Source organism: Oryctolagus cuniculus, chromosome 6 (genome assembly GCF_964237555.1).
Source record: "Oryctolagus cuniculus chromosome 6, mOryCun1.1, whole genome shotgun sequence".
In the NCBI taxonomy this organism is placed as follows: Eukaryota; Metazoa; Chordata; class Mammalia; order Lagomorpha; family Leporidae; genus Oryctolagus; species Oryctolagus cuniculus.
The window spans coordinates 27,851,824-27,995,109 of NC_091437.1; the positions used below are offsets into that span (position 1 = coordinate 27,851,824).

Consider the following 143,286-nt stretch of genomic DNA (forward strand, 5'->3'; position numbering starts at 1 on the left):
GTTAAGATGGCTGTGTTCTACTTCTGTGATTTAAAAATAAAAAGTAGAATGACCATATGGGGGTTAATCAGGCGGATTTCTATGTTAACTCTGAAATCTAGGTTTTCCACAGCCATTCTGATAGAGATGGTCAGCAGTTACTTATGCACAGATTCATGTGATGATGGCAGTGTTGGTTACCACAAACATTTGCACTGGATAAGGGAAAAGGCCATTCCCAGTTCCGGGTGTGATGCCATGTTGGCAAAGACCAGAGATCAGAGAAGAGAAAGGAGTTTGTTCTTTTCTGAGTCCCTGGAAAAATAAGGGAGTCTATAAAACAGAGAGCAGAATGCACATGTGATCAACTTACAGACCCTCAAGACATACTGATTTTGTGTTATAAAGCTTGAATTTTTATTTTATTTATTTATTTATTTTTTGACAGGCAGAGTGGACAGTGAGAGAGACAGAGAGAAAGGTCTTCCTTTTGCCGTTGGTTCACCCTCCAATGGCCGCCGCGGCCGGCGCGCTGCGGCCGGTGCACCACACTGATCCGATGGCAGGAGCCAGGTACTTATCCTGGTCTCCCATGGGGTGCAGGGCCCAAGCACTTGGGCCATCCTCCACTGCCTTCCCTGGCCACAGCAGAGAGCTGGCCTGGAAGAGGGGCACCAGGACAGAATCCAGCGCCCCGACCAGGACTAGAACCCGGTGTGCCAGCGCCGCAAGGCGGAAGATTAGCCTAGTGAGCCGCGGCGCCGGCCTAAAGCTTGAATTTATAATCATCTATTTCAAGGGAATCTCTCTCCACTGCCACCCACTGTACTGGGTTTAAGGCCCTACTCCTACCCAGCACGCTGTGTGCTCCCTTTACTTAAAATCACTGTCCTTAGGTTTATCTCTTCAGCCAGCTGTCCGAGGAAAAGATTTGAGCTGTGCTGATATCCATACCCACCGGTTAGCCCAGTGTCAGGCGCTGTGAGTCAGCGCTGCAGAAGCGTATGTTTGGATGAATGTCATTCGCAAGGACTTCCTCAGCTTGTCTTACTACTATTTCCTGGCACTGGATTTTTTTTTTTAAATATTTATTTATATGAAAGGCAGAGTTACAGAGAGGTCTTCCATTGCTGGTTCACTCCTCAGATGGCCACAAGACTAGAGCTGAACCAATCCAAAGCCAGGAGCCAGGAGCTGCTTCTGGGTCTCCCACGTTGGTGCAGGGGCCCAAGGACTTCTACTGCTTTCCCAGGCCATAGCAGAGAGCTAAATCAGAAGTGGAACAGCCAGGACTGGAACTGGTGCCCATATGGGATGCCGGCACTGCAAGTGGCGGCTTTACCCACTACACCATAGCACCAGCCCATGGAGATTCTGTAGAAGTAATTTAGCTTAGCCTGGGCTCTAGTCTTTGGTTTATGAGCTGTTAGAAAGCCATATAGAACCTCATTATTTCCTTCTTTCTGCTCTGCCTTTCTGAAGTGCCTATTTCATCTTAAAATTGGCTGTTCTCTGTAAACGGCCTGACAGCAGTTTTGTAGGCCATGAATTTGCCAGTTAATGTGTGTACCTATGTGAAGTGCAAGGGAAAGTTGGGTGGGAATGTGTTAGGAGAATTTTTACTCATTGTACCACTTCATAGCTGGTCTTAGTGGCGAGAGGATCTCATTTGGAACTGGCTTAGGCCTAGATTGCTTGAATCACTGTGGTGGAAAGGAGAGGGTGAGCTGGTTTGGCTTAGACTTGCCCCACTCTATGACTGGGATGGCATGTGCTTTACATGAAGCACGTGAAGAACTGGTGGATAACCAACCGGAAGCTGACTAATGTTAGCAAGAGGCAATATGGCTGTTGTGTGCACAACAACAAGCAAGGCCCCACAGTTGCTTTAATCCGGATTTTCTATGGAACCATGCTTCATGACTATTTTGTTCTTCATATAAAGCCACTTATGAATTTATTGATTGTATGTTATGCGAAAGAATTAATAATGTAGCTAGTAAATTTTGAGTATGAGATTCTATTATTTATTTGGGGATAGAAGACTCTCAAATAGGTAAAGAGTTAAATAGCAATGTAGGAAATGGGTAATGGTTCAAGGCAGCATGTAACACATCAGGTTGTTTAAGTGAATCATCCGCAGAGTATATACTTTGCATTCTGCAGTAATGATATGTTCACTTTTTTGGTCTGGATTGTGTGGATGATGGAAACAAGATGCTGGTCCTCAAAGTGCTGAGCCTAGTCAAGAGAATGGTTAACGAGTGTGGGGGCAGGTAGCGTGGCCTCCCTCACAGAAGCAAACTGCTGGGGGCCAGCACTGTGGCACAGAGGGTAAAGCTGCCATCTACAGTGCCAGCATCCCATATGGGCGCTGATTCAATACTCAGCTGCTCCACTTCCAATCCAGCTCTCTGGTATGGCCTGGGAAAGCAGTAGAAGATGGCCCAAGTCCTTGGGCCCCTGCACCTGGAAGAAGACCCAGGAGAAGCTCCTGGCTTTGGATTGACACAGCTCCGGCCATTGCGGCCAGTTGAGGAGTGAACCAGCGGATGGAAGACCTCTGTCTCTATCTCTTTCTCTGCCTCTCCTTCTCTGTGTAACTGTGACTTTCAAGTAAAAAATAAATAAATCTAAAAAAAAAAAAAAAAAAAAAAAAAAAAGGCAAACTGCCAAGGACAGGAACCTGTAAACAGAAGTGATGGTTCCTGGTAAGCCCTTCAGGGTCTCAGGAACTTGGGTAGTCGGGATACACGCTGCATCCACTGTGAACAGCTATGTTCATTTGTTCTGCATGGTGGCTGTGGTGCAGATACCCAAATCACCCCAACACCCAGGTGCCAGCTGTGGTTACCACCTTGGGTTGGTCATTGCTGGCAGTGCTGTTTGTTAGAAGACCCTTCTGTGTCCCGCCCTGTTTTTTGGAGGCTTCCTGTAGTGGGTCTGCTCCAACTGATCTGATGCGTAGTTTGTGCTGTTAGACTTTCTGCCATATGGAAACCACCCACTCACACTGCTGGACATTTCAGATAATTTAAACTTCAAAGAAGAGAATTTCAGTGCATTTCTTTGGGGGTCTTCCAGTGCCGGGCACCATGTGAGGCTTTTAGAAATATGGCAGTGATCCAAAACTGACTTGAACTCTGCTGTCACAGGCTGTATTCTAGTAGGGGAGACAGAAGGCAATTGCTAATTGTGGGCAGAGCAAGGGATTTGCAGGAAGCTTGGGATACTTTTAAGGCATTTTGTAGATGATCTCAGCGTTAGGATTTTTAAATAAGATTTATTTGGAAGGCAGGGTTACAGAGAGGGGGCAGACATAGAAGGGAATCTTACTCCCCAAATGGCTACAACAGCTGCGGGCTGGGCCTGACGGAAGATAGGAGTCAGGAACTCCTTCTGGGTCTCCCATGTGGGTGGCAAGGACTCCAATACTTGATCCCAACATCTGCTGCTTCTCAGGCACATTAGCAGGGAGCTGGATCAGAAGAGAGTAGCTGGTAATCCAGTCAGTATTTTGGTATGGGAGGCAGGTATCCCAAATGCCGGTTCCAAGATTTTTTTCCTAGTAGTTTCCACAAGTTAAACGTACATAATTTTCATTCTCTTTGTCTCTTTGGCGCAGGTCCCTGATGAACCCAGAAAACCCTCCACCATATCCGGGCCCTGGTCCAACAGCCCCATACCCACCTTATCCACAACAACCAATGGGGCCTATGGGGGCGCCCTATCCCCCTCCTCAGGGATACCCCTACCAAGGATACCCACAGTACGGCTGGCAGGGCGGGCCTCAGGAGCCTCCTAAGACCACAGGTATGTGTCTGAATATGTGAGTGTGCGTGTGTGCAACTCTGTCAGCCGAAGGAAATGTTTCATGTTTTCTTAAGCAGAGAGGAAACTGTGCAGCCTTTGTGAGTTGTGAGTGTCCCCAAAGTTTGGTAATGGCTTAGGGTGACTTCGCACTCAGGAGGCCCAAGTTCTGCCTCATTCCTGCATGCTTCTTGTCCCCCCTGGGACTGATGACTTTCTGGCCAACATGTTCCCTAAGGCTACTCCTAAAGCACTGGTGGAGAAAGTGCCAGTCGGGTCCTCACTCTGACAGCCAGTTTGGTTTTTCAGGTTTAGCCTGTTGGGGTTTTCTGTTTTCTTGTTGACCTTCAAGTCATCCTCTTGGCCTTGCTGTGGAGTTGTTTTTCTTTACTACATATTTTCATCATTCTCTTTAACCTGCTAGTTGGGTTTTCAGCAGTTTTCTGAGTCCTCCTTGTGTGCCTGAACAGTGCTACTCAAAGTTGTTTTTAAAGTTATGCCAGTCCATGAACAGTGACTGATTACTGGACTCTGATGAGATAAATACAGAAAGTGAGAGCAAACACACAGAAACCTTTAGAGCAGTTGGCGCTGCTGTGACATGTAAGCATGTTATCTTGCTTTTTACCAAGTAGCAGTCTGCATCTTGAGAAGCACTGTGCTAGGTGTTTTGGTGGTGATTTTATTACCCTGTGATTTGCAGTGTGACTGCTTTCCTGTGTCTCTTTCAGCTTTTTAAAGTAGTTAATTCTTTTTGAATGCTTACTGTGTGCTAAGTGGTTTCTTAAGAGCTTTATATACATTAACATTTAATCCTTGCAACAGTTCTATGAGCTTATTCCCATTTTACAGTGAAGCAGTTGGGGTATGGAGTAATAATTCACACAAGGTCACCTAGCTGAAGTGGCAAAGCCCAGAGGAGCAGCCTGGTAGTTTGGCTTAAAAGTCTGTGCCTGTGATTTATTGGTGTACTGTTGTACCTGCTCTTGCCTTTCCTCAGCTGACTCAAATTCATCCAAATTCAAAGACCTTTAGCTTCCTCTGGGAGACTTTCCCATAGCTTAACTCTTTCAAATAGGTAAAGATACAAAAATATGTTTAAGAGGATGTTTTCATAGTGTCAAATAAGAGGCCCTGTTGAATGAGTATAGTACATGTGAGTACATTTAAAGGATTTGGTTTATCTTGAAGGATTCTGCTTTGCTGTTACAGTTTTTATAGCACCTGCTTGGTAGAGTGCAGCATTGTAACCAGTGTGATCAGGGCAGTTGGCATTCGAGTCTGCAACTTCATAGGGTGAGTTCCTGAAAATAAATCTTAGCTCCTGGGTTTTCTGCTTCTCAAAGTAACCTTGTGAAGAATGAATGAAAGCATATAGAAACGACCAAATACTTTCTGTGATTCCATTAGTATAGACTTCGAGAACAGGCAAAAGAATCTATGGTGATAGAGATCAGAATGGCGGTTACTTCTTCCTGTGGAGTGGGTGTGTCAGGGTGGGGTTGGTTATTGATTAGGAGTGATCTTTCTGGGGTCCATATCTTATTCTAGATACAAACACTATTCAAGATGCACACTAATGATCTCTATTCTTTATTATATGTTATACATCAGTGAATAAAAAACAGTCAACATAGTGTTGGGTTATCCAGTAGATTCAGCCCAATTGGTATTAAGACTTTAACCTACAACCCTCTTGGTCTTTCTGTACATTTCAGTGCCAGTGTTGTTTATACCAGCTCTCTGACTAGCATTTATTAAGTCTGGAACTTTATTGAGGTTGTCTAGTTTAAGTGCTTCGTAGATTCAGTGTACTTTGTCTCCTTGTGCAGAAAATAAAAAATTTTTCCTCTTTCTGACCTTTGATGTAAGTACTGATGTCAGCTTGTTTATAGAAAAACATTTCTTAATTTTTCTAGGATTAAAAGGCTCTTTTAGTGTTATCAGTCACAAATGATTTCACAATGCAGTTGCAAGCTATATAACATCCTTTTCCTATGGTTGTACCTAGGAGTAACTCTGTCATTAGACCGTGAATTATTAATAAGCTGGACCCATGGTATACCCAAATAGAGCAGCTGATGTCACATGGTCAAGTTTTTCTCTTGTCTGGGGTCCAGGCTCTTTGTGTGAATGTGACCCTGTGAATGTGTAGGCTCACTCAGGGATGAATCCTTGCTCTTGACATTGTTTTTGAGATTGTCAGTCAGGACCATGTGTTTTGTTGTGTGACTGAACTTTATGTGGAAGTTTGATGCCCCAGCTGGGTGATTTTAGATTTATCTAGTACTGCAGATAATTTCTGTGTGCTGAACTTCAAGTGTGTTCCATTCTATTAATGTCTACACAGGCTATACAGTTTATTTTAAAAAGAGGAGAACTTTAGCCATTTTTAATTGACATCTGATAATTACTACAGGCTAAAAGTGATGAATGGGTGGGTAGGTGGGAGAGATGGCTAAGCAGAACCTTTTTGGATCATCTGTTCATTTTTCAGAAATTGTAGCCCCCCCCCCCCCAAAAAAAAACCTCATTTTTGTTTTTCTCAGGAAACCAGCCTTTTGAAATCATGTGATTAGAAGCAGCAGGTGCTTGTGGGACTAAGTCTTCCCAGAGTGCACGCCTGTAGGCTCACAGCAGCCCTGTCGTGTCAGTCCCATGTTACAGAGGTAGAACCTAAGGCTCAGAGGAGTTGTGCTTAGGCTGTTGTAGAACATACCAAAAGTGTAGTGGCTTAATACAATATTGGATTTTTAAATTTCTCATCATTCTCTGTTGCATGGAAGGTTCTTCTGCTTAATGTGATCTCTCCTGGAGTCACTTGTGTGACAATTCAGCTCTCAGTCTGGCTGGGGCTGGGATGTCCAAGATGGACTCACTCACATGGTTTTTTTCCATGAGGTGTCTCTCTGCATGCAGTCTGTCATCAGTGGGTAGAGTAGCCTCAGCCGCTTTCCATGGCAACAAGCTTCTGAAAGGCTGAAATGGAAGCTGCCAGGCTTTTGATGATTGTGCCCAGAACTGGCACAGCATTACTTCCCCATATTCCACTGTTCAAAGCAAGTCACGAGACCAAGCAATACAGGAAAATAGTTATGATCTCTCCCCTCTCCACCTTTTTTGGTAACTGCTTTATTGAGATATAATTCACAGGCCATATAATCCACCCATTTAAAGAGTACAATTCAATAATTTTTAATGTATCCACAAAGTTTTTTAACCATCACCAGTGTCATAATTCCTGAACATTGTCACCACCCTAAAAAAAACCTCATACCCTTTAAGCAAGCTCTCTCCCTCTGTTAATCTACTTTCTGTCTCTATAAATTTGCCTGTTCTGGAGATTTCCTAAAATGGAATTATATAAAAAGTGGCCTTTTGTGAGTAGCTTCTTTCACTTAGCTTAATATATTTAGCATTCATCCATGTTGTAGCATGTAATAGCACTTCATTCCTTTCTATTGCCACATACTATTCGACTGTGTGGATATACCACGTTTTATTTTCCCATTCATTAATTGATGAACATTTAGGTTGTTTCAGCTTTTAGGCTGTAATGAATAATGACTAGTGGCTATTATGAACAGTTGTGTAAAACTGACTCCATCTTGATCAGAGGAACAGTGTGTGAATACAGGGTGAGGGAGGTTGTGGGTAACCATCTACAAGATAGTCGACCACCTTCTGCCCTTTATTTGCTCTCAACAGTTCACATCCCTCCGGTGTGCAAAATATATTCACTCCCTTCCAAGGCCACCAGGTGTCTCATCTGCTAGCTACATTGGCTGAAAATCTGGGGGTCATAATCTAAGTAGTCTCTGTGTAGACAGACCTCTCATCTGCCCTGCTGGTCCATGTGCACCCTGCCTTTGCTCATGCTGCTCCTCACTCACTCTTCTGATTCTCACTTTGCCCCAGCCTACCCTGCACATCTTAGGAGATCAAAATGAAATATCACCTCCACAGAGCTTTTCCTTATCTACACCACACCCCCAATAGAATTTGCCGCTTTGTGAGTTTTAGCTGCTCCCTATGGAGATTTCTTTCAGAGTAATTCAGTTGGTTCCATTTTACATCAAGTTTAGCTGCTTCAGGTCAGTACAATCAATCTCATTCTTACTATTGAGGTTTAGGCTTCTGCCATTTGTTTTATTCATCACACCTTAAAAAACCCAAAGATGTATTTATGTGTACAAGTGTTTGAATGTCATAGTGACAGATCTTCATCCATGGGTTCACTCCCCAAATCCCCACAACAGCCAGGCTAAAGTCAGGAGCTTCATCCGGATCTCTCATATTGGTGGCAGTAACGGAAGTACTGGTCATCATCTACCTCCCAGGCACATTAGCAGGAAGCAAATCAGAAGCGGAGAAGCCAGAACTCAAACTGGCACACCAGTATGGGATAAGCAATAGCTTATCTTGCAGTGTCACAACTCCCACCCTATTTTAGTCAAGGCTGTTAAGACTGCAAATGACAGAGCCTCAGCCTTAAATATTAGCCACAGAAAATCACCAGATACCTGAATAGACAACTCTGATGAAAGGTAGTGATCCAAACAGAACACAGGTACTCAGAGGGAACAGACAATTCAGGGAGCAGAAGCCTTCCTTTAAAAAGAGGGAGGGGCCGGCATCCCATATGGGTGCTGGATCTAGTCTCGGCTGCTCCTCTTCCAGTCCAGCTCTCTGCTGTGGCCTTGGGAGTGCAGTGGAGGATGGCCCAGGTCCTTGGGCCCTGCACCTGCATGGGAGACCGGGAGGAGGCTCCTGGCTACTGGCTTCAGATCAGCGCAGCTCTGGCCGTCGCAGCCAACTGGGGAGTGAACCATCTGATGGAAGACCTCTCTCTGCCTCTGCCCTCTCTGTGTAACTGACTTTCAAATAAATAAATCTTTTTTTTTTTTTAAAAAGAGGGATAAGCTTCTAATATCCGTAAGGTATACAGGAAGATAAATTTCATTGAAATGAGAGCAGTGGTGCTGAATAGTAGAAACTCAGAAAACAAAAGCCAAGAAGAATGTAAAATTGACTACAGCCTAAGGAGTAGATCCAAAAGCTCCATTTGGTAGCCACATTTTGCCAAACCAGAATTTAAGGGTTTTTGTCACAGGTGGAAGTTTGGTTTGTGTTTTGGTTACCTATTATTAAATCACAGGCCGGCGCCGTGGCTCAATAGGCTAATCCTCCACCTTGCGGCGCCGGCACACCGGGTTCTAGTCCCGGTTGGGGCGCCGGATTCTGTCCCGGTTGCCCCTCTTCCAGGCCAGCTCTCTGCTATGGCCAGGGAGTGCAGTGGAGGATGGCCCAGGTGCTTGGGCCCTGCACCCCATGGGAGACCAGGAAAAGCACCTGGATCCTGGCTCCTGCCATCGGATCAGCGCGGTGCGCCGGCTGCAGCGGCGGCCATTGGAGGGTGAACCAACGGCAAAGGAAGACCTTTCTCTCTCTGTCTCTCTCTCTCACTGTCCACTCTGCCTGTCAAAAATAAAAAAAAAATAAAAAAAAAAAAAAATCACAAACCACCCTACATCTTGGAGGTTGGAGGCTCTGCAGTTTCAGCAGGGCTTGGCCTGAAAGATGACTCGTCTCTGTTCCACATGGCATCTACTGGCATGGCACCTGAACGCTGATAACCAGTATGCTGGGTGGGGTATTGCACTTCGTGCAGTCCAGTGAGTGTCATGAACTTTCCTCTGGGCTTTCTGTCATGTCCAGGGGGTGCTGTCAGGTTGACTCGTCTCTGTTCCACATGGCATCTACTGGCATGGCACCTGAACGCTGATAACCAGTATGCTGGGTGGGGTATTGCACTTCGTGCAGTCCAGTGAGTGTCATGAACTTTCCTCTGGGCTTTCTGTCATGTCCAGGGGGTGCTGTCAGGTTGACAGAGACCTTCAATACAGAGAGAGGAGCGTTTTGGTTTGGCGGGATCGGCAGAAGGAAGAGGGGATGGAAGGTGGTGGCAGACTGATGCTAGGAGGGCTTGGGAGTTACCCTGACTGAAATGCTGTCATCCTTGAGTATGTCACCAACCATCTTGGGATTCTCCGCTCTTACTGGCTTTGTTTGAGCTGCTTATTTCTTTTGAAGGTTTGATTAAGTTCAACCCTACTCTGTCACCTATTTCAGTTTCCATGGATTCTGATTCATTGTAACAAAAAAACAGCTGTCTTACCTCTCTCCCTACCACCAACACATTCATCCACACAAAAGAAAAATCACACGTCTGACACCTGAGCCAAGAGGGTTGAAACTCTGTCTCCCCTCCCTGTCCCTCCCTGTGTGGAGCCTCTCACCTCTCAGTGCTGCTGCATTAGGTATCCACACAAGCGTGGCACCCTGCAGATCCAGGCTCATTCCACGTTAGAGTGTGAGAGTGGAAGGTACCAACCAAGTCTTCCTTAAAAAAAAAAAACAAAAACAAAAAAAACCTTTTAATTTGTAAACAATTTCCAATTTCAGAAACATGGTAAAAATAGTTCAAACAATTCTGTTGTATACCTTTTACCCAGATTTTCTGAAACTTTACAACAGTCATGTGTCAGAGTATTATTTCCTAAGCTCAGAGGTCTCAGACTGTCATTTGGGTCAAAGTAGCCATGGGTCAGTCTGGTCCAGAGTCTCTGAAGGGGAGTTTTGGGAAGGTTGCTTGTTGCAAAGTCACTTACGGGGTGGGGGAAAATCTGGAGATACTACTATCACGAGTCCCAGTGGTGACAGCTGACAGTTCATCGATGCATTCTTCTGGTGTCTTAGGAATATGCCAACTAACAGGATTATTTAAAGTGAAAAATTAAAGGCAATAAAATTTAGTCTCAATCAGAAAAGAGCACTCTGGTTTTTTTTTTTTTTTTTTTTTTTTTTTTTTTTTAAGATTTATTTATTTGTAAGGCAGAGTTTCAGAGGCAGAAAGAGGGGGAGAGAGATCCTTCATCAGCTAGTTCACTCCTCAAATGGCCACAACAGCTAAAGCTGGGTCAGGCAGGATCCAGGAGCTTCTTCTGGGTCTCTCACATGGGTGCAAGGGCCCAAATACTTGGGCCATCATCTGCTATTTTTCCAGGTGCACTAGCAGGGAGCTGGATCAGAAGTGGAACAGCTAGGACTCAAACCTGTTCCCATATGGGATGCCAGTATGGCAGGCAGTGGGTTTACCCACTAACCACCACCACTCAGTCCTTTTTTTTTTTTTTTAAGATTTATTTATTTATTTGAAAGGCAGAGTTATAGAGAGGCAGAGGCAGAGAGGTCTTCCATCTGCTGGTTCATTCCCCAGGTGGCTGCAGTGGCCAGAGTGTGCCAATCTAAAACCAGGACCCAGGAGCTTTTTCCAGTTCTCCTGTGAGGGTGCAGGGGCCCAAGGACTTGGGCCGTCTTCTACTGCTTTCTCAGGCCATAGCAAAGGGCTGGCTTAGAAATGGAGCTGCTGGGACTCGAACCGGTGTCCATATGGGATGCCAGCACCTGCAGGGGTGGCTTTAACCTGCTACGCCACAGCGCCAGCCCCCACTCGAACTTTTTAAGGAACATTCTGTGAGTTGATTAGAAGGTAATAAAAGAAAGAATTTTTCAATTTTTTAAAAAAATGTATTGATTTGAGAGTTCTCATCTGCCATTTCACTCCCCAAATGCCCACATGGCCAGGACAGATCCAGGTTGAAGCTAGGAGCTGAGAACTCAATCCAGAGCTCCTATGTAACTGTCCATGGCCAATAAACTGAGCCATCACTCTGTGTCCTGGAGTGTGCACTAGCAGGAAGCTGGAGTCAGGCACTCCCATATAGGATGCTGGTCAAACACTGGCCCCAAGGAGCTTTCTAACTCTGTCACCAAATTAAAATGATTCCCACTCAGATACCTCAAGTCATCAGCAGTAGGAGCCTCGTCCAGGTTCACGATGCTCTGACCTTTCCGCAGCCATCACTCCATGTGATTGCAGCTGGAATCCATCCAGGAGTGTTCGAGGCAATCAGTGTACATGGGTCTGAGGGGAAGATGAGCCCAGCCAATTGACCACTCCTTCTAGGCTGACCCCCTTTTAAAGAGATACTCATATTGCAGCCCACAGATGTCTAGTGACCTGCCAGGGGCACTGCATTTTGAACATGACCTGTGCCTTCTGATTCCCTCACGCCTTGCAGCTGTGACCCAGCCCAGCTTCCACAGAAGTTCTCTAACCTCTACCAAAGAAAAATCCTTTTCTACCCTTTCCTTCTACTCTGTACCCTCCTGCCTCAACACATACACACACTCAATCACACACACACTCATACACACATACTCACACACATCAAAACTACCATTAGTTACAGCAGGACAGCAGTTATCTGGTAGAAGTAGAGGGTGACAAAGCTGGATTCAGAACCCCTTACTAACACTGGAACCTGGGCAGGTTGCATGCCAGCCGTGCTCCTTGAGTGTGCAGCTTTTCTGGTCCTTCGTGTCTGCTTCTACAGCACCTGGAGCAGGGGGAGCACCTGGTGTGTGGACACTCAGTAAGTGTGTGTTGCATGGATGGAAACACTACCCGTGCAGAGGTGGCTGTGAGTTCATGCTGGGTGTCTGGTCCTCATGCCGCTTCCCCTCTGAGACCCTTTCCTGCTTATGAGTCCAGGTATCAGGGTTTTATACACGTTCTTCTGGGCTAGTTCTGTGACATCTGGCAACCTGCTGATTTAAAGAAGGTTCTACTTCAGTGCAGTTCTTTGGAGCGCTAATGCTCTGTTGGCTGTTGTACAGGTTCTAAGCCTCTCAAGTCAGAATGACCCAGTGATCCTGTAATGGTTCTGTGGGCCCAGCAGAGCCTCAGGGGAGGCCTCTTTGTACCCCATGGCCTGAGACTGGAGGAAGGTGGCAGAACGGCGAATTGCTTCTTCTGCACACTCTGCTTGGTGTCTTGTGCTGCTCTCATCAGTCAGTGTGAGGACAGAAGAGCAAGGATACTTAATGGCCTGGCATTTCTAGTTAATTGGCTTGAGGTATGGAATTACAGTCTGCCTTGTGTGAGCCTTTTATGTCTTCTTTCATCAGAAACTCTGATCAGGCATTTTCATTGCCCTGGGAAGTCTTTCCAGTATAGACAAGCCCAGTGCCTTCTTTCTTTGCCAGGTATCAGGTGACAGAGTGTCCCGGCAAGGACGCGGCATAGTGCCACCGAAAGCCTCGCTGACTGAGGAATCTAGTTAGTTTCTCCAGTTCTTGAGGCTTTTGCTTCCCTATTTATAAAATTGGGACTTTTGGACCATGACAAAGCATAAATAAATACATTTTACCTGTTAATGCCATCTTGATGGGCATTGAAGAACAGTTAGTGCCGTCCCTCAGCCGCTCACATTTTCTGCATGTTGACTTGTGGGTGGATGAGGTGGGGAAGATGGGGAGCTCGAGGGGAAAGGAGGGGAAGCCAGGTGCTGAGGGTCACTCCCAATTTACCCCAAGAATCCTTGCTGGCCTGCAGCGGGTGGGAGCGCTCCAGTCATCTGCTCCCTGTGTCTGTCTAGACCTCCAGGATGGGTCAGCTTCCTGCCTTCCCCCTTCATAATGGGCCCAGGTGCTTGTTGTGCTTTGTGCCTCTTCGGTAGTTCTTCCTTCTTAGCTTCCTAATTTATCCTGGTCTCTTTGCCTTCTTTTTTTTTTTTTTTTTTTTTTTTTTTTTTTTTTAAGATTTATTTATTTGAAAGAGTTACAGAGAGAAGGAGAGGCAGGGAGAGAGAGAGAGAGAGAGAGGTCTTCCATCTGCTGATTCATTCCCCAATTGACCGCAACAGCCGGAGCTATGCCGATCCAAAGCCAGGAGCCTGGACCTTCTTCTGGGTCTCCCACGCGGGTGCAGGGGCCCAAGGACTTGAGCCATTTTCTACTGCTTTCCCAGGCCATAGCGGAGAGCTGGATTGGAAGTGGAACAGCCGGGACTTGAACCGGATCCCATATGGGATGCTGGCACTGCAAGCAGCAGCTTTACCCACTGTGCCATAGCATCGGCCCCCCTCTTTGCCTTTGCAATGACAAGAGTTGACTGATGTGCAAAATACTCCTCTCCAACTTATCCTCACTTTATTCTTATTTGATCTATTTAACCTTCTTCCCTTTTTTTTTTTCATGGCTTATAGCAACTATACTGGGACATTTATTTAAATCTTCTCATGCCCAAATGGTGTTTTCATAGAATCCCTTGGAAAATACCCTTAAGATCTCACACAGGTCTGAGCCAGCGCCTTTAGGATTTTAGCTGGGCCTGTTGTCAGATCTGAAGCCTGAGAAGCCCATGGTTTCTGACCTGGCAGGCAGGTCTGGCATGTGCACCTTGTGCTGTGGGAGGGGAGAGGCAGAGCCTTGGTGGCCACAAATCATCATCTCGCCCCCTCAGCTAGGGAGAAGACAGGTCCTTCTGGGATTCCTGGCTGCCCAAAAGGGCTGTGACAGCCACTGTGACACTGAGCCCTGCTGAGGGCTTCCTTTTCCCACACCAGAAGGTGTGTTCGGCACAGATCTTCCTGATGCTTGCTTTGGACAGAAACCACTCCTCCCTTTGTGCAGCATTCTGTTGGTCTCCACGTGAGTGGGAGACTTTGCCGCTGTACCGGCTTCTGTGTGAAAGGCCAGGGGTTTCCATTTAGGTTCTCATCGAAGCAGTTGCCTTACCTATCCTTGGATGTGCCAGAGTAGGAGCTACAAGCACAGAGTAAGGGCTTAAATACTTTTTCTACCTTCTGTAAGATTTTTCCATTCCTAGGGTAACGGCTGTGGGAGCCTTCCTGAGCTGGCTCTGCTGCCAAGCTCCTTGGCCTCACTAGGCTCCATCCTCCCACCCGGCTCTTGAAAATGCCCTTGTCTATGTGGCTTGGGGGAAACTTTTCTTCCTCTATTGGCTCAGCACAGATAACTGACTTCTTGCTTGGGTGTCACTGACACCGAGTGGTGCCCACCTCCCCAGTCTAGGTCCTGCGTCTGTCCATAGTGCTGTCTGGATTTATAATTGGATGGTTTAGACTGGAGTCACAGAATGAAGGTCCTCCCTGTCATCTGAAAGCTCTGTGTTTAATGTGACTGCTGGATTCCCCAGTCACTACCTGGCCAATGATTAAGGAGGAAGAAAAGTTGGGAGACTCAAAGGAGAGGATGGGGGAAACGCGAATTGTTAAACTCAGGGCTTCATTTCACAGGAAGGACTGTTTCCACCACTGTGCTGTCTCGTACCTTATCTATTTCTTGGTCTGAGATGTGAACAGAGCATTTATTAGGCACCGTGGGTTGGAGAACTATTCTAGTGCTGATCGTCACCACTGTCTGAATAACTAAGCCAAGAGCTTGTGGTGGGGGTCGTACTTGCTCCACTGAGTTCCGGTTCTTAAACATCGTAGTAATGCTCACAGATCATGACCCGGACACCCCATCAGCTCAGATGATTTTCATGTTGTTTCCTAGGCAGTTCTCACACAGAGGCTGTGAGTACCTGGCTGCCTCTGTGGTGTACACACCATGGGGTCTTCCCTCTGGTTTCCTCCCAGTTGGGATCAGGTGTGTGTTTGTTTTTTACAGGCAGAGTGGACAGTGAGAGAGTGAGAGAGATAAAGGTCTTCCTTTTCCATTGGTTCACCCCCCAAGTGGCCACTACAGCTGGTGCACTGCACCGATCCGAAGCCAGGAGCCAGGTGCTTCCTCCTGGTCTCCCATGCGGGTGCAGGGCCCAAGCACTTGGGCCATCCTCCACTGCACTCGTGGGCCACAGCAGAGAGCTGGACTGGAAGAGGAGCAGCCAGGACAGAATCCGGTGCCCTGACCGAGACTAGAACCCGGGGTGCCAGCGCCGCAGGCGGAGGATTAGCCTAGTGAGCCGCGGTGCCGGCCAATCAGGTTGTTCTTTGTCGTAGGAGGCTGTCCTACACATTGCACAATGTTTAGAAGCATCCCTGGCCTCCACCCACTAAATACAGGCCGCATCTCCTCGGTACCACATATCCCCTAGGGGCCAGCATCACCCTCCTTTGAGAGCCACTGCTACAGTCTTAATAATTAAAAATTTAAGTGGACCATCAAAGGAAAAAGACTTCTTAATCAGCTTCTTCAGCAGTTGAAAAATATATGACTTTTTCTGGTGACCTGCCAAGGGAGAAGATTTCCGGAGTTCAGAAATGGAAAAAAGTTGCTCCTAACTGGACAGACTTCTGAGCCACTCTGCAGCCTGGGGCTACAGAATGTGGACGTTTGATACCAATCATGAGATTAAAACCCTCAGAACACAAAGAGGTCAAGGCCAATGGCTTGAGCCTTTCAATATTAATTATTCAATAAATATTACTAAATAAGTAATAAATAGTTAGATAATAGCTCTGATGTTTGTCTAGTGGTTACTGTGTATCAGATACTTTTATATATTAACTCAATCCTAAAAGCAGCCCTCTGAGGTTGGTCCTATTATCTCATCATATAGGAGGTGAAGAAGCCGAAGGATACAAAAGTTGCCTTATTCCTGGTCATACAGGAAGTGGTGGAGCTGAAATCTGGACCCAGCAATCTTTGACTCCAAAGCCTATGTTCTTCAGTAGCTACCATTTCCTGAGCACCTGCCAAAGTCCCTGATACTCTATTGAGAGCTTTATAGCTAGGGCTTTGATTTTTACAGTAGCCCTTCAGAGTAACCAGGCACTTAGAGAAGCTACAATACCTTGCCTGTGGTCCCCAGGTCTCTCACCCAAAGCCTGACACATTGTAGAATGCTATCCATGTATCATGTGGCCTCCATGTGTAATTAAAAGGTTTTTTAAAAAATATTTATTTATTTACTTAAGAAACATAGTTACAGAGAGAGGGAGAGATGCAGAGAGGGGTCTTCCACCCATTGGTTCATTCCCCAAATGGCCACAATGGCCAGAGCTGAGCCGATCAGAAGCCAGGAGCCAGGAGCTTCTTCCAAGTTCCCCAGGCAGGTGCAGAGGCCCAAGCACTTGGGCCATCTACTTTCCCAGGCCATAAGCAGTGAGCTGGATTAGAAGTGGAGCAGCTGGGACTTGAACTGGCGCCCATATGGGATGCCAGCACTGCAGCAGGATGCTTAACCTACTATGCCACAGTGCCAGCCCCATAAAAGTCTTTTTTATAAACTCATCTTTCTAGAGCAGGTTAAGCTGCCAGTTGGGATGTCCATATGTCACATAAGAGTACGTGCGACTCAGTCTACTTCCAATGCAGCTCCCTGCTAAGATACCTGGGAGGCAGCAGATGATGGCCCAAGTGCATGGGTTCCTGCTTTCCATGTGGAGTTCCTGGCTCCTGGCTTTGGCCTGGCCTAGCCCCAGCTGCTCTGAGCATCTGGCAAATGAACCAGTGGATGGAAGATTTCTCTCTGTGTGTGTCTTTCTCTCTCTCCCTTTTCTGTGACTCTCTGCCTTACAAAAATAATAATAAAAAAAAGAATCATCTTCCTTTTTCCTCGTAAGCACCACACTCTCATTCAGTAAGTACCAGCTAAATGCCTTCTGTATTTAGTGACAAGTACTAAGTAAGTGTTACCATTTCTAGTTTGGTCTTCTTCAGGTGCTTTGTATACGTTGCATATAGCAGTCCTGGTGGTGTCCCATGTGAGAGATGAGACTGGAATTCAGAGAGATGAAATAACTTTCCTAAGGTTTTTTTGAAACAAAAGCTAAGCCATGAATTGAACCAAGCCTTGTCCAGTTTTAAAGTGTATTATTTTTTTAAAGATGATTTATTTATTTATTTGAGGAGGGGGGTATGGAGAAAGATCCAGGAAGTCCATCCAGGTCTCCTGTGTGGGTGGCAGGAACTCAAGTACTTGAACCATCTCCTGTGCTTTCCCAGGCACATTAGCAAGGAGCAGAGGAGAAGCAGAGTATCTGGGATTTGAATGAGCACTCCAATATGAGATGCAGGAGTTCCAGGAGGCACTTACCCCTGCACCGCAACACCCGCCCTGCCAAGTGGGTTCTTGCCTCTGATGCTCTCTTTTGTTCCATGAAGGAATATCCTTGAACTACTTCAAAATCAGCAAAGACTCACATTATTGGCAATGGTAGAGGAGGACTCTGTGGCTAGGATGTTCTCTCCCTGATGGAAAGAACTTGTAACTCTCTTCAAAAAAGCAGATGAGAATGGCCTTGAGTGTACTGGGGACTTGGTACCAGCGTTTGCTCTCATTCCACATACTGATGACTTCAAGCCTTAATTTGACCAATGTGGTTGTTAGAACCATGCGTCCACATGGGAGACCAGGAAAAGCACCTGGCTCCTGGCTTCGGATCAGTGCGGTGTGCCGGCCGCAGCAGCCATTGGAGGGTGAACCAACGGTAAAAGGAAGACCTTTCTCTCTGTCTCTCTCTCTCTCTCTTACTGTCCACTCTGCCTATCAAAAAAAAAAAAAAAAAAAAAAAAAAAAGAACCGTGCATCCATAGTGGTGTCCCCAGTGGCTGCTCTCAGCCTCGTGTGTCATGTGAAGACAGCCTGGTGGACTGCCGAAGATGGCCTTGGGTTTTTCCATCTCCTTGGAGATAAGGGACATAATCAGTTTTGGCCAAGTACTTTATGAAAAACATTCTTTTGCCTTTTTAAAAGCACTCATAGGTAATGGAGTATGAAAAGGCTACTGCTATTTGCAGATCCAATTTCCTCAGCTGGCTGGGAGCAGACCCAGCTGGCCAGGCCTCGGTGGCGTGGGGAAATGGTGTTTTGAAGTCTTATGCTGCTTCCAGGCTCATTTGCCCCATTGTTCCTCTTAATGCCTTCCCACTCAGGGGCTGCGTGGGTTTTCTGCTCCGATAATGCTTTTACCCTGTCTTAAAAAACATGACACATATCCTCATCCCTTCCTGCATGGCCATCTTTAGTGAAGTTGATGTGAACAGTGAAGCATTGGTGTTGGTGGGCAAGAAAAAGACTAACTAGGTAAAAGGCACCTATGGAAATTGGAAGGTGCAGGTGGGATAGAGTCAGTCAGTAGTCTTAGAAGGACTGGAGCTAAAGCAGGCACTGTTGGCACCTCCCTGTGCCAGCTCCACTCTGCAGAGCAGGGGGACACCCAGGGTAGCACACATTTTGTACTAAAACAGTCCCTTCCAGATAGTAATGAAGCGTTAGCTGTACTGAGGGGCCCAGGCTCCAGGGCGTGTACACAGTGATGTGGCTCTCACCACATCAGCTACCTGTGTGGCAGGGTGCCCACAGGTAGCTGGTGCCATCTTCCCAGTGGTCAGTGTGGTTAGCCACAGAGAAAACTTGAGGAAGAACCTTTGAAAACCAATAGCTTTTTCATTCTCAGAGGCTTTTCTTAGGTCTTCATGGAATCACTCTCAGGAGAACTGGCTGCACTGGTAGAATTTGGTGCCTCTACAAAACAGTCTCCATTCTGTCTGTATGGTGGCTCTCGGAGTTGAGAGGACGCAGGATGTTCTGATAAAAGTGCTGAAAATGAAGACAGCAAGGATTAATGTCTATACCACTGGATGAGGTTTTGGCCCGGCAGACAGTAACACAAGTGTGCAGACCACATCCAGCATGATTGGTGGGCCTGAGAGCTGGTTTCTTCAAAGCCCTGTTTGGTGCAGCTCTGCTGGCTCCCCACAGCTGCTGCTCCTTTGTTATGCCTGGGTTTTCACTCAGAGAAACATGGCTGCTTTTTATTTTATTTTATTTTTTTAAAGATTTATTTGAAAGGCAGAGTTAGAAAGAGGTAGATCAATTGATAGATCTTTCCTCTGCTGGTTCACTCTCCAAATGTCTGCAATGGCTAGGGCTAGGCCAGGCCAAAGCCGGGATCCAAGAGTTTATCTAAGTCCCCAACATGGGTGTAGGGGTCCGAACATTTTGGCCATCTTCCACTGCCCTCCTAGGCTCAGCAGGAAGTTGGTTTGCAAGTGGAGCAGCTGAGATTCGAACTGGCGCCCATATGGGATGCCAGCATTACAGGTGGTGGCCCAACCCGCTATGCCACAATGCCAGTTCTGATGTGGTCACTTTTTTTTAAAATTACAGAAATATTTATTATATCTAGAAAGTAAATAATCCCCAAATTTTATTACCCAAAGATAGCAGTTAACATTCTGCTATGATTTTTTAAAAATATAGCCTTTTTTGAAATTCATCTGGCTTGTTATTGTCTGTCTAGGTGATATACTTGCAGCTAATACAATGCTATATTGAAGAGTGGGTGTTTTGTTTTTTGCCTTGTTCTAAATTCAAGTCTATACAGCCTCAGCTGCTTCTTGGCCCCTTAAAATATGCAAGGCTTTCGGAGGGGTTACCCGTTTTCACCAAGGTCTGCACTTCAGTGTTGGTCTCATACCATGGACTTCATGCTGCTTTTTGCCCCCAGTCCAAAATATTTTTTGTTTTAAAAATCTCAATAAAGCCTGAAGCTTTACAAAATAGAATTTTGCTGTTATTGTCTCCATTTCACAGGTGAGGAAATGGAACCACAAAGAGGTTAAGGGACTTGGATTTTACTGAAGGGACCATGCCAGGTATACAAATATTATATATAACCCCTAAGTCCAGGGAACCTGTCTCTGAAGAGCTGGGCCTTGGGGATGTAGAGATGAGGAGGACCCAGCTCCTGCCCTGTGAACTGGCCTGAGCAGCAGGGCGTGGCTGGTTGTGGAGACAGCCCCAGGGAGTGGGTCATGGCAGTGTTGGAGCCGAGCACTGATCTGCTCTTTCCAGCCCTGCCTTGGCTCTCTGAGGGAGTAGATCCATTCTCCCGGAAGTAGGAAGTACTTATTTTCTTATCAGCTCTGAAGGCAAGTTTTATCAGCTTGCACCAGGAAGCTTGCTGCTGTGTGCTGTCAAGGCTGCAACAGTCTTGGCTTTGAGAGGCCAGAACTTCTCCCCTCCGTTTCTCTTCCTGTTGGGCACCGTGACCTCTTCCTCTTGATCAAAGATGACTTGAGAATCCAGACTGGAATCGGGGTTGGAAAAGGCAGCATGCTTCTGGGATTACTCTGATCCATCCTCAGCCCTTTAAACTTAGGGGCTTTCTGACCCGGGGAGAGGGAATAGAGCAGACCACCACCACCACCACCACAACATATGTACACACACTCAACTCTGTCTTGTTCTTGTAATTGGACTTGAGTCTTCTTCTTGGGGTACCAGAGTCTTTTTCTCAGGAATACACCTACATGAAGGGCATGAACTGTGAAGAGCCTTGAAAACTTCAGTGTGGTTTCAGCTGCATTTTCAAATCTTCCCATTAAGCTTTCTTTTCTTTTCTTTTTCTAATTTAAGAGACACATAGAAAATGCCAGAGAGAGAGATCTTCCATCCACTGGTTCACTCCTCAAATGCCTGCAACATTCAGGACTGGCCCATGCTGAAGCAGGAGCCTGGAACTCCATCCAGGTCTCAAGCACCTGGTCCATTCTCCACTGCCTTCCCGGGCCACAGCAGAGAGCTGAACTGGAAGAGGAGCAACTAGGATTAGAACCCAGTGCCCATATGGGATGCCGGCGCCACAGGCAGAGCTTGTGTGAGCCACGGTGCCAGCCCTGGTAGCCAGGACTTTAACCAAAGTAGTGACTTAACCTCTGTGCTCAGTGCCCCCCACCCCAATTAGGCTTTACAAAAAAATTAAAAAAAAAAAAAAATGGGTCCTCGTGCAGCATTTCCATTTACTTTTGAAATGAGTCCATTTGGTTGCCTAGGATACCTTGTCAGCTTGGGGAATTTTAGAGTACAGAATTGTATTGTTGGTGTATCTTAATGAATAAAAACGTTTTTTGTTTGTGGGGCTCTGTGTATCATGGTTCATTAATGAAGGACCTTTCTCTCTGAGCCTCTAAAAAAAGGCGCAGTCCAAGTACCCTTGGGCAGCCTGTGGTAGCTGTGCACTCACAAGGCTGTGGGCATAGGTTCTTGGGGCTGCAGATCTGAAGTGAAGGGCCCCTGTGGGAAGGTAATGCTATGGCCTCAGGTTCCACTCCCTGGCCTGGCTGGGCTCAGCACCTTGTGTTCCTCTTGCTTGACCTCCTCCCAAGATCACCTCTCAGTCACAGGGTTCCCATAAAGTGATGGCCTCAATACCAGGGACTGCCCCAGCCCATTTATGGAAAGTTCAGGGTGTGCCAAGAGCTCTTGAAAAGGGTTTGAGGGGCCGGCGCCGTGGCGCAGTAGGTTAATCCTCTGCCTGCAGCGCCTGAATCACGTATGGGCACCAGTTCTAGTCCTGGCTGCTCCTCTTCCAGTCCAGCTCTCTGATGTGGCCTGGGATAGCAGTAGAGGATGGTCCAAGTTCTTGGGCCCCTGCACCCTCGAGGGAGACCTGGAAGAAGCTCCTGGCTCCTGGCTTTGGATCAGCACAGCTCCAGTCATTGTGGCCAATTGGGGAATGAACCAGCAGATGGAAGACCTCTCTCTCTCTCTCTCTCTCTCTCTCTCTCTCTCTCTCTCTCTCTGCCTCTCCCTCCCTTCCTGCCTCTCTGCCTCTCCTTCTCTCTGTGTGTAACTCTGACTTTCAAGTAAAATAAATAAATCTTTAAAAAAAAAAAATGGAACTGACAGTGGAGTGACTCCTTTTCCTAAGAACTTGAGACTGATTGAGTCTTTGTTTTTTCTTATTATTACTTCACAGTTGCTTCGAAGAGTAGTCAGCTAAGCCAATATCTGTACCTTGCTTACAAGACAGGCTAGAAACATTTTTTCCAAATGAAGCAAGGCATGGAAGGCAGATTGTTCATTCATTCATTGTCTCTTGTGTGCCAGGCTTACTGCGTGCCCTGTGCTAGACTGTGGGCATCAAGTAATAAATGGCATTGGAGTCCTCATAATTTTTATCCAGGTAGAATTAGGACCTGAGGGTGACCAGGTTCATCTTGGCAATCAAAAGAGACATTCCTCGATAGGACTGTTTCTCTGTTCAGTCACGAGAGAAGAGTAGTGCAGGTAAGAAGTTGGTGGAGTTCTTGGTGCTAGCCAGCTTCAGCCTACTGATACAGTGGTGTGGTCATGTGAATGGCCATGTGGCTATGGATTTCATTAGGAGGCAGCACCCCCAGCCCCCATGGGTTGTCAACAGCAGCCTGGCATCCACGAGGCATTGGCCCTAGGCAATGTTTTGAGGGAAATAGGAACTTCTTTCACCCCATTTCATGTCTCTTGCTCATTCTTCTAAAAGGAAGAAAATGTAAAATGGAACTGTCTGGAATCTGTGCACTTCCTGTAATGTCCATGTTGCTCCCCAGCTGGGGAGTCCTGCCTTCTGTCCTTTAGGTCACTGTTTGGAGAGTAATGAGAGAAGCTAACATATTCTGAACACCCCTGCTGTACAAGACCGTGGCCCATGGTCCTTGAAAAACTCAGTGAGGGGAATAGGTGCTACTCTTCTCCCCATTGTACAGGTGAGGAAACTGGAGCTGGAAGAGGTTGTCACACCCTCAAGGTGACATTGAGGCCAGTCCCTTAGTCATCCAGCTCTAACACCAGCTCTTCTCACGTCTGCACTGTGTTCCTTGGCGGGCTACCAACCCCAGGAGGCTGGGTCTGCTCCTGCTGTGATATGGGCAGATGGTGGCGACAGTGTTGCAGACAACCTGGCTGAACGTGTGCACCACGTCAAGTGTGCTGTGTGCTGGCCTTCCAGTTTGCTGAGCGTGCCTCAGCTCCGTCTCCTGTTTCTCCCAACTAAACTCCTAGCGCTATAAATAAATCCACCACTTTGGGCAGCTGAATTCTGCGCAGTGGCTCTGGATTAATCACATGTCTGGCCTTGCTGGCTTATTGGAGGCTCCCTACATACCTGCTCCACTCAGGAAGCCGACCACGCTTCATTGTCTCCTAAGGCTTCTCATGAGAAGGATTAGCTTGCTGCCATGGAAAGGGATTGATCCTGATGTGGTGGACTTTTTTTTTTTTTTTTTTTTTTTTGACAGGCAGAGTGGACAGTGAGAGAGACAGAGAGAAAGGTCTTCCTTTGCCGTTGGTTCACCCTCCAATGGCCGCCACCGCTGGTGTACTGCAGCCGGCGCACCGCGCTGATCCGATGGCAGGAGCCAGGTACTTATCCTGGTCTCCTATGGGGTGCAGGGCCCAAGCACTTGGGCCATCCTCCACTGCACTCCCTGGCCATAGCAGAGAGCTGGCCTGGAAGAGGGGCAACCAGGACAGAATCCGGCGCCCTGACCGGGACTAGAACCCATGTGCCGGCACCGCAAGGCAGAGGATTAGCCTAGTGAGCCACGACGCCGGCTCTGATGTTGGACTTTTTTCACTTGGTGTCCGTGACAAGCTGGCCAGTCTGATAGAGTGGACCATGGAAAGAAGTTTTTTTCCTAGGCTCTGCCTCTGTCTCCCAGGCTGGCAGAATTCTCACGGTCCTAAAGGCCAGGCCGCCCACTTCTCTCCCTATGTCCCCTGGGAAGTCCCTGGCTCACATTTGCCAAATAAGGGCAGTGCCGTGAGTTCGCTGGTGGTTTTTCCTGACTCTATGGTTGGTTGTGGGGTGGCTGTCAGCTTGTAGCAGTGCCCAGGCACCCTGCGTTGGTTCTTTCCAAGGATAACCTTTGTTTCTCTGAGACACAAAGCAGTGGGCTGGGGAGTACGTGCGTGTATGTGCGCGCGTGTGTGTGTGCATGTGTGTGTGTGTGTGTGGTACAGCCCTTACAAGCAAGGTCTGCCTCGAATGCCTTCTCTCAGGGTCATTGAGAACAGTCATGCCTTTCTACCCCTGACCTCAGAACTCGCCGTGCTGGGCTCTAAACTGAGGGGCAGTCAGGAGGAAACAATTATTTTTATTGTCCTGAAATTAAGCCTAGCAGTGGAGAAAAACAAACAACCTGGGGTGTTTTGCATAAATGTATCTGCCGAGAGCTGTTAATCAGTAACACAGGAATCTGGTACAAGTAGAAGCCAGTTGCAGTCTGTATACCTAAGATAAAGCACACTCTGAGTTCAGTAAAGACGATATGGAAGTGTTTGCCTTTTTAGAAAATGCAGCAGGTACTATTTGAGGGAGACTCCTGGGGCCGGCACTCAACATGAGTCAGGCTAGCATTGACGATAACAGAGCAAACTGTGCCTGCCTGTGCCCAGACACTAATTGGCAAAACCCAGTGGATACTTTCTTGGTGAACTCTGCCCATTTAGGCACGTTCTGAAGAGCCAGCTCCCCCTCAAAGTAACCTCTCCATTTTTTTTTTTTTCTGTAACCCACAGCCCAAAAACCAAAAACAACCATTTCCTGATTTGCTTTCTAAAATCATGGAAGCAGTAGTCTACATTTAGGGGCCACTGACATTGGGGGTTTGTGGTTTCTGAGTCACTTTCTATTTCTGTTTCACTCTTACCTTTTCTCTCCTTGCTTTGTTTCCATGATTCCCTGGCTCCAATCCTGCTGCTCAACAGGGCATGAAATAACTGCTCATGCATTCATCACCCTCACCACCGTCGTGTTCTGGGGGCAGCGGCTTGTCAAGGCCTTATCCGTCAGGAGAAGCCAGGGCTATCCGGGTTGCCCATGGCAGCCAGCACCCAATGATGCCATTTCTTGGTGAGCCACTTAGTAGCCATTGTTCACGAAGCGGCATGAGGAAAGAGAAACGAGAACCAGGCAGTGAGGAGGCTGACATTCCTCCCGCCTTAACTCCCTGACATGGAGTCCTGATTCTGAGTCCCGACTGTGTCTGTTGTTGGCCCTGCCTGAGTCGGCATGTGACTGTGCACTGCCTTTGTCTCTTCTTTCCGAGGGGTCACTGAGCTGCCCGAGACAGGGATGGTGTCTTTTTATTTCTGGACTTCCCTGCAGACTTGGCTGTCAGGAAGAACGAAGCGCGCGTGCGCGGTGGGAGGGAGACTGAGCCAAGTGTCAGCAGCGGTGGCTTCTTTGTCCCCCAGCACACTGGCCGCGTGTGAGGGCCAGGCGGGACATCTGGAAGAGTCCTCAGGCGCAGGAGGGTGCGCGGGCAGGCAGGCAGAGTGAACTTACTTTTTTGGTGACCACGTGCCTCTGGCTGGCTGGAGTCGAGGCTGGCCCCCAGGGAAGGCAGGATTGGTTCTTGCACAAAACCACAAAGAAGTGAAGCTGCTGCTGGAGCAGGATGTCCCTGAGCCACCAGCATACGGAGTGTCGCCTGCTGCCAAGCTCAGCTCTGTGTCTCTCCTCCCCAGGCTGCGAGGTACTCTGGACTCCTCGTACACACACAGAGGATTAAAGGGTGCAGGTTTTCATTCATGTCGTAAAATAGTTGTAACATAAATTTTTTTTTTTGCCGTTTTAACCATTTACACTTAGAGTTCATTTGGCATTAAATACATCCTCGTTGTTTAATCATCACCCCTGATGATTCTAGAATTACTTTCATCTTCCTAAACTGCAACTCCGCACCCATTGAAGAACCACCCACCACTCCCGTCCCCTGGTGCCTGGAAACCACTGTCCTACCGTGTCTCCACCAGTGGAATCATATGGTGTCTGTCCTTCTGTAACTGGTTTTCTGTCTTTTAGTATATGTCTTGAAGGGCCACCCGTGTCGCATAGCCTGTGTCAGAATTCCCTTCCTTTCTAAGACTGAATAATACTCTGGTGCGTCCGCATCACATTGGTGGCCACTTGAGCTGCCTCCACCCTTTGGCTCTTGTAAACAATGCTGCCATGAACGTGCTGTCCGTGTCGCTGCATTCAAGTCTTTGGGGTAAGGGCTTGAAATCACTGGGAGCAGGATGTCTTTGAAGATTAGTTTCTGATGAATCACCCTTCTGCACAGAAGGCTAGACTTACAGGCCGAAAGTCAGCTTTGCTCAGCAGCTAATTTTAGACTGCAGCATAACCAGCGCTGGGCACCCAGAACCTTGCACTTCATTTTCATAGTTGCTAGGCTTTCACACTGACTGCACTTTAGTTAGCCATTGCTTTATGGTTGTGGGGCACACTGGTCAGTGGTGGGCACCTTACTGCCCCCTGGCTCGCTCTAACGGTGCAGGCTCCTTTGTCTTTTCTCTTTCCTGACCTGATTGGACTGGTCATTTGTCTTGTTCCCATCTTGGACTCGAAACTCCCAGCCTGCTAATGACTAAGGCTGTGGAGGCCACTCGGGGCAGCGCTGAGCAGGCATGTCATTGTCCCCCATGTCTGCTGGCTCTCACCATCTGCTTTGGTTTCTTCCAGTTCTTGCACGTAAACGTCTTCCTAGGACAGTAAAATGTAGAAGTGGGTGGCATTTGAAGTTCCTTTGGGACTGGTTTTCCTGTTACCAGTGCAGAACACACATGGCTTTGAATGGGTTCAGCTGTCCTGTCCTGGGTCTCTCTAGATGAGGAGTCCTTGAGCTGCTGTCTCTTTATTTGCTCAACAGTGAGGAAGTGGAGATGGCTGCTTGTGAAACTCTTGTCTTGAAGGGCATTTGTCATCCTCATGGTAATTTCTTGTAAGAAATTCTTCAGATCCACAAATGGGCCAACTCAAACTTCTTCACAGCTAAAGTCACTAAGAGCCTTACAGTGCCCTGTCGGACCTTGAGCCCATGTCCTGATGGGACCTAGACTGTGGACCCACCAGCCCTTGTGAGTGGGACAGGGACCCCATCAGTGCGCACTGCAGCCACCTGTCTCTGCCTAGAAAGTTTTTGGTGCTCGGTGTGTAGGTGGACGCTAAGCCTGCTCCTAGTTCCCACCCAGTTACCAGGATGCCCTTCCAGTACCTCCAGCCCTGTGGGGCTGCTCACAGAGAAAGCCTGTACCCTGGACGTAGGAGGTGCAGAAACGCCGATGGGGAGCGAGGTGTGTGTGAGGCAGTCCTGTTTCCTTTGCTCTGACGCCACAGAGCAAAGCAAGACATCACTGGCCTGTGAAGTGAAATCTTCCATTCTTTCCCCCCAAGCTCTGTCTGTTCTGTACAGGCCTGTAGTCTATCTTTTCACCTAAATCCTGACTTTGGGGGCTGCTGTTGTGTTGCCGCTGGATAAGCCATCGCTCTGACATGGGCCTCCTTTACTGGAGTGCCAGTTGAAGTCCTGGCTGTTCCGCTTTCAACCCGGCTCCCTGCTGATGTTCCTGGAAAGACAGCAGAAGATGGCCCTGGTACCTGCCACCCACGTGGGAGACGTGGATGGCGTCGTAGGCTCTGGGCTTCAGTCTGGTCCAGCCCTGGCTATTGTGTCCACTTGGGAACTGAACCAGTGAATGGAAGATCTGTCACTCTCTGTCATTCTGCCTTTTAAATAATCAAATCATCATTTAAGAATAAATAAGTAACCCAGTAACTCCTTACCTTGGCCCCCACCTCTGCCTCACTGCTCTGCTTTTCTTAAAGATGTCTTGATAGTTTGAGATGGTTTGGAATGATTGCAGTTCCACTGCTGGCAGGAACTGAGCTTTTTCAGAAGAGCTGCGGTGGGCTCTGTAGGTCAGGGAGGTCTCCTGGAGGAGCTGCCTGGAGATCCTCGACTGCTCCTCTCTTCTCTCTCCAGGACAGGCCGTTGCCTTCTCCCCTGCTCTGGCACATGGCTGCCGTGCAGGGACGGGGAAGGACCCAGTGATATTTTGTTGACAATGCATTTTCTTCTTTGGGGCTTCACTACACATGTCATTGTCAACTGTGCATTTTAAAAAATTATTTATTTGAATGGCAGAGCAGTGGAGAGAGAGGGCTCTTAAATCTGTAGGTTTGCTCCTCAAATGGCTACAGTTGCCAGATCTGGGCCAGGCTGAAATCAGGAGCCACAAATTTCATCCAGATCTCCCACATGGGTGGCAGAGACCTAAGCATCTGGGCCATCCTCTGCTGCCTTCCCAGGTGCATCAGCAGGAAGCTGGACTGGAAGCGCTTGATCCAGCACTCCCTGGTGCCCTAACCCGCTGTGTCACAACGCTGGCCCCTCAACCCTGGCTTTATAGCTGAAGACACGGGCTTGGTGAGGCCCAAGTCAAAGGCAGAACTGAACCAGGAAGGAAGGAGTGTCAGACAGGTGTGAGCTGGATGGATTGAGAAAAGGGACCAGTGTGTGCTTAGTACTGGGGCCACCATTGCCATTTCCCAGATCAGACGGCAGATCCAGTGCTTCTCAGAGGACCCAGAAAACCTGTGTGTGCTGTGCAAGAAGAGCTGCTCACATAGCTAGGTGTCTGGCCTCCACCTGGGACGCGCCTGCTGGGGAGATGGGCTGCTGTCTCTGGATCTGGGGGGCGGGGGGACTGCTGTCTGTGCCGTGAGCCATTCCTGGGGCAGGGAGAGAAGAATGAAGTCATTTGAAGGGCATGCAGCCAGACCAGTTCCTGGAGGATCCCTTCAATGGTGAGGTGGTCTAGGCAGGTGCAGGTGAAACCACTGTGAGGTTTCCTGTTGGCGTGGCCACAACACCTGGAGTGTCCAGGCCTCTAGTAGGTGGGGCAGGTTGTTCCCAGGTGTGGGCCTGGCAGTCAGGAGGTGGATGTGGCTCTGGGTCCCTGGGCTGCTACCTTGATTGTGACCATGTTCCCAGCTCAGTGTGCAAGCTCCCCATCCCCTGGCCTCAGAAGCTGCTCTTTTGTGGGCCTTGACAACATCTTCTCCAAGATGTGACCATGGTTTCCCTGAGCCTGGGTGCTGAGGCTGTGTGATGATGGAGACTGCCCATGTGTATCAGGCAGTTGGGGGAAGAGAAGACTTCAGTCTGATGTTGAAGACTGATGAAGGCTGGGTCTGGGAGCAGTGGGCAGGTGCCTTGGCTGGGAGGCTCAGTCCCATGGCCCTGCTATCCAGGGTGGCATTTAGGGGTCCCAGAGGCAGGCATGAAGGACAGCCCAAGTCTGGCGATGGTGTTCAGAGAAAACCCAGGGGGCCGGCGCCGTGGCTCACTAGGTTAATCCTCCGCCTGCGGCACCGGCATCCCATATGGGCGCCGGGTTTTCTTCTGTGGCCCGGGAGTGCAGTGGAGGATGGCCCAAGTCCTTGGGCCCTGCACCCCATGAGAGACCAGGAGAAGCACCTGGCTCCTGGCTTTGGATCCGCGTAGCTCCGGCTGTAGCAGCCAGTTGGGGGGGAGGGGGGACCAACAGAAGGAAGACTTCTCTCTCTCTCTCTCTCTCTCACTGTCTAACTCTGTCAAATAAATTTAAATAAATAAATAGAGAAAACCCAGGGGTACAGAGGGCACTGTTTTTAGCATCAGACGAGCAGGATGGGTCCTGCTGAGGTGGCTGTGGAGTTGAGAATGGAGAGGCCAAAGGAGAGGGAAGAGCCTGAGGTTCCCACTTGAGAGAGGGGGTGACTGAAGGGCTGGGCAGGAACCTGCAGCGGCCTCTGCAGGACCATGGAATCCGCCAGGTGTGCCTGCTTCCTGAGTGCCCTCTTCCTCCAGGTCCCAGCTAAAGTGGGCTCCCGACCACCTTCCCATACCCAGAATAGGAGGCTGGGATGGTTTGGTGTGTCAGTGCTGCTGGAGAGGGAGGAGGGCACAGAGAGCCGAGAAGGCCCTGGCAGGGAGATAGGAGACGTGTTTTTACCCAAAGGGCCCAGACTCAGGAAAGCCCCGGTGTGCAGCGTGCTGTGGTCTCAGCTCCTTTTTGGGAGGATGGGGGTTTGATGGTGCCTACTGCTTGCAGGTTTGAGGACAGGAGTCCTGGTACTTGCTTGCTGTGACAAGAAGTAAGGCTTAAAGGGAGAGGGAACTGGATTTAAGGCTTATCTGATGGGGCCCTCGGAGGCAGATCAGCTATGGAGTTGGCTGAGGAGGGTGCAGGGTCAGGGGGACTGCAGGCAAATGAGCACTGAGGCCAGTGCCTCTGGAGCTGGGAGCCCAGGACAGTCAGTGCCAGATTCCCTCAAAGCCCCTGGAGCCAGCACCTGTGGAGAGGCTAGAAGGGGTCCAACGTGCATGAGGACTGGCCAGGCTCTCCCCCCGACACAGGAGCCTGCAGCTTGGAGGGTGGCTTTGGAATCAGACAAGCCTGGATTTGAGAAGCATGTGAAATCCAAAGTGAAAACCTCCACCTCCCCCTACCCGCTGATGTCATGTTTCTTGTATTCTTTCACAATTGTGTATGTGTGTCCTTTTTGTACATAAATAAACACTGCTATATTTCTGCTTTCAACCCTTACTTAAACTGATGGCCACACAAAAGGCCACCTAGCTCCTTGCACATGCTGTTTAGTGTTCTGCTACTGGACAGGCCTCAATCAAGCTCACTGGACTCCAGCTGCTAGTCACTGAGGCTGGTGCCAGTTTGGGACTATTTTGATGTGGCAGTACATAATTTCTGAACACTGGGACAGTTATTTCTGGAGGACAAATTCTAGACACAGATTTTCTGGGTTCAAGTTATGTCCCTTCCTCGCTCCCCAAAATCCCCTTTGAAAGTAGTTCCTGAATCCATACCCCTGCTGAGAGAAGAGAGTTACAAAGTGATGGCCCAGGGTTGTTGCAAGATTAAATGAGGCTCTGCCTGTGAAGCCCGCAGCCAGTGCCTGCCACATCAGGCTGCAGGGTACCATGGGCTCCAGGGCCACCCTGCAAACTGGGTCACTTTGCACTGCATCAGAGGAGGTGCCGGGTTGGGTTTCATGGCTCGGGGAAGAGCGGCGGCAGGAAACAGTGGCCTGACAGCCGCCAAGTAGCTGTGTGTGGCAGACACTGGAGCAGGGCTAGGGCAGGACCCAGAAGGGCGCGGCTCCTGCCTCATCCTCATGGAGCCGGCAGACTGCAGTCCCCTGGGCGTGTGGTAAGTGCTGCCAGGCTGCTGACGCTCCAGCTCCGCTCTGACTGCGTCTCTCTCTCCCTGCTCGCCCCCTGCCCCCAGTGTACGTGGTGGAACGGGAGAAGAAGACGGACAGCGGGTGTCAGGCGGCTCTGGCGGCGTGCTGGGCTGCACTCTGCTGCTGCTGCCTCCTGGACAACTTGGACTGAGCAGCCAGACCCGAGGGGCCCACAGCCTGCCGCCTCCTGTTCGGAAATAAACAACTAGTGTTGCACACTCTTCATTTTCCTTCTTTCTTTGAGAAATAACCTGTAGACTTTGAAATCCTAGCATCTGTGATAGGTATGAAAGTGCCTTCTCTGATCATGGGTAACCTTGAACATAAGAAATGTAAATTTTTGGCAATTTGCTTGTATACTTTGTTTCACTTGAACATATATATATATATATATATATATTTTTTTTTTTTTTTGCTGGTTTATCTTTTCCTGTCAGTGTGCAAGAAGTCTTTACATGTTCTGCATACTAATGTTTGTCACTTTTATAGGCTTATAAAGACCATATCAGACTATTCAACCTTTCTACAGTATTATTTTGTTTAGAAATGTTTTAATGCCATATTTATCAGTCTTCCACTATTACTTCATATGGTTTTTGTTTTTTGAAAATCATTTTTTATTCTCAAATCATAAAAAATAAGACTGTATTTTCTTCTATAATGTTTTATATTCAGGGTTTAGTCCACCGAATTAATTTTTGATCATGGTGTGGGATAGGGTTCTGGCTTTCATTTTCTGTTCTGATACCCATGTATTGATGAGGAAAAAGCACACCCAGACTCCGTGTCTCCTGCTGCACTGTCACAACACAGAGAGGCCTCTCCCGCCACCAGGCAAGCAGTCGGCTCTGAGCAGCGGACTCCGGCTGGGTGTCCCTACTTCATTTCAGTCCTGACTCCGGCCACCTGGCCACAATCTCCGTGCCCATAGGTTAAGGGCTCAGCTCCCAGAGCTGTGCCCCTCACTTGGGATGCCACTTGACAAGCCCCAAGTTGTTGAACCTGTTTCTGACTGACGAGCTATAAAGTGGGGTTCCTTCAACGCTTCCCTGGGGTCAACCGATGTGCCTGAAGCACTCACGAACTCAGGACAATGTTGACTGGCTTATTGTCAAAAACACAGACATGAGGTGCACAGGGCCTGGCGTGGGGGAGGGCGTGGAGCCCCCGTGCCCTCTCTGGACTCAGTTCAGCCATCTGCAAGCTTGTGAAGCTGTCCGTGGGTTTCTATGGCGATGTTGAAGCCCAGGTGACGCTGCAGACCTGTGACTGCACAGGCAGGCAGTGTCCAGTGCTGACAGACAGCTCTCTGTGCAACATCCCCTCCTTCCGGGCAGGGGTCTTAGGAGCTACTGCCAGGCGAGGTCATTTCCTTATGGCCAGCTCCAAGACACAAAGGCACAGGGGACTTTTTATGACTGGCCTTGAGGAAGAGAAATTTGTATGGCCGGCCTTTGAGAGGGTTGAGCCAGGAACCATGGAGGAAAACCATAAACTACGTATCAGTAAAATTGCAGCAATCCCTTGTCATATACCAGGTTCCCACATGTGAATGAGAATCTGGTACTACTTCCTCCTTACCACTGCCAGGAAACACCCGTTATTCTTCCTAGTGTTCTTCACTGTTCTTCGCCTTTCCCAGTAAGTAACCTGGAGTTTAGGTTGTACATTTGGCTGGAATGGCATGTAATTTAGCGGGTGGCTGGTCTAAGAGCAGATGTATTTACAGTACTGTCTTCCTGTCACGAACAAGGTAGATCTGTTTATTTTTGTCTTTCTGTCCTTAAGTGAAGTGTGGCATTTTGTTCACACAGCTTCCACGTAGTCTGTTTTTAACCTTCTTCTCAGGCATACAGTAACGTTAGTGCTATTACGAATGTATGCCTTTTTTTTTTTTTTTTTTGACAGGCAGAGTGGACAGTGAGAGAGAGAGACAGAGAGAAAGGTCTTCCTTTGCCGTTGGTTCACCCTCCAATGGCCGCCATGGCCAGTGTGCTGTGGCCGGTGCATCGCGCTGATCCAAAGCCAGGAGCCAGGTGCTTTTCCTGGTCTCCCATGCGGGTGCAGGGCCCAAGCACTTGGGCCATCCTCCACTGCCTTCCCTGGCCACAGCAGAGAGCTGGCCTGGAAGAGGGGCAACTGGGACAGAATCTGGCGCCCCGACCGGGACTAGAACCTGGTGTGCTGGCGCCGCTAGGTGGAGGATTAGCCTATTGAGCCGCGGCGCCGGCCATGTATGCCTTTTTGACGTACATTTTTTTTCTCGGAGGAAATGTCTTTGTTCCATCGGGGTCCCTGTCTCTGATGCCATATTGCCACGGGCATACACGCTGTGAGAGGGGTGGTCCAGAGCCTGCCCTGTGCACACTGCAGGGGACACTTGAGTTCCACGGAGACAGTTCATTCCATCCACAATCCCCGAACAGCCTGGCGTTGGGTGGCAGAACACAGCACACCCCACATGGGCTGTCACAGGGCTCACCAGCGAGGGAAGGAAGTGGAGATTGCGTGAGCCCACAGCTGTAACTGACAGACTTGCTATGAAGAGCAGAGATGTAATGTGTGGCGTCAGGGAAGTGTGGCAGTCTGAGGCCACCCCGGAAATCTTGAGGTGGTGTTAAAGGCAGACAGGGCAAAGGCCCCAGGCAGGAGGGAAGTTGTTTCATACGAAAAGAGGAAGTTGCTGTGGCCCAGGACAGCGTGACCTTGGGGACAGATGACAGATAGGCAGGATTGACTCAGGGGCTCATAGCCCAAGTTTGAGGGATTTGAGTCTTTGTGCTGTGAGCAGTAGGAAGCCCCTGAAGGATTTGAAGCAAAGGGATGCTGCCAGACTTGCACTTTTAAAGAGACCCCTTTAGCTTTTGTGTGGAGGGGCACAGGCACCTGTGGTGGTGAGGGTGACAAATGAGTGCATTTGAGAGCTGCTCGGAAGTAAAATCAACAGGATGTGCTGACGTAAGCGATACGGAGGAAGAGTCAGGGATGATGCCTGGCCATGGTGCTTCGGAGGCTTGGAACAAGGGAGGGGGCCCATGCTTGGCTGGAAGGCAGGCGATCGTTTTGAGCTATGAACGTACGGAGTTAGTTTGAGGTATCTATTGCCATGCAAGTGGAGATGCCGGGGAAGTAATCGCAGCTATGCCTGCTGCTTCAGGAGAGGTTGGGCCAGAGGTAGAAATACAGAGAGCCTTGGCATGTTGGTGGCAACTGAAATAATGGGAGTGAATTCAATCAAGTTGGGTAGAAACATGGAGGGAAAACAAAAGGTGGCTGCGTAGGGCTGGGCTTCAAGGAATTCACAGACCTGTAGACAAGGAATACGCCACAGAGCTGAAAAACCTGGGGAGGATGGGGGCGCACTGCACCAATCTGAAGCCAGGAGCCAGGTGCTTCCTCCTGGTCTCCCATGTGGGTGCAGGGCCCAAGCACTTGGGCCATCCTCCACTGCCCTCCTGGGCCACAGCAGAGAGCTGGACTGGAAGAGGAGCAGCTGGGACAGAATGCAGCGCCCCAACCGGGGTTAGAACCCCAGGGTGCCAGCGCCACAGGCGGAGAATTAGCCAAGTGAGCCACAGCGCCGGCCAAGAACATGTTTAACTTAGGAGCAGGCTGCTGTTTCCCAGCATGGCCACAGCGTCTTGCGTTCCTGTAGCAGTGTCTGAGTTCTGTCAGTGCTTGGTGTTGTGTTTTTATTGTAGCCATTCTCATGGCTGTGTAGTGCTATCCGCTTGTGGCTTTAGTTTGCATTTTCATAAGAGCTAAGGTGATGCTACGTGATTATTTGCTCTCCTGTATCTCCTTTGGTGAAAATTCTCTTTGTCTTCTGCCCACTCTTCAGTTGGGTTGTTGCCTTGTTAAGAGCTTTGTATATTTGAGATGCAAGTTCCCTGTTGGATCTGATCTGCAAATGCACTCTCCCAGTGTGCGCACTGACTTCTCCTCCCTTAACACAGTGTCTCTCACAGTCCCTGACTTTGATAAAGTAAAATTATATCAGTTTTCTTTTATGGATCATGCTTTTGGTATCAGGTCTAAAAAAGCCTAACCTGAGTTCACAAATATTCTGTTTTCTTCTGAAAGTTACATATATACTTTTATTGTTTTAAAGATTTATTGATTGGGGGCCGGCGCCGCGGCTCAATAGGCTAATCCTCCGCCTTGTGGCACCGACACACCGGGTTCTAGTCCCGGTCGGGGTGCCGGATTCTGTCCCGGTTGCCCCTCTTCCAGGCCAGCTCTCTGCTGTGGCCAGGGAGTGCAGTGGAGGATGGCCCAAGTCCTTGGGCCCTGCACCCCATGGGAGACCAGGAGAAGTACCTGGCTCCTGGCTTTGGATCAGCGTGGTGTGCTGGCCGCAGTGCGCCGACTGCAGCGGCCATTTGAGGGTGAACCAATGGCAAAGGAAGACCTTTCTCTCTGTCTGTCTCTCTCACTCTCCGCTCTGCCTGTCAAAAAAAAAAAAAAAAAAAAAAGATTTATTGATTGGGAAGGAAGAGTCACAGACGGACAATGAGAGAGGGAGACACATCTTCCATCCACTGATTTGATCCAAGGCAGGAGCCAGGAGTTTCTTCCAGATCTCCCATGTGGGTGCAGGGGCCCAAGCACTTGGGCCATCTTCCACTACTTTGCTAGGAGCGTTAGAATGGAACTGGATCGTAAGTGGAGTAGCCAGGACTTGAACTAGTACCCCTAAGGGATGCTGGTGCTGCAGGCAGTGGCTTTACCCACTGTACCATCTCTATAGTTTTATATTTCACCTTTAGATCTATGACCACTTTAGAAATAACTTTGTATAAAATGTAAGGTTTATGATTGAGGATTTTTTTTTGTGTACTGTATCAATTTTTTTCGACATCCTTTGTTTGAAAAGACCATCTGCTTGGTCTTGTGGTACTGTGAGTTAAGCTTTCACTTGCCATCCTGGTTGGTGTCCCATACCGGAGTAGCAGATTATCCGGGCTAATCCACTTCCCGTCCAGCTTCTTGCTAATGCTCCTGGGAAAGCAGAAGATGGCCCATGTACTTAGGTCCCTGTCACCCATGTGGGAGACCAGGATGGAGTTCCTGGTTCCTCACTTTAGCCATGTGGAGAATGAGCCAGTAGGTGGAAAATTGATCTCTCTCTCCCTCCTCTATCACTCTGCTTTTCAAATAATTTTTTTTTGCAAGAAACCAAACCTTTCTCTTTTGTTATGCAGATCTGTCACACAGACCTGTCCCTTCCATTCCTTTGATGTCTGTGTCAGTACCCTCACCAGTACCTTTAGGTGTCTTGACCCCTGTGGCTTTATATTACATCTTCAGTGTTCTGCTTGTCTTACTCATCTATAAATCTATGAAATCCTGTTGGGACTTGTATTGGAATTGCATCAGATCTGCAGGCCATGATACAGCCTGATGGCCAAATAGAATTGCTTGCTGGCTCTGAAATGCCATCAGCTCTCCTGATGCAAGGCAGCCTGCTACTTCATTCTCTGATGATTGTGAGTTCAAAGCCCCCAGCATTTGATTACACTGGTGTCTTTTGAAGTTGAAGTCTGGCGATCTGTGAGGTGTGGTCTTGATCAGATTAGGCAGGACGGCCATTACAAGGTGACCGGTGTATCCAGGTTCCGGGGGCAGGGTTATGCTCTGGGTCAGGTGAGCCGCCATCATCCACAACCTGGGCCTCCCACGTCCCACTTTGGAGCGGGTTGTGAACAACCTCATGGCTTGTTTGCCAGCCGCTCCCTTCCTTGGGGTCTTCACCCCACTGTCACAGGGTCACAGAGCTGCCAGTACTGGGCGTGGTCAGGCTTTTCTCAGGCGAGCCGAGCAGCCCCTCCCTGGTGGTCTCCCTCCTCCAGAACTGCTGGTGCGGCAGTCGCAGATCGCGTCAGGATGCAGTGACCGCCTCCTCTCTGCTGCTGCAGCGATGCAGCACAAGGTGACTTTGGGGCTTCAACACCAGGAACACAAGTGCACTTTCTCCCATTTGATAGTTTTTAAAGATTTCTTTACTTAAATGGCAGAGTTAGAGGAGAGACAGAGGGATCCCCTTTTACAGTTTTTTATAAAATTTTGTTTTCAGGAGTCAGCATTATGACACAGCAGGTTAAGCCACTGCCTGAGACACCACTGTTCTATATGGGCATGGGTTCAAGTCCCGGCTGCTCCACTTCTGGGAAAGCAGCAGAAGATGGCCCAAGTGACTTGGGCCCCTGCCAGCCTGTGAGAGACCTGGATAGGGTTTAGGCTTCTACCTTCGGCCTGGCCCAGCTCTGGCCATTGTGGCCATTTGAGAAGTAAACCAGTAGATGGAATATTTCTCTCTCTCCTTTTCAAATAAAATAATTTTTTAAAAAAATAGTGAAATTTTATTTGAAAGGCAGAGGGGGGTTGGGGGGCTGGGCCAGGCAGGAGCCTGGAACTCCATCCAGGCCTCCCACGTGGGTGCCAGGAACCCAAGTAATTGGGCCACTACCTGCTGCCTCCAGAGTGCATTAGCAGGAAGCAGCAGTGGCGCCTGAGCCCAGGCAGTCCAACATGGGATGTGGGCGTCTAGCAGCAGCATAACTCACTGTGCCCCAATGCCAACCCCTGGACCCTTGGCATTTGCTTGATGGCTAATCATATTTGGGTCTACTTTTTTTTTTTAAAGAATTAATTTATTTATTTGAAATCAGAGTTACACAGAGAAAGGAGGGGCAAAGAGGTCTTCCATTCTGCCAGTTCACTCCCCAAATGACCACAACGGCCAGAGCTGAACTGGCCCGAAGCCAGGAGCCAGGAGATTCTTCCACGTCTCCCATGCGGGTGCAGGGGCCCAAGGACTTGGACCATCTTCCACTGCTTCCCCAGGCCATAGCAGAGAGCTGGATCCAAAGAGGAGCAGCCACGACTTGAACCAGCACCCATATGGGATGCCGGCGCTCCAAGCTAGGGCTTTAATCTGCCGTGCCACAGTGCCAGCCCTCATTTGGCTTTACTTTTTTTTTTTTTTTTTTTACTTAACAGAGTTAGTGAAAGAGAGACAGAGAGAAAGGTCTTCCTTCCGTTAGTTTACTCCCCAAATGGCTGCTACGGCCGGCGCTGTGCCGATCTGAAGCTAGGAGCCAGGTGCTTCTCCCTGGTCTCCCATGCAGGTGCAGGGACGCAAGCTCCTGGACCACAGCAGAGAGCTGGACTGGAAGAGGAGCAACCAGGACTAGAACCCAGCACCCATATGGGATGCCGGTGCTGCAGGTGGAGGATTAACCAAGTGAGCCATGGCGCCGACCCCTGGGTTTACTTTTAAGACATCAGGAGAAAAACCCTATTCTGTAATGTTCTGTTATACAGATGTCTTCTAAGTTGACAGTCTCTGTTCTCTGGACCTTTGTGTCTGTATTAATGAGTCACAGACACGGCTCACCCAGGAAAAGGCTCCCAGCCGTCTGCAGGAGCTGTTCCTTCCTGCCTTTATCTGAGCCGCTTCTCGTTCCTCCCCCTCTGCACCGCCCAAGGGTCCCAACAGCTGGAGCTGCACGTGGACTGCCACTTCCTCTGCCTCTGCCAGGCTGTCATGGTTTGGAGCCAGATGTACACACACCAGCCCCACTCTGGACTGGCTGGGGCAGCCTTCCCCACATACAGACCCAGAACAAGAAAACCTGAAGCCTCGTGGTTTCTTCTGCAGGATGTCACGCACTGTAGCTGCTCTGGGCACACCAAGCACTTGACCTTCTCTTAGGTCTTTGTCCTAACATCCTTTTTTTTTTTTTTTTTTTTTTTTTGACAGGCAGAGTGGACAGTGAGAGACAGAGAGAGAAAGGTCTTCCTTTGCCGTTGGTTCACCCTCCAGTGGCCGCTGCGGCCGGCGCGCTGTGGCCAGCGCACCGCGCTGATCCAATGGCAGGAGCCAGGTGCTTCTCCTGGTCTCCCATTGGGTGCAGGGCCCAAGCACTTGGACCATCCTCCACTGCACTCCCTGGCCACAGCAGAGAGCTGGCCTGGAAGAGGGGCAACCGGGACAGAATCCGGCGCCCCGACCGGGACTAGAACCCGGTGTGCCGGCGCCGCAAGGCGGAGGATTAGCCTAGTGAGCTGCGGTGCTGGCCCTAACATCCCTCTTAAGACGACTTTGCAATTTGCAAAATGGCACAGGGAAGCCATGACTTGTTCAAGGTCGTATAGTCTGAGTGGTAGTCATGCTTAGAACCCAGGCCCATGTATATAGCCACTGCCCCCAGCACAAAGCAACCCAAGGGTAGTGTGGCCAAGAACAAAGTCCAAGGGTCAGCCCCTCTCCCCCAAGGCACCTTGTCCTTGTTGTAGGCCAAAGCACACTCCAACTGCAGGTGGCTGACAGCAGGGATGGACTCAGTGGGTCTGTCTGCCAGGTGACCGCAGGGGCAGGGCATCCTGGTGGGCCCTGACTCTCTGGGACACACATACTCTGGGATTTAGAAGGAAATAAGGGGCGCCTCTCAGATCATGTACAGCACGCTGCCAGATTTGCCATGGGCCATCCTGATGTGCAGACAGCACTGGGCCGGCGACAGGCGAGGGCCTGCCTTGAATTCACTGAGCGCAGCAGCTGCTTCCCAGAATGACCAAGGTGACCTCTGCACTGGGGCTCTGAGACTTTCTCAGTCATTGACAACCTTGTGCTAGTGACCCCAGCAGCGGCAGCCCAAGGACAGGCCACAGAAAGTGGTGGCCTACTCATCCAGGGACACTAAACTGTTTTTATTATGCTGTGCACTTCACTGTTCACACTGATTGGGGCTGGGCCGGAGCACACACCAACCTTGTGATGGAGCCCTCTGTGGAGGCGGGAAGGGCCTGGCCCCATTTAGAGGATGTAAATCACCTGGGGTTCCCCAGGCCCCAACAGCTGCTAAGAAGCCTTGGCCCCAGGAGAGCTGCTTCCCTCATAGGATACAGCTGCACTTCTGGAGACTTAGGGACAGAAACCCTCCACGGGTCAGCAGGCTCCTACCCCTTCCAGACCAGGCCGTGGCGCGAGCTGAGTGAGCAGTCCACTGGATCGCAGGGGTTAAGGGTGAATCTTTTGGCAGTTTCGGGTCTGTTCTACCTCAGTGTGGACATCTGGGGACAGGGACTTGGCAGACATGGTCTCATCTGACTCAGCTGCGCTGAAGAGACACCGAGGCCAGGGCTGAAGTGGCAGGCAAAGGAGAGCAGTGGGGGAGGCCAGCAGAGGCCCCAAGGGCAAGCCAGGCTATGTCCCTCCACCTGAGGCGGAAGAGGTTCCTCACCTCTCCTTCCTCGGCCTCGCGAGAGTCCCGTGAAAACTAAGGCGCCTCTGTCTCTGCTGCGCAGCCTTGGAAGCATGGAGCCGGGTGGGTTTCCTGCCCTCCCTGCCACGCTGCCCCCACGCCTCTCCCTCTGGCCATGCTCACCTGGTGTTCCTGGTGCCTGTGCAGCTGCCGCTCCCTTTGAGTATTTTGTTATCAGATCAGCCCCCACGTGCTGGGCAGTACGTGATCCCCACACTCGCACAGCCAACGAAAGCTGACCCAAAGCCACCGCAGGCTGCTTGCTCTCCTCTGCCCAGAGGCTGCCTGGAGGGTTTGCTTCTTTTGAAAACGCTTAGCCGGCCCCTCCCTTCTTACCTCCTGTTCTGTGCAGCACTCGATGGGGCCTCTGAAGGCCGCCCCGTCAGTCCAGGCGTGAGCCAACGCTGCAGCGTCCTCCTTTCCTGGCAAAACCGCCACCTCCCCGGCGAGCCTTCTCCCGGAAGTGCTGGTCTGAGCAGTTAAGGGCCACCCTGGTGCCCAGCACAGCCCTGGGCCAGGAGCCGGCGGGGTGCTGCCTCGGGCCTGTGCACGGGTTCACAAGAAGCCCTGCTGAGGCTTTGTTCCAACACCAAGCTGCCTGGTTAACGATTCAGAAATTCCACACCAGCAGCAATGGTCTCAGATGCCGGGCCAGGCGCAGCGTGGGCCTTCTGAGAAGGCGCTGCTCACCTTTCTCGCAGGCCCTCCCTGCCCTGGTGCCCCACTTGCCCGTGGTGTGCCCAGAGCGAGGTATCAGGGTAGCTCAGGTGAATGGGACCTTTGGGCTGCATGCTATGGCCGTCCTAGATCCGGGGGCTACTGGTGGGCACTGGGGGCCTGCAGCAGACCCCAGGACAGTTAGAAGACTGCATGGCTCCTGGCATCACCCACGTATCTTCTCTGCTTCAGCACAAGGGCACGAAGGGATGGGTGGCCCACCAAGAGCTGCTCAGCTCTCCCCCAAGCTACTACGACCTCTCGGCTGCACCAGCATGGCAAAGCTCTCAACCCAGTCTGAAAGTGCCGCAGTGGGCTGGGGTTTGGTTTGAAACAGTCACCAGAGAGCAAGCCAGCGCAGAGAGCCCCCAGACCTGACCCGCGACCCAGCTCTAGCACCATGCAGACTCCCTTCTTGCTGGGGCAGGGCAGATGCCCTCCTACCCATGGAGTGCAAGGTCCTGGCTGAGCAGGGGAGAAAGGACATTGGACAGCACACCCAAGGGTCAGCTTCCTGCTGTATGCGGACAGAATCCTAAGGCCTTGCTTCCACTGGAAGTTGAATCTTGTCCTTGTCCCTGGGCCAGCCACAGGGTAGCACTTGGTCTTCTACATGGAGCTCCATCAGAGCAGGCAGTACAGGCGGCCTCTTTGCAGGACTGGCACTGGCTGCAGAACTTGCCTGGAAGGGCGATGCCAGCTCCTGTCTCTCACCCATTGCTCTTGACTCTCCCCCCTTTTTTCCTATTAAAATACACTCCATTTAAAGAAAAAAAAAAAAAAACTTAACAGAAAGAGCTACAGAGTGGCTTCTCGGCTCTGTTCACAGCTCCCTCTGCGTGGCTTGGCAGTGGAGGTGGCAGCTGCCATGGCATCCATCTGGCCTGGGGGTGCAAGACCTGGGCTGGCGCCATCCGGGGACCAGCACTGCCAGCCAAGCTCCAGTGCACCCGGGTCCCTTGCTTCAAGTATCCAGGGTGTTGTGGCCTAGGAGCCAGGCTGCCTGGGGTGAAGCAGGATCCTGGAACGACTAGGCCATGCAGATCCCTTGACAGATGCGGGAGCTCGCACCCTGTGGCTAGGGAGGCCTTGTGGGAGGAAGTGGTTCTGAGACAGACCAATGTGGGTCCCACCGGAAGAACTGAGAGAGTCTCTGGAGCCGCCTTCTGGCCATCACCCCTGCCCGTGAGTGACTAAAAAGCACACAGATCACTCCTGCCTTCGGGCTACACTGCCCCCACTCGCAGCAGCTTCAGGGTAGAGGTTCTGTCCTCTAATTAGAAGAATCCTGAGGGCTGTGGTGCTCCAGGAAATCGCCGTCTAGGGTTTCTAAGGTATGTCCAGGCCACCACCGTCACGGCTGATGTGGCGTCTGCAGCCTGTGGTCTGGAGTTGTCTGTTTCTCCCCTCCGTAAGCACTGTCTGGGAGTAAGGAGCAGGAAGGCCGGGGCCCAGACTGTGCAGTGTGCTCTGTGAAGTAGCCCTGGGAAGGACCAACGTGACTGAGCTGGCGGACGAAGGCAACAGAGGCTTCTGTTTCCCTGACTCGGCCGCTCAAGGTTCCATGGTTCTGACAGCAGACAGGCACGGCTGGGAGAGGCCGGGCAGAGGGTTTGCAGTGCGATGGTGTCCTGTGCCTGTCCCAGGGGCCATCAGGAAGCTGGGTGGCACTTGGCTTACACAGCAAGTGGTGGTGAGGCCGCCTGGCGGCAGCAGCCTCAACCAAGGCAGGCTGTTTCTACAGCTGGCCGAGTTACCGAGACCAGCAGCCCACGCTATCCTCACTTCCTTGTCCAAAGCTGCCCTTGCAGGACCCCGGGAGGCTGGGACCTGGGTGGGTCACTCAGGCAGGCGGACACAGGTGACACCTGCCTGGAGTGACCTGGGTGGTCTCCGGCTGGCCGTGAGAGGGCAGCACTGGAGCTGTCACCCCCATGCTCTGCCTAGTCCCTTGCTATCCCAGCCAGGATGGGCTTGCCAGAGCCAGGAGAGCCGTCAGGGCCTGAGCACAGGTCCAGCCCGAGCCCTGCCTCTATGGCAAACTCTCAGCCCCCAGGGCCTTACCTATGCATTCTGGATGTGTCATGGCTGCCTCCAGGTCACTGTGAGGACCGGATCCGGGAATGCACCTGAGGAAGCCTCAGGATGGACAGGTCACCCTCTCCCCTCTGCACAGAGCTCCCTGGTGGGGGTCGCCACCTGTGATTCAGGGGCGGGTGTTGGGTGAGGGAAAGTGGTGATTCAAGCTGTGCCACGTGAGGAAGAGGAGGACGACTTGGGAACGCTCCCTACGACCCAGGGCATCCCATGCATGCCAGTGGACTCAGGAGAGGCAGTGGCAACAGCCAGGAAACACGAAGTTAGTACTGAAAGGAAACACCGAGGACTGGCTTCGCCTCGCAGATCTGTGCATCCGTGAACTCTGAGAAAGCTGAAAAATCTATCCTGCTTAGGAGTTTCCGGATGAGTGGTGGTTTGAGGCTTTAAAAAAAAAAAAAAAAAAAAAGGCAACCGCCCAACTATCTGCCACTTAAGACTGTGCTTCCAGGAGCAGCTAATGCTGCTGCGAGCCACTGACAAGGGAGGGTCCCCAGGGTCTGCCCTCATCTTTCTTAGAGTACTTAGCCTTGTGTGGGCTCAGGTTTCCATCTCCATTCGGAGAAAAAGCACCGTGCGGGTCTTGGGAGGCGAGAGCACAGGGCTCCAGCCCTCCGCCCCTGCCTGACCAGGCTCAGTCCTGCCTAACGCTCTGCAACCAGGCATGAAAAACCAGGGCTCTTGGTATTCTCTGAAGGCATAAAGCCGCTTTGGAGGAGATTTTAATTCCCATCCCTCATAGTCTTGGGTGCCAGCTTAGCTGTATCTGAAAAGATGCGGGGGAGGACTCAGGGTCCACCGGCTATGGCTGTCCAAGTGTGGGGTTGTCTCACACACCCCCAAGGCCTGACCCCAAGAACAAGTATGCTCAAAGGAGAGAACGTCCGTGAAGAGCTGAGCCGAATGCCCAGCACCATCATCAGCAAGGGCAGGGGCAAAAAGGCAGCATCCATTCTGCTTCCTGGCTTTTACCTGCCACCAACAAGACTAACTTCACAGGTTTGTGCCAATTCATTCTCACCCCCTCCGCTCTCTCCCCACAGTGTACGTGGTGGAAGACCAAAGAAGAGATGACCTGGGCCCATCCACCTGCCTCACAGCCTGTTGGACTGCTCTCTGTTGCTGCTGTCTCTGGGACATGCTCACCTGACCGGCCTGGCCGCCTGTCCTGCCAGCTCTGCCGCCATCTCTGATAGGTGCACCTGCCCATCTTTTCTGATTGCTGTAACAAATGACTAGTTCTGCACAGACGCCTGTACCTTCAACACTAGGGGTTCTAGATTAGCAAGGGTTGCTGCTGTTTAATTCAATGACTTGATCTTTTTAATGTTCAGAATCCATTTCTTATTGATCCCTAACAAATGTGCTAAATGATGATCCATTTTTTTGGCCAAAGGCTTAGTTATGAAATATATATTTATAATTTTTAAATTATATACATTCAAGGTAGTGGCAAGACAAGACATACCACTGAATGATTTCTCTGCTAACACCTGTATGTTTCAATAAACCTGCTGAAACCTCGGCTGTCTAAATGATTCCAGAAAATCTAAGACCCCTGGGTCTGTGCAGCATCCACTTAGAACCCCACTGCTCGCTGGGCTGGGACGGTGTGGGGGTGGCTCCCCAGCCCCGAGCCGCTGCCCCTGGGAAGCAGGGTATCCTCCAGTCGGGTCACATTCCCCGGCCCTCCTCAGAGAGGAGCTCAGGGCATGAGCGTTCACCAGTGCAGTGTGTACCCATTTTTACCCTGTAGTAACTGGGGTGCCCCAGACCCGCTCTCACACAGCCATGGCAAGGCTTTCCTGCTCTCTCAAACTGTCAGCCATTCATATCTTTGGCCACAGGGTGGCGCCAGGCTGCCGCAGCAGTGCATCAGATGGCCTTCCTCAGCTGGCTGGTGACAGCTCCCTGTTCTCTTCCAAAGCACTGAGTGGCAGCTGATAAAATGGCATTCTCTTGGGAGACTCAAAAAAATGTCCTTCTGGGGCATCTGTTAGTTCTGCGTTGCAAATGCTCCCGCTGTGTTGAGACACACAGAAGCACACACAGAAGCTCCAACGTTCCGCCTCCAGGGCGCAGCAGACCCTGAACCCAGGAGCAGAACAATGGTCAGATGTAGGAAAGCAGGAAGGGGTGAGTTGCAAATGTTTATTATCTTTGCTTTTGATATACTTTGAAAATTCACAGAGTTTAATTTTTAGTAACGGTTCTGTTTCACAACTGGCTTGCAACAAAATTCCTGAAAATCGAATCACTGGCTCTCCCGAGCCGGGACAAGCCAGCTCCAGCACACCGCGGCCGCCCGTGAGCCTGGAGGATTTCGTGTCCACCCTAAGACATTGTCCAACAGCACAGCCTGGAAGCTGCTGCTTGCTGGGAGCTTTGTTACCACGTGTGGGAGGAAGCAGGACAGGACTCTCCAGGCAGGCTGCCCTGGAGGAACCAGTGCAGGGGGTGTGTGTGTATGTCAGGTCCAGGAGGGGAAGCGGGGAGGGCGGGACCCACTCCCCAAGGAGGAAAAGGCTTCAATGTGGAGGGAAAGGCAGCTGAGGCAGAGACCGCCACCGCCTCTCCTCTGTTCCCAGGCTGAGTGGAGTGGGACAGATGCCTTTGATTGGCTGACCCATGTGCTTAGCGGTGGGCCCACTCTTCTCTCTCCCAGGAATTCAGGACTCAGGAGAGAGGAGGGGCCTGGGCAGGAGTGGCAGAGCCAGGATAAACAAAGGACACAGGGAGGACCCTGAAGGGGGTGCAGACTGATGCAGAAGATGTGGGGGTGCTAGGCCATGCAGATAAAATGTCCGTCAGAGCAGAGAGGGGGCTGCTCCCTGCTCGGGCCCCTCAGCCCTTGCCAGGAATGGGAGGGTCAGGAGGAGGAGCATCCCTCAGAGGGTCCTACTGTGCCCTTCGTGCCATCAGCATCTCCCGGATGTTGTCCTCTGCTTCCTTAACGCTCCGCTCCAGGTAGGACTTTTTCTGCTGCAAAGAGAAAGCAACAAGGGTTAGGACCGGGTGAATGAGCCTGACTGGCAGATGCAGCTTTTATGTCCAATGGTTTGGCTTCTCCTTTGTGATCCGTGACTTCCAGGAGCACGCTCTACTGGGAGCCAGGTCCCCACCGCCAATCCCCAGGCAGGGTGAGACGGCCTGGTACGGGAAGTCGAAGAGCTCTGCAAGACAGGCTTCGTGCCCCCAAAAGGAAGCAGACTCTAAAAACAGGCATCTCGGGACACGAAGTTACACCAGACAAAGGCCAGGAAATTCCAGGACAAAGCTCCTACCCTGTAACGCGCTGTCTCCTCTCAAGGTTTTCCATGGACTGGGCCAGGCGCCCGCAGCAAAGACCGCGCACTCTGCCGCCCAGTGCCGTGACAGTGTATCCCGCGTCTCACACAGGCAGATGAGTCAGGAGCAAACCTGGTTTTCTAATGAAACTGCTCCCTGCCAGGAATCCAGGACAGTGACACACGGAGTAAAACAGACCTTCTGGAGGTTTTCCTTTTACCCCATCTGGGTCCTAAATTAAAAATCTCAATGTAGACAAAGAACGTTGACTACTTTCAGGAGCCACATCTGGCCCACGATTCAGATGAGTCAAAGGAAATGCTGTGTGCCCATGATCTGCCCTGTGCTCACCCCACAAGGACAGTGGCCTCACCGCTGGCCCTGCCCTGAGGAGAGCTGTGGCTGTCAGCCACGAAGCTCCCTTTGGAGGAAAACTACTCGAGAATAAACTTTCCCCTCCCAGGTACACACAATGCAGCCAGAAATATGGAGCAGGGCCCAAGCACCCCAGGTGCCCCCAGTGTACTTCTTGCTCCCACCTCCTGCACTCAAGTGCCCACATGACCCAGGGGTGCCAGGGAACAGCTGAGGCAGGGGTTGGGCGAGCCATCCCAACAGCACAGTCTGCTCTGACCACCCTACCTGGCAAGTGATCCCCAACCACCTATTTCTGCGGCTTCCCCTTAAACTCTGGAATCCCATTACATATTCCTCTCCCTCCTCCTACTCTCAAAGCTTCGGGCTGGGGCTGGGGCTGGGGCTGGGGCTGTGGCACAGTGTGTTAAGATGCCACTTGCGGGGCCAGCACTGTGGTGTAGTAGGTTAAACCTCCACCTGTGGCACCAGCATCCCACGTGGGTGCCAGTTCATGTCCCAGCTGCTCCTCTTCCAATCCAGCTCTCTGCTAATGGTCTGAGAAAGCAGCAGCAGATGGCCCATGTACTTGGGCTCCTGCACCCGGTGGGGAGACCCGGAAGAAGCTCCTGGCTCCAGATCAGCTCAGCTCAAACATTGCGGCCATTTGGGGAATGAACCAGCAGGTGGAAGACCTTTCTCTCTCTGTCTCTCGGTAACTCTACTTCTCAAATAAACAAATCTTTAAAAACAAAAAAATATGCCACTTGCAACGGTGCCATTCCATGTTGGAGTGTCAGTTTGAGTCCCAGTTGCTCCACTTCCAATCCAGTTGCCTGCCAATGCACCTGGGCAAGCAGCAGCAAACAGCCCAAGTGCTTGGGTCCCTGCACCCGAGTGGGAGACCCAGATGGAATTCCAGGCTACTGACTTCAGCCTTACCCAGCCCTGAATGTTGCTATTTGGGGGGGTGAGCCAGCGCAAGGAAGACCTGGATTCATCTCTCCACTCCGCAACCTGCATAGCCCATTCACTCTGCTTTTCAAGTAAGTGAAGAGTTTTTTAAAAAAAAACAGCTTTTTCCTACAGGAGCCAAATATGGCATGCACAAATCTGCTCCTGTGTGAACCTCTGACTCCTGACTGACCTCTCCAAGTTCAAATATTCCCTAAGGTGGAAAAAGCCCTGCCTCTCTCATCTCCCATCTGTCCAACTCACACACAATCCTTACGACACACAGGAACTCCATAAAAGTTCATAGTGACCATGACAACAATATGACAGCCACAAATGCAGATTGTTGCTAAGCAATTTTAAATACATTGCTAAGGCTCATATAGTCCTATCATTGTGCTATCAAAGTGGGAACTTACGCTTCCTTTGATAAACAACCCTTAGACTTGACTTGTGGCAAGTTAAAAAGAGGCAAATACGAGTGACTCCTGACACACCACTGAGGAATGCACAAGTGCTAGGTAGATAGTGAGAGCTGTGCACCACCTGGGCACCTCTTGGCTCCAGCCCCACAGGAAGCTAAGGACAAGGCCAGTGGAGTATGCAGTGTTCTCCCCAGCAATAGCCAGTGCTCAGGACCCAGTCCTGCCACGCCCGGATTCAGTCAACTTGCTGCCACACTAGCCAGACCGGCAACCCCAAACATCAGCAAGAGCACTTCTGCCCTGCTGCCCAGGCCTCTGGCCAAATCCGGGTTGTAGTCTCAGCTTTAAGAGGTGCCAGTGTTGTGGCATAGCAGATAAAGCTGCCACATGCAACGTCAGCATCCCATATGGGTGCCAGTTCGAGTCCTGGCTGCTCTATTTCCAATTCAGCTCCCTGTTGATGGCTTGGGAAACATGGCAGAAGATGGCCTAGGTGTTTGGGCCCCTGCCACCCACATGGGAGCCTGGAAGCAGCTCCTGGTTCCCAGCTTCAGCCCTGGTTGTAGCAGCCATCTGGGGAGTAAACCAGTGGATGGAAGATCCCGCCCCTAACTCTTCCAAATAAATAAATAAATAAATATTTCCCCAAAAAAAGTTAGCTATTCCATAATACCGGTTCCTTCTATCTTGTACTTTCATGAATTTCATCACTGCATATTCTGAGGTCTTCAAAATATTATAAAAACTATAAATAATACCTTTAAATCTTCAATTTAATAAACAGACATGTCTAAAAAATATAACAGATGGGAATTCCTAGTATGGTGGGACTCATTTTCTAACTGGACTTCCATAGCTTCTGTCTTATCCCCAAGCACCTCTCAGCCCTAATCGACCCCAGACTGAGGCACCTGCTGCAGACTGCACTGTACCTGACAGAGAGAAGCTGATGTTCCAATTCCTCCCAGCTCCCTGTGACTGTGAACTTATTTGGGAAAAAGGTCTTCACAGACATAGATAAATGAAGATGAGATTACCACCTGGGTGGGCCCCAAGTGCACGATGAGAAGGCCATGTGAAGACACACACGCACACACGGGGAGGGGGGGACACCACATTTTGATGGAGGCAGAGACCAGAGTGTTGCATTTACAAGGCAGGAATGCCCAGGACTGCTGGCAGCCACCAGAAGCAAGAGGCAAGGAAACATGCAGAGGGAACAGAGCACTGGAGTACCTGGATTCTGCAGCTGCAGCCTCCAAGAACTTAAAAGAATACATTTCTGTTGTTTGAAGCCACTGCTAATTGGTTGTTCGCTGTGTGGCCAGGAAACCAACACAGCACCTACAATGAGGGGAGTCCACGGAGACACAGTCCATTCCAAGACTTCTGGTCATCAGATGCCTTATCCTGCCATGGCTCTGACCCCAGTGAATTGCAGAGGCCTGGGGGAATGTCCCTAGAAGTTTACATACTGGGGTCATCCGTATCCCCAACATGATTGTGGTAGAAACGACCTACATACAAATGGGGCTGTCAGAGGACAAGGAAAATTAAAGAACAATGATTAAGTCTAACTTTCTCTTCCTTGAACCTTCATAGCTATTCCTCAAATTAATAAGCAAGCCAGAAACTCTGTGGATCCAACCTTCCGCATTTCTGCAGGTGGCAACTCCATTTACCCACTCACACTCAACATCCAGCAGCAACAAAACCTGTTAGCATTATCTCAAAAATTTATCCAGAATCTGACCTTAAGCAACAGCCTTACATGAGGTCTCATTTCTTCTTCACACAGGGCTCGATCATCTTTAAACAAACACAGCCCTTGTTCAGAGTCCAAGGCAAAGCCTTTTATCTTGGTCTGTGTGGGCTGCTGTAACAGCAGGTCCACCTGGGTAGCTTTCGATCAATAGAAATTCATTTCTGAGTTTTGCAGGCTTCTGCAGGCCGGGAGGCCATGCAAACTCCAAGTCCAGCGAGGCCTCACTTTCTGGTTCGTGGGTGGCAGAGGGACAAATGAGCTCCCTCAGGACTCACAAAAAGAACACTCATCCCACTCATGAGAGCGCCACCCCACCCTCCTAACCTGATCACCACCCAAAAGGCCCAACTCTTTTTTTTTTTTTTTAAGATTGATTGATTTATTTGAGAGGTAGAGCTAGAGAGAGAATAAGAGACAGAGAAAGAGGTCTTCCTTCCATTGGTTCACTCCCCAAATGACCGCAGTGGCTGGCATTGGGCTGATCTGAAGCAAGGAACCACAAGCTTCTTCCGGGTCTCCCACCTGGGTGCAGGGGCCCATGCACTTGGGCCATCTTCCACTGCTTTCCCAAGCCAATGAAAAGAGCCAGATCGGACCTTAGAAGTCAGTATTTCAACACAGGAAATTCAAAGTTTGACTGTGGTTACTTTTCAACTGTCAGAAAGCCGGGGATGGTCTTGCCTTCAGCAGCCCCCAACCACCTGCCCTGTCTTACTCCTCCAGTTCCAGCCACACCAGCTCCATGTGTTCTTCCAGTCCACGAGGTTCGCGCCTGCCTGGCCTCTGTTCTCCACTGCTCTCTCCCCACCAGTGCCTGTAGTATCTGCTCTCTCACTCCTGCAGGCCTCTGTCAAGCGTCACTGGATCTGGGAGGCCTCCTTGGCCACATATTCCCCCTCCACCACCATCCCTCCCCTCCCCCCGCCGCCGCTGCCCTGGTTGTCCTCCACGGCATGTAGCACCACCTGAAGCAGTAACTGCCTGACTGGCTTTCCTCAGGAGGCAGAAAGGCCAACGAGGCCAGGACTTGGTCCTGTTCCTTGACAGACTCCTGGAGTCAAAAAGAGCAGCTGATGCCTGACAGGAGTTCACCAAGCTGGGATGAATCAAGAGTGTTCACTACGGGAAATGAGGCCTCAGCCCCCTCCCCCAAGGTGAATAAATGAGGACCACCCACCGAGGAAGCAAAGGCAGAAACTGATCACTGTCCATCAAGGTGCTTTCAGGCTCTGGCAGTGCCCTCCGACCTCCGCCCCTGGACAGGTATACATTAAAACTCAAACCTCACTGGCAGCGGCATCAAAGCCGCAGCAGGTCAACTTGAAAAACCAACCACCCAGGGCCAGCACTGTGGTGTAGCCGGTGAAGTCCTCGCCTGCAGTGCCAGCATCCCACATGAGTGCCAGTTCGAGTCCCGGCTGCTCCACTTCCGATCCAGCTCTCTGCTATAGCCTGGGAAAGCAGTGGAAGACAGTCCAAGTCCTTGGGCCCCTGTACCCACATGGGAGACCCAGAAGAAGCTCCTGGCTCCATACTGGTGCAGCTCCAGCCGCTGTGGCCATTTGGGGAGTGAACCAGTGGATGGAAGATCTCTCTCTCTCTGCGAAAGAAGAAAGAAAAGAAACGAAAAGGAACGGAGGAACAGAAGAAGGAAGGAAGGAAGGAAGGAAGGAAGGAAGGAAGGGAGGGAGGGAGGGAGGGAGGGAGGGAGGGAGGGAAGGAGGGAGGAAGGAAGAGCAACCACCCTCACTTCCCATGTGCTGGGCTCTGAATCCTTGAGAACCAGCTCCCTCGGGGCGGGGGTGGGTGGGGGTGTGCATCCGGAACCCACACCTTCCTCCAACAGTCCTGGGAAGGTCCTGCAGCCTCTCTGGCCTTGCTGAGCAATTTCCCTTGGAAGCCTTTCCCTAGGAAATTCTCCAGGGGCAGCAGACCGCAAAGCCCTGGGCACAGCAACATTCTGGTGGGGTCCCGTCTTGATGAGACACTCTGGGATTTCCTGTGGGTCCCCCTGTGGCCAGGGAAACGACATGGCTGGCGTCTGTGCTACAGCTGAGGCTCTCTTCTCTGGGAGTCAGACTGAAGGGCCAATGTTTCCCTTTCCTCTCACAAAGCAGAGGCTCAAGTCCCCAGAACTTTTCTGCCACGATGTGGCCTCTGAAATAGACTCCAGAGGTAATTCATCCTGGGACAAAGCCACTACAGTGTTTTTCTTTTCTCAGGAGTGGTTACTTCCTTTTTGTCAGGCCTAGGGCTGTAGAAGATGCCTCTCCTCTGTGACCCTCTACTTTGCCCATTGTTTTTTTGTTTTATTTTGTTGACAGGCAGAGTGGGGAGAGAGAGGGAGAGAGAGGGAGGGGGAGGGAGGGGGAGGGGAGGGTGAGGGAGGGGAGGGAGGGGGAGAGGGAGGGAGAGGGAGGGAGGAGGGAGGGAGGGGGAGGGAGGGGAGGGAGGGGAGGGAGAGGGAGGGAGGGGGAGGGAGAGGGAGGGAGAGGGAGGGAGAGGGAGGGAGGGGGAGGGAGGGGGAGGGAGAGAGAGAGGTCTTCCTCTTCCGTTGGTTCACCCCCCAATGGCCGCTCCGGCCAGCGCACTGCGCTGATCCGAAGCCAGGAGCTTCTCCCGGTCTCCCATGGGGTGCAGGGCCCAAGCACTTGGGCCATCCTCTACTGCTCTCCCGAGCCACAGCAGAGAGCTGGACTGGAAGAGGAGCAACCAGGACAGAATCCGGCACCCTGACCGGGACTAGAACCTGGGGTGCTGGTGCCGCAGGTGGAGGATTAGCCCATTGAGCCGTGGCGCCGGCCAACTTTGCCCATTTGTTAAACGAGAATCTGGACAACACCAACGTGGCCTGTCCCCACTGCCCTTGATGTCTCCCGAGCCACAGACCTCTATCTTCAAAGGAACTCATCTAGAAAGGCTGAGTGAGGGGCGACATGGTGAGTGACAGCAGCCCCCTGGGCAAGACAAGGACATCTCAGGTTCCCTCCCGTCCGTGATGCTCTGTGACACCTGTGTCCTGACAGACCCTCTGCTCTGGGTCCCTGTTTCTGATGTGGAGTTGACCTACCCTGGTCACCTACTTGTTCTCTTCTGATGAAGCCATGGTGTCCAGCATCTCCAGACCACTGTCAACTTCAAGGCTATGGCCAACTTCGGTCTCTTCCATGACTCCCAAATAAAAAACCTCAAGAGCCTCACTGATTCTCATGTTCTCTCAAACTACAAAACTATAAAATGGCAGGGTAGGGGGTGGACGTAGTGACGCAGCATGTAAAGCTGCAGCCTGAGAGGCTGGCATCCTGTATGAGCGCAGGTTTCAGTCTGGGCTACTCTGCTTCTGATCCAGCTCCCCCCATTGTGCCTTGGCAAGCAGTGGAGGACAGCTAAAGTGCTTGGGCCCATGCAGCCATGTGCGAGACCCAGAGTTCCAGGTTGCCAGCTTCTGCCTGGCCTAGCCCGGGCCACTGTGGCCATTTGGGGAATGAACCAGCAGATTAAGATTTCTGTCTCTGGCCGGCACCGCGGCTCACTAGGCTAATCCTCCACCTGGGGCTCCGGCACCCGGTCCCAGTTGCTCCTCTTCCGGTCCAGCTCTCTGCTGTGGCCCGGGAGTGCAGTGGAGGATGGCCCAAATCCTTGGGCCCTGCACCCGCATGGGAGACCAGGAGAGGCACCTGGCTCCTGGCTTCGGATTGCCGCAGTGTGCTGGCTGCAGTGTGCCGGCCGGAGTGGCCTTGGGGGGGTGAACCAACGGAAGAGGAAGACCTTTCTCTCTCTCTCACTGTCCACTCTGCCTGTCAACAACAACAAAGAAAAAGATTTCTGTCTTTGTCTCTTCCTCTCTTTTTATCTGCTACTCTGCCTTTCAAATAAAGAAATAAATCCTGAAAAATTAATTAATTTAAAAAATCATCAAGGTGACAGTTGGCCATGATGGGGAAGTTTAGCAAGAGGCCAAGAATTCCCTGAAGCCTAAGGAGGTCATGCTGGCATATAGGGGCAAAACATGGAAGGAGACGGAAAACACAGAGGAAGAGGAAAAAAGAAAGGCAATGAGAGGAAACAGAGATGCCAGAAAGGGGAAAGAGGCAGAGAGAGGAGCAGTGAAGGGCTGGGGGTGAGGGGTAAAGGACTCGCATGGTCTGAATGGATGAGGGGCGCTCACCAGAGGCGGGACAGGCAGACGAAACCTGACCAGGGACCGAAGCTAAGAGACCGGGGACTGGTAATCCAAGGACGGATCCACATCACCACTGAGGCTATAAGGAGTCTGCATGGCAACTGGCGAACCACACCATTGGGAGGCAAGGTCAAAGTCAGAGAAAGCAATCCTAGACATGAGTCAGGAGAAGAGGAGGAGATCTCAGAGTGGGTTACCGTCCTTGCATCATCTAGAAACTCTTTTTGAAATGTTCTTTAAAGGTCTTGCTGTGGAACACCAAGGACAAAAGACCTTGTCAGCTAAGCACTGACCTTGTTTTTCTCTCAGGCTTCTGTCCACCTGCCAAGACCCAGACACTGCTCCCACATGGGTCAGACCCCCAATCCGCGCCCACAATCATGTACTGCTACCAACCAACTCAAGCTGCCAAGAGCAACCTCTACAGAGGCCCTGAGAGCAGATACACTGCAGGGAAATTGTGATTTCCTCAGACTGCCGGAGGTTCAGTGCTCTACACACGTGGCCCCCCAAACACATCAGCTTCACACTAAGACTCGCCATGTGAGACACACAGGCATGGACTGTCAGCCAAGCTGGGATGACAAAGGAGACAGAAAGCTCACAGCTAAGCAGAGTTAGGAAGGGCTTGTACCCAGATGCACATGGTGCTGACCTCCCTTCAGCCAGACAAATCGCCGCCATATGCAGGCCTTACGCTTAGTAAAGGGGACAATGACAAGCCAGGAAATCCTGTCTAGTGATGGGCAGTTACAAGAGGTTTGGACATGTGATTCATGCAAGATTAAGGGGGAGAAAGAACTTTTTATTTTTTAAAGATTTTATTTATTGGGCCGGCGCCGCAGCTCACTAGGCTAATCCTCCGCCTAGCGGCGCCGGCACACCGGGTTCTAGTCCCGGTCGGGGCGCCGGATGCTGTCCCGGTTGCCCCTCTTCCAGGCCAGCTCTCTGCTGTGGCCCGGGAGTGCAGTGGAGGATGGCCCAGGCGCTTGGGCCCTGCACCCCATGGGAGACCAGGAAAAGCACCTGGCTCCTGGCTCCTGCCATCGGATCAGCGCGGTGCGCCAGCCGCAGCACGCCAGCCGCGGCGGCCATTGGAGGGTGAACCAACGGCAAAGGAAGACCTTTCTCTCTGTCTCTCTCTCTCACTGTCCACTCTGCCTGTCAAAAAAAAAAAAAAAAAAAGATTTTATTTATTTATTTGACAGGCAGAGCTACAGACAGTGAGAGTGAGAGGGTGAAAGGTCTTCCCTTCATTGGTTCACTCCCCAAGTGGCCATAACAGCCAGAGCCGCACCAATCCGAAGCCAGGAGCCAGGTGCCTCCTTCCAGTCTCCCATGCGGGTGACCCGGGCCATCCTCCATTGCCCTCCCACGTCACAGCAGAGAGCTGGACCAGAAGAGGAGCAACCAGGATCAGAAAGGTGCCCATATGAGATGCCGGCGCTGTAGGCAGAGGATTAACCTAGTGTGTCACAGTGCTGGCCCCAGATAAGGAATTTAATCGCTACCTTAAATATCTAAAACAGCATCTCTTAAAGTTTGATTCCTATGCCAGCAGCATCCAAATCTCCTGAGAACTTGCTAGAAATGTAGATTCTAGAGCCCCCAGACCCAGTGAACCAGAAACACAGAGGGTGGAGTCCAGTCATTTGTTTTTACATCCTGCAGGTGATTCTTTGATGCAGGTTGAATATGGAGACAGACTCTTCTAAATCAGAAGTCTGCAATTTTTTTTCTAGAAGGAGTCAACTAATAAATATTTTAGGGTTTGTGGGGTCATCCCTGGTACAGTTACTTAACCTCACTACTGCACACAGCAGCCTAGACAACGTATACACAAATGGGTGAAGTACAAATGAATGGGAATGCCTGTGTTTCAAAAACAGACAGTAGGCTGGATCTGGCCAGCAGGCTAAATTTGAGATTTCTGACTTTCGATGACAGCTGCCTAATAAAAGCGAAGTTACCATTCATTTAGCTCACCCCCACACCATTTCTGCTCCTTTCTCCTGCACAATCAGTGGTCCCTGAAGTTCTCAACAGGATACTTCCCATCTAACTCCCCACTCCTCACTGCTACGCATGGACCCCACCCTGAGTCCCTCCACTCTGCTCTCAATGGCTCCCCTCTTCCCTCTCCATCACTGCTGTACCATTCAAGATGACTTGAGGACGAGCCATCCAATACCACACATCCCCTGCAACTTTCGGCTTCAGCCCACATCAGTCACACAGCCCACAGCCACACGGGAGGCCTCACTCACATCAGAAACTGCACTTAATCGCTTCCTCTGAAATGTCCATTTCCCCACCACTATGTCACATACTCTTGCAGGTTGCTTCTGTATGATCCTTTCGCTTCCAACCTATCTTCAACCTCATCACTCAACACCAAGTTTTTCAGTCTCCACTACACTTCCACAGTGTTTTCCCATCCCGCTCAGCTTGGCTTCCACATTCCATCACTTACATTCACTCTCCTGGTAAGGCCCTCCGTGCTCTAGCCCCTCTCCCTCAGCTGCCAGCCCAGGTTAAACCCAACCATCTACCTACTCCATGCTTTTAAGTGAGCAGCTGAATGTTGCTGGAGAAAGGCATGTAACATGCTGACTGGTCTCAGTTTAGATTCAGGGCCCTGCACTTCAAATGGGCACTCACCACAGGCTGGAAACTGTAACGTTCTTAATACGTTCATTCAACTGCTCCCCAAAGAACTAACTGATATGTGGTCTCACCTCCTCGGATCTCTTATTCTCCCTTCTCCCTCAGCTCCCTGAGAAAACCAGCACCGTCTGATGAGAACTCTGCCCCTGCCCACTGCCACAGGTACTAGCAGACCTGTTTGTGTATAGGCTCTTCCTCCTAGTACAAGGAGAACCAAACCAAAACCCTCCTACTTGGGCACTGATTCCATCCCCAGATGCCTTTCCAAAAATTTCACTGCCACAGTCATCCTTTCTTTGCAATCATAAGACTTCTCTGCAAGATCCTTCTTGATGAGGCAAATCATTTCAAAACTTTCTTGATCCCACAGTCCTCTGTAGGTACTGCCCTCTATATCTCATCTCCTCTTCTTAGCAGAACCTGCTTGGTCTACTGGTCGTAGGCGTCTCCACTTCCTTCCCTTTTGCTCCTCAGAACTCTCCAATCAACTTTCATCTGTTCTAGAGAACTCTCTGGTTCAGGCCCAGGAACCTCTGCTGGCCAAAGCAATGGTTACTTCTGTTTCTTTTTCATGCAACTCCACACCAGCCTACAGTGCAATTCTTGAAATACTTTATTCTGCTAGCTTCATGACACCACACCCTTTTCCTCTTACATCACTGGCTATTCTTTCTAAGTTCTCCCTTGTTGACTGCCCCTCCTTTGCTCAATTTCTAAGGCTGGCATTTAACAGGGAGCTCCCTGGAACTTCTCCCCATCTGCACCATCTCTTAGCAACTCTCATCTAATCTCACAGCTTTAAACATTATTATGATTTCTAAATATGCATCCCCAACTCTCACCTCCCCTTAATTCCAGATTGACATACCCAACTCATTACAAAACATATCCTCTCAGGTGTCAAACCCACACTTAACATGTTTAAAATAAATACAATTTATTTACAGTGACCCTACCCCTCCCAGTCTTCCCCATCTAAGTGAATGGCACTCATCCAACTGCTCAATTTAAAAAATACAGAAACAAGCCAGCGCCGTGGCTCAATAGGCTAATCCTCCGCCTTGCGGCGCCGGCACACCAGGTTCTAGTCCCAGTCGGGGCGCTGGATTCTGTCCCGGTTGCCCCTCTTCCAGGCCAGCTCTCTGCTGTGGCCCGGGAAGGCAGTGGAGGATGGCCCAAGTGCTTGGGCCCTGCACCCCATGGGAGACCAGGATAAGTACCTGGCTCCTGCCATCGGATCAGCGCGGCGCGCCAGCCGTGGCGTGCCAGCCACAGCGCGCCGGCCGTGCCAGCCAATGGAGGGTGAACCAACGGCAAAAGGAAGACCTTTCTCTCTGTCTGTCTCACGCTCCACTCTGCCTGTCAAAAAAAAAAAAAAAGAAAAAAAAAAAAAAAGGCCTCATGACCATTCTGTCCTTTTCTCACATGCTTCAATGAACCCAATGAACTTCTTCCTATCTTAAGACATTAACATTATTTGCACCTCCACCTGCAATGTTCTTCCTCCACAGTCCTGAAGCAGTCATTCCTCTTCCTTCAGATCGTACCTTTCCACAGAGTATATGAGTATCCCCTAAATACTCAACTAAAGGAGGGACTCAGTAATCCCCAAATACCACTTGCAGCATTTCAGTGTTTCTTGCTCAGTTTATTGTCTGTATCTCAGTGTAAGCTCCCTGAGATGGATCTTGTCTGACTTGATCAATGCTTCACCCCTAGCACTGAGAACTGGCACTTAATTCATCTAATCAACATTTATTGAACACCTACAGTATTTTAGGCCCAAAGAGCACTGGGATGGGGGCCAGCGCTGTGGCGCAGTAGGTTAAGCTTCTGTCTGAGGCAATGGCATCCCATATTGGCACAGGTTCGAGTCCCGGCTGTTCTGATCCAGCTCTCTGCTATGGCCTGGGAAAGCAGCAGAAGATGGCCCAAGTGCTAGGGTCCCTGCAACCACATGTAAGACCCAGAAGAAGCTCCTTGCTCCTGGCTTCAAGGTGGCCCAGCTCTGGCTGTTGCAGCCTTTTGGAGAGTGAACCAGTGGATGGAAGACTCTTCTTTCTGTAACCTACCTCTCAAATAAATAAAAATCTTAAAAAAAAAAAAAAAAAAAAAAGAGCACTGGGATTACAGCAGTGAGTCACACAATTATTCACACAAGTTACACTGTCTCAGGGCACACAGACACTTAATCACCACTTTAGTAAGTGTTCCAAGGGAATGGAGGAAATACCTGATATAAAAAGGAAATAACAGAGGCACTTTTGAGCTAATCTCTACGGATAAGTAGGAATTCCCTAGTGGAGAGGTGAGAGTGGGGAAGCCAGCAACTCTAGGCAACAGGACAGTATGTGCAAAGGTCAGAGGAATCATAATGGAGCATGTGTTTGGGGAACTGACCGATGACCAACAGCCAGTGAAACTGAAGGAGAGCAAGGAAATGTGATACTATCCACAGATGAGGCTGTTGGGGCTGAACTCAATCATGTAAGGTTTTAAGCCATATTAAAATTGTGCTTGTTTTCTTAGGATTTATTTTATTTATTTGAAAGATAAGAGTTACAGAGAGAGGGAGGAAGACAGATATCTTCTACCCAATGTTTCACTTCCCAGATGGCCACAAAGGCTGGGCTGAAGCCAGAAGCTTCATCCGGGTCTTCCATGTGGGTGCAGGGGCCCAAGGATTTGGACCATCTTTTGCTGCTTTCCCAGGCACATTAACAGGGAATTGGATAAGAAGTGGAACAGTAAGGACATGAACCAGTGACTATATGGGATGCTGGCACTACAGGTGGTGTACAACCTGTACAATAACAACCAAGCTGTTATTGTTCTTTTTTTTTTTTTTTTTAACAAAAGGCTTATTATTTGAAAGGCACAGAAAGAGAGCTGTCTTCCATCCTTTGTTTCACTCCCCAAATGATGAAAGCCAGGAGCCTGGAACTCCAACCAAGTCTTCCATATAGGTCCACCATATAGGTGGCAGGAGCCCAAGTACCTAGGCTATCATCTGCTGCTTTCCCAGGCACATTAGCAGGGAGCTGAATGGGAAGTGGAGCAGCCAGGGCTCAAACTAATGCTCGTATGGAATGCCAACATGGTAGGTGGTGGCTTAACTCACAGCTCCACAACTCCAGCTCCAGCCAAGTTTTGGTGTTTTTCTTGAAAGCAATGGAAAGCAATTGGGCTTTTAGGCAGCAATGACAAAAATCAAAGTTCCACTGAAAACAGACAGACAATCACTCAGGCTGAAGTACAGAGAATGAATTAGAACAGCTTCCCAAAGAATGCCCTTTGAGTAATATGTGAGCAACAGATGTGCCCAATATATTGATCCCTTCAGTCCCTGGGGTGGTTGGTTGAAACCAGGTTTGCCAAAATCTCTGACTTCAAGCACCTTGGCCAGTTACCCCAGTGAATTGTGCAAATACTGTTTTCTGGGTGCTGTAATATAGAGAAGCTTAGCACTGTACCACAAAATACAAGTGTGAATCTTGGAAACTTACTAGGAGGCCGTGATGACAGTCTTGGAAGGAGGTGTCACTATCCTTGGAGTGGCGATGGAGATGGAGAGAAGATTTAAGAAATATTCAGAAGGAAATCAACAACAGGCCTTCACCACAACCTTTATTAGGTATCAGAACACGTAGGAGGAGGAGGGATGGCATCAAGAAGGACCTCCCAAGATGCCCGTCTTGCCTGCACACTGCCTGGGCATTAATACCTTTTACCAACAGAAGGAATCCAGGAGGACAAGTCTGGAAGAGAAGACTAAGGTTTGAAATTTGTTTTGGACTTAAGTTTAAGGGGCCTGTAAGGCATTCAAGTGAAAAATGAAAAGAAAACTAGACTGGATCTGAAGCTCATGGAAGAAATCTGGGCTAGAGACATAATTTTGCATACACTTGTTAAGAGAAGTCATGAGAAGGGACAGAATTCCTAGAAAGAAGATAGAATAAGGGAACTTAGCCTTAAAGAAATTCAACATTTTATGGGCTGGCACTGTGGCATAGACAGTAAAGCCACCACCTGCAGTGCCAGCCTCCCATATGGGCACCAGGTTCAAGTCCCAGCTGCTCCACTTCTGATCCAGCTCTCTGTTATGGCCTGGGATAGCAGCAGAAGATGGACCAAGTCCTTAGGCGTCTGCACCCACGTGGGAGACCCAGAAGAAGCTCCTGGCTCCTGGCTTCAGATCGGCCCAACTCTGGCCATTGTAGCCATCTAGGGAGTGAACCAGCGGAAGGAAGACCTCTCTCTCTGACTCTGCCTCTTCGTAACTCCACCTTTCAAATAAATAAATAAATGAATAAATCTTAAAGAAAGAAATTCAACATTATAAGATTGGAAAGAGGAGGAGGAACCAGCAAATAATACCTAAAAAGAGGGAAACTGTGTCACAGAAATCAAGTGCAGCACTTCAGAAGAAATGATGAGATCACCAGATACCACGGATGCATTCAAACAGGGACAGTGACAACATCATGCCAAAAAATGGTTGGGGGCTGGAGGCAGGAGCCTCTAGGATATCTTCTAACCTAAAACAACGAGACAACCCTAAAATTCCTTGAGGGAAAATGAGCTACTGTAATAGTCACAAACAATCCTCCAGAGTAATGTACATGGAATGCAGTGTCAGAACCAATAATTTACCTCCTATCTTCAACAAGGCAGGGGGCCTCATGCAGGTCCAACACAAGGATTATAGACAGCATCAGTATAATAAATGATGCTAGAGAAATGACTAGAAAGGTTGAAATGCTGTATTCAGGAACTAAAGGAGCAAAGAGAACATCCTTCAGACACCACACAATGCCCCACAGGTGAGGAGTCCGTGCAGCACAAAGGTACTAAAGGTATGACAATCTTGACAACTACTTGTCTGTTTCAAGAACTGAGCAAAAAGTATCAGGGGAAGGAAGGAGCACAGCACATTACCAGTAACACCACCCAGCATTCAACTCTAGGGTCTTTCTTTCTGAAACCACCTAACAACCACAGTCTACATAGAACAGACTTTTCAGTTCCACTGTATCTGAAAAAATGTATACAACACACGAAAGCAGGACGTTTCCCAGTGCACGTTCTTTTTATCTTGATTTTCCAAGATTAAAAGTATTCATCAGGATGGGGTCAGGCACTGTGGAGAGAGGCTAAAGCCGCTGGCATCCCATATGGGCACTGGTTCAAATCCCCAATGTTCCACTTCTGATCCAGCTCCCTGCTTATGCACCTAGGAAAGCAGCAGAAGATAGCCCAAATGCTTGGACCCCTGTATCTACATGGGGGACCCAGAAGAATCTCTTGAAGAAGCTCCTCCCTTTGGACTGGCCCAAGCTCCAGATATTGTAGCAATCTGACGCATGAACCATGGATGGAAGACTTCTGTCTCTCCCTCTTTCTTTCTGTAACTGTCTTTCAAATAAATAAATCTTCATTAAAAAAAAAAAAAAAGTATTCATCAGGGAGCTGGCACTGTGGTACAACAGCTTAAGCTACCATCTGCAATGTCAGCACCCCAAATGAGCATAGGGTCAAGTCATAACTGCTTGCTTCCGACTCAGCTCCCTGCCAATGTGTCTGGGAAAGCGACAGAGATGGCCCAAGCACTTGGGCCCCTGACATCCACGTGGCAGACCCAGAGTTTCTGGCTCCTGGCTTTGGCCAGGCCTAGCCCCAGCTGTTGTAGTCATTTGGGAAGTAAACCAGCAGATGGAATATCTTGCTCTGTTTCTCCCTGTCACTCTTTCAAATAAGCAAATCTTTAAAAACAAAAGAAAAAAAATGTATTCGTCAGTAACAAGGACTACAGGGAACTCTACAAACTCTAAAATTCTATGAGCAAAAAAAAAGAAAAAAGAAAAAGAACAGAAAGTCCCACTATTTCAGTTTGTCCCACTCTCACAATGGACAGCGTTTACAGTGGAGTTTGGCCTGTAGGCAGGGTAAAGAGGTAGGTGAGCTGGGTGTGCCTGCTGAGAGAGGAAGAAAGGGCAACACCTTGCATTCCTAGAAGTGGAGGTGTAACTGACTCAATTCAACTGGGCACAGGACTAACATGCAGGTGTGTGTGGCAAAACCTGAAGTCAGTCTGTGTTCTCTGCTCCAAGCAAGTCTCTAGAATTCCTATTTTCTTACAACTCAACACCATAAAGACAAACAGCCCAACTAAAAAATGAGCTAAGGGCTCAAAAAAAGTTTTCTCCAAAGATGTATTAATGGCTAACAAGCACATGAAAAAATGTCCAACATCAATAAAAATTACAAAATGCAAATAAAAGCCACAGTGAAATACTACTTTATACTCCTAGGATGGCTCTAACCAAAACCAGAAAATATAAAGTGTTAGCAGGGCTAAGGAGAAACTGGAACTGCCATTCACTGCTAGTGGAAGTAGAAAACAACACAGGGGCTATGGAAAACCATCTGGCAGTTACCCAAGAAACCAAGACATAAAGTTACCTAGTGACTCAAAAATTACACTGTGAGGTATAAACCCAAGAGAAATGAAAACAAGTATCTGAACGAAAACTTGAGAATGTTCCTAACAGTAGTATTCCTAATAGCCAAAAAGTGGAAACAATGCAAATGTCCATCAACTGAAGAGTGAACAAACAAAACATGCTTCACCCACATGGAGTATTACTCAGACAGAAAAAGGGAAAAAGTAGTGATACACATGCTACACCACTAATGAACTCTGAAAACAATTAAATTAAGTGAAAGAAGTTAGACACAAAAAAACCACAAACTGTATGATCCATCTACATGGACATCCACAATAGGCAAATCTACAGAGACAGAAAATAGATTAATACTTGCCAGGTGCCAGGGGAGGAGAAAATGGGCACTGACTGCTTAATGGGTGAGGGGTTTCTTTTCAGGGTGATGAAATGTTCTAGAATCCGACAGTGGTTAAGGTTATGCAACAGTGTGAATTTTACATTATGTGAATTTCCCCTCAATTCTAAAAACAGGAATTCCTATTCTTTCTCAAAATGCTGCACCCAAAGGGAAAAGATGAGACATTAAAGCTCTATGTATGAAACCACGCAAGGCAAGGCAAGTTCCTAATGAATCATTTTCACCAGCAAAATCATTTCACCAGTCCTACTCCATCCAAAGCCTTAAGAGTAATACACAAAGCAGCCAAGGTAAAATAAACTGATATATTAATTTCTGAAAATTAATGTTTAAGCAGAAGCACAGAGCATTTAGATGAATGAATGAATCAGGTACTCTGGGAGAGCCAAAAGACAAACAAGGGCAAGGAAATTTCTATGTGATCACATTACCACTTTTCCAATCAAGTAACATATTTATACAACTAAAAAAATAGAGATACGGCAACCGGAAACCCATAAAAGGGCCTGGGGACAGTGAAAACAAGCAAAGCTCAAAGCACAGCAAGCACAGAAGCGTGACTCACCGCCCTCCTCAGCTGATTTGTGTTGGTCAGCAGAGGGTAGAACTGGGGAACTACAAATGTGCTCTGATAGCAAGGGGCTACTAACAAAGCTTTCCAAAAACCTTGGCTTTCTTCTCATTAATACAAAGAAAACTCATAGTTAAACTTGTCAGTATCACAAGAAACACTGTTCTCTAACTTGAAGCTAAACTTCCAGGTCAGGCAAGCAACCCAAGACCTTTGTCCATAGTGCCGCGTGTTCGGAGGAGCACTGAGAGGTCAGGTCCACCTCACCCACATTTCCACTTCTCCAATCCAGAGCGATGTAGGGCTCACACCATGATGTAATCACCCTACAGACCAAACGTCAAAGCCACCACTTGTCCCCAACTCCACACCCACCAAGTTACCATGGGACTGGTGTCAACAGAATGGCTAGCTCTGATCTGAGGAGCTGACATAATACCAATTAAATTTATAATGACAGCAGAGTAATAAAAGAGCCCTTGGCACACTACTCGGGGCAAACATGATTCAAAGGGTAGTTTTCACTCTGCCCTTTCTTCAATTTCCAGATGCCAGCCATGCAGAAATTACTCACAATCTCTGCTCAAACGGTGTTTAGGGGACCTGTCATTTTATAAGAAGTATTAGAAGGCTCAGCGACTCACAGTATCAAACCATGGCATGAAAATCCCCAATTATTTCAGAGGAAAAATGAATGATCTAGTGGTTGGAGTCTAGACCCTGGAATCCTGGGTTTCACTCTGACCACCCTCTCTTGCTGGTTCTGGCTTTGAAAGGCTACATGAACACCATTTATGAAACATGGGCAAAGGCTACCAAGTTCATGAGATGGTTGCACCACAGAATCTTTGGCTATCAGGAAATAAGAGCAGCAGAAATCCCTGACCTGCTGGCACTTATCCCCTGGAGTCCACCATTCAGTCCTACTATGGCTTTATTTATGCTTCACACAGAAGTCTTCAGGCCCTCTAGCCACACTCACAAGGTGTATACTTAAGTTATCAATAATGAGTTCCTTAAATAAAATACAAAAGTCACAAGTTCTTATAGAATATGCTACAGCAGTTAAAATGAATGAGCTACCTATTTATTAGTAGGGATAGAGCTCAAAACTTGCTAATGAAAAACAAAATTTGTTGAAAGAAATTATGTCATTTTCTCACCATAAGATGTATATAAAATACAAAATGCAAAGACCCAGACCAAATCTTTGACAGTAGTTGTTTCTGGTGGACAGAAGTGAGAATGGGGTGAGAACAGGAGAAAGGTTATAGAGAAAACTTCAGTGTCATTAGTATTGCTTCATTCTTCTAAGAAGAAAAGAAAAAAAAGTTGAATAGAACTGACAGTCACTGCTGTCAACAAAAAGCCATGGCTCGGCCAGCGCCGCGGCTCACTAGGCTAATCCTCTGCCTTGCGGCGCCGGCACACCAGGTTCTAGTCCCGGTCGGGGAGCTGGATTCTGTCCTGGTTGCCCCTCTTCCAGGCCAGCTCTCTGCTGTGGCCAGGGAGTGCAGTGGAGGATGGCCCAAGTGCTTGGGCCCTGCACCCCATGGGAGACCAGGATAAGTACCTGGCTCCTGCCATTGGATCAGCGCGGTGTGCCGGCCGCAGCGCACCAGCCGTGGTGGCCATTGGAGGGAAGACCTTTCTCTCTGTTTGTCTCTCTCTCACTCTCCACTCTGCCTGTCAAAAAAAAAAAAAAAAAAAAAAAAAGCCATGGCTCATGAAAAAGTAGTTCCTTCTCCATGGAGGGAGCTGGTCCCAACCTCTATGCTTGGCACCATCTCAGCACAGCCTTGTCCATATGGGTACTCACTCAGCTCTCTGGATTCACACTGCACACTGCCCACACCTCTGAAAGGTACTTAACCCCCAACAGTGACCCAGGGCTCAGTCCATGAATCTTGTCCTTTCTATAGCTACTAGCTTCCCAGTTCAATTCTGAAACTTTAAATCCCATCTATGATAATTTATACATAATGCTTAATCTTACCTCCCCCACCTTAGAGTTCTGGACTCACAGATCCAACAGTCTAGTCAACAACATCTCTGCTGGGATGTCTCAACTCTATCTCAAAGGCAACCACTGCTCGTTTGCTTTTAAAATTCGTTTTGAAACTCAAGACTGAATTGACTAAGAAACACCAATACATGAATGAACCCTAGCACATCTGTTCCTATAAATATGTGGTAGAATGTCTATAACAGGACAATCTCTGTGGAGCAATCTCTGTGGCGCTCGGAACACATGGAAAGCAGGGTGGAAACCACACTGAATGAACAGCACTGGCACTACGAATAGCTACTTGCCCAAAATAAGTGCTGATTTCATTCATTTTAGCTTTTTTTTATTTTTTTAAGATTTACTTATATTTGAAAGGCAGAGAGAGAGATAAAGGGGGGAGGGGAAGGGAGAGAGGGAGAAGGCAGAGGGGAAGTGAGAGGAAGAGGGAGAGATGGGGAGGGGGAGAGGGAGGGGGAGAAAGGGGGAGAGGAAAAGAGGGAGAGAGGGGAGGGGAGAAGAGAGGGAGGGAGAGGGGGAGAAGGAGAGGGAGGGAGAGGGAAGAGAGGAAGAGGGGGAGGAGAGGGAGGGAGAGAGGGAACCGGGTAGAGAGGGAGAGGGGGAGGGAGGAGGAGAGGGAGGTGGGGGGGGAGGGAGAAGGAAGAGGGAGAAAGGGGGAGGGGGGAGAGGGGAAGGGAAAGAGGGAGAGGAGAAGAGGGAGGGAAAGAGGGAGATGGGGAGGGGGGAGGGAGAGAGGAAGGGAGACAGGAGAAGGGGAGAGGGGGAAAGAAGGAGAGGGAGAGAGGGGGAAAGGGAGAGAAGGAGATGGGGAAAGGGAGAGAGGGAGAGAGGGAGGTGGGAAGAGGGGGAAAGGGAGAGGGGGAAGGGCGACAAGGAGAAGAGGAGAAGGGGAGAGGGAGAAACAGGGAGAGGGAGGGAGAGGGAGAGAGAGGAGGAGAGAGGAGGAGAGAGGGGGAGAGAGGGGGAGAGAGGGGGAGAGGGGGGAAGAGGGGGGAAGAGAGAGGGAGAGAGGGAGAGAGGGAGAGAATCTTCTATCTGCTGGTTCACTCCCCAAATGGCCCCAATGGGAAACGCTCAAAACTGGGCCAACCAAAAGCAAGGAGTCAGGAGCTTTTTCTGGAACTCCCATATGGCTGCAAGGGCCCAAGTACTTGAGCCATCTTCTGCTGCTTTCCCAGATGCATTAGCAGGGAACTGGATAGGAAGCAGCCATGACTCAAACAGGAGCCCACACCAGCACCACAGGCAGGCAGCAGCTTTACCTCTTGTGCCGGTACCTCATTTTAGCTTTAATTCCTTTCTCAGTCAGGGTGGAGAACATCCAGCCTGTGGGCCATAAAAGACCAGCGAAATTACTTGGTCTGGCCCTGCCTAGGCAACTGCAGGCAGGACTCAAAATTCAATACATCTATATAGCAGGCTAACTTTTTTGTTCATAATTATGTGTGGCTTGCAAATGATGTTATTAATATCCTAACAGCTCCTGTCAAAAGAAAATGTTCCCGATCCCTGCGTCTTAGCCCTCACTGCCCATTCTAACCCTCCATTCCAACTAACACTCCACTTCCAAACTTTGGTTCAGTTCACCTTTGATTAGAAACGCCCTCTCCTCTGCTCCAGCCCCATCCAGCAAAATTCTTCCTGATTCTTCAAAGCCAGATGAATCACCCCCTCCCTCACAAACCCAAGCCAGATCTGCCCAGCAGCACAATGAATGCCTTAGGTGGAAGAGAGCGAAACCTTCAAAGCTTTTTGACTCTTCTCTTTTACCCCCAAACCCAATCATCTTAGCTGTACCTTAAAATTTATCCAGAGTCTGAACAAGTCCATTGCCACCATCCTGATTCCAGACACCACCACCTATCTCTCACTTGGACAATGCAATAGCCTTTCACTAAACTAGGGAGTAAGGCAGGTTGGTGACTTAGGAAATGTTTCACAGAAAGCATCCCCAGAATCTGTGCTATCTCTGTGCTTAGATCTCCAAGTAGTAGGTGAATACCAGAATGTCCAGCAATGTGCAGGCTTTCCCAAGAATTTCAAACACAATTCATTTTTCCTTCAGTGTAAAAAGTGATCAAGTTGGGGCCGGCGCCGTGGCTCACTTGGCTAATCCTCCGCCTGTGACACCGGCATCCCATATGGGCATTGGGTTCTAGTCCCGGCTGCTCCTCTTCCAGTCCAGCTCTCTGCTGTGGCCCAGGAAGGAAGTGGAAGATGGCCCAAGTGCTTGGGCACCTGCACACGCGTGGGAGACCAGGAGGAAGCACCTGGCTCTTGGCTTCAGATCAGCGTAGCTCTGGCCGTAGCGGCCATTTAGGGGGTGAAGCAATGGAAGGAAGACCTTTCTATTTGTCAAATAAAAATAAATAAATAAATAAATAAAAAATAAAAAGTGATCAAGCTCAGATACAGTTCGTATCCCAAAAATAAAATTGCAGAGAGTATTTTAGATAAGACTTAAATATAAAAAATATAAATATGAAAAACCAATAAGCCCTCAGGTAAGTCAACAAAGGATGTAAAAACCAGAAATCTAATTCAAAATTTTCTCTTGGTTTTCACACATGCCACTACAGGGACTCCACAGCAAGGGATAGGAAAGGCATTAATGCACTCCTTAGTGATCTTCCAGGGCTTAGAAACAAGTACTAGATTGCCATCTTTCTTTAGACAGTTGTTTCTATTACAAGGAAGCGGTGAAGGCACAGAGAGGTCAAGAGCCAAACCAAAGTAGAGCTTTAGACTGACAGCGTGGGTTGAAATTAAATGTAGCTGCACTGGAGTCACACATATGGTTAACTGTACCAAACAACCTGACTCTCTCTGAACAGAGTTAGGAGAGAGTAGTAAAGAGAAGGACTTCATTTACACCCTCATCTCCCATTTCTAACCATCGCCCTCCCTCTCACATTCTCTCTTACAGGCCTACTGCACATTTCCACTGCCCAAAGCCACACTAAAGCCAAGCAAAACACCCCAAGTGCCTGGCTCATCTCTTGCACTGCTTGAGCCCCCAGGCTCGGGCTCCACACTCTCGGTGGAGGTGGGTCCGTGAACCCCAAGGGCTTTAGGAAATGGAAGAGTTCACACAATGTTCCTGTCAGCACTTTAAACAAAAAAATACATTCAATGAGAACAGTACCAGCTCCTTCTGCCCTTTCTCCCTAGGCACTAAATTAAATAGATTACAGACAGAGGCAAGAGCTGGCCTTAGAACAGCCTCCCCCTTATTTGTTATTTTTAGCAATTTAGTTCGACAACGCCTGACAACTAAACATGCCTAGAATAGCTACAGGGAGGGGGGATTATCAGATACTACCAGCATAAAAAAAACACTAGTCCTCACTTCCTCCAACCCTAAGAAAGAATCATTTTCCATGTCTTTATAGCATCACACAGAGTTTGAGCCTGCAGAGTCACATATAAAAACAGAATACGTAACACACCAATGGAAACCGATAACGTTTCCTGACCTGGAGTAGTGCTCCACCCTTCTATGTGTTCTCTTAAAAACAAAAGTTAAATCATTTTACACAAAAGAGTACAATGTATCTGAATTCATTCCAGAAAAATTCCCTCACAAAATGATTCTGTCCCCAAAAGAATACCTCCATGCAGAGTGGTAGAGTTCACAATTTTAGCATGCTGGTGGCAGATATTTGTTTGGAAAAAAAAAAAAAAAAAAAAAACAGGGGCCAGTGTTGTGGCACAGGGGTTAACGCCCTGGCCTGAAGTGCTGGCATCCCATGTGGGTGCTGGTTCGAGACCCAGCTGCTCTACTTCCAATCCAGTTCCCTGCTATGGCCTGGGAAAGCAGAAGATGGCCCAAGCCCTTGGGACCCTGCACCCACACGGGAGACCTGGAAGAAGCTCCTGGCTCCTGGCTTTGGGTTGGCGCAGCTCCGGCTGTTGCAGCCATCTGGGGAGTGAACCAGCAGATGGAAGACCTCTCTCTCTGCCTCTCCTCTCTCTGTGTAACTCTGACTTTCAAATAAAAATAAATAAATAAATCTTAAAACACAAATAAATAAATAAAATGAGATGGGAGATATCCTCCGATTAATCATAATGTACAACACCAATGTGCAATCACCATCCACTGTCTCCCAGATGTATCAACAGGAAGCTGGATGGAAAGCACAGGCAGCTGGGACTTGAACAGGCATTCCCATAAGGGATGCAGACACCCCAAGTGGCAGCTCAACCTGCTGCAACACAACACCCACCCCTTGTAATTCATTTTAGAAGACAAAGCCTTAGTTAGGAGCAGGCATTTGGCCCAGCAGTTAAGCCCCCAGGTGGAACACGCACCTCTCAAGTCAGAGCGCCCAGGTTCGAGGTCCATGCCCCAGCTCTGCTACTGACTCTAGCTTCCTGCTCATTCTGGGTGGCAGCTGGTGAGGGCTCAAATAGTTGGGCTCTTGTTACCCACATGTGAGACTAGGTTTTTGCAGCAGCAGGGAGCTCCATCAATTTCTTTTTAAAAGTCACAGGTAGACAGTTTTAGAAACAGGAAGTCCAACTATTAAAATTAGGGTAATGATCTGGATATGAAATACTTTTAAATGTTTTGTTTCACTATTTTCATTTTTTAACACTTCTTTTATCTGAGAGACAGAGAAAAACAGAGAGCTCCCATCTATTGCTTCATCCTCCCAGGACCCTTCTCCCTCCCTCCCTCCCTCCCTCCCTCTCCCCCCCCCCCTCCCTCTTTCTGTAACTCTACCTCTCAAATACATAAATAATTAAATAAAAAGAAAGTTTATGGGAAAAATAGAATTAAAAGAAGTTTATTAAAGAAAAGGATGAGGGGCCAGTGCTGTGGCTTAGCGGGTAAAGCCACTGCCTGCAGTGCCAGCATCCCATATGGGCACCAGTTTGAGTCCGGCTGCTCCACTTTCGATCCAGTTCTCTGCTATGACCTGGGAAAGCAGTGGAAGATGGCCCAAGTCCTTGGGCCCCTGCACCCAAGTGGGAGACCTGGAAGAAGCTCCTGGCTCCTAGCTTTGGACTCACACAGCTCCGGCCAGTGCAGCCATCTGGGGAGAAGACCCCTCTCTCTCTGCCTCTCTGTCACTGGGTCTTCAACTAAATAAATAAACATTAAAAACAAAAGAAAAAGATGAAGGATATAATCATAAACTTAATATAAGTGACTGGAATTAGCCTAGAGATCTTGTAACGCAATCCTGTTTTACAGATGAGGAAACTGAAGTTAAAGGTACAGTCTGGCTAGAACCAAAACTTTCCCATAAAATCAATATAAGGCTTTTTTTTCCATTGGGAATTCAGTGTCATGCCTGCTCTGCTATGAATCTCGGAGACCTGGAGATCTCTATCTACAGCTCAGATGTCAGCCTCTGAATCTTCTTTTGAGCTGACATGTAGCTGTGGCCTTCCCCACACTGAGCACTGGACAATTCAACTCTTCTGGCCAGTATTTACCAGTTCAGGTGGAAAGACATCTGTGATATGAGAACACAGAAAGGAGCTAGGGAAAGTACATCAGTTAACTTCTCCTAACCATCTAGATGAAGAGTAGGGAGGTATGCAGTAACATTTAAGATAGAAAGTCTCACTCCTTGCTGTGGCCAGGGAGTGCAGTGGAGGATGGCCCAAGTCCTTGGGCCCTGCACCCCATGGGAGACCAGGATAAGTACCTGGCTCCTGGCGCCGGCCGCAGCGCGCCAGCCGCGGCAGCCATTGGAGGGTGAACCAACAGCAAAGGAAGACCTTTCTCTCTGTCTCTCTCTCACTGTCCACTCTGCCTGTCAAAAAATAAAAAAAAATAAAAATAAATTAAAAAAAAAGAAAGTCTCACTCCTAAAAAAATTTCTAGGCAGCCTGAAAACTCTGATATGGAGGAGGCCTTAAGGTCATACACTTAAGGTGAGAAAAAAAGTTTGTGGAAAATAATATTAAAGGTAAGTTTATTTTGATGCAAAAAAAATTTCCAAATCCATGAATAGCTTTTTCATAAAACACATTTTCCTTAAATTTTTAAAAGACTCCTTCTATGCATGGATTTCAAAATTTTTTAAAAGATTTATTTAAAAGGCAACATTAAAGAGAGGAAAACAGGGAAGAAAGGAGTGAGAGAGAGAGAGGAAAGGAGGTAGGGAGAGACAAAGAGATCTTCCATATGGTGACCAAAGCCAGGAGCCAGGAACTCCATTGCAGGTCTCCCACATGGGTGACAGGCCCAAGCTCTTGGGTCATTTTCTGCTGCTTTCCCAGGCACATTAGCAGGGAGCTGGGTTGGATGTGGAACAACTGGGACTCGAAACAACTCCAATGGAATGCCGGCATTGCAGGCAGCGGCTTAAACATGTTGCATGCACAATGCCAGCCCTAGGATTTCAAATCTGACTGCACCAAAACAAACATCATTTACTTCCATTTTTCCATTAATTTTTTTCAAGATTTATTTATGTATCTGAAAGTCAGAGTTTGAAAGAGAGAGAGAGAGAGAGACCACCCATCTTCTGGTTCATACCCCAGAAAGCTTCAACAGCAAGGGCTGGGCCAGGCAGAAGTCAGCAGCCAGGATCTTCATCTGGATCTCCTACATGGGTGGCAAGGGCCCAAACACTTGAGCCATCTGCCACAGTTTTACCCAGGTCATTAGCAGGGAGCTGGATAAGTGGAATAACTGGAACAAAAAACTGTGGACCAAATGGTATGTCGGCATCACAGGCAGTGGCTTTTCAGGCTTTGCACATGCACAACACTAGCACACACACCCCTTTTTTTTTGAGAGATAGATAAATTCACACCCACTATTCACTCCCTGAATGCCTCCAATAGCCAGGGCTGGGCCAAGGCTGGGCCAAGGCTGAGTCCAAAACGCGATGCAGGTCTCGCAAGTGGGAGGCAGGAACCCAATTACTCAAAGTATCACCAGTGCCTCCAAAAGTCTGTGCTAGCAGGAAGCTGGAGTCAGGAGCTGGAGTCAGATATTCTGATGCAGGATATGAGCATTTACTAGGCTAAATGCCCACCCCCATCACCCCCCACCACCATGAACATTTTGAAGTACCCCATATACTATGTAAAGCATCTAACAGTGAAGGCTGAGGTCAACAACTCTCTGAAGCAACCAGAGAGCCTGGTATGGACATAGATAAGTAATCCAAAGAGAGAGACAGTTACCCTGGGAACAAATCCAAGAAGAAAAGAATAACTAAAGCAAGATGGAAACAAACTGTTGGCTAATTGAGATGAAAATATAATTATCTTAAATCTTTTATTGTAATTAAAAAAAAAAAGATGCACCATCAGGGCACAGTGTGAACACTGTGATAAAGCAAGTTAAACCACTTCTTGGGACACTCGCATCCGATACTGCAGTGCCTGGGAATAAGTTCCACTGCTTCTGATGCAGCTTCCTGCCAATGCACCTGGGAGGTGGCAAATGATGTACTTGGGTTCCTACCACCCAGATGGAATTCTGGGCTCCTGGCTTCAGCCTGGCCTAGCCCAGGCCGTTGCGGGCATCTAGAAAGTAACCCAGCAAATGGAAGATCTCTTTATCTCCCTTGATCTCTCTCTCTCTCTCCCCTCACCCATCATTCTGCCTTTCAAATCATCTTCGTTTAAAAAATAAAATCAACAGAATGTACATAAAATATCTGTAATATATATCTCACAGGTAAGTATGAAAGGGTATCTATTCAGTTAAAAAGAACAATCTACTTGAATGGTTTACACTTAAATTCTCATGAGAATTAAAATACTTCTATGAGTGCTAAGGAGATGGAAAAAATCCTAGACAGTTTAATTTGGGCAAATTTTGGCACAGTGAATCTGAAAACACAATATGCTAACCAATCCATTGAAAACACTGATATTAAAGAATGCTCAGCAAGAGAAAACACATGTGCACTCTTTTGTACCTGTGTCTGCTCTCCATTGAGCCACAGAGGACTCTACAGCTGCATTATGCCTAGGACACCAGGACATGGAGTTCATATACAGTTCACTATACACCCTGGGGTTCCCAACCATCAGGCTCTTTTAAACTTAAATCTTAAATACCTGAAAACTTTTGTAAAACACACATCCATCTTTACAAATACTGAGAATGCAAAAGAACCCAGTAAACAGATAAGCAGTCATATCTAATACCCCAATGTAAGCAACAATGAGATACCACTTCACTCAAGATTCCCTAAGTCAAAATAACAGGAAAAAAATTGGGCAACTTGCATTTATGTTTTTAAAAAGATTCAAGAAAAAAAAAGATGCCGCTACCCAGCTACTACTGCAGCTGAGAAATCATCACATAAATCTTTTTTTTAATATTTATTTATTTATCTGAGAGGCAGAGTTACAAAGAGCAGGATAAACAGAGAGAAAGGTCTTCCATCCTCTGTTTCACACCCTAAATGGCTGGAGCTGGGCCTATCCAAAGCCAGGAGCCAGGAGTTTCTTCTGGGTCTTCCACTTGGGTGGCAGGGGCCCAAGCACTTAGGCCATCTTCCATTGCTTTCCCAAGGCCATAATCAGAGAGCTGAATAGGAAGAGGAGCAGCCGGGAACCGAACTGCTGTCCATATGGGATGCCAGAGCCACAAGCAGAGGCTTAGCCTGCTACACCACAGTGCCAGCCCCTAAGCTAATCTTTATAAAGTCGAGACATTTTACAATTCTTTCCCAGGGGGGAGAGTGGAGAATGGTCCCTGAAAAACTGCTTCCCTCAGCAAGACTCTGATATAAACTGCATATTCTATCAGAACATTTTGGCTTATTAAAAAATAAAAATTGGGGCAGGCATTTAGACTAGTGATGAAGAGATCAGTTAAGACACCCATGTCCCATATCAGAGTGCCTGAGTTGGATTCCTTGCTCTGGATTCTGATTCCACTTCCTGCTAATGCAGATCTTAGGAGGCAGCAGGAATGGCTCCAGTGACTGGGTTCCTGCCACCCATGTAAAAGACATGTATTGTGGTCCTGGCTTCATCCTGGCTGTTGTGGCTATTTGGGAAGTGAACCAGAAAACTGGGGAAGCCCCCCACTCTGCCTCTCAAAGGAATACATAATTTTTTTTTTTTTTGGACAGGCAGAGTGGACAGTGAGAGAGAGAGAAAGGTCTTCCTTTGCCGTTGGTTCACCCTCCAATGGCCGCCACAGCTGGCGCTGATCTGATGGCAGGAGCCAGGTGCTTCTCCTGGTCTCCCATGGGGTGCAGGGCCCAAGCACTTGGGCCATCCTCCACTGCCTTCCCGGGCCACAGCAGAGAGCTGGCCTGGAAGAGGGGCAACCGGGACAGAATCTGGCACCCTGACCGGGACTAGAACCCGGTTTGCCGGCGCCACAAGACAGAGAATTAGCCTATTGAGCCGTGGCGCCGGCCAGGAATACATAATTTTAAGATGAAATTTTAAAATAGCAACAACAGACTATGGGGAATGCACTACAGTGCTGGCCCCACTTGTTTTATCTTTTTTATCTTGCTGCTTTTGTCCAAATGCGTTTGTGAAGTACACCCATTATCTAATAGGGTGATTTGTTCATTTTCACTGCTATACGGTTTCTGATTACATAGAAGTACAACAGTTAATCTAGATAGATCATTTATTTTTTTCCAAAGGCAGAGTTAGAGAGATCTTCCATCCACTCCTTTAACTTCCCAAATAGCCACAGCAGCTGGAGCTGGGTCAATTTGAAGCCAGGAGCCAGCAGCTTCTTTCTGGTCTCCATGTGGGTACCGGGGCCCAAGTACTCAGGCCATCTTCCATTGCTTTTCCAGGGGCATTAGCAGGCAGCTGCACTGGAAATGCCGCAGCTGGAACTCAAACCAGTGCCCATATGGAAACAGGAAGTAAGCATCTGGCACAGAGATTAAGATACCACGTGGGATGCCTACATTCCATATCGGAGTGCTTCAGCTGAAGTTGTGCTTCCATTCCTGATCCCAGCTTCCCACTAACGTGCACCCTGGAGACAGTGGGTGATGGCCCAGTACTGGATCTCTGACACCCATATGGAGAATAGGACGAAGTTCCCATGCTCCTAGTTCCAGCCTAGTTTGGCCCTGTTGTCGCAAGCATTTGACGAATGACCTAGCTAAAGGAAGATCTCTGTATTTCTGTCTCTCTGCCTTTCAAATAAAAGAATAAATAAATAAATAAATATTAAAGGAAATAATTGCCACAAAAGTTAGGGTAGTACAGGGAGGCGGCAGGCAAGGATGGGACTATGATCAAGGAGTGGGAAACAATGTGGGGAGTCAGGAGGAGGGGAGGGCAGTTGTTGCTTTGCCAATATTTGATTTATTAGCCTGGATAACTGTTATAGGTGCTTACTCTATAATTATTAAGCTATATATGAGAATCTTCAAAAATTTCATGGAAAATGTGCATTATTAAAAAAACTCATGATTTTCACAAATGTTTTACAACATAATAAATTATCTTTTAATTCCATTTTCCTGGATCATTTTGAAGTACCCTCATGTAGTTAACAACATTTCTATATTCACTCTGAAATAAAGAAGTAATTTTTGAAGGATTCTAAACTTTGAACTATGTGAGCAAACGAACCAGTGGACACACTTCTTGTCCAATGTTTAGAAAACACTGTATCACTGGCTTTGTTCTCATCTGCCCTCATCTCCACTGAAAAAACAGATGAAGATCAGTGACTATCCTATTCACATCACCTCCAAAGAGGGACCCCCATCATAGCTAACAGTACCAGTTTAAAAATAAAGTTCTTAGGGGCCGGCGCAGTGGCTCACTAGGCTAATCCTCCGCCTTGCGGCACCGGCAAACTGGGTTCTAGTCCCGGTCGGGGTGCCGGATTCTGTCACAGTTGCCCCTCTTCCAGGCCAGCTCTCTGCTATGGCCCAGGAAGGCAGTGGAGGATGGCCCAAGTGCTTGGGCCCTGCACCCCATGGGAGACCAGGAGAAGCACCTGGCTCCTGCCTTCGGATCAGTGCGGTGCGCTGGCCGCAGCACACCGGCCGTGGCGGCCATTGGAGGGTGAATCAACGGCAAAGGAAGACCTCTCTCTCTGTCTCTCTCTCTCTCACTGTCCACTCTGCCTGTGTTAAAAAAAAAAAAAAAAGAAAAGAAAAAAGAAAAAGAAAATAAAGTTCTTAGGGTGAAACTAGTCATTCATCCAAGTGCCCAGTGCCACATGTGCTATAGAAAAAATGACCCTCAGGGCTGGCGCTGTGGCGCATTAGGTTAATACTTCGCCTGCAGCGCCGGCACCCCATGTGGGCACCGGGTTCTAGTTCTGGTTGCTCCTCTTCCAGGCCAGCTCTCTGCTGTGGCCCAGGAAGGCAGTAGAGGATGGCCCAAATGCTTGGGCTCTGCACCCACGTGGGTGACCAGGAGGAAGCACCTAGCTCCTGGCTTCGGATCAGCGTAGCTCTGGCTGTAACGGCCATTTTGGGGATGAAAGACCTTTCTCTCTGTCTCTCTCACTGTCTGTAACTCTACATGTCAAATAAATTTAAAAAAAAAAGAAAAAGAAAAAATGGGCCGACACCACAGCTCAATAGGCTAATCCTCCGCCTGCGGCGCCAGCACACCAGGTTCTAGTCCCAGACAGGGTGCCAGATTCTGTCCCAGTTGCTCCTCTTCCAGTCCAGCTCTCTGCTGTGGCCCGGGAAGGCAGTGGAGGATGGCCCAAGTACTTGGGCCCTGCAGCCGCGTGGGAGACCAGCAGAAGCACCTGGCTTCGGATCAGTGCAGTACGCTGACCACAGCGCACCGGCCGCAGCAGCCATTGGGGGGTGAACCAACGGAAAAAGACCTTTCTCTCTGTCTCTCTCTCTCTCTCTCTGTCCACTCAATCAAAAAAAAAAAAAAAAAAAAAAAAGAAGAAGAAGAAGAAGAAGAAGAAGAAGAAATGACCCTCAACAAAATCACCTCAATGATGGGAAGTTCTACAAGACATATTCTGAGAGCATCAGGATTAAACCACCTGCAGAGTGTCACAGGCACCTCCTTATCCAGTTCTCGCACAACTACTCTTTCTATGTATCTCAATAGCCACTATCTGACCAAAACGTCATTTCTGTGGGAGATTTTACATAGAGCGTGGACTGGATAGCTACCTCAATGACCCTCAGACTGCAACACTGCATCAGAAGTGGCACTAGGCCAGGAGCCAGAAAGGGGTAACCATGCTGGCAATATGAGAGAAGGAAGGTGGTTAACCAGTATACATGTATGCATGTACCTAAAATATAACAAGGATTTGAGATCAAAGGCAGATGAGCCTGAAGCCTTAACTGCGTCCCTCCTGAAGAGGGCACAAAGAAACGATGACCAAAACGTGTACAAATCACTCAGTGGAAGCTCAGGTAGCTCAAAAATCCCCAACAGCTGAGATTCATAAGGTCATGAACTGAACCACAGTCCACCTGAAGGCCAAATCTAAGTTTCCCCAACTACAAAAGAGGTCCAGAGGAATTCTTTCCTATGTCCAAAAAAGTGAGCAAAAATATGATATATTTTTCACTTTTAAGAAGATAAAGACAGGGGCCGGCGCCATGGTGCAGAAGGCTAATCCTCTGCCTGCAGCACAGGCATCCCATAAGGGCGCCGGTTCTAGTCCCAGCTGCCCCTCTTCCGACCCAGCTCTCTGCTATGGCCTGGGAAAGCAGTAGAAAATGGCCCAAGTGCTTGGGCCTCTGTACCCATGTGGGAGACCCGGAAGAAGCTCCTGGCTCCTGGCTTCAGATTGACCCAGCTCCAGCCATTGTGGCCACCTGGGGAGTGAACCAACGGAAGGAAGACGGAGGACTTTTCTCTCTGTCTCTCCCTCCCATTGTCTTTAACTCTACCTCTCAAATAAATAAATAAATAAAAATCTTTAAAAAAAAAAAAAAAGAGATAAAGACCTCTTCAACCTACTGATAGTTTTAAATCAACTTTAAAACAGAATTTTGTCAAAAAAAAAAAAGAGTACTACTTTGTCTTTGCAGCAATGTTATACAATTTTAATGAATTTTATAAAAACAGAAGAGACTTATAAATGCCATAATTCCAAATCTCAAAACATTCTATTTTTACCTCAAAAAATCTTGCCTTTGTACTCTTCTAAGAACAACATATACCACACATTCAAATGTTATTTCTGGAATAGACATTTCATCAAGTTATCAAGCCACTGGTTGAGATGCTTGCATCCCATAATAGAATGCCTAGCTCTGTTTAAAATTCTAGCTTCCTGCTAATGTGCACTCTGGGAAGCAGCAGTGAAGGCTTAGGTAGTTGGGTCCCCATCAGCCACCCTAAAGATCCAGGCTGAGCTAGCTCCTGGCTTTGGCCTGGCCCGGCCTGGCCCGGGCCATTGCAGGCATTTGAGGGGTAAGTTACCAAATGGTGGTTCTGCTTGTCTCTGTCTCTATTGTCAGTATCTAAAAAATAAAAAATTTCCTCAAATAATGACATAATCAACACAGTTATGTTGTCATAGTAGGCCACCATTTGGTATTTTCTCATGAATAGGATCAGCATCATTAGTCTACTAACCACCATTAGGATGAAATGGTGGAATTCACTCCTAGGACCTGATCATCAGGAGATTCTTCAAAGTCTCCCACATGAATGGCAGGGCCCAAACACTTGGGTCATCTTCCACTGCTTTTCCCAGGCCATTAGCAGGGAGCTGTATCAGAAGTAGAGCAGCTGGGACACAACCCAGTGCCCATACGGGATGCTGGCACTACAAGCAAGGGCTTTACACACTACCCCACAACATGGGCCCTTCCATCACCTTTATAAAGCCAAGAGAAAAACCTATGTAACACTATCAATTCTGAGTCTGTTATAAAAATAATTCCAAATTAAAACACTGGAATGATTATGGTCTGAAGAACAACCCAATATAAGGGTATTAAGAGTGAGGGCTGTTGTACAGCAAGTTAAGGAGGCAGATTAAGCCACTGCTTGAATGCCCACATCCCACACGGGAGGGCCTAGGAACAAACTGCGCCTCTGCTTCATATCCAATTTCCTGCTAATATGGCTGGAAGGCAGCAGATAATGGCCCAAGTACCTGGTTCTCTCCCATTCATATGGGAGACCTAGATGGAGTTTTGGACTCCTGGCTTCAGCCTGGCCCAGAAGAGCTGTTGTGGGCATTTGGGGAGTAAGTCAGGAGACATTTAAACATCTCGTTCTCTCTTTGCCTTAAATTATATTAAAAAAAAAAAAAAAGTAATTTAAGAAACCTTGATGAGTTTTAAGAAGAAAAAGACAGTGTGATTATCTTCCCACTGTTAAGACAGTGTTTGTCTTTGTTTTTCTAATAAGGACTATCACTATCAAGAGGACATGGTGGTAGGGTTGTAGCGTCTGACTCCTGCCCTCAAAGAGAAAACGGCCAGCAGCTGAGGCCTCTAGGTTGGTCAACAACACCGGCCAAGCATGACAGACTACCAAAAGCTAAACAAATTTGAGGTAACCTTTGGACTTCCAAAGACCAGACCTCTGGAGAGGACAAACACACAAAAACAGTAACAGAGGTGGGAAAAGGGAGTTTAGGAAACAGCAATGAAGATGAGCTCTCAGGTCAGAGAACCTGAGTCATACAGCACCCATGTCATGGAAAAGGCCTGTCCACAGGGTTATCTAGATAGACCACTGGAAAGGCTTAGGGAGACATACACAGTGGGTCAAATTAGTAAAACAAGGTAACAGCTTTGATAAAAACTGGTCCTCTGACCCAGACCAGAAAGAATCTTATCAGAGATAAAAATGTTCTAAATGAAAATGACCAGGCCTTTGCACTGCTGTGTATAAAGTATGCCTGTATACTTAACTGCAAGGTATCTGGGGACAGAAAGCAGCATGATGGGAATCAGCGTTGTGGCAGTGGACTAAGCTTCTGCCTGTGGCACCAGCATCCCATATGAGCGCTGGTTCATCTCCCAGCTGCTCCTCTTCCAATCCAGCTCTCTGCTGTAGCCTGGGAAGGCAGCAGAAGATGGCCCAAGTCCTTGGGCCCCTGTACCCACGTGGGAGACCCGGAAGAAGCTCCTGGCTCCTGGCTTCAGATTGGCGCAGCTCTGGCTGTTGTGGCCAATTGGGGAGTGAACCAATGGATGGAAGACCTCCCTCCCTCCCTCTTTCTGTGTAACTCTTTCAAATAAATAATAAATCTTTAAAAAAAAAAAAAAGAAGAAGAAGAAGAAGAAGAGACTGTTGATTTGAGAGGAGAAGCAACAATTGGATGGCTTTGGGATAAACCATTTACGACTCTGGATTTGCATCAAGCTTGCCAAGTAATAGGAAACTATACTTGTGATTTAAGTGGTGATAGTTTATATTCCTAAATCCCTACACTGTACTAAGAAGTTCACAGAGCAATCAGGGAGGATAAGGAAGAAACACCTAATTTAAAGTAAAGGGATCACAGGGCCAGCACTGTGGTGTAGCAGCTAAACCCACCATCTGCAGTGCCAGCATCCTACATGGGCACCAGTTCAAAACCCAGATGCTCCACTTCCGACCCAGCTCCCTGCTAATGCATCTAAGAAAGTAGCAGAAGATGCCCCAAGTCCTTGGGCCCCTTTACTCATGTAGGAGACCTGGATGAAGTTTCTAGCTCCTGGTTTCAGCCTGGCTCAGCTCCAGCCATTGCAGCCATTTGAAGAGTGAACCAACAGATCAAAGAACTCTCTTTCTCTCTCCCTCTATAACTCTGCCTTTCAAACAAATTAAAAGAAAAAAAAAAAAAAAGATTGAGCAATCAGAAAATTCTTGTCAGGAGAGTAAGTTGTGTAGTAAGATCTTTAGGCTTAGTAAATGGAGTTGGTAAAAGCAAGAGGAGGAGGTGCCCAGGTGGAGGGATCTACTTTTCAAAGATCTAGTAGGAGCAAATAAAGCACAGCAAGTTCCAAAAACTGAGAATATTTCTTTTTTTTTTTTTTTTTTGACAGGCAGAGTGGACAGTGAGAGACAGAGAGAGAGAAAGGTCTTCCTTTGCCATTGGTTCACTCTCCAATGGCCGCCTCGGCCGGCGCGCTGCCGCCGGCACACCGCGCTGATCCGATGGCAGGAGCCAGGAGCCAGGTGCTTCTCCTGGTCTCCCATGGGGTGCAGGGCCCAAGCACTTGGGCCATCCTCCACTGAACTCCCGGGCCACAGCAGAGAGCTGGCCTGAAAGAGGGGCAACCGGGACAGAATCCGGCGCCCCGACCGGGACTAGAACCCGGTGTGCCGGCGCCGCAAGGTGGAGGACCAGCCCAGTGAGCCGCGGCACCGGCCCAAAAAACTGAGAATATTTCTGCATGGCTGGCATATACAGTGTACCAGAGGCCAATGCAATTAAGGAGATCAGAGAAAAAACAGGAATCACTTTATTACCAGTTTTCACAGCATGTTAAAAAATCATGAACTTGACCCTAGGAACAGTGATGGGTTTTACATAAGGGAGTAACAAGATCAAATTTTATGTTTTAGAAAGGTCATTTTAACTTAAACAGATTAAAAGAATTAGAAGGGGGAAGGCTGTATATGGGAAAATCAGTTAGAATAGCTAGTTTAAAGGTAAGGAAAAAATCTGAGAAGAAAACATCATTAATAAAAAAAAATAGGGAAGAAGTGATATTCAGAGATAAGAATTTTCCAAAACTGGTAAGTACACTAATCTTCAGATTCCTAAAATCAATAAATCCAAAGTAGGAGTAAGAAAAAAGTACAAATCCATACCTAAACACATATTCAAAAAAAGCATGAAAGAGAAAATATTCAAAGCAGCCAAAGAGCAAAGACAAATGAACAATTAGACTGACAAATGACTTCCCAACAGCAACAATGGAAAACCTAAGTCAGTGGGATGCTATTATTTAAAGAACTAAGAAATTCCTTAAAAAATGTAAAACAAAATATAACACATACTTTGAACTGCGTATATGGTAATAATGAGCACTTGCACCCTCAGAGAACAGACTTTAAAAACCAGATATGGAGAACAGTTTGGATGTCTCTCAAAGGCCCGTGTACTGAGAGCTTGGTCCTTAAAGTCTTATGATAAAGGATTAATGTTAATGTTGAATGGACTAATGGTGGAGACTTGATCTAATTATAGCATCGGGCAGGTGCACCGAGTGGAAATCTTTAGGTCATCGGGATGAGCCTTCAGAAGCTGGTTCTTGAGAAAGAGTTGGTTAAAAAAGCTGACCTGGGCGTGGACATCTGGCACAGTATCTGTGCTTCAGTTTGGGTCCTGGTTCCATTCCACTTCTGATTCTAGTTTCCTGCTAATTTACACCATGGGAGGTAGCAGGTAATGGCTCAAGTACTTGGAGGACCCCTAGCTTTGGCTTCGCCCAGCCCCGTCTATTGCAGACATGAGAGAGTGAACCAGCATATGGATACTCTGTCAGTCTGTCTCTCTCTCTGCCTTTCAAATAAATGATTTAAAAATATAAAATAAAGTTAAGTTGGGCCTCACTGCTCTCTGCTTCCTGGCTTGCACATATTCTGCCATCTACCACCCTCATCAGACACCAGACAAAGGGAGCCTCCTGAGTACAGTTGTGAACTTCCTAAAGCCGAAAGAAAAATAAACCTTTTGGGCTGGCCCCATGGCTTACTAGGCTAATCCTCTGCCTGTGGCGCTGGCACTCCAGGTTCTAGTCCTTGTTGGGGTGCCGGTTCTATCCCAGTTGCTCCTCTTCCAGTCCAGCTCTCTGCTGTGGCCCGGGAAGGTAGTGGAGGATGGCCCAAGTGCTTGGGCCCTGCACCCGCATGGGAGACCAGGAGGAAGGCACCTGGCTCCTGGCTTTGGATCAGCGCAGCGCGCCGGCCATAGCGCCCATTTGGGGAGTGAACCAAAGGAAGGAAGACCTTTCTCTCTCTAACTCTGCCTGTCAAAAAAAAAAAAAAAAAAAAAAAAAAAAAAAGAAAGAAAGAAGAAAAAAAAAAGAAAATGAAACCTTTTCTGTTTGAAGTTAACTCCTCTCAGGTATCTTAATTGTAGTAATACACTAAGGAGAAACTGAAAGATACTATCATAAGCAAAAGAAAAATCAGTAAATAACACAGAAAACCTAAACACTACAAATAACGTGTGTGTAAATGAGTGCATCTGTGAGTGTAGGTGTGTGCACCTGCATACATTTCAGACTGAGATAACAAAACTTTAACAATTGGACAATGGAAAAATACAGACTATTTCAGAAAATAGAGTATATAGTAGATGATAGTGTTGAAAATATAGGTGAGGGTGATATTCAAGAATATCAATGAAGAGATAGGACTTGTGTATAACCAGAATAGGACTTCTGTCTAACTGGTAATAGAAGCCTGCAATCATGAGAGAAATGGAAAATAAGAAATCAAATATAAACTAGATTTATAATGTTAGAGCAGAAAGATAAATTGTCAAATGATGAAAAGAGAATACACAGCATAATTCCTCTTTTTAAAAAAAAAAATCTGTGTGAGGACTGTAGCTGCGGTGTAGTGGGTAAGGCTGCTGCCTGCAGCGCTGGCATCCCATAAAGGCACCAGTTCAAGACCTGGCTACTCCATTTCCAATCCAGCTCTCTGCTAATGTGCCTGGGAAAGCAGCAGAGCTTGGCTCAAGTGCTTGAGCCCCTGTACCCACACGGGAGACCCAGAGGAGGCTCCTGGCTTTAGCCTGGCCCAGCCTCAACTGTTGCCAAACACGTGGGGAATGGACCAGCAGATGGAAAACCTGTCTCTCCCTCTCCCTGTAACTCCACCTTTCAAATAAAAAATAAATCTTAAAAAAAAAAAAATGCTTTGTTGTGAGTAAAACTACTTCAAAACAGCTGAGATAATAAAAATCATAAAACGGACACAACAATAATCAGTTACCACAGACTAAATTTTTTCTTTACTAAGTTCATTTGCTTTTCGGTTTTCTCTTTACCACACATCTTTCTAAGCTACAAATGTATTATCAGGTTTCAATTATCAGTAGTTCAACACCAACGAATGGGGAAGGTGTTTGGTATAGCAGTTAAGCCATTCCTTGGGACACCTATATCACAGAGCACCTCAGGTTCAAATCCTGGCTCTGCTCTCCCTTACAGATTCCTGCTGAAGCTCACCTTCCAGGAGCCGGCAGGTGACAGCTTAAGTACTTGGGCCACTGTTACCCACTAGGAGTCCTCACTTCATCCTAGCCCAGCTCTGGCTGCTAGGGGCACACTTAGGGAGTAAACCAGAGAATGGAAGATCTCTGTCAATTTGCATTTTAAATAAATTAAAAAAAAAAAAGCGCAAATAATCTAAGATACCACATGTTCCCAGGCCATGCCAAGTCAGTGCCCAAGATATCCCCAGGAGGCTACAGGGGTGTCTCCCCAATACAGCAGAGGGCTGAGTCAGATTCTGAACCACTGTGTCAAATACTACTCAGAGAAATTAGATAAAGTGACCTATGAAGTCACCATATCCACTCCCATCTGGGAAATCTTAGTCCTAAGAATAATAACCAACTTCTTGACTTTTTCTATATACAGGATGAACCTTTTACTAAAGCTGGAGAAGAATATCCCACCAAGGGTCCCAACGTTTAAGAAATTATAATACACTCCAGTTTTCTAAAGACGAGAGTCTCACTCTTTACATATCTTTTTTCTTGCTAAAAACTTGTTTTCCTCACTGGAACACCATCCTCCAGATAACTAATTGTAGTTTACTACTCAGTCCCTGTCCAGAATCTTATCTAGGCTGAAAGAATTACAATGTGTAAAAGAGATACTATTCCATTATCTCCCAACTCCCTACTATCACTGCAATTCTCTTATCCATACACCACTCCACTATACACATGAAGTGTTTACACAGACGTTACAGTTTTATAAACACAGACACACTCATTCAGAGGCAACAGAGAAAATGTAGTCAGGCCAATTGTATCCTACTGTCTTCAAAACTCTCTCAAGTTTTACAGACTATGCCTTTGTGGAAGATGGAGGTGGGGGACAGGGCATCCTAGACACTGCAGTGTGACTGTGTCACCATTCTAACATGAGCAGGCAAAGTGAAAATACGACAAGACCTTGGCACACACACATTTTCATTTAGTATGGCACAATGAGGTTATCACTTTTTCCTCAAAAGTTGACTACAGTCACCAAACTTCACTTAAGACTTACTTCTAGTTCTTTAATTTTTTCTTCTGCTATTTTCTGTTTCTCTAACAGCTGATTGTGAATTACCTCCTTGGATTGAAGAATAAACCTGCAAAACACAAGAAAGTTGAAAATTAAGCCCAAGACAACTACATCAAAATCAATAGCTATGTGTCACACGTGTTAAACTAAGAAAACTACAAAAGATGATCTCCAAATGCACTGTCACGTCAATATGACAGATTTCAGACATTAGAAGGAGCTTTAAGCCTTCTTGGCTGAGGAGGAAAAAAGACTTAATAGTAGATTCTACTTTGTTTAAAGAGGGAAATCAGTTCCAAGTAGATTCATGGATAAAAGAAGAAATGGTAATAATAAACAGATAAAAATCTACCACACGCTAAGAGAAAAATCAACATATAAGCAATAATCTATAATTTGTATTTTTAGTTATCTAATTCAATTTTTATCTTGATTTTTTAAACAATATTTGTAAAGTGGAGCCTCCCTCCATCTTTTATTTTTTTTTAACAGCAGTAACTCATGACCTTTTAAAGTCACAATCAAGTACTGTGTTAGGATCAATGCATTAGTGTTTATATGAGTTTCTCACACAAAAAGCACTGTATAAGCCCTGGTATCTTTTATTATTATTTCCAGAGTGTATAATACCTCTGAAAAACTCAAAATGCACGAGTGGAAAATTCAACTTTTTCCATCCTACATTCAGGCATATTATTTATCCTGATGAGGGTACAAATACAGGGAAGCTTTAGAAGTTAACACTGAATCTGTTTTGTGACTTTATGTTCATAATTCTTGCTGCAGGAAGAGGAAGAACAAACTTTTTTATAGCCCCAAGTAAGTGAACTGAAACATTCTCCTACTGGAACAAACAGAAACCCTCCATTATTCAAATCTCTTTTAGGATTGTCTACCTAGGCTAAAATTTCAATTAAGGAATACAGTTCAGGTTTTTTTCTTTTCTTTGCACTAAGAGTTCAGCAACAAAGAACTAAACATGATCTCTTAACAAAAAGCCAAACAAGAGAATATCAAGGTTAGCAACATGCCGTTTCTTCTGCTAACCCCACAAAAACAAGCCCTCAGTGGGTTCTTACCAACAGAGTCTGCTATTACAGACAAAAGACAAGTAAAAACAGATCAAAATGGCGCCAGATTTTGTCCCGGTTGCCCCTCTTCCAGGCCAGCTCTCTGCTGTGGCCAGGGAGTGCAGTGGAGGATGGCCCAAGTCCTTGGGCCCTGCACCCCATGGGAGACCAGGATAAGTACCTGGCTCCTGCCATTGGATCAGCGCAGTGCACCGGCCGCAGCGCGCCGGCCGAGGCGGCCATTGGAGGGTGAACCAACAGCAAAGGAAAACCTTTCTCTGTCTCTCTCACTGTCCACTCTGTAAAAAAAAAAAAAAAAAAAAAAAAAGATCAAATGGAGCAACTAGTTATGCCCTGACACTTGGGAGCAAGCTGTTTTTTCCCTTCTTCATGAATACACCATGTCACACATGATACAATCTGATAAACTTCTCTTTCACTCCATTTTACTATTTTTTCCACTTTCCTTAAATATTAAGCTTATGTTCTGATGTGGCCAGCTCAGATAATTTAACTGATAACCTTATTCTTCAGTAGTAACTTGATCTCTTGTAGAAACCTTACTCATATATTTACTGGAAAGAAAATCCACATTCATGAAAAACAAGGATTAATTCTGGGTCTTTTACTACAGAATCCTTCATGTCTAAAATGTTCTTATTGGATCCCAAAAAAAAAAATAAAGCTATTTCAGATAAGGCTGTGCTTTGTATACTATTTTTCTCAGAACTCATGCTAGTATTTGAGATGAAGACTTGTTCTGAATTCTATTAGGTATCCGTGATTCTATGCAGCAAATATTACAAAACAATGTCCAAGAGTTGCCAGATTATGTAATTATGTGCAGTTTTGCTAAGAAAGTCTTTTAGCCAAGGACATTGTTTGCAGAGCAAAATATACATTTTTAAATAGCATTGATTGCTGGCCAATGAGTAGTATTCACAAATAAAAGGTCATCAGACATCATCTTTCTTAGCGTCTGGGAAAATTTCAAAGCTAAGATTAGAGGTCAAGTCATTACTTATGTGGCCTTTAAAAATAAAGTATCTGAACAGATACTAAATCTCTTGAGCAGAAAATAAAATTACTAGAAAGCAAGAACACTCAACAACAAAAACATGTTTTTCCATGGCCACACATCACTGAGGTAGCTATATTGGACGAGGCCAACCTCAAAAGTCAACGAGATTTCACCAGAGGCCAACCTATTACTATAAGCCTAAGACATCTAGGCCATGAAATTGTAAACAAAGATGAGTATTAGGGAAACTTCAATGCTCACCTCAAAAAGTAGTCAAAATTCAAACACAAAATTTATTGAAAATTTGGTTTCATCCTCAATTCAAAAAACACCTTATCTAGGAATGGGTATTGTGGCATAGCAGATTAAGCTAACACTAGGGTCACCTGCCTCCCATAAAGGAGTGCCAGTTCAAGTCCTTGTTACTATCTATCTATGTATCTATCCATCTAAAAGACAAAATTACAGAGATGTAGGGAGAGATATAGAGACAAAGATCTTCCATCTGCTGGTTCACTCCCCAGATAGCTACAACAGCCACGGCTGGGAAAAAGCCAGAACCAGGAGCTGCTTCCAAGTCTCCCACATGGGTGGCAGGGGCCCAAGCACTTGGGCCATCTTCCACTATTTTTCCCAGACCATCAGTGAGGAGCTGGATTGGAGGTGGAACAGCCGGGACACAAACTGGCATCCATATGGGATGCCAGAGTCATAGGTAGTAGCTCTACCCTCTATGCTACAACATCAGCCCTGTACTCTGTTTCTGATGCAGCTTCCTCCTAATACATCCTGAGAGACAGCAGATGATAGCTCAAGTGCTTGGGGTTCTACCATCCACATGGCAGATCTGGGCTCCTGGCTTTGGCCTGGTCTAGCCCTGGCTGTTTCAGGTGATCAGGGAGTAAACTATCAGATGGAAAAATCTCTCCCCTTCACCTCAGTCATCTGCCTTTCAAGCATTAAAAAAATCATATCTACTAGTAAAAATAATCACCAAATGAGAAAGGACACATGATGAGTTTTTTCGGGGGGGGGGGGGCTGCACCCACATGGGAGACCAGGAGAAGCACCTGGCTCCTGGCATCAGATCAGTGCAGTGTGCTGGCTGCAGCGGCCACTGGAGGGTGAACCAACAGTAAAAGGAAGACCTTTCTCTCTCTCTCTCTCCCTCACTGTCTACTCTGTCAAAAAAAAAAAAAAATCATAAATAAATGCTTTGTACAGTTTCCAAACATAGAGAATCTTCAGAAGTTGCTGTTTATTGAAAGCCAAATGGTAGGTCAGAGAATCTGAAGTTCAAAATGTACCACAAAGGAAAAATACACCCTGAAGAGGGAAACTACTCTCTTAAGAGACAAATGATATGGAGATAGGGCATTTATAATACTGAGAACTGCCGGCGCCGCGGCTCACTAGGCTAACCCTCCGCCTGCGGCGCCGGCACACCGGGTTCTAGTCCCGGTCGGGGCTCCGGATTCTGTCCCGGTTGCCCCTCTTCCAGGCCAGCTCTCTGCTGTGGCCAGGGAGTGCAGTGGAGGATGGCCCAGGTGCTTGGGCCCTGCACCCCATGGGAGACCAGGAAAAGCACCTGGCTCCTGGCTCCTGCCATCGGATCAGCGCGGTGCGCCGGCCGCGGCGGCCATTGGAGGGTGAACCAACGGCAAAGGAAGACCTTTCTCTCTGTCTCTCTCTCTCACTGTCCACTCTGCCTGTCAAAAATTTAAAAAAAAAAAAAAAAAAAAAAAAAAAAAAAAAAAACTGAGAACTATACAACCTGAATTAGAGTCACAGCTTTGTAAAAGACCTATATTTTGTTGGAAGTCAATGCCATGTGGCCCTGCACTAACAACGCTCAAGGACTCGTCACCTGCTGTTCCATTTCCTCATTTACAAATAATTATGCTGCCTAAAAAAACCAAATCTCTGATGGCTTTTGGTCTTTTTTTTTTAAGTTTTATTAATTTGAGAGGCAGTTACAGACAATGAGACGGAAAGACACAGAAAGATGTCTTCCATCCGTTGCTTCACTCTCCAAATAGCCACCACGGCTGGAGCTGGGCCAATCCAGAGCAGGAGCGAGGAGCTTCTGGCGGCTCTCCCATATAGGTGCAGGGGTCCAAGGACTTGGGCCATCTTCCACTGCTTTCTCAGGTCATTAGCAGGGAGCTGGATCAGAAGTGGAGCATCTGGGACTCGAACCAATATCCATAGGGGATGAAGGCACCACAGCAGAAGGCACTTACGACACCACAGCACCGGCCCCTTGGTCTTGATTATTTCAAAGGCTGTGTTACAAATCATTATACAGGCTGGTAGATGACTTGCACTTTCTTATAACTCAGCATGAATCAAGTGTATTGATCAGAACTAGGAGTCTGACATGGTGGTTAAGATAAGGCTTGGGACATCTGGATCCCCTATCAGAGAGCGCATGACTGAAGTCCTGGCTCTGCTTCTGATCTAGGTTCCTATTATGTGCACCCTGGGAAGGCAGCAGATGAGTTGGGTCCCTACCAACCTCATGGGAGACCTGAGTGGAATTCCTGGCTCTCAGCTTCAGCCAAGCCCTGAATATTGCAGGCATTTGGGGGAGTAAACCAGTGCATAGAAGTTATTTTTCTTTCCTTCTCTCTCTCTCCCCCTCACAAATAAAATGAAAATAACTTTTAAAATATCATTCACTTGCCCAAAACACAGCCCACCATCAATGACAATGTTATCTTTCCATTACATTTCCAAAGCATGACTATCTAGACATATGCTATGAAGAGACAACAAAATGCTTACAACAGTGCACTTGGTTTGGGAGGGAAATTTTACAGGATGTCTGAAAATATAACCTAATGGCAAGGAGCTTCATGGCAACTACAGATTAAATAACACAGTAAAGACTGAATAAAAGCGAGACTGGCTCCACTGGTAATGGAGACTACTCGTACATGTACACAAAGATCTGAGTGCAAACAAAATGTTTTTTTATTTCATAATTTTTTAGCAAAAGAAAAAGTAGAAATGACCTAAATCTCTTAGCAAGGAAGCAATTTAAAAATTATGGCACAGCCATATTGTGGGATACTCAGTGACTTAAGAGACTTTTGTTATTGACATAATGCAGAGTAGATACTCTAACTGAAAACAAAACAAAAAAATTATTTTCAACATTTTGCTAAGCAAACAGAATGTAAGGACTCCGCAAAGGCGCAAAAGAACTCCAAGTAGGAATTCAGGGTTTTAAGAGAGCAGCAAATTGGTTTTCACTCTAAGAGTTCTTACGGATTCCTGGAGATCTTGAACATTTCCACTCTAAAGAAACAGGATCTAAAACAGGAGGCAAAGGGGCCATCCAAAGCTAGCATCCTTTTTGAACCCTCTATCAAAGCCATGTTCTGGGTCTACGATTGGTAAAGAAAGAAACTTGACTCTCAGTAGGGCACAACAAAAGAAATTTTATCTACACCTTGAAGTGAATAGAAGAAAAAAAATGTGCCCTAAGAATATGTAATTATAAGCTGGTTTTCTCTTAGGTTGTGGTCAAAATTCAACCTACTACATGGTCCAGAAAAATCTCAAGTGTAGATTTGAATTTATAGGGCTTCTACTCAGATGGATGTCAAAGTCCAAGTAAACTACAAGATGCATTGACAAAAATTAATCGAAACAAAGAAAAAAAGACATAAAAATAAAAACAAATACATGAAAAGAACTAGGATACAGCAATATCATGTGGTCTCATAATACATGTATAATTACAGATTCAGAAGGAGAAGAGACAGCAAACGCAGAAGAAACATCTGGAGAAATAATGGACAAGACTCTGCTAAAGCAAACAGCAATAAACCACTGCTCTAAGATACTCAGAGAATCCCAAGCAAATACCGAAAAGCCAATAAAGAAAAAACAAAAAGACATAGCATAATCAAACTGCTAAAAACCAAAGATAAAAACATAAAGGCAGCCAGAGAGATGACATATTACATTCAAAGATTAAAAAAAACAATTTTTAAGGGAGTGGCCATTTAGCCTGTTACAGCCCCCATCGCAGAGTGTCTGGGTTTGACTCTCTCTACCCGCCAGTACAGACCCTGGAAGGCAGCAGTGCTGACTCAAATACCTGGGTTCCTGTAATTCACATGAGAGACCTGGGTTGCATTCCTGGCTCCCAGCTTCAGCCCCAGCCCAGCCTCAGTCACTTTAGACATTTAGGGAATTAATCTGTGCATGGGAGCTTTTTCATGCCTGTCCATATATGTGTTTGTCATTTCCCCTGCCTATCAAATAAAAATTTTTAAATAAATTTTAAGGAAGAAAGAACTACCACCACCAATACCTAATGTGTGACATTTCAAAGTACCAAAAGAAAAAAACTATTAGCCCAGTATTACATACACAGTGAAAACATCTTTTAAAAATGAAGAAGATATTCTGACAAACATATGCCATAAGAAATGTTAAAGGTGGTTTATTCCATCAGGAGTATAATGGGGCCGGTGTGGCCCAGTAGGTTGAGCTGCTGCCTGTGATGCCTGCATCCTCCATCAGTATCTTTTCAATTTCCAGCAGCAGATAGAATATCTCTCTCTCTGCATCTGCCTTTCTGTAATTCTGCCTTTCAAATAAATAAACCTTAAAAAAAAAAAAAAGATAAAATGTAGGTCTGTAGTTTAAAAAAAAAAAAAGAGCACTGTAAATAGTACAAGATCGATATAAAACATCTTTCTTATAATGACATTAAGAAATATCTATTTAAGAGATACTTGACTGGCTAAAGCAGAAACTGGCAAACTATGGTCTGAAGGCCAATTCAGTCATATTCATTTGTTTACATAAATCAGCGTCTGCTTTCTCCCTACAATGGTAGACTTGAGAGAGGACTGTGACAGAAACCCTATAGCCAGCAAAGCCAAAAATATTTATTATCTAGTCTATTACAGAAAAGGCTTGGAGCCGGCACCACAGCTCAATAGGCTAATCCTCTGCCTGCGGTGCCCGCGCACTGGGTTCTAGTCCCGGTCGGGGTGCCGGATTCTGTCCTGGTTGCCCCTCTTCCAGGCCAGCTCTCTGCTGTGGCCAGGGAGTGCAGTGGAGGATGGCCCAAGTCCTTGGGTCCTGCACCCCATGGGAGACCAGGATAAGCACCTGGCTCCTGCCTACGGATCAGTGCAGTGCGCCGGCCACAGCGCCCCAGGCGCGGCGGCCATTAGAGGATGAACCAACAGCTAAAGAAGACCTTTCTCTCTGTCTCTCTCACTGTCCACTCTGCCTGTCAAAAACAAAGAAAAGAGAAGAGAAGAGAAGAGAAGAGAAGAGAAGAGAAGAGAAGAGAAGAGAAGAGAAGAGAAGAGAAGAGAAGAGAAGAGAAGAGAAGAGAAGAGAAGAGAGAAGAGAAGAGAAGAGAAGAGAGAAGAGAAGAGAAAAGAAAAGGCTTGGGGGAGAGCACTGTGGCACAGTGGGTTAAGCTGCCATCTGAGACAATGGCATTCCATATGAGCACCGATTCAAGTCCTGGCTGCTCCACTTCTGATCCAGTCCTTGTTAATGTGCCTAGGAAAACAGTAGAACATGGGCCAAGTACTTGGGCCCCTGCCACCCAAAAGGGAGACTCAGATGGAGTTCCTGGCTCCTGGCTTCAGCCTGGCCCAGATCTGGCCATTACAGCCATTTGGGGAGAAAACCAGAAGATGGAAGGGCTGTCTCTCTATAACTTTGACTCTCACATAAGTAAATCTTAAAGAAAGCATTTGACAATCCCAGATCTAAAGCAAAAACAGTAACAATATATATTGTGAGTTTCATAACATATATAAAACATATAATAAAACAAAGATGAGATGGCTGTGGCATAATAAGATGAAATGGTATACTATATTTTGAAGACAGAGTACGATAAACTAATGATGTATAAAACAAGACAACCATTACACTTAAAAAATTCTCAGAGAAATACCTAATAAGCCAAAAGTGAAGATAAAATAAGAGTAATAAAAAACACACAATCAAGGGGGGCCAGCATTGTGGCATACCAGGGTAAGCTGTCATTTGCAATGCCAGCATCCCATATTGGAGCACAGGTTCAAGTCCCAGAGCCTGCACTTCCAATCCAGCTCCCTGCTAATGTGACTGGGAAGGCAGAGAAGAACGGCCTAAGTACTTGGGACCCTGCCATCCACGTGGAAGATCTGGATGGAATTCCTGGCTTCTGCATTCAAACTGGCCTCAGACTGGCCGACTTGCAGCAATCTGTGGAGTGAACCAGGGGATGGAAGATCTCTTCCTCTCTCCCTCCATCAACACAAAACACCTCCTTGGGATATCCACACTCTATACTGGAAGCAGCAACCCAGGTAGGAAGCAACTGCTATCATCGAATTGTGGTATAGACCAGAGTGGTGGTAAATACAACTCTTCAGAATCTGGACGAAACTTAAAAACAGTCAACAGTATTTGCTAATGCACTCAACATAAAATTCAAACAGAGGAGTTACAGGTGACTCCAAGAACTGGAAAGATGGAAAAACCATTTACTGGGCTGATACTGTGGCATAACGAGCCTGCGCTACCAAAATCCCATATGGGCACTGGTTCAAGTCCCGGCTGCTCCTCTTCCAATCCAGCTCTCTGCTATGGCCTGGGAGAGCAGTGGAAGATGGCCCAAGTGCTTGGGCCCCTGTACCCATGTGGGAGACCCAGAGGAAGCTCCTGGCTCCATATTGGTGCAGCTCCGGCTGTTGCAACTGAGGAGTGAACCAGAGGACGGAAGATCTTTCTCTGTCTCTCGCTCTCTGTAACTCTACCTCTCAAAGAAATAACTTAAAAAAAATTTACTAAAATGAGAAAGACTGAGGGAGATGGTTTATTTGTAAAGAGCAAGAATTTTGTTTTGGCCAAGTTGAGAAGCTTATTAGACCATCAGATGGGGATGTAAAGTAGGCAGAGAAGTATGGAATTCAGTGAAGGGGTCCAAGACAAAGATAAAAACCAGGAAGTCATCAGTATTTAAAGAGATAAGCCTAGAGAAGATCACTAAGCAGTGAGTATAAACAAGAGGAAAAAAATCCAAGGGCTAAAACCTAGGTCAATCTAATATTTACAAATGTGAAAGAAAAGGAAACAGTACAAGAGACCAAGAAGGAATGGTCAGTGAGATCGGAGGAAAACTAAGAGGTGGTACCCTGGAAGCCAAGTGAAGAAAAGTACTTCAAGGAACAAAGATCGACTAGACTGAACGTTACTGACAGGTCAAACAAGATGAGGACTGAGAATTCACTGAAATTATTACAGAATCATGATCCCGTTTAGGAAGCAAATCTATATAAACATTCCTTGTCTTAGATGGACAGCATACACTGCTAGTTTCAATTTGTACAAATTAAAAATCACTTTCTATTTTTAAATCAGAATTATTACTCCTGAAATGGAAGCAGTAGTACGTTAATCTATTTTAAACATCAAGTTTATTTTGGGTTACTATTTGGTATTCTAAGTATTCTGGTAAATAATCACCTCTGATGTTTACCACTTTTACTCTGGCCTCATCAAACCCCAAACACTTCTACATAGAAGCGTTGAGCTTTCCTACAGCTTTTTCCAAGAAGTGATCATTGTTTTGCTGGTTGTTAAAATGTAACACTGGATAAAATATAACCAATGGACAGTAAAAAAATTACTGTTTAATGAGTACTGAAGGACATATACAGAAAGAAAACTTTTGACACAAAGCAGAAAGTTATAGAGAAATATAAATATACTTTGTCACAAACACAAAAGTCTCAGAAGCACACATAGAGGATGTATATGTGGTCCAAATCTTTTTACTCTGAGCCAAAGTAAAAAGGTTGGTTTTAGTGCAGTCACATGGTCTTATCTATTTAAAGTCACATTTTTAATACCAGGCTCCTGCTGCTGTGCAAATTTTGATGAAAGAATACTTCAAGGCCTCTTCAAACCCAAAAGAATAGTGACTTCCAAGTAATCTGGTCCATTCCAGGGTAATTGATCTTCCTCAAATAGAGTTGGTAATGAGAGTTCCCGGCCAGGACAATGAGATAACATTCTCCCAGACATGTCCATCTGAACTTAAATTCTAAAAATAAAATGAGCACAAAACCTCAGGCAGTAATGGAGTGTACAGGCAATCATAATTATCTCATCAAGATAAAGGATATCTGCAGCGTCCCAGCAATCCCTGAGATAAGAAACAAGAAAGAACACTAGGAAGTCACTACCCAGTTTGTGTTCACATAGATGGACTGATCCTCATCTTTCAGGTCAGTATTCTTCTGAGCTTTTTGGATATTTCATTAAGCAGCTTATGTTCCTTGACATGAACACTTCAGTAGTCTCTCTCAGATCAGATAGCAAGCTGTTCCTAAGTTTGCCACTATGAGATAAGTGGCAGCTAAAATCGGAAAAGTCTTGGTACAGCTTAAAACTGACTGTTTTCTTTTTGGAGAGATTCAGCTAGAGATAAGTCAGTTATGGCACACAATGCAAAGTAACACAGTTCAAGAATACTGCTAGTTTTTATTTACACAGGAACAGCAAAATGGTACTTTTCACCTACACTGACTCTCGTTTACCACCAACTGGGATCCACAGTAGTATCCTGTCCTGTTGATGAGTAACTTCTACTTTCCTGCAATAAGCCCAGACTTTGTTTAATCTTTTGTCAGTTTAAAAAAAAGGCACCTCTTTTGATGTCAGGAAACATAGAAGCAAAGTCTTCCAAGTAACTAAATAAATCAATTACTTTTATTGTTTTTAAGCAAGTTCAAAGTCTAAAATAAGTTAACCCCATAACAAGGACACATTAAACAAAAATTTTATTTTATCATGTTTGTACTCTCCAAGATAACAGACTTCTTTTTCCTTTTTTAACAATAGACTTCTAATTGGCACAACACTTTCAAAATTAATTTCCCCTATTCTGGTGAGAATGTTTAGATTCTGGGGGACATGGGAGGGGAAGAAGGGAAAGAATGATTCAAAGTACTCTTCTGCAGAAGAAACATGACTATGTAATTCTTACGCAAATGTTTATTAACTTCAACTGGCATAAAAATAGTGATGTCATTCTAGAAAGCAGCACAGCAGAATTATAACTAACATAGTTTTTAAAATCACTGACATCTTAGGGAAATTAATAGTATTACTCAGAAGTCTCCCCTCCCCGCAGCACTACATCTGTGGGAGAGAAGAGTGCCCATCTGGGGTTACATACATATTCGAAGTCAACAAAACTGAAGTCATTTTCCCTGCACAACAGGAAAAGTTGTTGTTTTTTCCCCTTAGAACTCTGAGCAATCAAAGTCATGACTTTAAATGGCTCTGTATAAAAACACAAGACGGGTGGGTCACATTCGATTAGCAAAAGCAGACGAACACCAAGAACGTCTCATCCTTTTAAAGCAAAATATAAACTCTTAAGATTTAACAAAGTCTTCTTGCCTTTGAAAATTATTTTATCTTTGATTTGTTGACTTTAAAATATATATTAATACCTTTGAACAGAAATGTAAAGTAATTTATAAATTTGCATTTGGGACATGGCTCTCACACCACAATTGTTTATTTTTTTTTCTCCCATAGTAAACAAAGCATTAAAAACACCCAAACTTGATTCTGGTGAGAGTAACAATATAAGCTATTTTTACCAGAATATAAACAGTATTTGTCAGCAATATTTATTAGATAAATAGTTTTTATTTTATTTCCTAATATCTTAGGAATAAAATATAGGACTTTAAATAATTCTATAGCTACATGAAATTATTAAAGGGTTATAAAACTTAAGGCACCGTGAGCAAAACCTTTTATATTAATATTTAACATAAGTACATGTGGAGAACCTGCAAATTATTCAACATGGCTTTACTAAAAGTCACAGTTCAAAATACAGGTCAACATCCAAACTGCCAAATAAGTTCACAACAAAATCACCTAACATTTTAAACAAAGGGCAGTTCAATCAAGCTGTTGTGAAAAGTCCAGATTTCCACATCCAAAGTAGTAGAAAATTTGCTTTATTTTTTTATGCTACTGATCAGGAATATACCTACTGACTCACCTCCTACCTGTGCCCCATTTCTCTTCAGTTTTATACTTCTAGATCTTTCAACCATTAAATTACTTCAACAAGTAGAAATAGCAACACCGCTCCCAAACAGCAATTCCTGCATTGCTAGACACTTATCTAGTTGGTAGATTTATACCATTGTTCATTCTTAGTTCCTTAAATGTAAAAAATACCCAGAGAATGGTAGCATACCTCTAAATTAGTTTAAATATGGTACAAAGTTATTTTTAGTTAAGTTCAAGTTTTAAAAAGGTACTAATCATTCTTCTCAAAGGCTAATCTACTCAAGTTCCTCCTATATTAAAAAAATAGAAAACAGATTTGTCTGCTACACAGAAATCTTATTTACCTAATGCCCAAGCAAAAAGAGTATTAGACTAATGGTTCACATATGAAATCAGGACTGATATCATATCTATTAATAAAAATAAGATGGATATTTATTCTAATGATGGTTCTTTCAAACACTAACAAAAGGCCATCTATGTGTACTTTCAAACATAATTCTTTTTTTATTTTTTTATTTTTTTATTTTTATTTTTATTTATTTTTTTTTTTGACAGGCAGAGTGGACAGTGAGAGAGAGAAACAGAGAGAAAGGTCTTCCTTTGCCGTTGGTTCACCCTCCAATGGCCGCCGCGGCTGGCGCGCTACGGCCGGCGCACCGCGCTGATCCGATGGCAGGAGCCAGGAGCCAGGTGCTTTTCCTGGTCTCCCATGGGGTGCAGGGCCCAAGCACCTGGGCCATCCTCCACTGCACTCCCTGGCCACAGCAGAGGGCTGGCCTGGAAGAGGGGCAACCGGGACAGAATCCGGCGCCCCGACCGGGACTAGAACCCGGTGTGCCGGCGCCACTAGGCGGAGGATTAGCCTAGTGAGCCGCGGCGCCGGCCTCAAACATAATTCTTAAAAATAAAAAAAAATTTTAAACTCTATCCCCTCCTATCCACAGTAAAAAGGGGGAAAAAAAACTCATGAGCAATTATAAACCAGTTCTTATTCATGAAAAAACATACAAGAAATATTCACAGAACATTTATTTGAGATGTCTATTCCTTCCTTACATGCTAGAAAGATGCAAAGACAAACACTTCCAAATATTCAGACAGATCATTCCACAGTTGTAACTTTCATCATAGTTCTCAAAGCAGTATGGTGAGGTCAGCTTACAAACAGCTTAAGTAGCAAAACTAGAAATTGGTGGTAGTAGTATCAGACTACATAACAGCCTCTCCAAAGAAAATGAAGTAAGAGAACTAAAATGCGCTGGCAACATGCCAAAAGACTGGATGAACTATAGCTCTGAGCAATGAATACTCAGAGCTTACGGTGTATATATAGCAATTCATCAACTCCTACCCTATAGCTTGACTTTCCTTGTTTTAAACCAAAAATAGACAAGTGTTAGAGGTATTTAACATTACCATATTTCTCTACACTCTTGAGATGAAAGGCATATGGGCTTGTAATGATTTGTTAAACTAACTACACAACCCAAAAGAAAAATCAGACTTCCATTCTATACAAAGACAAGATACAACTACACTGAAGTTCTTTTGCAGGGAATAGCCTTTATTTCCCGAGGATTATGCTACCATCAACATCATTCAACAGACTTGCTTTCTATGTTATTTGTTCTCTCTGTGCAACCAGCTAGCCTTTAGGATCAGTCAACTTCAAAAGATTTAATAAATGATTCTGTCAAATTGAAGGACATAATTCTGGTCAGAAGCACTCATATCCCTTTATCTTACTTTTCTAATTTCATGTTGAATGAATTATATGCTGAAATAATACAATCGACTCTAATTCTGATGTCTGACACTTTCCAAACATTTTTTATCTGAAGAATCAAAAGAAAATGCAGTTATTTTAAGCAATACAAAGATTCAGCTTCAATTTAAATCCACACATATTTCACACTATTTTATGCCACATGTTAACACCAAGAAATGAAAAAACAATCCTAACATGCATATACGGTCTCCCGGAGCTGACATTCTGCTCCAGGAGACTGATTCACTTTAAATACACTCAGGGTGTTCCACCAGCTGTCAGAACAAAAGCGTTCGTATCACTAAGAAAAGAGTGAATAAGTCTGCCCCAGAGGCTGGACAAATCTTCAAAGGCTAAGGTAAGAATTTTACAATGGAAAGAGGGTTACTGCCAGCCAAGGACAGAATGAGCAGAAATAAAAAGGCACAAAAAACATGGCATGTATGAGGAAAGTCACACAGCAAGCGTACTGTAACAATTTCTGGGAAACAAGCTACTACTGTTCTACCCTCACCACGTGACAACCAGTTAAAGCACAATTTGGGTTCTTTATGTTTTTGTTTATTTGAAAAGCAGACACAAATAAAGAGAGTCAGACAGGTCTTCTATCTGTTGGTTCACTTCCTATAAAAGCCAAGCTATGGGACCGGCACTGTGGAGTAGCAGGTAAAGCAGCCACCTGCAGTGCCGGCATCCCGTATGGGCTCCGGTTCAAGTCCTGGCCGCCCCACTTCCAATCCAGCTCTCTGCTATGGCCTGGGAAAGCAGAAGATACCAGATACCCAAACACTTCAGCTATCACTTGCTGCTTCATATGGTGCACATTAGCAGGAAGCTGTAATCAGGAGCAGTCAGGAATGGAACCCAGGTGGGCAACTTACTGTCAAGTCAAATGCCTGCCCCTAAAGTATGTTTAAAGCTCACGTAGACCTCAAAATCCTTTTCAATGGATAATACAAAACCAGCAGAAGAATGAAGGCCCATAGATGAAATGTACATGCTACACCAAGTCTGGGAACAGAAAGGGATGCGATCCGAGGTTTTAACAGTAAATTAATGACAGATTATGAAAAACCATGAATTCTGGGCTAACAAGATTAGATTTTATCCTATGGACAAAAGACAATGAACAATGCATTTTATTAATACTGACATGGTCAACTTTGGCAGATGTGTTAAAAATGGATTTGGACAGACAATGAAGGCAGGAAGAACAGTTAAGATGCTATTGCATTAGTTAGGAAAGAAACAATGAGGTCTCAATTTCAGCAATGGAAAGTTCTAAAACAAAAATGGGGTGTGGAATTTTATAATCTGTGGAAAACAAAAACTTGAGGAAAATTAATAAACAGAATTCTCAAATAATACTCAAAAAAGCAAAGAAAAGATAAACTAAGGTAAAGACTAGAATTAAAGAAGTGAATCACAATGGTATCTAAGATTACTCAAGACCATAAATTCAGAAATAGATATTTCAGGTTTAGCATCAAGAAAGGGAACGTCCTCATGACCAGACTAATACTCAGCAAGTCTTTTCTTCCTTTCAGGGCACTAACACTAGCCAAACAACAAACCCTTTTCACCTCACATGCCCCTACAATGCAGGGTCAAACACAGGCCCAGGGAGATGCAGAAGGTACCAAAGTCAAACTAAAACCAAACTTTGAAACCATGCAGGAGCCTTATGCATTTCCTTTAACTAACATAATTCATATAAAATAAATCTTGTGGAAAAATACCATCCTACTAACAAATTCATATCCCAATCTTCAAACTCTAAAATTCTTTATGTGGAATACAACCTATTTGTAGCACTTTGAACAGTGCACAAAAGCAATTCTCCAATTGCTTCTGCAGAATGTTTAACCAATGAAATCATTCTAATTATCAAAACTTCACAGCAGCTCAAAAGGCCAAAGATGGTGAACCAGCTATTGCAAACAGACTGGTATAGTTAAAATCCAAGTACAACATGTTAACTGTTCCACTAGAAAAGCCAGTATTACTGTTTTAAGACCTAAGGATATTTGCATTAACGATAAAATTATACTATACTGAATGCCAACAATGCATTTTATGTTGCATGGATACATATTCAAGTGTTCTACCTTGTAATCATACCAATTCTTTTGCACCCCATTCACAAATTTTCAAATTGGTATTCTCATAAATTAAAGGATACATTCACTGAATTACTTTATCCTGCTCGTGGACTCCACTGAGGAAATATCATCAAATTCTCTCTTTCCACAGAGTTGCCTAGAAAGCCTGAACAGGTGCAGAGGCTCTTCATTGGAAGGTTGAGCTTTAAAATCATTGAGAGTTCGAGGAGCCATTTTGAGCAACATGTAATGCTCACAGACTGTGTGGTAATGAGACCCAAACACCAAGTGCTCGGGGGGCTTTGGGTTTGTCACCTATGCCACCATGGAGGAGGTGGATGCAGCCATGAATTCGAGGCCACACAAGGTGGATGGAAGAGTTGTGAAATCAAGAGTCCTCTCAAGAGAAGATTCTCAAAGACTAGGGGCCCACCTACCTGTCAAAGAGATCTTTACTGTGGCATTAAAGATGGCAATAAAGAACATCACCTCAGAGACGACTGCAAACAGGACTGGAAAATCAAAGGGAATGAGATAATGACGGACTGAGGCACTGGTAAGAGAGAGGCTTTGCTTTTGTAACCTTTGATAACCATGACTCTGTGGACAAAACTGTCACTCAGAAAATACCATACTGTGAATAGTCACAACTGTAAAGTCAGAAAGGCCCTGTGAGAGCAGGAGATGGCTACTGGTGTGTCCACCCCAGGAGGATGAAGTGATTCTGTAAATTTTGTTGGTGGTAGTGGAGATGGTTTTGGTGGCAATGACAACTCTGGTCATGGAGAAAACTCCAGTGGTTGTGGCAGCCAAGGTGGTGGTTGTGGTGGCAGTGGGGATGTTACCACAGAACTGATAATGATGAAAGCAGTTCTGGAGGCAGTGGAAGCTATGAGGATTTTGGCAATTACAATAATCAATCTTCAAATTTTGAACCCACAAAGGGAAAAAACTTTGGAGGCAGAAGCTCTGGCCCCTACCATGATGGCACCAGTATTTTCCCAAACCAGGAAATTAAGGAGTTTATGGTGTTCCAGCAGTAGCAGTAACTATGGCAGTAGCAGAAGGCTAATAACCACCAGGAAAAAAAGCTTAGCAGGAGAGGAGAGCCAGAGAAGTGACAGGGATGCTACAGGTTACAATAGATTTGCAGCCAAGCACAGTGGTTGCAGGGCCCGGCTGCTACAAAGAAGACATGTTTTAGACAATACTCATATGTATGGGCAAAAACACTGCAGGACTCTATTTGTGACTAACTGTATAAGATTATTTTAGTTTCTGTTCTGTTGAATGTGTAAAGCATTCCAACAAGGGTTTTAATGTAGTTTTTATTTTCTTTCATTTTTTTGCACTCATGCTGTTGACTGCTAAATGTAGCAAATTATCATGACACCAAATAAATGTCTTAAAAAAAACTAAAATGAAAAACATGAACTCAGAGATAAAATTTATTTCTGGGGGCTGGCACTGGGCACAAGCAGGTCAAGCTCTACCCGCAAGACCAGCATCCCTTATCAGGGTGTTGGTTCAAGTGCCACCAGTGCCACTTCCAATCCAGCTTCCTGCTCATGTGCTTTTAGCAAAGCAGCACATGAAGGACCAACTACGTTATCCCCTTTCACCCACGTGGGGCTCGAACAGAGTTCCTGGCTTCTGGTTTTGGCTCAGCCCCACACGGTTCTTGTGGCCCTTTGGGAAGTGAACCAGTGGATGGACAGAAGATCTCTCACTTTCCCTCTGCCACTCTGCCTTTCAAATAAATAACTCTTAAAAAATTTACTTTAGTTTTTTGTTCACTTGGAGAAAGTAGGTCAGACAAACAGCTTACCATAAACTATTTCTTATTCAGAAAGACGGATTAGTCAGTCATGAGCAGGTCTACTCATGCTGTCATTCTAAAGCAGTTACTAAATTTTACATGTTATGCTTCCTTCACATCAATCACAAAACAAGTTATCCCAAGGCTGGGGTCAAATTCCACTCTAACTGAACGACCTCCAAACTTGAAGAAATGGTACACTTACTAAGTAATACTCAAAGATCAAATTCCAGAAAAGTCCTCCTCCTCCACCTCCCCTACTTAAAAAACAAAAATCAGTCCTCTCCCTTAGCTCATTGTAATGGAATGTGACCTGTACTTAAGGGCTTTCCCATTCCTTATTTTCTGCTTAGAGAATATGAAGCTGATCTATTCTCACTCATAAATTAAAAAGTGAAATACAAGTGGTTAACTGTATAATTATAATTAGAACAAAAGGTAAATTGGTTTACTAGGGAAAAAAAACTTTAAAAAAAATTGGTTTACTAGATATCTAATGTGTGAGTTGTCCTATTAAAACTATGTATAACACTTAGTGTTATGCTGTCACAAAACACACCAAACTCCAGAGTAAGGGACAGGGTTTATTGGGGAAAACCAGCAGGCTGGAGGGAAGGGGCGAAGAGGGAAAAGGGGAGAGAAGGAGAGTATAAGAGAGACAGACAGAGAGAAGAGGAGCTAGCGAGGAGAGAAGAGAGAGAGCAGAGAGACAAGAGGAGGAGAGGAGAGCAGACAAGAGGAGCCAAGAGAGCCACGTGTTCAGGAACAGGCCCCCCCCCCCGCCCTTTTCTTTTTTGACAGGCAGAGTTAGACAGTGAGAGAGAGAGACAGAAAGGTCTTCCTTCCATTGCTTCACCACCCAAATGGCCGCCATGGCCAGCGCACTGCGCCAGTCCGAAGCCAGGAGCCAGGTGCCTTCCTCCTAGTCTCCCATGCAGGTGCAGGGTCCAAGGACTTGGGCCATCCTCCACTACCTTTCGGGGCCACAGCAGAGAGCTGGACTGGAAGAGGAGCAACTGGGACAGAATCCAGTGCCCCAACTGGGATTAGAACCTGGGGTGCCAGCGCCACAGGTGGAGGATTAGCCTAGTGAGCCACGGCTCATTTTTAAAACTTTGCCGGAGGGCGGGCAGGGAAGCAGGAGCAGCGAATCCCATTAGGATGGGGGTGGAGTTTGACACTGGTGGTTGGGCCATGTGGCTACCTGGCTTTCAGCATTGGCAGGGGGAGCCAGGGCATAGATCACGCCATAGATAAAACTGCACCATTTTCCTAACACTTAAGAATGAGTATATTCAATGGCAAACCAATCTTTATTTTTACCACTTTTCAGGCATCTCGAAGATTTATGATTTGTATGACTCCTAATAAATTAGTCAGGGAAAGGGAGGTTAAAACTACACATTCTGGCCGGCGCCACGGCTCACTAGGCTAATCCTCCGCCTTGTGGCACCGGCACACCGGGTTCTAGTCCCGGTCGGGGTGCCAGATTCTGTCCCGGTTGCCCCTCTTTCAGGCCAGCTCTCTGCTGTGGCCAGGGAGTGCAGTGGAGGATGGCCCAGGTCCTTGGGCCCTGCACCCCATGGGAGACCAGGATAAGTACCTGGCTCCTGCCATTGGATCAGCACAGTGCGCCGGCCGCAGCGCGCCGCCGTGGCGGCCACTGGAGGGTGAACCAACGGCAAAGGAAGACCTTTCTCTGTCTCTCTCACTGTCCACTCTGCCTGTCAAAAAAAATAATAATAAAAAACCTATACATTCTGAGACCACCGCCTGCAATACCCCTGTTAGTTTGAATCCAGCCGCTCCACTTCTGATTCAGCTCTCTGCTATGGCCTGGGAAAGCAGTAGAGGATGGCCCAAGTCCTTGGGTCCCTGCACCCTCCTGGGAGACCCAGAGAAATCTCTTGGCTCCTGGCTCCCGGTTCCTGGCTTCAAATCAGCTCAGCTCTGGCTGTTGTGGCCATTTGGGGAGTGAACCAGCAGATGAGAGACCTCTCTCTCTCTCTGCTTCTGCCTCTCTGTAACGCCACCTTTCAAATAAATATATAAATCTCTGGGGGGAAAAAAACACTACACCTACTGAGACAGGAGTTTAGCCAGCAGTTACCAATTAAGACACCCAAAGGCCTGGGTTCACTGTCTGGCTCTAGCTCTTAACTCTAGTTTCCTGCAAATGCAGACCTTGGGAGGCAGTAGTGATGGGTGTCTGAAACTAACCACGTGGACAACCTGTCTGAGTTCCTGGCCTCCACCTTCACTCATGTCCAGCCCAGTCTGTTGCAGGCATTTGGGAGTTGAACTAACAGATGAAGGTTCTCTTTCTCTGCTTCTCAAATAAGTGAAACAAAAAAATAAAAATAAAAAGGAAGGGGGGTGCATTATGTTGTGGCACCCCTACAGGAGTGCTCCACCTTAGTGCTAACATGCTCCAGCTATTGCAGCCATGTGGAGAATCAAAAAACAGATGGAAGAGCTGTCTCTTCCTCTCTTGTCCCCCTACCTTACAAATCAATCAATAAATAAAATCTTTAAAAAACAAATAAAATTATTCCTACTTAAATAAATCTTTACAAACAAAATTAGTATGGACATAACTGTAGAGAGAACACGGATTTAAGATACATAATTTCAATGTTTAAAATTAAACACTCATACCTTTCTAAGGTTCATTACCTCATTTTTTAAAAAAAGAAGGCATTTGACTAAATAACCACTAACGCTATTTCTATACACTTTGGCCCAAATTTCAAAATAAACAAATTCAATGATTCAGTTCAGACAACCGTTCTCCCATAACAACCCCTGTAAAGATATATTTTACTTACATTCTTCCTACGCCTTCATACATGTTAGTCTCATCTACCAAAGTCATAATTTCTGTATCTGTAAGATGTGCATGTTTTTTCGTTCTGTTCAGTTGCTCAATCTGTATGTCTGCAAGCTTCACTTTCTGTTGAGTGTCAATAACTTTGGCTTGAAGCTCTGTGAAGGCCTAATAAAAATAGGTCCTTGATTTAGTAGGTAAAACATTTTACAGCAAACATGTAAGCCAAACCCAAATACATTAAAACAAAACCTGTTTTCAATTCACAAAGCTGTGAAATTTACCAAAGCAAATATCAGTAAGCTTACACTATAATTATAAATGATCAAGTCACTATGCTAAATACTGAATTTACCTGTCCTTAGAAGATGCAATCAACCTGAAGCAAAAATAAATGCACATTAAAAAATAACCATACCAAGTATCAACTACTCCAGGAGTTTCAGATGATGAAACCCAAGGATTCAAAGAAAAAAACACAGGGGCCAGTTTTGTGGCACAACAGGGCTAAGCCATCACTTGCAAATCAGGCATTCCATCTCTGAATGCCTGTTGGTTCAAGTCCCAACTGCTGCACTCCCAGACCAGCTTCCCATTAACACGCCTGGGAAAGCAGTGCAGGATGGCTCCATGCGTGGAGCCCTGCCATCCCTGTGGGAGATCCAGATGGAGTTCCTGGTTCCTTGCTTCAACTTGGTCCAGCCCTGGCTGTTGCAGGCATTTGAGTGAAGCAGCAGATGGATGGAGGATTGATCCTGATACTTCTGCCTGCGCCTCTGCCTCTGCCTCTGCCTCCGCCTCCATCATCTCCATCTCCCATCTCTCCCTCTCCCCACTCCTACCCTCTCCCCATCTCTGCTTTTCAAAGAAACAAACCTTAAGAAAAAAAACATAAAAGTAACAACTCATTCCATCTGTACTACACAACTAGGTTTCAAAGCATTTTCCCACATTAGTCTGAAATGTTAATATAAGAAAATTAATGAAACTATTAAAGAGGGATATAACACTTAACTCATTTATTCTTCCAAATAACCTTGAGTTAGGGACAAGTTTCACCATCCACAATTTATAAATTAAGTAACTAAATCAATTGAGATAAAAGTGGCTTACATAGGGTTGAACGACATAAGATTCAAAAGGAAGGTATTAGAATCATTTTCTTCTGACCCCTTAGTTCAGAAATCTTTCACTTTTATTATCTACAGAAACATTCAGAACATGAATATTTTTAAGAAAATTTGTGCCAGCCCCGTGGCATAGCAGGTAAAGCCACCACCTGCAGTACCAGCATCCCATATGGGCATCAACTTGAATCCCAGCTGCTCCACTTCTGATCCAGCACTCTGCTATGGCCTGGGAGAGCAGTGGAAGATGACCCAAGTCTCTGGGCATCAACACCCACATGAGAGACCTGAGGGAAACTCCAGACTCCTGGCTTTGGATCCCACCAGCTCCGGCTGTTGCAGCCATTCAGGGAGTGAACCAGCAGATGGAAGATCTCTCTCATCCACTATGGACACCAGCTCAAATCCCACTGCACCACTTGCAATCCAGCTCTGTGCTATGGACCAGGAAAGCAATGGAAGGTGGCCCAAGTGCCTGGGCCCCTATACCCAGTGGGAGACCTGTAAGAAGCTGCTGGCTCCAGATTGGCACAGCTCCGGATGCTGCAGCTATTTAGGGAGTGAATTAGCGGACAAAAGATCCCTCTCTCTGCCTCTGCATCTCTGTAATTCTGCCTTTCAAATAAATAAATCTTTAAAAAAGGGGGGCCAGTGATTAAAGCCACCGGCTGCAGTGCCGGCATCCCTTAAGGGCACCAGTTCGATCCCAGCTGCTCCAATTCCAATCCAGCTCTGTACTATGGCCTGGGAAAGCCGATGGCCCAAGTCCTGGACCCCTGCATCCACACAAGAGACTCGGAGGAAGCTCCTGGCTTCGGATCTGCACAGTTCTGGCCGTTGCAGCCATCTGGGGAGTGAACCATTGGACATTAGACGCCTCTCTCTCTGCCTCTCTGTAACTCTTTCAAATAAATAAAATAAATCTTAAAAAAAAAAAAAAAAAAAAAAACCAGAATGTAGGTCTGTAGATTCCTCTCTCTCTGCCTCTCTGAAACTTTGCCTTTCAAATAAATAAATCCTTTAAAAAAAAATAGGGGTACAAAAAAGAGAGAAAATGCAAAACACTGGCAGAAGTCTTGCATCATGATCTTCATCCACACACACCAAGCCAAATTTGATCCTTGAGTACACTTAACTCAAACATAAACCCAGTTCTTGGATATTCTTGCTGAAGTGCCTTGGAATGACTTTCACACGCTGTCAGAGTTCTGCCTTAATAACAACATTCTGAATGCAATACCTGGCAAAAGCCACCACCACACAGCTTTTATTCCTTCTTCTCACAGTTCACTATGGTGCATGCCTTCCCACTGCAGTGCTTTGCTATTCCCAAATAAATAAGATTATTTGAAGACTCTATGTGTTGTGCTTCATTCAGAGTTGCATATCTAGCAAAGTTTCAGAAGATTTACTTTGGGGAAGAAGAGATGTCTATATTTCCTATTAAATACCACTCAAAAAAATAGCTTATGAAGACATTAGGAAATAAAACTGATACACGGAGCCAATGCTAGGGCACTGAAGGTTGAGCCTGCAGCAATGCCATCGAATTCTGGCTGTTCCACTTCTGATCCAGCTTCCTGCTAGCTAGGGTGCCTGAGAAGGCAGTGGAGGATGGCTCAAGTCGTTGGGCCCCTGCACCAACATGGGAGACCAGGAAGAAACTCCTGGCTTTGGCCTGGCCCAGCTCCACCATTGCAGACATCTAGGGAATCAATCAATGGATTCTCTCTCTGCTTCTGCCTCTCCCTCCCTTTCAAATAAATAAATCTTTAAAAAAGAAAAAAAAAAAAAACTGATATACGTTTCCTTGTTAATTGGTTGTCAAAATTATTCAACTTGTCTATAATTTTTTTTTTTTTTTGACAGGCAGAGTTAGAAAGTGAGAGAGACAGAGAGAAAGGCCTTCCTTCCGTGGGTTCACCCCCCAAATGGCCGCTGTGGCCGGTGTGCTGTGCCGATCCAAAGCCAGGAACCAGGTGCTTCCTCCTGGTCTCCCATGCGGGTGCAGGGCCTAAGCACTAGGGCCATCCTCCACTGCACTCCCGGGCCACAGCAGAGAGCTGGCCTGGAAGAGGGGCAACCGGGACAGAATCCGGCACCCCAACCGGGACTAGAACCCGTGGTGCCAGCGCCGCAGGCAGAGGATTAGCCTAGTGAGCCATGGCGCCGGCCTATAATTTTTTTCTTAGTTTGTATTAATTGTTTACTTGTTTCTTATCAATAAATTCAAAGAGTACTGGGAAGCAAGCCCTTTCACAGTTAATACTTTTGATAGTTCTTCATCAAAATCTTGGTTTCTGCAGCACCGGTTCTAGTCCCAGCTGCTCCTCTTTCAATCCAACTCTCTGCTATGTCCTGGGAAAGCAGCAGAAGATGGCCCAAGTCCTTGGGCCCCTGTACCCACGCAGGAGACCTGGAATAAGCTCCTAGCTCCTGGCTCCTGGCTTTGGATGGGTTCAGTTGCGGCCACTTACGGAGTGAACCAGTGGATGGAAGGCCTCTCTCTATCACTCCCTCTCACCTTCTGTAATTCTTCCTCTCAAAAAAAATATTTTTTAAAAAATCTTGGTTTAAGGCCAGCGCAGCGGCTCACTAGGCTAATCCTCCGCCTAGCGGCGCTGGCACACAAGGTTCTAGTCCCAGTTGGGGCGCCGGATTCTGTCCCGGTTGCCCCTCTTCCAGGCCAGCTCTCTGCTGTGGCCAGGGAGTGCAGTGGAGGATGGCCCAGGTGCTTGGGCCCTGCACCCCATGGGAGACCAGGAAAAGCATCTGGCTCCTGGCTCCTGCCACCGGATCAGCGCGGTGCGCCGGCCGCAGCGGCCATTGGAGGGTGAACCAACGGCAAAGGAAGACCTTTCTCTCTGTCTCTCTCTCACTGTCCACTCTGCCTGTCAAAAATAAATAAATAAATAAATAAAACTTGGTTTAAGTTTACACTTTTAATGGAAAAAAGGGTAAATTTTTCAGAAAACACAATTTTATTCTGAAATGTAAAATTTCAGGTATTTTCTGACTGTTCTATACAGTTTATGGAGGAAGATATAGCCAAGATATTAGAGAACAGCATGTAAAAGCAACTTACAAGTTTCAAGACAAGAGCAGCAGAAGAAACGAGACGCAAACACCTTTAAAACAGTAACAGCTTCATTTAATAAGAGCTATTTCAGCTGCCCTATTTCTAATGCAAAGACTGTTCAGATGTTTTCCATGAAGAACTTAAACTACTGGTCAAAAAAACCTGTAAGAGAACATGGTATTCTAATTCCACTCTTTGAGACTTCTCTAGAGTTGTTTCCCTTTCTAGAAAAGTAGATTTAAATCCTATGCAGTCCAGGGTCCTTTCCAATCCGCCCTCGCCCCCCAAAGCACACGTTTTGAGTCGGCAGTGGAGTTAGAATCCTGACTGCTCTCCGGTACCAAACATTTATAAGCAATTGTTTGAACAGAAGAAACGCAATTCCTTCTCAAAATGCTTTTATTTGGCAAACTCTGCTGCTCCTTTTTTTAGACAAGCCCTTCGCAAAAGGAGGGGAGGAGGAGAGGGGACAATGCCTTCCTGCGGCTTTTCAAGGTACAGGATGGGAATAAATGGCTTTAAAACAGGTGTTGGGTTTTTTCTCCCGAATTAAATGAGGCAGAATTACACACGCCTCAGCCCCAGGCAACCGCACCAAAGAGGTTTTAAGACGTTGTCTTCTGTTCTTACCATGAAACTGAGCCCCTGAAGGCTCCAAACGCAACGAAATAGCTCTGGGGCTCAGAACAAACGGGTAAGCTCGCACTCGGACCCGGCCCGGCTCAACTAGCTCCCACCCAGCAAGAGCCGCTAGCTGCCCACTCGGCTCAAGGAGGCCCCGCGGCGCCTCAGGCCTCCGGGAAAACATTCCCCAGTCCTCCAGCGCCTCTTTGCTCCCGCAAACATTCAAGCCTCACTCGATATTCCTGTCCACAGTCCCTTCGGCCTCCAAAGAGAAGCCTCTGCCTGCTCAAGACCCTCTTTTACCTTCTTCAACTCCAGATCCACGGGGGCCGCCATCTTGATGCACCCCTCTGCGCCTGCGCATTGGAAGAAGGCCGGAAAGGGGTGGGGGAAGGGCTGCGTTTTGATGGGTCGCCCTCCTAATGCGCCTGCGCCTGCGTGCCGCTAATCGGGTTTGTTTCCCTGTTGCGGAGCGGGTTACTCTAAATATTCAAGATTCCGATTCAATTTGTCTTCCCTTGCTGACCTATCAGGTCTGGCTTGTTCCTCCACATCTTCCAGACACAGCCCAACGTGTAGATTTCGCTTGTGGCTTTGAACAGTTTGATAGTTTTTCTACTCAATTGAGAAGTGCGTGGATCAGGTCAAACCCTCATCAGTTATTCAGTCCTACAGCTCGTCCTGTGCTGTCAGAGATGAGTAAGAAGGGACCCCAGACCTCAGGCCTAACCATATGGAGAAGACTATTAGAAGGCTTGGGTTTTCCACCAAAGAACTCATTTCTACTGAATGCTCCCAAAGACTTTCTAGATTAGAGATTCTCGAGGGAGGTGATATGTTTGATTTTTGGAAAAATTTTTGGAAAAATGTTTAGTACAGTGGCTAAGACATCAGCATCTCATACTGGAGTGTATGGGTTTGAATCCTGATTAGGCTTCCAATTCTGGTTTCCTGCTAATGAACACCCTGAAAGGCCTTAGTAATGGATCGAGTAATAGGGTTCCTGCCACCCATATGGCAGACCTGAATTGGCCAGCTTTGTTCTGGCCAATCCTGGCACTTGAGGACTTTTGTAGAATGAATCAGTGGAAGGAATCAAGATTTCTCTCTCTCCCTCTCTCTCTCTCTCTCTCTCTCTCTCTCTTTCAAATAATAGTAATAAATGTTAAATAATATAGATTCTTAGGTCTCATTCCAAGCTTATTCAGAATCTTTGAGGGCTTAAAAATTTGCAATTATCCTAACTCCCCATGACCTGGTGGCGCAAAAGTTGTCTACAGAACACATTTGGAGAACCTCTGCTATAAAAGGACCTAGCATTTGAAACAGGCAATTGGGTTTGAGTCCCGGCTGCTCCACTTGTGATCCACCTTTCTGCTGTGGCCTGGGAAAGCAGTAGAAGATGGCTTAACTCCTTGGGCCCCTGCACCCGTGTGGAGACCCAGGGGAGGCTCCCGGCTCCTGGCTTCAGATTTGCTCAGCTCTGGCCGTTGCGGTCATTTCCGGAGTGAACCAGCACATGGAAGACCTCTCTGGCTCTACCTCTCTCTGTAACTCTGTCTTTCAAATTAAAAAATAATAATTCTTTAAAAAAAAAAAAAAGAAAGAAAGAAAGGGACCAGCGCCGCGGCTCACTAGGCTAATCCTCCGCCTAGTGGCGCCGGCACAATGGGTTCTAGTCCCGGTCGGGGCGCCGGATTCTGTCCCAGTTGCCTCTCTTCCAGGCCAGCTCTCTGCTGTGGCCAGGGAGTGCAGTGGAGGATGGCCCAAGTCCTTGGGCCCTGCACCCCATGGGAGACCAGAAGTACCTGGCTCCTGCCTTCAGATCAGCACGGTGCGCTGGCCGCAGCGCACCGGCCATGGCGGCCATTGGAGAGTGAACCAGCGGCAAAGGAAGACCTTTCTCTCTCTCTCTCACTGTCCACTCTGCCTGTAAAAAAAAAAAAAAAAAAAAAAAAAAAAGAAGAAAAGAAAGAAAAAGAAACAGGCAGTTGAATAGTAATTGAATTTGGGTAATGGAAAAGAATTTGGCTATTCTAAAAACTTTAGGTATGTGAAATCCTAAGTATTTGGAAACAGCCAGATCTGGATTCAAGGCTTAGTCTACCTTCAGCCTGGATCTAGTTCCATGTAGAAGCTTTGTGGTTTTGAGCAGTTCACTCATTCCTGATGAGTTTCTGTCTTGTATTTAAAAAAAAATTTTTTTTGACAGGCAGAGTGGACAGTGAGAGAGAGAGACAGAGAGAAAGGTCTTCCTTCTGCCGTTGGTTCACCCTCCAATGGCCTCCGCGGCCGGCGTGCTGCGGCTGGCGCACCGTGCTGATCCGATGGCAGGAGCCAGGCACTTATCCTGGTCTCCCATGGGGTGCAGGACCCAAGGACTTGGGCCATCCTCCACTGCACTCCCTGGCCACAGCAGAGAGCTGGCCTGGAAGAGGGGCAACCAGGACAGAATCCGGCGCCCCAACCGGGACTAGAACCCAGTGTGCCGGCGCCGCTAGGCGGAGGATTAGCCTAGTGAGCTGCGGTGCCAGCTCTCGAATTTAATTCTGAGAATATGAATATTGACCTAACAAGATCACTATTTGGAATTAATGACATCATGAGAAAATGCTTCAAGCATTGAACTATGCACTCATTAGGTACTCAAATGATTGACATTGTCCTGTTTGTCTTTCAAAATCAGTAAATGGGGGCCTGCGCTGTGGCTGTGGCATAGCCACCTGCAGTGCTAGGATTCCATACCGGCACTGGTTCAAGTCCTGGCTGCTCTGCTTCCTATCCAGCTCTCTGCTTTGGCCTGGGAAAGCAGTAGAGGATGGGCTAAGCACTTGGGCCCCTGAACCCACATGGGAAATCCAGAAGAAGCTCCTGGCTTCATATTGGCCCAGCTCGGGCTGTTGCAGCTATTTGGGGAGTGACCAGCGGATGGAAGACCACCACCCCCTCCCACTTCTCCCTCTCTGTAACTCTGCCTTTCAAATAAATAAATAAATCTTTTTAAAAAAATCCAGCATATGGGTATCCATTCCCATCACACAGGCCAGAGATAATCTCTTCTCTGAACTCCACTCAGAACACTTGCTTCTCTCTCAAAGTACCTAACACTTACTACCTTTTCATTTTATTTTACATTTTTCTTATTAGACTGTAAGTTCCTTGAAATCAAGAACAGTGGAGGGAGAGAGTATCATTATATTCCTAGAATTGGCTTTATGAACCATAAAAATGTTTTAATTAAAAAAAAAAAAAAAGGACTATGGAACAATGGTTGCCCCACTGCTGATACCCAGAACACCTATCACAATGCATTACAGGGAAAGAGTATAATAGCTTATACTGGGGGCCAGCATTGTTGTACAGCAAAGTTGCTGCCTGGGACACCAGCTTCCCATATGAGCACTGGAATGAATCCGGCTGCTTCACCTCTGATCCAGCTCCCTGCTAGTGCAGCTGGGAAAACAATGGAAGATGGCCCAGGTACTGAACCTCTGCTATCTACATGGGAGACCGCATAGAATTCCTGGCTCCTAGCTTCGGCCTGACCCAGTGCTGGCCACTGGGACCATTTTGGGAGTAAATTAGTGGATAGAAAGATGCAAGACCTCTCTCTCTCTCTCTCTCTTTCTGTTACTCTGCCTTTCAAAGGAGTAAATAAATCTTAAAAAAAAAAAAACTGATGTGAATAAGTTCTTCAGAAGAAAGCTGCCATCCCTCCCTCATTTGAAAAAGGAAAGAAAAAAGGCCTGACCCATGGCTTTAGAGTCATTGGGACTTCTTGGAAATTCATTGTAAATGATCACTAAATAGTGGCTGAACACTGAAATTCAAAGCAAGTCTCAGCTACCTTCCTGTATATTGCTTGTGAGATTTTGTTTTAAACTCTGCTCTCAGAAATGTGGGAAGTGTAAAAGGAGCCCGGGGCTAAGCTGTCCAACAACCTGAGTCAGTGCTGACTGCAACTACTTAAGCTCAGGGTCAGCTCAGGCCTCCTCACCACTTTTTGGTCTTTGCTTCCCTTTGCATGTCACTCCTTCCTCCTGCATTTAATTTCCTTGTTGCTGATCATTTGCGAGGGCCTGGATTCTAGTCCTGGCTCTGCTCTCCATTCTAGCCTTCTCCTGATGCAGACTCTCGGAGGCAGCAGGTGATGGCTCAAGTACTTAAGACCTGACACCCACGTGGGAGAATTGCATTGAGTCCCTAGCTCCTGCCTTCCACCTGACGCAGCCCCAGTCCTGGCAGACATGAGGAGAGTGAACCAGCCTGTGGGAGCACTTTCTCCCTCTCTCTCCCTCTCTCTATCTCTCTCTCTGTAAAAAAAATAAAATAAAATAAAAAAATAAATTTTAAAAATTTTAAAGTAATCTATCTTCTGCATGTTTTAAGACATTCACTTTGAATTCTACCATTCTATGCTGGAGTGTGTATTTTTCCTTCTTTAATCTGAGGCTTTGTGTCAGTTATGGAAAATGTTCAATGGAAGTTGGTACTCACTTCTTGTTATAGAAGTCCTAGTAGAATGTGTTACTCATTCTCTATTTTGTACTTACTATCTGTCTATTTTCCTATGCTAAATCCTAGGTTTCTATGACTCTTCTCCCATATATTTATGTATTGTCTCTTCAACTATGACTAGTTTACAGTTTAACCATAAGTTGAATTATTTCAATAACTATGATATTTGATGCTTTTTAAAAAATGTTGGGGCCGGCGCTGTGGCGCAGCAGGTTAATACCCTGGCCTGAGGCGCTGGCATCCCATATGGGCGCTGATTCTAGTCCTGGCTGCTCCTCTTCTGATCAGCTCTCTGCTATGGCCTGAGATAGCAGTAGAAGATGGCCCAAGCCCTTGAGCCCTGCCCCCACGTGGGAGACCCAGAGGAAGCTCCTGGCTCCTGGGTTCTGATTGGTGAAGCTCCGGCCATTGCAGCTATCTGGGGAGTGAATCAGAGGATGGAAGACCTCTCTCTCTGTCTCTACCTCTCTCTGTAACTCTGTCTTTCAAATAAATAAAATAAATCTTAAAAAAAAAAAAATGTGACTGGCACCGCAGCTCACTAGGCTAATCCTCCGCCTTGCGACGCCAGCACACCGGGTTCTAGTCCCGGTCGGGGCGCCAGATTCTGTCCCGGTTGCCCCTATTCCAGGCCAGCTCTCTGCTGTGGCCAGGGAGTGCAGAGGAGGATGGCTCAGGTCCTTGGGCCCTGCACCCCATGGGAGACCAGGATAAGTACCTGGCTCCTGCCATCGGATCAGCGCGGTGCGCCGGCCGTGCACGGTTGTGGTGGCCATTGGAGGGTGAACCGATGGCAAAGGAAGACCTTTCTCTCTGTCTCTCTCTCTCACTGTCCCCTTTGCCTGTCAAAAAAAAAAAAAAAAGTCCCTGATATTTGTTTGTTTAATTGATTTAGTTTTCCTAAGAGACAAATAAACGAACGAGAGCTCCCATCCTCTGGTTTGCTCCCCTGGTGCCCTCAGCAGGTGGGGCAGGGGGAGAACCAGGTCTGGAACCGATGCACTCCCATATGCGAGGCAGGTGTTCCAAGCAGCAGCTTAACTGATGCACCAAATGCTCACCCCCTAGAGTCTTTACGTCTTTAAATTCCATTTGGTCATTTTTCAAATCCATCTGCTCTTTTCTTTCTCATAATGACTTTTTTTAAGCATTTATTTATTTGACAGAGTTACAAAAAGATAGAGAGAGACAGACAGAGATCTTCCATCCACTGGTTCACTCCCCCCCAAATGGCCACAACAGCCAGGACTGGGCCAGGCTGAAGCAGGAGCCCAAACACTTGGACCATCTTCTGCTGCTTTTCCCAGGTCATTAGCAGGGAGCTGGGTTGGAAATGGAGCAGTCAGGGCACAAACCAGCAGCAATATGGGACACTGGCATCACAGGCCACTCTTTCTTAATTAATATTGAACATAGTTAGAGCATAGTAAGCATAAGCATTTTTTAAACATTTATTTATTTATTTGAAAGAGTTATACAGAGAGAGGAGCAGCAGAGAGAGATCTTCCATCCACTGGTTCACTCCCCAGTTGGCCACTCTGATCTGAAGCCAGCAACCAGGAGCTTCTTCCGGGTCTTCCCATGTGGGTGCAGGGGCCCAAGCACTTGGGCCATCTTCTACCGCCCTCCCAGGCCATAGCATAAGTATTTTAAACTTTCTCTACAATGTCATCATGTGAAGGTTTTTGGATATGAATTCTTCTATAGGAGGTATCTGCTGGATCTCTCCTCTGAAACTTCCCTACGGGTGGCTTCACATTCACGTCTTCCAAAGCTCTGAGATTTATGGGTTCCAGACCAGTTTTATCTTAATTAGTGACTCCACAATAGTGAAGCCTATTTGGAGAGGAATAAAACTTGTCCTGAGCATAAAGTTGGCAGTATAAATGCATTTTTAGGGCTGGAAGTTGTTAGGCTATGTTAGGCTCCCTTTCACTTGGATCTTCAGAATAAATGAGCTATTTCCTTTCTCTCACAGGCACTTCTAAAATGACAGGAAGAAACCATGACTGAAAGAGTTTGCAGTCCTTGGACAGCTGCCCAAAGAATAATCACGATATGCTTGTTTCTATTACTCTTGAAAAAGCAGACTTTGCACTCAAGGCTTCACTAATACACAGATGTACTTTTTTTTTTTTTTTTTTTTTTTTTGACAGGCAGAGTTAGAGAGTGAGACAGAGAGAAAGGTCTTCCTTCCGTTGGTTCACCCCCAAAATGGCCACTACGGCCCGTGCGCTGCGGCCAGCACGCTGCACCAATCCAAAGCCAGGAGCCAGGTGCCTCCTCCTGATCTCCCATGGGGTGCAGGGCCCAAGCACTTGGGCCATCCTCCACTGCCCTCCCGGGCCACAGCAGAGAGCTAACCTGGAAGAGGAGCAACCAGGACAGAATCTGGTGCCCCAACTGGGACTAGAACCCGGGGTGCCGGCGCCACAGGTTAGCCTAGTGAGCCATGGCGCCGGCCCACAGAGAGAGAGAGAGAGAGAGAGAGAGAGAGAGAGAGAGAGAGAGATGGATCTTCCATGTGCTTCACTCTGTAAATGATTACAACGGCCAGGCTGCACCAGGCCAAAGCCAGGGGCCAGAAGCTCACCGTGCTGCCCTCCCAGGATGTGCATTAGCAGGAAGTTGCATTGGAAGCAGAGGCAGGAATCAAATCCAGGAATTGCAAGAACTGCAATATGAGATGTGAGTGCCCAAGAGGTGGCTTAACTCACTGTACCACATTGCCCACCCCAATAAAGCTGTGTTTAAAAAGAAAAAAGACTCCTAGGTTTTAAATCTCAACAAATTAGTTGAATGTTAACTTTTGCTGAGAAGGAAAAGAAATTGCTATCATGTAACCTGTATGCAGTCTCAAGGCTGCTGTGCAGAAACACTAAGAATAATCCTTCCCCTTGTGAACAGACGTGTAAGTTATAATAGATATATAGCAGGTTCAGCTGCTCTAACAGAGATCCAAAATAGTAATGGCTGACCCAAGATAGAAGCTTGTTTCTCTCTACCACAGTCACCCAGGCAGAAGCAGTGTAAGGGCAAGTGGGGGAGTCCCCTAGTGCCGGAGTTCCCAGGCCCCTGCTCTCTTATCCTTCTGATCCAAGATCATTCATCACTACCATATGCAAAGTCCAGTTTGAAGAAAGGGGAAACAAAAAGGAAAGCTCATCCTTGCCCTCTAAGGGCTGGTCCCAGAGGTTGCCGGCATGGCTCTGTTCCCAGCACATCAGCCCGAACAGAATCGCGTGGCCATTTCTGGATGCAAGAGAAGTAGAGCAATTTTGTTATTGTAATTGGCAACTGTGTGACTAATTGAACACTAAGAACTCTATTATCATGAAAGAGGAACAAAAGAAAGACATTTAGGGGAAATTGTCAGTTTGCGATGTAAGTTTTTCAGCTTATACAGCCGTTTCCCATTCATCATAACATTCAAGTTCATGCTTCCCGAGTATATAGACGCTGAGCGGCTCATACCGCTTGAGAAGTTTTGTGGAATGGTTAATAACACTATGGACTTGGGAATCTGGCCTCACAGTTTCAAACCAGATCTACCATTTACTAGAGATCTGGGAAAAGTCGTTTCACTTCTCGGAGTTTCAACTCTTCGACTGTAGAGCAGTCACTGAGAGCCAATGTGGAGGGTGACCAGATGAGGCGTGGCTCAGCGCTTTGGCAAAATAGTAGATATCACCATGGCTGCACCGTGCAGAAGATGAGAAGCCAGCTTAGACACCAAGGGGCCAGGAGGAAGATGGTCCAGGATGAGAACAGCTCATCTGCTTTTCAAAAATTGCGCCCTGTCTTGAGCTTAAGATATATCCGAGTTATGCCTTATGCTGCTTGTGCATCATTTAAATCACTAGAGACATTGCCGGCGCTGCGGCTCACTAGGCTAATCCTCCGCCTAGCGGCGCCGGCACACCGGGTTCTAGTCCCGGTCGGGGCGCCGGATTCTGTTCCAGTTGCCCCTCTTCCAGGCCAGCCCTCTGCTGTGGCCAGGGAGTGCAGTGGAGGATGGCCCAGGTGCTTGGGCCCTGCACCCCATGGGAGACCAGGAAAAGCACCTGGCTCCTGCCACCGGATCAGCGTGGTGCGCCGGCCGCAGCGCGCCGGCCGCGGCGGCCATTGGAGGGTGAACCAACGGCAAAGGAAGACCTTTCTCTCTGTCTCTCTCTCTCACTGTCCACTCTGCCTGTCCAAAAAAAAAAAAATCACTAGAGACACACCTTCTTTGCAAATATTTCTTTATGAAGGTGATAACCATTAGGGTTTGCCCAAATCTGTCCTGGTTTTTGCACTAAAAGCGCTGCGCCTCAGGAAACCCTTCAGTCATGGACAGACCAGGACAGTTGGTCATTGAACCATTAGACAGTCAAGGGGGAATAATAGTTAAAATCAAGTTTTTGCGGCTGGCACTATGGCATAGCCAATAAAATGACCACCTGTGACACCAGTATCCCATATGGGTGACAATTTGAGTCCTGGCTGTTTCACTTCTGATCCAGCTCCCTGCTAATGGCCTGGAAAGAGCAACTGAAAATGGCCCAAGTGTTTGGGCCCCTGCCATCCACAAGGGAGACCTGGAAGAAGCCCCTGGCTCTTGGCTCCTGGCTTCAGCCTGCCCAAGCCCTGACTGTTGTAGCCATCTGGGGAGTGAACCAGCAAATGGAAGATCCTCTTTCTATGTCTCTTTCTCCCACCCCATAACTATTTCAGAACAAATAAATCAATCTTTTTTTAAAAAAATCAAATTTTGAAGTTGCCTGGGTTCAAATCCTAATTCCATCAAATGTGAGGATCAGTTACTTTACCTCTAAGTACTCCAGTACTAAGTACCCCACATGAAAAATCAGGAGAAGTCATTGTAGTCACTAACCCACTGGGTCATTGTGAGAATTACATGAACTGATGAAAGTGCTGAGTATTTAGGGTGGTGCTAGTGCACTGTGCTTGCTATGAACATTGTGAAATTAGAGCTGCTATAAACACGCGCCTCCCAGTTTGTTTCGCTCCAGTTGCTGCACATCCCCTCGCTACATCACTGTACCCTGGATATCTTTGTATCTTCCAAGCTTTCCATCGCCCCATCCCAGGCTGCTAAGGAAAAGCGGTCTGTGACGCTGGAGACTCTTCCAACCCATGCGCAGCCTCTGAGAGGACTCAGCTGAATTAAACAGAATTTAAGGTTTTCAAGACTCTCTCCCAATAGGCCACCCTCTGAAATCCTTAAGAATGGGGCCGTCTGCAGCTGTTTCCTTTGAAGATGAATTCTGGACAATGGGAGAAGGATGGTGTGAGCTGGGGGCATTTGTAAGGCTAGTAGCTCTGTGAGGGCCTCAGTGATGGGGATGCGGAAAGGACTTTCCCAGGTGACACTTTGCCATGAGACTTGAGCTAGCCCTTCGAGTTAATGAGGTAAGTTCAAGGCTGGGACCTTCCACGGCCGGAAAGGGATTTCACTGCGCCTACAGAGTCAAACAGTCATAGGAAACTCTGCAAGTAGAGGAAGTGAGTCGTTGTTAGCGGGAACTGATGCTGACTTTTCCCAGGCATCTTGCCACAGCTGATTCAACCTGATTATGAACAAATCTCAAGAAAGGTAATATTTTCAATTAATCCTGATGATTTAAGCCTGGGTAAGAGATGAAGCTGTCAAGTTGTTTGTCCCATCGCTCACCAGAGAAAGTGACGGTGTGGGGCCTGCCAGAGGTGAGAGCCAAGAATGCACACTTTGCCCAAGAAGAGGAAATGAATGAAACTAGGGAAACCAAAGTCGAGTGAGGAACCCATGCTTTCATCACCCCAGCTCAGCAAGCAGGAAAACTTCACAGCCCTTAGAGTGACAAGGGGAAGGCAATGGCATTGGGTGGAAGTTTGGACAAAACTCCAGACATTTTATGAACAGGCACCAAAAAAATACTATCACAGAGAATGTGTCTCCACTTTTAGAGCCATATCTAGGGCAAGATAATTAAGACTTTTCCCCAAGGCACCCACTTTAACAGCTCCAAAGATTTTTTTAATTAAAATCTTTTAAAAATTTATTTATTTGAAAGGCATAGTTAGAGAGAGGGAGAGACAGAGAGAGATCTTCCATCTGCTGGTTCACTCCCTAAATGGCCACAAGAGCTGGGGCTGAGCCAGGCTGAAGCCAGGAACCAGGAGCTTTAACCAGGTCTCCTACATGAGTGGCAGGAGCCCAAACACTTGGCACTGCTTTCCCAGGTGCATTAACAAGGAGCTGAATCAGAAGTGGAGTGGCTGGAACACAAATCAGCACCTATACTGTGGCACTTAACTGGCTACGCCACAACACTGGCCCCCATTTTCAAATGAAGGTTTTAAAAATTATAAGAAGCGGCCGGCGCCGCGGCTCAATAGGCTAATCCTCCACCTAGCGGTGCCGGCACACCGGGTTCTAGTCCCGGTCGGGGCGCCGGATTCTGTCCTGGTTGCCCCTCTTCCAGGCCAGCTCTCTGCTGTGGCCAGGGAGTGCAGTGGAGGATGGCCCAAGTCCTTGGGCCCTGCACCCCATGGGAGACCAGGAGAAGCACCTGGCTCTTGCCTTCGGATCAGCGCGGTGCACTGGCCGCAGTGCGCCGGCTGCAGCGGCCATTGGAGGGTGAACCAACGGCAAAGGAAGACCTTTCTTTCTGTCTCTCTCTCTCACTGTCCACTCTGCCTGTCAAAAAAAAAATTATAAGAAGCTTAAAAAGTAATATTGTTGCTTTTATAAATTAGAAGAACTTGAGTGAATGTAGCACCTACTAAGAAAGGAACTCACTTGAAAAAGGAAGCCATGCAAGAGCATTTGTTCTAACAGTTAAAATGCCCACATTCTGTATTGGAGTTTCCAGGTTCAATATGTGGTTTCATTCACAATTCCATCTTCCTGCTGATGTAAATCCTGATAAGCAGGTGGGCGGCTCAAGTATTGTGATCCTAGCCACCCATGTGGGAGATCTGGATTGAGTTTTTGGCTCCCAGCTTGGGCCTGGCACAGCCCTGGTCACTGAGGATAATAAAGGATTGAACCAGCAAATGAGCGTGTTCTCTCTCTCTCTCCCTCTCTCCTTTCCATAAAGCCACAGATCACACACCTTGTTATTTACTCTCAAATGTAACTACAAGCAACGAGCTTATATTTGACCAGTTTAACCTCCATAGTGGAACAAAATAACACCTCTTTTCTTCACAGTTCTGGAAAGTATCCCAAGATTGGATTTACCTGGCTTAGCTTGGGTCATGTGCCTAGCTTCAGAACAATCACAACGGCGAGAGACATGGAACGATCTGATTGTTCAGGTGTAGGCCATAGCCATTCCTGGAGTGTTAGGAATATCATCCCCATCCAAAAAACACACGGACTGAGGGTGAGAAAGATTTCTGGGGCCAGCACTGTGGCACAGCAGGTTAAGCCACCGTCTGGAGCGCCAGCATCCCTTATGAGCACTAGTTTGAGTCCTGGCTGCTACACTTCTGATCCAGCTTCCTGCTAAAGCACCTGGGAAAGCAATGGAAGATGTCCCAAGTAGTTGGGCCCTTGCACCCACATGGGGAACCCAGAAGAAACTCCTGGCTCCTGGTTTCAGCCTGGCCCAGCCCTGGGTCGTTACAGCCATCTGGAGAGTGAACCAGTAGATGAAAGTTCTCTCTCTCTCTCTCCCTCTCCCTCTCTCTTTCGTGTGTATGTATGTGTGTCCTCTCTGTCTGTAACTCTGCTTTCCAAATAAATAAATCAGTCTTTTTTAAAATGTGTTTTCTTTGGGACAGGCATTGTGGCACAGCAGGTTAAGCCACTGCTTGGGATACCTTGCATCCCTTATCAGAGTGCCAGTTTGAGTTCCAGTGTTCCTGCTCATGTGCCTGGGAAAGCAGTAGATAATGGCACAGGTGTTTGGGTCTCTGTCACCCCATGGGAGATTTGGATGGAGTTCCTGGGTCGCAGCCCAGCCCTGGGGTCAAGACTTTTGATGTTGAGTGCATTTGGGAGATGAACCAGTAGACGCAATGTGGAAGACTGATCTCTCTCTCTCTCTGCTTTTTAAATAATTAAATAAGTCTTTCCTTTTGAAAAAAAAAAAAAGTCTTCTTTCTTTAAGAATAAGTATAACTATCAAAACAAGTAGTAATGGATGTTGTAAGGGGGAAAAATATAGATGTCTGCTACAACTTGGCTGTCAACATTTTAATTTTTCAAATTTCTCTCCTAACGAACAGGTTGATTTATTTTCAATGGCTACACAGACTACATGATGTTGACCTCCTATTATTCCTCAGATACTGATGATCAGAGATCTTATAGCAACAGCCTCGCTTTTCAGTGGAGCCCTTGGGTCCTACTAGCCTTCTAGCCATGGAGGGTCCCATCCCAGACTTAATCTTGTTCAGTTTCTCTAGCTCAGAGACACTGAGAGCTGCCTCTGTTTTGTAAAGACAAATTGTTACAGACGCTGCTGGGGGGAGGTGGAAGTTACCACTTCCTTTTGTCCTCTCAGCTAAGGTCAAATGCCTGCGTGTGGGTTTGGGAAGATGCAAACCTCGGCTGGCTGTGGATGAGTGGCACTCATGACATCATCAGTCTTTGTCTTTCTGACCACAGTGCATAACAGAGAACAGCAAGGTCACTACAAGCAGTGCTTATGCTGGGACAGTAGAAGCTGAATGCAGAAGGCCAGGTGGAATCGAGGGGAAAAAATTCTTCACGAGACCCTGTTAGTCCGTATGTGTCCCAGTATCTCCACTGTGTTCTGCCATGTAAGGACAGGACAGTGTATGAAATTTCCAGAAAAAAAAAATGAAAGAACAGGAAGGAAACTTTGAGTTCCTCTTGTGTGCACCTTCACTTTATAGTTAAAAAATAAGTAAGGTTTGCCGAGGAGAAGTGATTTTCCATAGTCATAGCAAATTCGTATCCAAGCCACCTAGGAGTAGCTTGGATTAGATTGGAGTAAATTGGATTAGAACCTAGGAGTCTTGGATTCTCTTCTAGAGTTCCTTGCATCCTACCCGGTGCATCTCTTGGGGGATTCTAGCAAGATTACTGAATCTCAAACAGGACAAGACATTGGAGTTGAACGTACCGTTCGTTTTAGGAATACAGGAGTCCTATTTGTGGTTGTTTACCTTTGCACTTAAACCTGTGGGTCTTGGAAAGGGCCTCGAAGAGAAAACGAGGAAGAAAAAGCTGTGGAGCTCTGCTTCCCGGAGGCAGGATAAACTTGCCGCTCTCACGCTTGGCTTACCCACTAGAAATTGAGTGCTCTATCAATGCGCTGGGCTAGCCAGGATGTGCTTGGCAGTCAAGGTCAAATGTGCAACTGCTGAGCGTTCTCCTGGACCAGGATCAACACAGTCTCCCTCAGCATCCCAAAGGGTCCACAGCCCTCAAAAAGTTAAAAACCATTACTCGAGGTTTTTGGTTGAGAAGTTTTAAGGCCCCCCACAACTCCTATCAGAGCTCCTGGGCTCAAGTCTCGGCTCCTGAGTACAGCTTCCTGCCAAAGCAGACGCTGGGAGGTGGCCACAGAGAAAACAGTGGGATTCAGAAGGTTGTGGTCCTGTGCCTTTGGTGGTGACGCGGCTTATACCCAGGCAAATCAGCTCTTCCAGACTTGCTCAGTCCAGGCTTTGTTCTCTAACTCTCCCTTCCAGCCACTGTCAGGTTCCATGAATCCCCTGTCCTCGGGGCAGTAGAGCACCTGTGTAAATGTATCGCTTCTCAACATTTCTGTAGTTTCTGAACAAAAAACTATTCATTCATTGAATAGGTCCATTTATATGAACCACAAGCATCTAAGTGCTTACAGGATGCTAGGTATTGTTCCAGCAGAGAACAAAATACTCTCTCTGTCCTCACCATCCGTACAGGCCAGCGCAGGTGCTGGGTCCTTTCAGAAGCTGAGAATTGGATTATAAAGAACTCTTTTCCTTTGTTTCAGCAGCTCCAGCACCCTGGTCTCCCTTGGGTTCCCAGAACACACCACGCATTTTCTTGCCTCTAAGCTTTGTATATGCTGGGTCCTCTTCCAGAGCATTCTTCCCTGCATGCTGCTTGATCACCTACAACTTAACCTGTGGTCTCAGCTTCAGTGCCTTCTCATGAAGAGGCCTTTAACTGAATCTTCAATTTAAAGTAAAACCTCCTGTTATCCTCTCCTGGAATACTTTCTATCTGTGACATTTATGTTTTTAATAGTTTATTTATTTATGTCATTATTTTAAAACTCTGCTTTGAAAAAAAAAAAGGTAAACATACATACAATAGATTGCAGTTAAGTTGCTGCTTGGGATACCCACTCGCCATATGGGAATGCCAAGTTCTGGGCCCAGCTCTGCTTCTGACCCAACATCCTGGGAATGCAACAGTTAATGGCTCAAGTACTCGGGTCTCTGCTGCTCCTGAGGGACTCAGATCAAATGCTGGACTACTGTCTCTGGCTTGGCCAGCCCTGTCTCTTGGGGCCATATGGGCAGTGAATCAGTGGATGGAAGATCTCTCTCTCTTTCTCTTTATTTTTCAAATAAAATGAAAATAAATACTTCTCTTTGAGGATTTGTAGTTCATAGAAAAAACAGTTTTGAAAATAACCATATAGGGACTGGTATTGTGGAGCAGCAGGTTAAGCTGATGCCTGCCATGCCAGCTTCCCGAGTGAGCAATGGCTTGAGCTCTGGTTGCTCTACTTCTGATCCAGCTCCCGGCTAAGCACCTGAGAAAGCAGCAGAAGAGCCCAGGTGCTTGGGCCCCTGCCATCCCATGGGATGTGCACCACAAGAATCCAAGTGCTCATGGAGTTCCAGGCTCCTAGCTTCAGCCTGACCCAGCCCTGGCCGTTGTGGCCATTTGGGGAGTGAATCAGCGGATGGAGGATCTCTCTCTGGCTCTCCCTCTTTGCCTGTAACTCTGCCTTTGAAATAATTAATTAATTAAATAAAATCTTTTTTTTTTAAAGAACCATATACAAAATGCAAAGATTAAAAATGGGGAACCAGGAAAAGAAAATTCGCTTCCTGCTCCTGGCCCTCTGCTTCTTAGCTCTCCTTCCCAGAGGGGAATGCTTATCATTTAAATATCTTTCCAGAGATAGTCTGTGTGTTTTCATGGTCTTCGTGGTTGTTAAGTGGCTACCTTTCTACTAGACAGAGGGTAGTACCAGGTCTGTTCTCTCCCCTATCCCTAGACTTAGCACATGATCAGCAGTTGGTAGGTACTGGTGGAATGAATGAATGAAAGGGTGTTAAGAAAACAAGACAAAACAAAACAAGGGGCCGGCGCTGTGGCATAGCGAGCGGTTAAGCCACTGCCTGCAGTGCTGGCATCCCATATGGGTGCCAGTTGGAGTCCAGGCTGATCCAGCTCTCTACTGTGGCCTGGGAAAGCAGTAGAAGATGGCCCAAGTCCTTGGGCTCCTACACCCGCCTGGGAGACCCAAAGGAAGCTCCTGGCTCCTGGCTTCAGATCGGTTCAGCTGCAACTGTTGCAGCTGTCTGGGGAGTGGACCAGAGGTGGAAGACCTCTCTCTCTTTCTCTCTCTCTCCCCTTCTGCCTCTCTGCAATGCTGCCATTCAAATAAATAAATAAATCTTTTTAAAAAAATTCCCTTCCTTTGAAACAAACAAACAAAAAAAGGATTGGGTCAACATCTAATCTGTGGGGTGTTGTACAGCCCCCACACCCCACTCAGGGCTGAGGGGCAGTACATTTGGTGACTTTCCTCTGCCCCCATCAATCTATGCCTCTGCCTGAACAATGCCTCACACTGCACTGACACTACGGTCCTCTTGCCTGTGTATCTCCTCCCCATTCCCGCTTCCGTAGGCTGCGAGCTCCTGGGTGAAGGGACCACATTTGGGTCTTCTAGAATGCTGGGCTGGGCATCTCAGAGCCCCACATAGAAGGACCCCTCGTCACTGGCTGTTTTTCTCGTCTAACCGCTGGCTCCTTTGCAATTCTATTCTCAAACTCGGCCAGTCTATAGCTGCCGGAGCGGTTCATCAGAGTTGTCGTTTTCCAATAAAGACTAACACTGCCCTCAAAATCTCTCCTCTGGGGGGCTGCACCACACTTGAGCCTTTCTGCGGCTCCTCTTTCAGCGTTCAGTAGCCTCACCTGAAACCGGCCGCAAGAATGCCAGCCTCCTGGGGCTGTTGTGACTCCGCGATGTCTTCCGTATGCTGAGCCAGTTGTTCACGTCGCCATGTCCGTCAGCAAAAAGGAGCGTCTCAGTGTCTGTTTCTACTCCCAAGACGTACAGTCAGATGGACTGGACCTTTAGTTCTGACCCCTGTTCACATGGTACTGAGACAATGAGGCGAGAATCCAGCAGAAAGTCTTGTCCCTTAGGCCCCACCCGGTCGAGTCCCTGCCCACCCCTCTGTCTCTTCTTGCAGTGCCTTCTCCATCCAAGCTGCAGCCAACTGAACTTGCTTTGTGCTCTGTGCAGCCTTTTAGGACAGGCCTTTGCATAGGCTTCTCCGTGTGTTCATCACCTACCTGCCCTGTAGCTCTAAGCTGAAAAGTCTCTTCAGACCACGTTACTGTGCAACAGGCCCACCTTCCAGAGCCACACCCTTCCTGTTGCCCAGCGCCGGTCATCTACATGTTCCCCCGAAGGACTTCACACCTCTGGCCATTTTTCCAGCAATTCCTTCTAGACTTCCTGCCATATGCGAGGCATTGTTCTAAGTGCCGGGGATGGGCAGCATAGGACACAGAGTCAATGATGAAACTCACATCCCAGGGGGAGAGCAGATCATAAGTCAGTTGAGAAGCCTCCGCCTTGTTCGTTGCTGCATTTCCAGAATCTGCTATTGCACCCAGCACACAGCAGGCACTCACTAAATGCTTGTGGAGGAGAAGGAAAATGAAGAGGCGGTGAATAGCAGCCAGTGGCAGGGAAGAGGCAAGGGTGGCTGGGCCAGAGCCCATGTGACGACTACTGTGGAGCCCCTCTGCCCTGATGGTCTGCTCAACTTGCAGGAGGGACTAAAATGGCCTGGCCTCCCCTGCCGGTTTCTGAGAAGAAAGGGGAAGAGGGAGGTGAGGAAAGAAGGGCAGGAAATGGCTGTCTCGGCACTTCTGCCTGCCCCATGCTCAGGCATCTAAAAATGGGGACAAGTGAACTGGTGCAAGTTCCACCCTTGCCCAGTGATTTTTTATGCCCTCCTGTGCCTTCCTGTGCCAGAATCTGGCTAGCGCATTGCCAGATCCTTTTCTTCTTCTTCATGGACACCCAGCGAGGCTACACTTTCCCACTTCTCTGGGAGTTCGGTGTAACCACATCATGCGACTGCGAGAGGAATGGAAGCGACAGAATTTCCCATAAGTCCGAGCTGCCGAGCTCTCTCCCCATCACGGTGAACTTGGAAACCACGGATCAGAGATGGCAGAGGCGCAACATGAAAGGACCTGGGTCCCTGAACAGCTCCTTGGAGAAGAGCCCCCAGTTTAATAACTAATTGGACACCCATCTTGAACTTCACCCGGGTGAGAAATAAACAACTCCGATATGCTGGGGATTTTCAGTTAGAGCAGCTGGTGAAGTCTTTTTTTTTTTTTTTTTTTTTTAAGATTTATTTATATATTTGAGAGGCAGAGTTTCAGAGAGACAGAGGCAGAGAGAGAGAGGGGTCTTCCATCTGCTGGTTCACTCCCCAGATAGCTGCAATGGCCAGGGTTGCACCGATGCAAAGCCAGGATCCAGGAGCCTCTTCCGGGTCTCCCACGTGGGTGCAGGGGCCCAAAGACTTGCCCATCTTCCACTGCTTTCCCAGGCCATAGCAGAGAGCTGGATTGGAAGTGGAGCAGCAGGGACATGAACCAGTGACTATATGGGACGCCAGCACTGCAGGCAGCAGCTTTACCTGTTATGTCACAGCGCCGGCCCCACCAGCGTAGTCTTGACCATTCACTTCCTTACTGTCTCCAGCCCAAGGACATCTTACCAGCCCAGAGCCTTCCCCAGGGCTCCAGACACAGCCCTCACAAGTGCATGCTGGACACCGTCTACTCTACTGATGTGATGGATACCACTTCAGAATGAACAACCTTGCTACTCTCACCCCTAGCAGCTGTCCCTTCTCCAGGGTGGCCCACCTCAGCGGGATAGCCCCGCTTTCTACCTATGCATGCAAGCCTAAAACTCAGCCCTTCCTGCTCTCTTCCCCCATGTTCATCCCTCCCAAACCTCCCACACTTTTTCCTGCACTTTTCCCCATCACTCTGACCATTCCTCCAATCCATTCTCCAGCCACAGTCATCTACCGAAAAATAGACCCGATCCGCCACTCCCTATCCACCTTACCCTTTAACACCCTAGCTCGCTCCGCATTGCCCTGGGGACCCAGTCCATGCTCCTTGGCACCATCCTGAAGGCCCTTCATCATCTGGCTGGGCCTCCCTCTGCAGCCGCTTCTGCCGACCCTGACCCGGTGGTCTACCCAGCAGGCACATCAAATTCATTTCAGTTCCTCATTGACATCATTCTCCCTCTCCACTCCAGCTGGTTCCGCTGCCCAGAGGACTCTTCTTTTCCTCCCTCTTCACCTGGACCATAGCTCTGCCATTCTCAGGCCTCAGCTCGAATTTCAGTTCCTCTGAGAAGCGGCCTCCCTCACCCATCACCCAGCATAGCTCACTGCTTATTGTGACCTTGTGTTGAGCCGCCTACCTTGCCTGTTAGAGCACAGCTTCTCAGAGAGCAGGACCTGGTCCTGTTCACCGGGTGTTCCCAGCCTCTAGCACAGAGAGGAAATCACTAGATGTCTGTTAAATGACTACATGGGGGCACTGAGCTAGTTTGGCTGCCAGTTTGGAGTCACAGCATGGCCTCTCTCAGGCTTAGCGGTGTTCTTGGAAACTGCATCTGAGTCAGGGCCATTCGCTTCCACTTCATGAGGAGCAGGTGATGTGCCGCAGGGAGGCAGAGAGGTGAGCCAGTCTCCGGGCTCCGGCTGTGGCCACGCTGCCTCCCCAGCCCCCTCCGACTTTTCTTGTTTCTGAGCACCAGGCGGAAACCTAACGTCATGACACATTGGGGGATTTCTTTCTTCCCCTGCATTTTTCTGATGTGACTCCAGCCTGGGGGGTTGGGGGAGCACAGGCTCGGGAAGGGGGAGGCGGGTGGTGGGGAGTTAGCGGCCACATTCCTGGGCAGCCTCCGTTTGCATAGCTCAGAGAAGGAAGAAAGAAGTGAGCAAGCTTTGGCAGACGCCCTGGGCATTCAGCTCCCGTTCCAGCAGCTGCAGAGGCCTGGCTGAACACAGGCTGTGCCAAGGCTGGGGAGGCAGGCCCTCTTCGTAGGCCCAGGCTGCCAAGATGAGATGGAGGGGGTCAGGACCTCTGCCTAACATGGGGGTTCACAGAAAGAGTCCCCTTTTTTCTGCCCAGCCTGGCAGCCTGTTGGCCGTGAGTCATTATGGGTATGTATGGGGGTCAGGGGGTGAGGGCAACAGTGGCAAGGGCCCCGGGCAGATCCTGCCAGACTGGGGGCCTAATGTGGGCATCAGATATCCAGGGGCTATCTCAATCTCTGCTCTGCTTCACCCTGCAGATATTGGAAGGGGCAGCCCCTGGGTAGCTGTCCCCACCCAGCTGCCAGGGCCACTGCCATCACATTCCAGGGCAGGCTGAGAGCCACAGAGCGTGGCTTGGGAAGGAGCGTGAGGCCCTGCTCACCATGGAAACCAGGCTTCCTAGGGAAAGGTCACATATTTGATGCGGCTGTCATCCGGGCACCTTAAAGGCGGCACTGTTCCTGCCTTCCCAAGGACACTGCCAGCACAGAAGTCCTCAGACAATGGGGAGGCAGCTGACCTGTCCCCTGTCAGTTACCCCTTCTCACTGAAGCCCGGGGATATACCTCCTTACATAGCCTGATCCCAGCTTGGGTCCGCGGGGGCAGCCCTTCAAGCCAAGCCTTGAGTCTGGCAAGGACATGGCTATTTCACAAATCTAGGGGGAAAAGCTACAAACAAGATCCATGGGGTAAAAACCGACAGGAAGTTACAAGTCAGAGCTTGTTAATAAAGGTAATAATGATTATGCATTGAGTACCTACTCTCATCAGGCTCTGTGATAAATGATTTACCTACACTGTAATCCCCACAAAAACCCAACAACAAAAACCTGAGGCTTGGAGGGTTGTTAAATAACTTGCCCAAGATTATCACACAACCAGCAAATGGCATGATTGGGATTTGAAGCCAGATTTCTCTGGTCCAGAAGCTGAACTCTTAATCTTTATTCTGTTTTCGCACATTCATTTCTTCCTGCAGTAATTTATTTATTCAATCATCTGTTCATGCAGTGAGTCATTAATCTTTTAGTGAGAGTTTCTTGTGTGCTACATACAGACTGGACCGAGTGCAGGAACACAGAGCTGCGAGGACATAGCCCCTGGCCTCTGAGAGTTCACAGCGGCAGAAGCAGCTGAGCGGACAGAGACAAAGTGCGGGGTGATGAAAGCCATGGGAGAGGAGCACGGAAGCTGCGGTGGGAGGAGGACCAATTTTCCCTGCATTGTCCAAGGCCTGGTGCAGTGGGAGCACAGGGGAGTGACTAAGCCAGCCGGAACTAAAGGTGGGCGGCAGACTTTCTCCAGAAGGTGTCCCAGCACACACCTGGGGAAGGATGTGTGACTGCAGGGTTGAGCTTGGGTCAGACTTCTCGGGCCCAGAGTCTCAGGACCTTGAGCCGCATCTACTGGGCAGGAGAGAACAATTCTCCCCAGGAGAGAACCTGAGCAGACCTCCCTTAACCAAGCACAGTGTTTCCCAGGGCTTCAGTATTACCAGCGAAAGAGAGGTCAGGCCATCCTAGGGAGCCAGGTGCACGGATGAGAGCCTGGTTTCCACAGCTGCCCTTAACCTAGACGCCAGAGGCCCGAAGCAAGAGCGGGTAGCTTATTCCTTCTTTTGCACACACTATGAAGCCTGCCCACTATCAAAAGCTGGAGTGCAGTAGGAAGAAAACTTGCCCCTCATTCTAGGGAAACCAGCTCAGTGACTTGTCTTCTAGGTTGGGCACGGAAGTAAGGGTTGGGGAAAAGGGTGACTTAATTCCTCCCGTCTGTCTGGTTCCTACACCCACATCATATGCCTTTGGGAAGCCTCCCACACAAATTATGATCCACTAGCTACAGCACTCTGGTCCTGAAAGGAGCCCTTTTCCTTAGATGCCCTACTGGTTAGTAATAGCCAGGATGCCGGGAGGGAAGAAGAGGGCGAGGGAGGAAGGGGTATTCTCTGCAGAGCGAGAGGGCAGCTGGCTTCCTTTGCTGCTGTGTGGGTGGCAGTGAGCTAAGCGGTCCCTGTTCTCTTCTCCATCAATCAAGGGGGCAATCAAGAAAACAAATCTGTGAATTAAGAAGTTCAAAAAGGAAAACCAAGCCACAACAACCTCCAAATTACACTAATCTGATGGCGACTCAACTCTCCAGAAACCAGTACCAGGAAGAGGCAGTGCTAGCTACCTCGTGCACTCTGTGATGAGGTTGGCCTCCACAAAGCTACATTGCTCAGCACCTTGGGTCCTGGAGGCCTGGCCTAGCCTGGGTGCCTCTCCCAGCCAGGAGGAAAGTACAGAGCCTTGTCCTCTCCTGTCTGGAGAATGGTGGCTAGGAAAGGAGTTCATGGTCGTTGATGAGCCAGGACCCTCCTGGGCAAGGCTGGCATCAAGCAGAATGGCATAGGCTGTCGGCATTCTCCTGCCAAATTGCTTTCCTCTGCTAAGCTCCAGGGCCCTCGCTCACCAACACTATGGATAGTAACACTACCTCCCTCCCTCCCTGAAGAAGATCCCATAAAAGGGAAACACAGTTTTGAGCTGTTGAGCAGCAGACAAGGGCCAGTGTCCCTATCCTTTCCTGCATCAAGGGAAAATCTACCACCCTTGCCTCTTTTCTCCTCTGTGCCTGCCCCTTCCTCCCCCTGTCCTCTCTGTGGTGCCGTCCCCACTTGCACACAGATTCAACAGAACCCTGAGGAGGACCTGGCATCGAAGGCCCCTGTGAACTTGTTCCTGCCCCCATTGCTTTGCATTTTGATGACCAGAGCCATTGTTTACCCAACGCCCCAGACTGAGATCAGGAAGCCGTCCTTGATTCCTGCCTTTCCCACGACACCCACGTGCAACCCTCCAGCGCGTCTTACAGGTGACTCCTCCAAAACCCGTCCTGAATGTGACTGGCCCTCGCCGCCTCCTCTGCTGCCACCCTGGTCCCAGCCACCACCGCTTCTCCCCTAGAAAACTGCAGTCTCCTAGCTGCTCCTCTTCTTCCACTTTGCCCCTGAGAACTTTGTCTCTGCCCGGCAGGGTCTCATTTCTGACGCATAAATCAGACCACGCCACTCTCCCGTGCAAAATACTCCATGGGCTCCTGAGTACTCCACAGCCCACCGGGCTCCCTGGGACCTGGCCCCTGCCTCCCTCCTCGGCCTCCAAGGACTGTGCTGCCGCAGCAGGGGCCCCTTTCTGATACTGAGCTGATTTTTGCATCAGGACCTTGTTGTGCCTGATCCCTTCTTGTCTCAGATCAGAGGTGACCTCCTCCGAGAGAGCTCCCTCCAGCCGCCTGTGCCAGTGAACTCTGCAACCACCCTTCAGCACTTCACTGTGATGTGATGTCGTGCAGGGGGGAGTGTTACTTCTTTGTGAAATTATGTCCCACTTCTTCCTTCTTTTTTTTTTTTTTTTTTAAGATCCATTTATTTATTTGAAAGTCAGAATTACAAAGAGAGAGAGGGAGAGACAGAGAGAGAGAGAGAATCTTCCAACTGCTGGTTTATTCCTCAAATGGCTGCAATGGCCGAGGTTGGCCCAGGCCAAAGCCAAGAGGCAGGGGTTTCATCCAGGTCTCCTGCATGGGTGCAGGGGCCCAAGCACTTGGACCATCTTCCACTGCCCTCCCAGGCACACTAGCAGGGAGCTGGATTGGAAGTGGAGCACCTGGGGCTGGAACCAGCACCCACATGGAATGCGAGAGCTGCAGATGGGCGTCTCTACCCACTACGCCACAGCATCGCCCCATCCCTCTTTCTTTCTTTAACCTTGGATGGTTGGTCCATGTGTCAGTGCTGTCCACTGAGAGGCGACTGGTCCTCCAGCGACAAGAATAGTACTTGGTGCATTGTAAGTGCCCAGTCAATTGTTTCAAATGAATAAAGGAAATGTCATTGCTCCAGAATTACTTCTCCTCCTTTTCTCCCTGTACCCTCACTCAGCCCAAACACCCTCTGTCAGTGTGGATCTCATTTGGAAGGTGATAGGGAGGCCTCCACAAATATTTGCTAAATGAATGACGCTGAAATGGATTACACCACCAAAGAATGCCAGCCTCTTCAGGCATAGCTATTCCCAGGAGTATTAGCATTCTCCAACAGGAAGCTTGAATTTCAGGCATTGTTGACAAAGGCAAGAATCTCAGGCCAGCAGAGTTGAAGTGATATATTTGGACAGAGTTGCTGCCCCACGGCTTCTTAAGCCCACAGCCACTTACTCAGAGCCTTCAGTGATCCTACGAGGCCAAAGCTGACATTGAAATGTGAAGTGCTGATTGAAAAGCCAAATTTGTTTCTAAGGAGAGAAATGCGGACTGAGAATCAGTGGCCTGGGTTTCAATCCTACATGCGCTGCTAATTTAATTTTCGCACCTCTTCAAGGTACATATTTTTAGTATCTCTACTTTACAGACAAGGAGATAGTGGTTCAGAGAGGTTCTGCTCCACACATAAAGGTGATTCCCTAACAAACAGTGGCACCTGCACTCAGACCAGAGTTGGGATCAGCAGCCTACATTGCTGTTCCCTCCGCTGCCCCCCATCAGGTGCCTCAGCCACTTTCTGTGAATCTGTGAACTGGGGGCAGGGGAAGAAACTTTTGAGCTCCAAGGTGTTGCTCGGTCAGATCCTTTTCATGTAATTTCTTCACGTATGGCTTCTGGATATCGGAAGAAGAGAAAAGTCAGACACAGAAATTTCATGTGGGGGTGTAGCTCAGTGGTTAGCATGCAGGCTTGGAAGCTAGGTTGTCCCGAGCTCCTTTAACAGCTCTGCGCCTCCGTGGGAGCCCCTCCCCTCCAGGCTGGGGTGAGAGTGCCCGGTGCCCCTTAGTGAGCACTCTCTGAAGGCGAAATGCTTATTCCCCTAATCATGATTCCTATGAACACGACGAAGACCACAGACAGCAGAGCTCTGCAGTCAGATCTCAGGGGCCAGATCTCTTCTGACAGCCAGTGATGTGAAGCGGATGCAGCTTAGAAAGCCCCCAGGGCCACTGTCTCACCCAAGAAGACGAAGTCCCCGGAGGGCCTGTGACGCCGCCTGGGAGGGCAGCTCCCGGCAGTACCACTACCACGGGTGGGAGGAGGGGTAGCTGCAAAGCAGGAAGCCCTGAGCCTGCAGGAAGCATTGGCTGGAGAAACAAAGTCTGCGGAAAAGCCTAGCCCGGGGCAGAGGCTTGAGACTGGAGCCTGGAAGCAGGAAAGGGGGTCCCTGGGAGACATCAAAGAACTCACCACTCCGGTTATTTCTCACATCCTTACTAGGTCTCTGACTGCTAGAACCTGTCTGTAAATGTTAAATACCTGGAATCACCCAGAATGTGCTCTTGTGTCTGGCTCCGTTCACTCAACCACGTTGTGAGACTCACCCTAATTGCTACTCAGTGTTTCACGCTGTAGGTATTCCATAACTTACTGATTCATTTCATCATCAAATGCTGATGAGTACTGGGGTAATTTCCAGATATTAGTTGTTGTCAGTAAAGCTATGTTCACTCTTGCACGTGGCTTTCAGTGACCATTTGTATTCACCATGTACATCCCTAGGAGTGGAATTAATTGCTGGCTGTGCATATGCTTATTTTTGGTAGTAATTGTGGCCCAGAGTTTTAAAGGCATATTCAAAGTTCATCCAAGACCTCTGTGTGGGCTCCTGGAGAAACTTTATAGAGTATGACAACTCTCCAAGGTGAGAGGACAAGGAGGGGGAACTCCAGTGACGCTTGCCTGCTAATGGCCCTCTCTGCCTCCCATCCACCTAGAACACCATGTCACATGATATGGCCCAAATTCCACTGTCATGCTGTCATTCCCTTCCACCCTCCCCAAAGGAGGCCCATTTTGTTAAACCCAGCCACACTCTCAGGGCAGCACTGGATTGCTTGTCTGTCTACTTGGTGGTCTTAGGTTAGATTTATTTCTGAAATTCATTCATCCAACTAAATACTGAGTGCTGGGGCTGGCGCTGTGGCACAGCAGGTTAAAGCCCTGGCCTGCAGTGCCGGCATCCCATATGGGCACGGGTTTGAGACCCGGATGCTCCACTTCTGATCCAGCTCTCTGCTTTGGCCTGAGAAAGCAGTAGGAGATGGCCCAAGTGCTTGGGCCCCTGCACCCACCAGGGAGACCCTGGTTTCAGATCAGCCCTTCTTGGGCCATTGAGGTCCCTTGGGGAGTGAACCAGTGGATGGAAACCTCTCTCTCTGGTTCTACTTTGTCTTTCAGATATATAAAACAATAAAAAACCATTGAGTGCCTACAACTTACTTGTCTTGTTTCAGAATCTGGTATGGGAGCAATGTTGCTAACATTCTAATAGGAGGAAACACACAACAGGAATGTGTTAGAGCTGCTAAGGTTTGTGGCGGTACATAAAGCAATGGAAGGGGAATGAGAGCCGGGTGGGGGAGGTGTGTGCTATGGTCTAACAGGGTTATCTGGGAAGGCCTGCAGAGTAGATGAGAACAAAGTTACCTTTTGAAATGATCAGTCCAGCTACTACCTGAGAAAAAGGCTCCACTGAAGTAAGGGGGGACCAGAGACTGGAGGCCATTGCAAGAGTGCCGGCCTGAGAGGATGCTGCACTGCGCTGGCTGATGGCACTGGCAGTGATTCATGGTTGCACACCGCATACCTTCAACAGGTGGGGCTAACAAGATTTGCTGATGGATCGGCTGTGCAGCAAGAGAGCCAAAAACCTCTTGTTCTTGCCAAGAGCAATATGTGCATGCTTGCACGGTCGGCACGTGTCTAGGTCCCGAGTTCAGGTTTGGCCACTTAAATAGGTTGATGTCTTTCCTGGTTGCAGCTAGCCAGACTTCCTATGTGAAAAATCTATCCTTTCTTGTCTCACAGGTGATATGATGCAAGTATTGAGACAGACAACCAGGCCAGCGCCGCAGCTCCACTAGGCTAATCCTCTGCCTGCAGTACCAGCACCCCGGGTTCTAGTCCCAGTCGGGGTGCCGGATTCTGTCCCGGTTGCTCCTCTTCCAGTCTAGCTCTCTGCTGTGGCCCGGGAAGGCAGTAGAGGATGGCCCAAGTGCTTGGGCCCTGCACCTGCATGGGAGACCAGGAGAAGCACCTGGCTCCTGGCTTTGGATCAGCGCGGTGCGCCGGCTGCAGTGCACAGGCCATAGCAGCCATTTGGGAGGGTGAACCAACAGAAAGAAGAGCTTTCTCTCTGTCTCTCTCTCACTGTCTAACTCTGCCTGTCAAAAAAAAAAAAAAAAAAAAAAAAAAAAGAGAGAGAGAGAGAGAGAGACAACCAGTCCCAGTCCTGTCACTCACAGTATAACCTCAGGCAAGTTAAATAACCTGAGTCTGGAAAAATGAGACAGTAAGAGTCCCTCCATCACAGAATTGTTGGGAATACTAAGTATATGGGGGCTAGCAGCCCTGGCATCCCATATGGACACCGGTTTGAGTCCCAGCTGCTCCACTTCCAATCCAGTTCCCTGCTAATGCATCTGGGAAAGCAGCAGAGGATGGCGCAAGTCCTTGGGCCCCTGCACCCACGTGAGAGACCTGGAAGAAGCTCCTGGCTCCTGACCGGCTCAGCTCCAGCCATTGCAGCCATTTGGGGAGTGAACCAGCAAATGAAAGACCTCGCTTTCTCTCTCTGTAACTCTTTCAAATAAATAAAATAAATCTTTGAAAAAAAAAAAAAGTATACACCCATCTGGGTTTAAGTCCAAAACTCAGAGCCTAACACACCAAAGGAGGGCTTAGAAAATAACCTATGTTAAATCAGTTTCCCATTAAAACAAGCAGAGGCCATGGAGTAAGGGTTATCTTTATTTGGATTGCAAAGTATAAATACGAACCATGTTTGGAAATACAGGTTGTAACAGTTCAGAAATGGCACCAGAAACTTCCAGAAGGGACCATGACAGCATACCTTTGTAGTTTTGGTGAGCTAGGTGGGGTGACACAAAAGCCTTCCCCACCTCTAACCTTCTCTGTAGCAAGTGGCAGGTAATCCATGACCGGGAACAGTCAACTGCAATGTTCCCTGTTCCTCCTCGCCTGTTTCTGCTGCACTGACCCCTGCGTGGAGTAGCACCAGAAGAATGGCAAGAGTTGAGAGAAATGTCTTGACACAGGGTCGGGCCAGTTCCCGCTCTGTGGGGTGGGAGCCGTGGGGTGAGGGAAAGCTGTAGGCATGGAAGCCCAACCTCTTGAGAGATTTGGCCGAGAGAGGACACAGGAAACACCGCTATCTGTTATGCTTTGACATCAGCACCTTGGGCTTTCAAAACACAAATGGTAGACAAAGTTGCCTAGGCAAGGCTGCAGTCCGACTCACAGAGCGGCTCTGGCCAAGTTAACCCCTACATCCTGACCGTACACAATGCCCCTGTGGCTCGCCGACCCTGGACGATCTTCCAAAATGTGCACAGATGCGGAGTTACTACAGATGGGTCACAGAGCAGTTTCAGGACAGGGGGTATGTGGCGCTGAGCTGATGGTGGGGATGCGAGGTGGAGGGCCAGGACATTGCCGAAGTAACAGTCTAGGCACTTGAAATATTATTGTTAGATCGTTAAAAACTAAATAAATTAACATACATAGAATAAAATAAATATATAATTTAAGAGGCATTTTACAAACAAACAAATAAAAATAGTTGTTATTTTTCCATCTGGGTGTAAGTCCCAAAACTCAGAGTTCTTGGGCTTGTGGTTTTCACAGTTAGCTCATCAATTCCAGCGCTGAAGGATCCCAAAGATCAGTCCCCTCGTAGCTACTTGAGTAGCCTTCCCAGTCTTTGCTGCTTCTCTTCCGGTCCACACACATCTCTCCTTCTTCCTCTCCTTTTTCTCTAAGATCCTGGAGCATATGGAATTTAACTGGCATTTTAATCCAGAACATGAGTGTCCAAACAAAGATACAAGGGGATGCAGGGCTTGGTGGAAGGGAATCAGAAAGGCATGTAGGTCCCTTGCTTTTGCTTTCTTCTGATTCAGATCCCACTGGTTATGTTCTGTTTGGCACATGAAGGTTCTGGTCTTTTGGCAAAGCAATGATGGGAGGCCCAATCGAGACAGCAAGCGGGGACAAAGGAGTCCTCCCGGCGAGATGTGAAGGCCTTTCCCTCTGCAGAGTCCGCGACTGACCCACGCTTCTCAGACGTAGCCGTCCCCGCGATTCCTAAAGCACCAGAGGAAGGAGTTAACGCTGGGCAGAGTGAGTCTCAGGGGAGGTGGGAGGAGCATCTGGGAAGGAGTGGGAGGGGGCACGAGTGGGAGGGGCTTTCCTTTCAGGTATCTTTCTGGGAAACTCTAGCAACTTCCATCCTAAGTGGAGATGAAGCACCAACAATCTTTCCTTTTCTAAAAATGTTCATTCATTTATTCATTTACTTGAGAGACCATGAGAAAGCAGACAGAGCTCTCTTCTGCTGGTCTGTCTCCCAATGTCCACAATGGCCTGGGCTGTGCCAGGCTGAAGCTGGGATCTCAGCCCAGGCCTGCCAGGTGGATGGCAGGGACTCAACTATTCCAGCCACCATCACCCACTGCCTCCCAGGGTGTGCATTAGCAGGAAACTGGGATCAGGAATGCAGCCCGGACTTGAACTCAGGCTGCTCTAAGCAGCATCTTAACCACTGTTCCAAATTCCTGCCCCACAACAGTCTGGGAAAACCACGCTGCCGTGGGACCCTCCCTCCACAGCAATCTGCTCCCCTGACTCCTACGTCAAGAGAACTCAGCACTCACTGGGAACGACCCAGGAAAGCAGTGCCAGCGCCAGGGAGAAGGCGGCCGTTACCTTGAGCACAGGTCTTTCTCAGTGGGAATTCGTCATGCCCAGCTTCACCTTCTCTTCATTCTCCACATCGTAACCTCCTCTCCTATGGTACCTGCGGAAGATGTGTTTTGTGAGCAAGCCCTGCCTGCCATGCAAGGAGGCAGACGCCAGAGCCAGTCCTTCCAAAGAACTCGGCCACACTAGTTCCCTCCACTACTCGGAAAACCCCAGGGCACACGGCAGCCCCACGCACCTGTGGCCAAAGGCCCTGCGGCCCTGAGGGATGCCTGCCTCTCACAGCAGGCTACAACATACAGGGAGCTCCCATCTTATCTGTTTGCTGCTCACAACATCTTTATGAGCTAGGTGCACGGAGATTACCATCACCAAAAGATGACACTCCTCAGAGAGCCAGGGCCTCACAAGCAATAAACTACACTGCTTGCAAACAGGCAGATGGACTCGATGGGGCTCCTCCAACCGAGAATACCCCTGCATCGGAGGTCCTGCTGTCTCAGAACTGGAAGGACACACCAACAGCTCCACCCATGCCCTGACTACCAAAACACACACCAGTGCTTTCCAAGAACAGAGCCAAGATAAAGCAGCGTGTGAAGAGGTGGCCTCATGGCTGGCCAGCTGGGCCACTCAGGGAGGGAAACAGAGGCCTTCGGGGAGCAGAACCTGCTGTGGCCTGGCAAGTTTCACCCTGGGCTCCGGACACTGGCTTCGCGGCATGCCAGAGAAACCAGACTTTCGGAGAACTTGAACCCAGGAGTTAGTCCAGGATTTAGGGAGAGGGGAGAGGGCTTAGGAGAAGGAGGAGGGGGAATGGAAGTGATGTGCAGAAACAGCCCGTGGCAGCCGCGGCACTCACCTAAACATGAGAAGCCCCACGATGACAAGCAGACAGACGGATGACAGCACCACGGCCACCACAGCCAGGATAGTTGTGTGGTCATAGGTGTACAGGCGATTTTCCACCGGGAGGCTCAGCCCATGGCACCTCTCTCCGTGGTAACCCGGGTGGCAGCTAGATCAAGACAGAACAAGGAGGAGGTGGGGTTAGCCATGGCCCACCCACAAAAGTCACAGCAGCCTTGGGCCCGTCACTCTCCGACCAGGACCCTCCCCCCCCCCCAGCCTTCTCCTTCCAAAGGAGACTCTGGAGCGCCCTGAACGCGCGGTGGCTCTCCTCCCTCGTCTCCGGCCCCGCTTCTGCGGCCCAGGAGTCCTGCTCCAGGCAGGGAAAAAGCGAGGGAGGCTGAGAAGGTCTCAGCTAGATGTGTTCCACGTGTGCCTGATTTCTTACACGTGGGCCATGGTGTTCTGTTGCAATAGCCGTGGGCTGACTGGGCTGATTGAGGGGAATCTGTGCTGCTCTCTGCAGTGAGGCCCCTCAACATTCTGACCAGAAATAAACCCAGCCGTGCCCACCAGGGCTCCTCGCGTTC

At 47.6% G+C, this 143,286-nt stretch overlaps 2 protein-coding genes and 1 non-coding gene across 3 annotated transcripts in view; 1 reads left to right on the forward strand and 2 right to left on the reverse strand.

Annotated features, from left to right (window-relative positions):
• Positions 1-3,737, forward strand: part of LOC103347892 (uncharacterized) — a 21,450-nt gene extending 17,713 nt beyond the window's left edge. Inside the window, exon 2 of the transcript XR_007918488.2 lies at positions 3,605-3,737. This is a non-coding gene — a transcript (uncharacterized protein). The remainder of the gene's footprint in view (positions 1-3,604) is intronic.
• Positions 3,738-45,680: 41,943 nt separating this feature from the next.
• On the reverse strand, positions 45,681-112,764 carry PFDN1 (prefoldin subunit 1). The gene is made up of 4 exons (XM_002710251.5): positions 112,584-112,764; positions 107,452-107,618; positions 86,746-86,830; positions 45,681-46,525 (listed from the first exon to the last, which is right to left on the reverse strand). The coding sequence occupies exons 1-4, from the start codon at positions 112,614-112,616 to the stop codon at positions 46,442-46,444; spliced, it is 369 nt and encodes a 122-aa protein (XP_002710297.1). The 5' UTR covers positions 112,617-112,764; the 3' UTR covers positions 45,681-46,441.
• A 27,092-nt stretch (positions 112,765-139,856) lies between these two features.
• HBEGF (heparin binding EGF like growth factor) overlaps positions 139,857-143,286 on the reverse strand; it is an 11,437-nt gene continuing 8,007 nt past the window's right edge. Inside the window, exons 4-6 of the mRNA XM_008255124.4 lie at positions 142,710-142,865; positions 141,854-141,944; positions 139,857-141,232 (exon numbers count right to left, since the gene is read on the reverse strand). Of these exons, the coding sequence (XP_008253346.3) occupies positions 141,872-141,944; positions 142,710-142,865 (229 nt within the window). The 3' untranslated portion in view covers positions 139,857-141,232; positions 141,854-141,871. The remainder of the gene's footprint in view (positions 141,233-141,853; positions 141,945-142,709; positions 142,866-143,286) is intronic.

Excerpts from the sequence above, each read along its gene's own strand:
- PFDN1 (XM_002710251.5), bottom strand. The coding sequence starts at position 112,616 with ATGGCGGCCCCCGTGGATCTGGAGTTGAAGAAG. Across the intron at positions 107,619-112,583 it reads TGGATCTGGAGTTGAAGAAG|GCCTTCACAGAGCTTCAAGC; the intron begins GTAAAAGAGGGT and ends TATTTTTATTAG. Across the intron at positions 86,831-107,451 it reads TATGAAGGCGTAGGAAGAAT|GTTTATTCTTCAATCCAAGG; the intron begins GTAAGTAAAATA and ends TGTGTTTTGCAG.